This window comes from Canis aureus, chromosome 20 (assembly GCF_053574225.1).
Source record: "Canis aureus isolate CA01 chromosome 20, VMU_Caureus_v.1.0, whole genome shotgun sequence".
NCBI classification, from domain to species: domain Eukaryota; kingdom Metazoa; phylum Chordata; class Mammalia; order Carnivora; family Canidae; genus Canis; species Canis aureus.
In genome coordinates, this window is record NC_135630.1 from 28,515,078 (window position 1) to 28,659,256 (window position 144,179).

The 144,179-nt window shown below is 41.6% G+C and overlaps 2 long non-coding RNA genes and 1 other non-coding gene across 3 annotated transcripts in view; 2 read left to right on the forward strand and 1 right to left on the reverse strand.

The window, feature by feature from the left end:
- Positions 1–14,794: 14,794 nt before the first annotated feature.
- Positions 14,795–81,160, reverse strand: LOC144291931 (uncharacterized). The gene is made up of 4 exons (XR_013359475.1): positions 80,955–81,160; positions 24,414–24,585; positions 17,514–17,642; positions 14,795–15,144 (listed from the first exon to the last, which is right to left on the reverse strand). It is a non-coding gene; the product is annotated as an uncharacterized LOC144291931 (long non-coding RNA).
- Positions 81,161–105,928: 24,768 nt separating this feature from the next.
- On the forward strand, positions 105,929–106,032 carry LOC144292035 (U6 spliceosomal RNA). Its single transcript, XR_013359574.1, has one exon. It is a non-coding gene; the product is annotated as a U6 spliceosomal RNA (small nuclear RNA).
- A 37,519-nt stretch (positions 106,033–143,551) lies between these two features.
- The window catches only part of LOC144291932 (uncharacterized), a 9,236-nt gene continuing 8,608 nt past the window's right edge, over positions 143,552–144,179 (forward strand). Inside the window, exons 1-2 of the long non-coding RNA XR_013359476.1 lie at positions 143,552–143,649; positions 144,099–144,179. The exon at positions 144,099–144,179 is cut by the window's right edge and continues 58 nt beyond it. This is a non-coding gene — a long non-coding RNA (uncharacterized LOC144291932). The remainder of the gene's footprint in view (positions 143,650–144,098) is intronic.

Sequence of the window (144,179 nt, forward strand, 5' to 3'; positions counted from 1 at the left end):
CTAAGAAGCTGGGAACTGATTCCTCAAGCCTTGCCAGAATCTTCAACTAGGCAGGAAGGTAGTCAGCAGTAGATTTTGCAAAGATCATTCTGGAAGCCATGTATAGGTGGATTGGGGGTCAATGTGCTCACAGGAACTGGGGGTGCTGTATGCCAAGGACCCCAAGCAAGCAGCACTGGCTGGTATGTGGAATGGATAGGTAGATGGTTAGCCTGGTGGAATGCAGAGACAGAGAGAGCCAGGCTTATGGCTCAGATACCTGGGAGATACCAATGCTTTCAATGGGCCCATAAACCCAGGAGGCTGTCTGGAAGAGGTGGGATGTCAGACCATGATCTTCTAATGTGTTTAACGATGTTAAAACACTTGGGAAGACACTACATTTGCAAACACCCTCACATATCAAAGGAGGCACTACCCTGGGGCAGGTAAAGATCTCATACGATCTGGTCCTGGCTGGAAAGGACCTTTTTTTTCAGCAAGAGCATGATTAGAATGACATTCCTCCTGAGGAGAGGGATGGGACATTTATCTCTGTGTTTACTCATTTACTCATCTCTGTTTTCTCCTGCTCCATGAACCAAGAATCATAAATGAGTTCTATCTGTGCATCTACCAGGGGCTGCACTTGTAAGTCAGTGGTTGAGGACAACCTAGACAACACAGACTGCATGCTTAAGCAGAAACTCTGCCCACGAGCCTGGTAGGAGGTGCTCCAGTCAGGTTGCAGGGATGCTCTAGCATGCTCACAAAATGTGTCACTGCTGTAAATATTCTTGTCCAGAGTCCACTTCAATGTGACACAATGGGCATGCTCTTTGTTCTTGTCCCCTCTTTTGGTAAGGTCCATGGCAGGGACCAAAGCTATAGCTCTCTACAAAAGTGTCCTCTGTAGGGCCCCTCATCCTAATATGTCCCTGCCTCCCTTTCCCATAGCTTCTCTACCTGTGGCCTCTTTGACTCCCAGTTTGGTCCTTTCTCTACAGTCTGCTCAGGTCTCTGTCTTTGAAGGCCCAACACCTTCCCTACATCTCTTCTATGGTTGAAGATTGAGCAGCCTCTTAATTTTCTCCAATCCTTTTCTAAGAACTATAAATGGCTCTGCCTGAGAGAATTCCAACCAAAGTGTCCAGAATGACAGACTCCTTCTTTTTCTCTACTTCTTTCTGTCTGTAGTGCAGACCTGAGCCCCCAGTGGCATCTCCTTCCCTTGACAGGATATGTGTTGGCCTCACAAGACCAGCATGGCTGTCCCATACTGCACAGGCCAGCAGAGGCCTAGGCTGCCCTCCAACACAGAGCCACAGGAAGCCAGATGAGCCAAATTTCCTTTCATGGTAGATCGACTTCTAGAGCCACAGCTGACTGTGAATAACCCCCAACCACCACTGTACCTCCTACTAACCCTACCCAATCTAAATACTCAGAGGGGCTTTCTCCCACTTCTAGGGTAGATTTGATCCTGCTCATGATGTCCATTGTTCAAGGGGCAAGGTAAGAGACACAAACAAATAAACAGCAGTTAAAACAGAAGCACAAGCTCCCAGTATCCAGACAGCCCCAAGACCTCTCTACCCCAAAGTGAGCTTTATATGCTACAGGCATGGCTAGATTCACCATCAGCCATGCTTCAGAAGGAGACCCTGATCTCTGCCATCTTGGATATTTATAGGTAGTGTGACCTTATTCTTTATTGTCCAAGCTAGGACACTTTTAGAATAAGCAAAGGTGCTATGAATAACTTTACTAGGACAACAGGTATGAACTAAGACAGGTAAACTGAGAAGTGTTCTATTTGCTGAGGAATTGGGTGGGAACAGGGAACACCTAACTGATTTGAAAACCTTTGAGCTTTGCAGTAGGAGTTACAGGAATGTCCCAGCCTCAGGTCTCCATCACCTTGGGGGCTTGGGTATTACACAGGAGCCAGCAAGAGATCCTGGGAGTCTGCCTAAGAGACAAACACCAGTTCATCCAGAAGACCACTGTCTCATGTCTCATCACAATGCTATTTCTATCCATTACAGAAACTCTGTAGGAATTATTACCACCATTTAAAGATGAGGAAATTGGGTCTTAGAGCACTTCATTAATTTCCCTTTGGTCATATAATTGACAAGTCCATGTTTTCACCATTACTCCATGTGGCTAAATTCTATCTATGTCATTAAACTCTGATGACAAAACGTTTTTTTTTTTTTTTCTGTTTCAATACCATACCAAGATCAACATTTTCCATTTGAACTCTTCCATTTTCTCCTTAAATCAGCAATTCCCTCTCAATGCCTTATCTCCACCAGGTCCCTCCTGCTACATCCATCCCCATCAGTGCAGGACAGAGATTCTGTGGAATAAGATTGGCTGAAGTTTGCTGAGGCAGCACTATGGAGTTGAAATACTTGGAGCACGGTATTATTCAAAAGTTGGTCAGATTCAGGGAAAACTCTAGACATGGATGGCTTGGGCCTGGAGTCAATTCAGCTGTGAGTTGGAGCCAGATGTGCCAGCCAGAGCCAAGCACCTGGATAGGGAAGTCATGCCATCCTCCACCTGAGCAAAGGGAATGAGACCCAAGGAGAGTCCAAGGTCCATCAACAGGGCCTCAGGGACCCCAGATCAAATAAACAGAGGGTGTGCCAAAGAAGTCAAATGTGGGGCCAGAGGAGGCTCATGGGAGGAACACCAACAGAGCCTATGTCCTTCTTTGGTACGTAAACTTTCACCCTCTTTGTAGTGATTTTGAAGATCAGGAAATTTAACAGTAGAGGAAAAACATCCACAATCTAACGTCAAGTCATAGGTACAGTTGATCTTTAACAAATACTCTTCAGACTCATCTCTCAGAAATGTTAAGATTGTTTTTTTACCTTATAATAATGCTACTTAGTTCTTCACATACTATTCCATTCTGCTTTTTTCTTAAAACATTTTATAAGCATTTTCTCATCTTCTCAAATAGCTAGTAGTAACCATTCAATGTATATTGCAAAATGTTCCATCAAAGGGATGCACCCTCATTTCCTTGTCTGTTCACCTATTAATATCCATGTGCTTTGTTCCCTATTTTCACTATTACAAACAGCACTCCAGGACACATGAATATTGTTAAAATTTTGTCCTCATTTCAGATTAACTCCTCAGAATGGTGATGAATGGATAGAAGCTTAACACTTTAAGACCACATGTACCTATTACCAGATTGCTCTGGTAATAGGTAATACATTTGTATTGCTAATTTACAGATATTTCAGCAGTATATAAAAGGGATATCTCACCTGATTCTTTCTCTGATGCCTTTAATTCACTGATCAGAAACACTCAACAAACATTTTCTGAGCACTTACTATATGCCAGACTCTTTGTGGAAATGTATTCTTGCCAGAAGCAGCAATTCTAGTTAGCCTTCAGCTGAGTCCAGATGGAACAAATCAGCACATGGCACCTTCCTTGAACATGCTTTGAGGATCTAACAGAGATAAGGTCAATCCTTTGCACCCCTAATAATCATACATAATTCTGAGGTCACAGCCCATGCCTGAGGGACTACTACCAGTCATGTGCTGAGACAAGGAGAGGCTGAATTATTCCACAGCCAGAATAGCTAGGCTGGAGGCCTTGTGGGCTTCATGCTGTGGGCTTCAGGTGATCTACATGGACCATCCTGACTTATGTAAAAGAGTTAGTAAAGGGAATGTATTAGATTGGACCATATGAAATTGCCAATAATCTACCACTTCTTAACCTTCAAAAATGGCAATTTCATATGGTTCAAACTAATACAATAAAAATATATATCACACAGTTTTGGGAAAGTTGAGGGCTATGGAATTAGAATTTTTAGGTTTGATTTCTAGCTACATAGTCCATTTTCTAAACAACCTCAGACAGTTACTCACCCTCTCTGCGTCCATAAAATAAAGATAGCTATGTTCTGTTGCAGGATTGTTGTAGGATTAAACCAGAGCAGGCTTTATGAGCCTACAACCTGTGCTGTCACACAGGCTGAATGCTAAAAACAGCCACCCAAGGAGGTTAATACTCTGCGGTTTTGAAATTATTAATAACTCCTGAGTAAGGAATTCGGCTCATCATTTTGCACTAGGCCCTGCAAATTATGTAGCAGATCCTGGATCAAGGTGCTAAGTACCTAAAACTGCCAGCATCCTAATAGGTACTCAATCAGGGAGTCTTCCCACTCCCTTACTTTATATATTTAAAATATAATTTGCACTCATCCTTTTAAAAATCCATGTAACAAGAATTCTGCAATGGAGACATGAAAGAAAAGAAAAGTCATGTTTGACAGTTTATGTGTTTCTAATATTATGTAGATAGTAAATACCAAGTCAGACATTCTCCAGCCACCTGCTGTGCAGGCTCTGCACCCAGGCAGAATAGCCCTGTGGACTGAAGGTCGTGGTCTGGGGACCAGCCCTAAAGTAGACAGACAGCCAAAGCAGGAGAGGGACGTGTGCTCTGCAGGCTCACAGGAAGCTCTGATGCAAGATCCCCATATCTGGCTGAGGCCCAGGTTCAGGACAGGCTTCCAGGGCTTGATGTTAATGGAAGGTTGGAGCTATCCCAGGCCAAAGTGACAGGGAAAGGTGTGCAGAGAAACTATGCCAGAGGCAGAAAGAGCACATGTAAAGACCTCACACACCTCTCATCTCCTCATTGGCAGGTTGGGGAACTTGGGCCTGTCATGAATTATGTTGGGATAAACCTTCACTTTGCTGACTCTCTCATTGTAGAGTTTTCCTCACCACCCACCTCCCTCTCTTTGGTTCCCATCACTTGTGGGCAGATAAATCCCAGATCCCTATCCTCAGCTGAGTATTACTACTCCACATTGCAGAACATATCCCAAGGGCCCACTGGATATTTCTGTCTAAATGTCCTGCTAGACTCAAGCCACACCCCTTCTCAGCCCCTCCAGTGCTCAGCATTCCCCTCAGAAGAAAGACAGAACAGCTGCTGTCTTCCAGGACCTCCCTGCTCCACCTGCTAATCTGGCTGGGTCTCTGTCTGCCCAGAGCTCCATTTGCTGCTCCTAATCTTCATTCCAGCCATTTTTACAAAGTCTCCTCTGAGCCTTTTACACATACAGACCACTACACATCTTTTCTCTGAAGCCCATAGTCCCTACCTCATGGCACTCATGGCCTTTTGTAGTCACCCTCTATGTGCTTATCTTCCTCCTCCATGCATGAGACATCAGTTCCTGGCTGTGCCATAGTGTCCTCAGGCCCAGCATGGGGCCATACATACACTCAAGAGCAGCTGAATGAATTTACTGACAGTCCCAACAAGCCATACTTCTCTTCCTTATTCCTAGGCTTGATACTTGGTACCACACCCAGATGTACAAGCTAGAAGTCTTGCCATCTTGTCATCAAGTTACTTTCCTCCCATTTCTTCCTGCCTACATCCAGTAGGTCACAGTCCCATGGTCCCTCCTTCCACACTAAACCCTTAGGCCACTGCCAGCATCCCACAACCACCATCTAGGCCAGTCTTATATCATTTATCACCTAGACTACCATGGTGACATCCTCTCAGGACACCCTTGCTCTCATCTACCCCATCTCCAATCTCTCCTTTGCCTTGGCTCTAGAATAATGATCCATAAAGACATATTGGCTATGCTGCTCCTCTGGTCAGTGACTCCCTACCATGGTACGATGAGTCTTTGTAGTGTGGCTTCCAAGCACCCATCAAACTCTATGACAAATCACACTCTGACGTTGGCATGCCTCAAACAGTTTAAGCACACACTGCTCCCCATCTCAATGTGTTCACCACACTTCTCCCCAGTTCTACTCAGCTCCAATAGTAATAAATCCTCCTTGGCCTTCAGGTCTCCAATGCAAAGTTCCTTCCATAGCATGACCTCTGCACCAGACCCAGTGTCCTGCCCCACATTCCTCTGGTGTACCCTTCTGCTCTAACCCTGACTACACTGCAGCTTCAGTAACCATTTGTTTGTCAGCCTTCCTTTAGGACACCTGCTGTCCACTCTGAACCCTCATCTAAAATGGAGTCTAGCAGCTGCTCAGTACAGTCAAACAACATGAGACTTGAAGATGTTGCAGTCCTTCTGTCACATGGTTATGTACTCTCTTTGCTTTGATTACCAAGAGGGCTTGTATAAGATGAATTTCTTCTCCAGAATCTCAAAAAATTCTTGACTGTGAAGTCCTGGACTTTCCATTAAAATCAACCATAGCGGAGGCAGGGTAAGATGGTGGAAGAGTAGAGTCCCCAAGTCACCTGTCCCCACCAACTTACCTAGATAACTTTCAAATCACCTGAAAACCTATGAATTCGGCCTAAGATTTAAAGAGAGAACAGCTGGAATGCTACAGTGAGAAGAGTTTGCGCTTCTATCAAGGTAGGAAGATGGAAAAAAATAAAGAAATAAAAAAGCACCCAAGGAGAGGGGTCTCCGTGAGGAGCCAGGCTAAAGCCTGGCGGTGTGAGCCTCCAGGACAGGAAAGCCCAGTCCTGGAGAAGCAGAACTTTACCAATCTTCCTGAAAGGAAAGGCACTTTCCAGGAACCTGGACAGGATCCCAGGAGGGGCAGTGATGCCCTCGGGCTCCCAGGGGCACTAACAGAGCAAGTGCATCCCGGGGGACAGTGCATCACACACCCCGAGCCGAGCTCCCTAAGGGGCTGAAACACTCACCCCGTGGGGCCAGGGAGCAGCTCAGGCAGTGGCTCAGGCGGCGGCTCTGAATGGAGGGGGCTGCGCGGCCTGCTGAGCCTGAATCCAGCAGTGCAGGCCCCAGAGCGAAGGGCGATGGGGGACACAGCCCAAGATCCAGTGCTCCCCCCGGGACAGGAGGAGGCCAGGAGGACACAGGCAGCAAGGACGCTCCTGCCATCGGGCACCCACAAGGGGTATGCAGATCAGCGCCCCTGCCCCCAGAGCATCGAGGCCCTGCAGACTGGGAGACTGCAGTAGTTACTGCTGGAGCTGACTCCACAACTGGAGAACTGGCCATTGCCACTGTTGTTTCTCCTGGTGTCACTTTGTACCTGGGACTCAGTGGGGCTGCCAGGGAACAGGGGTCTCACAGGATAAATAGCTACCACTGAGCCATTTACCTGGCAGGGAGCAGGGCAGCTCCCTCAGATACACACACCTGAGAATAAGCACCCCAGGCCCCTCCCCCAGAAGACCAGCTGGAAGGACAAGGGAAGAGCAGTTCTTGACCAAGCAGCACTGTAAAGTTCCAGGGGAAATCTAGGGACTTAGAGTATATAGAATCAGAGGATATCCCTCCTTGTTTTTGTTTGTTTCCTCCCACTTTGACTTTTTTCTCCTTTTCTCCTTTTTCAGTACAACTTGTTTTCAGCCACTCTACACTGAGCAAAATAACTAGAAGGAAGAACTCACCACAAAAGAATGAATCAGAAACAGTCCTCTCTCCCATAGATTTACAGAATTTGGATTACAATTCAATTTCAGAAAACCAATTCAGAAGCACAATTGTAAAGCTTACTAGTGGCTCAGGAAAAACCATAAAGGATTCAAGAGACTTCGTGACTGCAGAATTTAGATCTACTCAGGCAGAAATTAAAAATCAATTAAATGAAATGCAATCCAAACTGGAGGTCCTAAGACAAGGGCTAATGAGGTAGAACGAGTGAGTGACATAGAATACAAGTTGATGGCAAAGAAGGAAGCTGAGGAGAAAAGAGAAAAACAATTAAAAGATCATGAGGATAGGTTAAGGGAAATAAATGACAGCCTCAGAAGGAAAAATCTACATTTAATTGGGGTTCCAGAGGGTGCCGAAAGAGAGAGAGGACCAGAAAGTGTATTGAAAAAATCATAGCTGAGAGCTTCCCTAACCTGGGAAGGGAAACCAGCATTCAGATCCAGGAGATAGAGAGATTCCCCCTGCTAAAATCAATAAAAACTGTTCAACACTCCAACATTTAAGGGTGAAACTTGCAAATTCCAAAGATAATGAGAAGATCCTTAAAGCAGCAAGAGACAAGAAGTCCCTAAACTTTATGGAGAGAAGTATTAGGTTAATAGCAGACCTCTCCACAGAGACCTGGCAGGCCAGAAGGGGCTGGCAGGATACATTCAGGGTCTCAAATGAGAATAACATGCAGCCAAGCATACTTTATCCAGCAAGGCTCTCATTCAGAATAGAAGGGGAGATAAAGAGCTTCCAAGATAGGAAGAAACTGAAAGAATATGTGACCACCAAGCCAGCTCAGCCAGAAATATTAAGGGGGACTCTGTTAAAGAAAGAGGAAGACCAAGGAAACAATCCACAAAAACAAGGACTGAATAGGTATTATGATGACACTAAATTCATATCTTTCAACAGTAACTCTGAACGTGAATGGGCTTAATGATCAAAGGCACAGGGTTTCAGACTGGATAAAAGAGCAAGACCCATCTATTTGCTGTCTATGAGAGACTCATTTTAGACCTATGGACACCTACAGCCTGAAAACAAAAGGTTGGAGAACCATTTACCATTCAAATGGTCCTCAAAAGAAAGCAGGGGTAGCCATACTTACATCAGATAAATTAAAGTTTATACCAAACACTGTAGTAAGAGATGAAGAGGGACACTATATCATACTTAAAGGATCTATCCAACAAAAGGAACTAACAATCATGAATATTTATGCCCCAAATGCGGGAACTGTCAAGGATAACAATCAATTAATAACCAAAGTTAAGACATACTCAGATAATAGTACACTTCTATTTGGAGACTTGAACACAGGGCTTTCTACAACTGATAGATTTTCTAAGCACAACATCTCCAAAGAAACAAGAGCATTAAATGATACACTGGACCAGATGGATTTCATAGATATTTACAGAACTTTACATCCAAGGACAACTGAATACACATTCTTCTCAAGTGCACATGGAACTTTCTCCATGAAAGTATTTGTGACCCACACTGGGTCATAAATCAGGTCATAACCAATACCAAAAGATTGTGATTGTACCCTGCATATTTTCAGACCATAATGCTTTGAAACTAGAACTAAATCACAAGAAGTTTGGAAGGATTTCAAACACATGGAGGTTAAGGACCATCCTGTTAAAAGATGAAAGGCTGATTTAACACTCATAAAGAAATCAATATGATAGATCATATCAACAAGAGAAAAAAACATGAATCATATGATCCTCTCGTTAGATGCAGAGAAAGCATTTGACAAAATACAGCATCCATTCCTGATCAAAACTCTTCAGAGTGTAGGGATAGAGGCAACATTCCTCAACATCTTAAAAGCCATCTACAAAAAGCCCACAGCAAATATCATTCTCAATGGGGAAACACTGGGAGCCTTTCCCCTAAGATCAGGAACAAGACAGGGATGTCCACTCTCACCACTGCTATTCAACATAGTACTACAAGTTCTAGCCTCAGCAGTAGGGCAATGAAAAGGAATAAAAGGCATTGAAACTGGAAAAGAAGAAGTGAAACTCTCCCTCTTTGCAGATGACATGATACTGTACATAGAAAATCCAAAAGCCTCCACCCCAAGATTGCTAGAACTCATACAGCAATTCGGCAGTGTGGCAGGATACAAAAATCAATGCCCAGAAGTCAGTGGCATTTCTATACACTAACAATGAGACTGAAGAAAGAGAAATTAAGGAGTCAATCCCATTTACAATTGCACCCAAAGCATAAGATACCTAGGAATAAACCTCACCAAAGAGGTAAAGGATCTCTACCCTCAAAACTACAGAACACTTCTGAAAGAAATTGAGGAAGACACAAAGAGATGGAAAAATATTCCATAATCATGGATTGGAAGAATTAATATTGTGAAACTGTCAATGTTACCCAGGACAATTTACACATATAATGCAATCCTTATCAAAATACCATAGACTTTCTTCAGAGAGTTGGAACAAATCATCCTAAGATTTGTGTGGAATCAGAAAAGACCCCGAATAGCCAGGGGAATATTAAACAAAAAAATCCAGAGCCTTGGGCATCACAATGCCAGATTTCAGGTTGTACTACAAAGCTATGGTCATCAGGATTGTGTGGTACTGGCACAAAAACAGACACATAGATCAATGGAACAGAATAGAGAACCCAGAAGTGGACCCTCAACTCTATGGTCAACTAATATTCAACAAAGCAGGAAAAGCTATCCACTGGACAAAAGACAGTCTCTTCAATAAATGGTGCTGGGAAAATTGAACATCCACATGCAGGAGAATGAAACTAGACTATTATTCTCTTACACCATTCATACACCACTTGACCATTCTCTTACAAAGATAAACACAAAATGGATGAAAAATCTAAATGTGAGACAAGATTCCATCAAAATCCTAGAGGAGAACACAGGCAACACCCTTTTTGAACTCGGCCACAGTAACTTCTTGCAAGATACATCCATGAAGGCCAGAGAAACAAAAGCAAAAAATGAATTATTGGTTCTTAATCAAGATAAAAGTTTCTGAACAGCAAAAGAAACAGTCAACAAAACTGAAAGACATCCTACAGAATGGGAGAAGATATTTGCAAATGACATAGCAGATAAAGGGCTAGTATCCAAGATCATAAAGATCTTACTAAACTCAACAGCAAAGAAACAAACAATCCAATCATGAAATGGGCAAAAGACATGAAGAGAAATCTCACAGAGGAAGACATAGACATGGCCAACATGCACATGAGAAAATGCTCTGCATTACTTGCCATCAGGGAAATACAAATCAAAACCACGATGAGATACCACCTCACACCAGTGAGAATGGGGAAAACTAACAAGGCAGGAAACCACAAATGTTGGAGAGAATGCGGAGAAAAGGGAACCCTCTTGCACTGTTGATGGGAATGTGAACTGGTGCAGCCACTCTGGAAAACTGTGTGGAGGTTCCTCAAAGAGTTAAAAATAGACCTGCCCTACGACCCAGCAATTGCACTGTGGGGGATTTACCCCAAAGATACAGATGCAGTGAAACAGCAGAATACCTGCACCTCGATGTTTCTAGCAGCAATGTCCACAATAGCCAAACTGTGGAAGGAGCCTCAGTGTCCTTCGAATGATGAATGGATAAGGAAGATGTGGTCTATGTATACAATGGAATATTACTCAGCCATTAGAAACGACAAATACCCTCAATTTGCTTCCACGTGGATGGACCTGGAGGGTATTATGCTGAGTGAAATAAGTCAATCGGAAAAGGACAACTCATTCATTTGGAGAATATAAAAATTAGTGAAAGGAATAAAGGGAAAGAAGAGAAAATGAGTGAAAATATCAGTGAGGGTGACAAAACATGAGACACCTAACTCTGGGAAACGAACAAGCAGTAGTGGAAAGGGAGGTGGGCCGAGGATTGGGGTGACTGGGTGAAGGGGGGCACTTGACAACATGAGCTTTGGGTATTATGCTATATGTTGGCAAATTGAACTCCAATAAAAAATATAATTAATTAATTAATTAATTAATTAAACCATAGCATTAATAAAGTAGGTCATGTTACTTGTTTAGGATTCAATGGTTTCAAGACTTCTTTTTGTGCTTCATGTCTCTAATCCTTCCATAACTTATCTTCCATAAATAATTTCCATAATTGAATACAGGTGTATGTTTTTTTTTCTCTTATTTCTCCTCTGTTTCCCCTTCTCCTCCTCTTCCTCCTACTTGTTTTCCTTTATTGGCTCAGCCCTGATCTTTCTTACCCTTTAACAAAAGTCTGGTCAGGACTTCAAAATGTGAACATTAAACCAAAACTTATCTTCTACTGGAGGACCTGAGTGTTCAGACCTTCACAGTGGACCTTAATTTGAATAGGCAAGACCCAAAATGTTAGGAAGCCAAACATCTGGTTCTTAGAGCAGAAAAAGTTGGAATCCTGACCCTTCTTTAGCAGGAGTAGGTGTTTAACTTCAGAGACCTGGAAGACTTGCTTAGAATATATCTTGATACCTAGCAACATTTATATAAAATTGATACAGGGAACTTCCAGAAATGTGGAAGACTACCAAAAATCCACTCCTTTATAAGTAATAAGAATAGTGGCAAAATCAGGGGCTCCAGGGTGGCTCAGTTGGTTGAGTAGTCAACCCTTGTTTTTGGCTCAGGTTGTGGTCTTGGGAGCATAAGATGGAGCCCTGTGTCAGGCTTCCAGGAGAATTTGCTTGAGATTCTTTCCCTCTGTTCTGCCTTCCTGCTCATGTACTTGCTCTTGCTCTCTCTCATACTCTCCCTCTCTTAAAATAAATAAATAAGTCTTTTAAAAAAAGAACAGCTGCAATATCAACTTTTTCAGAACCCTGGAAATTAACCAAAGGCTTACTGCAATCCAAGAAGTGTCTATTCAAGAAAAATGGCTGAGTGCCAGTAAGAGCAGTGAGCTTTATGGTGTTTTAATTTGTCCTACTCCCATCTCCCTGTCTCTTGCTACACATTTACCTTGAAAACCAGCAGTCTTGCAATAATATTAGCTGTAAATATTAGCATCATAGTAGCAATTGAAGTGTATAAGGAGCCTCAGAAAGCCTCATCTGTAAAGACTTGTCACTATGACCTGTCTTATAGCTCCCCCAAAAGCCCCATTCACAGGGCTGATCATTATTTGACCTCAGAACCCATTCTGTACAAAAAGCCCTATCCCCAGGGTGTTTGTTAAAAACAATTAGTGGCATCTGTTTAAACATGGTGGCAGTGATATCTGTTGGGGCAAATAAGAATTTGATCAAAAACTTAAAAGGGTGATCTGGGAAAAAGGATATCCATGGAGTCTTTGGAAAACTTGAATACATTTCTGGGGATCCAGAAGGAGATGCACATATACAAGGCAGTGTGCACATTCAAGAAAGACCTATAAATTCCTTAATCTCTCACCTCTGGCTAAACTTGAGGAACTACAGAAACAGAGTAAAGGCTTAGGCAAAATCATAAATCACCACGGTGAAAGCATACCGCAACACCCATTAAGAGCCCCAAAATACATGTAGCAAAACTGACAGAATGAAGAAAGAGATGGATAATTCAAAAATAGTTTATACCTTGCTTTTAATAAAAGCATAGAATGACTAGGTAAAAGATCTGCAAGGAAATAGAAAAACCTGAACAATACTATTAACCAACAACACCCAACAGAAACTTATAAAAACATTCCACCCAACTAGAACACACATTCCTTTCAGGTACACGTAGAACATTCTCTAGGATAGACCACACATTAGACAATAGATCAAACCTCAGCGAATTTAAGAGGGCTGAAATCTATAAATATGTTGTCTAACCACAATGGAATTAAATTAGAAATCAAGAATAAGAGGAAATTTGGGACATTAACAAGTATATAGAAATTAAACAACACACTTTAATAATCATAAGTCGAAGAAAAAAATCACATGTAGAATTAGAAAATACTTTGAGCTATATTAAAATAAAAACAATATACGAAAATGTATGGAATACAGCTAAAGTGGTGCTCAGAAGGAAACGTATAGCTATATTCTCAAAATATATTTACCTATATTTAAAAAGCCCTCAAATTAATAATCTAAGCCTCTACCTGAAGAAATTAGATAAAGGAAAGCAAACTAAATACAAAGTAAACAGAAGAAAGGACAAAAAATTAGAATGTAAGTAAAAGTAAAGAATAGAAAAGTAATACAGAAAATCAATGAAACCAAAATTGGTTCTTTAAAAATCTCAATTATGGGGTCCCTGAGTGGCTCACTCATTTAAACATCCAATTCTTGATTTGGGCTCAGGTCATAATGTCAAGGTTATGAGATTAAGCCCTGTATCAAGCCTGCTTAAGATTCTCTTTCCCCATCCCTTTGTCCCTCCCTAACCACACACTCACACACACACACACATAAATAAATAAATAAATAAATAAATAAATAAATAAATAAATAAAAATAAATTTCAAGGTTATTGACAAGTCTTTAGCTAGTCTGACCAAGTAAAGAAAGAAAAGACTCAAACAACTAAAAAAGACTTTACAGATTTTTTTTTTTTAATTATAAGTTAATGGGATGCCTGAGTGGCTCAACAGTTGAGCTCCTGCCTTTGGCTCAGTGTGTGATCCCGGATTCTCGGGATCGAGTCCCACATCAGGCTCCTTGCATGGAGCCTGCTTCTCCCTCTGCCTGTGTCTTTGCCTCTGTGTGTGTGTGTGTGTGTGTGTTTCTCATGAATAAGTAAACAAAATTCTTTAAGAAAATTATGAGTTAATACTTTTAAACAACTGCATATCAAGAAGATATATAACCTAGATGAAATGGGCAATATCCAAGAAGACACAACCCCAAAAACTGACTTGAGAAGAAGTAGTCATCATGTAACAAGCAAAGAAATTGAATTAACAATTTTAAAACTCTGCACAAGTAAAATATCAGGCCTAATTGGTTTCACTGGTAAATGTTAGCAAATGTTTAAAGAAAAAATGATACAACTATATCACAAACTCTTCTAAAATATAGAAGGAACATTTCCCAAATCATACTATGAAGCTACTATTACCATGATACCAAAACAAAAGACATTAAAAGAAAAATAACTTCAGACCAATATCTCTTTTGAACATATGTGCAAATATCTTCAACAAAATATTATTAAATCAAATACAAAAATATAAAAAGGATTATACACCATGACCTAGTAGCAATTAAGCAAGAAAAGGAAATAAAAACCATAGATATTAGAAAGAAAGAAGTAAAACTACTTTTATTTGCAGATGATAATTTTATTTAGAAAACTGGAAAGAATAAAAAACTATTAGAAGTAATAAATGAGTTTTTTAATATGGCAGACTATAAGATCAATATACAGAAATCTACTGCATTTCTACACATACCAAAAAACAATCTGAAGATGAAATTAAGAAAATAATTACATTGACAATAACATCAAAGACAATAAATACTTAAGAAAGTTAATAGAAGTACAAGACATCATTAAAACTACAAATCATTGTTGAAAGGAATTATTTTTTTAAGATTTTATTTATTTATTCATGACAGACAGAGAGAGAAGCAGAGACACAGGCAGAGGCAGAAGCAGACTCAACGCAAAGAGCCAGATGCGGAACTCGATTCCAGGACTCCGGGATCACACCCCAAGCTGAAGGCAGACATTCAACCACTGAGCCACCCAGGTGTCCCTGGTGAAAGGAATTAAAGAAAATATAAATAAATGGAAAGATATCCCCCATTCATGAATTAGAATACTTAATATTGTTGAGATGGCAATACTCTTTAAAGTGATCTATAGATGCAGTGTCCTTCCCCTCAATCTCTCACCTCACTTTTCTACAAGACTTGACAAACTGATCCTAAAATTTATATGGAAATGGAAGGAACCCAGACTAGCCAAAACAATCTTAAGGAAGAACACAGCTGGATGAGTTATTTTTCCTGATTTCAAAACTTGCTGCAGAACTACAATAATTAGGACAGTGCAGTACAATAATAAGGAAGAACATAGGGATTAATGGAATAGAGTTGAAAGTCCAGAAATAAACCATCATACTTACAGTCAATTGATTTTGCCAAGGGGGTCAAAACCGTTAAATAGGGAAAGAATATTCTCTTCAACAAATTGTGCTGGGACAACTGGATATCCTCACACCATATACTAAAATTAATTTTAAAAAATGGGTCATAGACCTAAAGGTAAGAGCTAAAACTATAAAACTCCGTAGAAGGAAACAAGGTAATTAATTACTAATTACCTTAAATTAGGCAATCATTACTTACATAAAATATCAATAATACAAGCAAAAAAAGAAAGGCATATAAGTTGGACTTGCCCAAAAATTAACATTTTTAGGCTTCAAAGAATATCAGGGAAAAAAAAAAATATCAGGAAAAGGAAAAGATAATCCGTAGAATGGGGGAAAATGCTTGCAAATCATATATCTAATAAGAAACCTGCATACGGAATATGTAAAAAAACTCATAATTAATTAAACAATGAAAAAGATAATCCAATTTATTTTATTTTTTAAAGATTTTATTTATTTATTTATTTATTTATTTATTTATTTATTTATTTATTTATTCTTGAGAGACACAGACAGAGAGGCAGAGACCTAGGTAGAGGGAGAAGCAGACTCCTTGCAGGGAGCCCAATGTGGGACTCAATCCTAGGACCGGGCATCATGCCTTGAGCCTAAGGCAGACTCTCAACCACTGAGCCACCCAGGTGTCCCTGATAATCCAATTAAAAAGGAAAAATATTTGACTGGATATTTCTCTAAAATAGATACACAATAATTACATGAAAAGATGTTCAACATTATTATTTATTATGGAAAGCAAATCAAAACCACACTGAAATGCCACTTCATATCCACTAGGTAGCTAAAATTAAAAAGACAACAGTAAATGTTGGTGAGGATGCAGAAAAACTGCAAGTCTCACACAGTGCTGGTGGGGATGTTGAATGGTGAAGCAACTTTGAAAACATTTTGGCAATTCCTCAAATTGCCGGGTTACTCAGCAATTCTATTCCTAGATATATGTTCAAGAGAAATAAAAACATACATCCACAAAATACCTGTATAAAAATGGTTATAGAAGCATTATTTATAGTTGCCAAAAAGTGGAAACAACCTAAATATCCAGCTAGTGATGAATAGACAAACAAAATGGCATATCCACATAACAGAATATTATTCAGCAATGAAAAGTGAAGTACTGATACCTGCTATAACATGGAGGAATCATGAAAACATGCTAAATGCAAGAAGTTAGACATAAAAATTTACATATTACATGATTCCTTATGATTCAATATATGTTTATTGAATGGCTGCCATGTGCCAAGCATTATTTTTGGTCCTGAGAATTAATGAATGAGCACAACAAACATGGTTACTATCCTTACAAGCTTTCATTCTAATGCATGCAAACACAATTGTGCACATAATTAATAAAATAGCACTAAAATTTTGATATGAGCTAAGAGAGAGCAGTATGGGAATTATGACCTAGTCTGAGAGGTCAGGGAAGGCCTCACTGAGGAAGTGACTCAGCTGTGTTCCCTGCTCTTTTTTCATTTCACAATATAAATATTTCCCTGTGACTAAAAACTCTTTGTACACATAATTGCCATATCTTAATAATATGCTGCTTATGGTTGTATCTCACCACCCCCTGGACAATGGACAGTTGGCTTGCTTCCATTTTTCCCTATTTTACATATTTTAGAAACACCTTTATGTGGTATCTTTGCCCAGATTCCTAATGAGAGTTTAAGGATAAATTCCTACTAAAGTGATATGTGCCACCAAAATGTTTTTCAAAAAGATTGTAGCTGTTCACACCCATGGTATTCTCATCTCATCCTGCAGTGTAATCAGAAGGCTCTCCTTTCTCTGAACAGTGCTGGAAGCCACCCACCCCTCTGCATCATTCCACCCAGTAATGGTAATGGGGGTTGAAAGGAGAACCTCTTCCTAAGTGTCCTCTTTAATGGGCCCAATTTTGCCTTGGAGGGTGAGAAAGTATACATCTAATTGCCCTTTACCTGCTAGCTCTGTTTTGGCATAATTGGAGCTCCACTGCAGATCTCAATACATCCAGCCATCTTCAGCGTGATCCCGCCTGTCCGTCTTCTCATGTCTTCTTTGATGTTGTTGTTGTTCGTTTATTAGTCCTATTGGAAGTCATACAGCAATTGTTTCTGGCTTTAATATATAAAATTTGCTCCAATTTTGCTAGAACAGGTTGGATCCAGACAGAACTGGCACATAGGTAATTTGGTTTCAGAGCTACCTTCATTTTTTTAGACCTGAAGAATGAGATCAGATGGGTTGACCTTCAAATCTCGGATTTTTGCTGAATAGTTTTACAAACTTGGGCTCATCCCTCTTACCCTCTCTGAGTTTCTGAAAATGTAGGTAGTCCCTATTTAATCATAGAGAGTGATAATGAAATATGAAAGCATGCCCAAGTGCATTCCCTGATAGACAAGTTTCCCTTTCAGTGTTCTTCCTTCCAGGCTCCTACTGCTCATGGAATGGAGCATCCACGCAGACTTCATGGGCTAGGACCCTGGGACTTGTACACAGATTGACACTGGTCATCACACAGTCAGCCATAAGCTCCCACTGAGGTCCACTGGGCACATGCTCTTTGATTCTTTATGGACATACATAATTAATGGGCCATAGCCCTTGAGGAATGTAACATCTTCTGGCATCAATTGGGCAGACATGAAACCCTGAAGAACATGTTCCTAAAGAGCCTTCAGAGGGATCTTCAACAGCTGTGGGGTGAGGATAGGAGTGGCCTAGCCTTGAAGAGTGGATTGGCTTAGAGATGGATAAAGGGGACAAGAGGACAGCTCAAAAGCCCCTTTTCCAGTTCCCTACTTGGCGCTTATGTTAAAACATAATAACTCCTACTTGTTTATCTTGTGTTATTATCTCTCACCCATTGAAGATATGTCCCATGAGGGGAGAGATTTTTGTCTTTTTTTCTCTCTGCTCACTCCCCACAGTCTATAGAACAAGGTTGAAACTTTTGACACTCAGTTAGTAATTGTTGAGTGAATGAATGAGTCAGGCAGCTGAATCGGAAGGAACAAAGATATTCATGTATATTTTTGGAGAGAAGAGATGCAATCTGGTGAGAGTAGAACAGGAGTGTGCTTCCCCTAGAGCCTCAAGTGGCTGACAGGCCAGGGCTTGGGTTGAGTTGCAGGATCTCAATTATGCCCTGAGCCCCTTCAACCTACCCACATTCACATAAATCAGTGCTCCCATCTCAACTGACTCATTAGTGGGCAGCCTTTTCCTGCAGTATGTATGGGATGATCCACCCACAGCCTTAAGGGAAATCATCTATCATGCAATTGAGAAGAGGCCATGAGGGATGGAGAATTCTATGGGGAACAGAGAACACCAAGGGCACACACCTGCAGATGTGAGTGCACTGACACAGGTGTGTTGGGTATGCTATGTGTCTGGTTCACATCCTTAGTGCCAAGTTCACTGCTCTGCATCACTTCCCCAGTAGGAATGGAAATGCTAAGAAGGCAATAGGAAATTTGGGGTTGCCAGATGTTCTCTTTGGTGCTGGAGTATTAACATTCTGAAGGCTTATGAAAAGGCATTCTGAAGAGTTCACTAGAGCATTTTTCCTGAAACGTGTTGGCTCTGCTGCTGCCAGCCTGGAGAATTTCCCTGTGGCAGACAGGAGCAGCTCTATCTTGGGAATCTATGCTAAGAGCTCCTTTGGAGAAAAGATGTCTCACCTTCCAGGACTAAGCATGTTTGTAACTGACTGCCTTAGAGGACCTGCAGGGAGTGGGGGGAGGGTGCCTATATTATCAAACCATGGAGCACAAACAGGTTGCAGAAGCCAGGGGCTTTCAAGGATCTGAGGGCCATGGGAGCTGGATGGAATAGCATGTAAAACATTCTAGCATCTTCCAGAGGAAGACAGACAGACACTTTTGTGTTTTAGTAGATTATCAGATGAGGAAAAAACCGTGCACTAGTCATGCCTAAGAGACCCTGGCTGGGGAAACCAGGCATCTTCCTATCTGGCTCTGTCAACATTTGAAAACTACCCAGCCATCCTGCCAACACTGCCACAGCAGACCCATGAAGCAGTCTCTCAGGATCCCTGTGCCATGGTCAATGGTTTTTTCTAGAAAAACCCTCACCAGCCCTGTGGCTGGCCTCTGCTCCTTGTCAAACCATTCCCTGCCACTGTGGGACCTCAGGGAACATGATGCATACCCCTCTCCCTTCCTCATGTCCTGACGTCCCCATTCTTCTCAAGGTGAGCTCAAGCCCCTGTCCCCTTCTTTCCCCCTTGCCTTTTACTACACCCTTTTCTGTACAGCTCCCACATTATACTCTTCACCTGCCTGGATGGCATAGACCCCCCTCCCTTCCCTTAGTGCCCTGCACACTAGGAAAGCATATACCTCATCCTCTGCTCCCCTAAGTGTGCTGAGTAATTCCAAGTCTCCCCAACAAAGGACCCTGATGGCTAACACCCCCAGAGAAGCTCTGCCCTGAGAGGGTGGGGTTCAAAGTCACCAGTAATCTGCCTCACTTCAAAACTTCTTGGGGAACATTCCCTGCCCTCTGATGACTTACAGAGGAGCTCTGGTGCCCTTACTCCAGGAAAGGGTGACCTCACCTGGCACAAAGCAGAAAGAATGCCTGCCTCCCTTCCCCAGGTTGGGGGGCATAAGCCTGTGGGTTTACCACACTTCTCCCTGGGTTGGCCTAGGCTTGAGGGGTTGCCTGGTAACATAAGATAGGGTACTCGGGAAGTCAAGAGGGAGCTATGGGTTGGCAGACTGGGGCAGCCAGGTTCCTACACCTTCCCAGAAGGATTTGACCATGAGTTTTGAGGTCCTAGAAAGACAGGTACAGGCCTGTTACAAGGCAATTCTAGCTGGCCCCCAGCACAGTAACAGCCTGGGGTGGGGAGTCTCAGAAAGACCTAAAAGCTGCTTAGATAGAACTTGTTCATGGGGATACCTAAGAGGGATGCATTTCTCCCTCCCCAACCCAATATTGCCCAGGCTCTAGAACAGACGGGCATTGAGCATTTGTGTACTGCTAGCATATTATTAGTGTAATCTTATTAGTGTATTATTAAAAATAAGCTTACCCTATACCACCAATTCAACTTCTTAGTATTTCTCATAGAAAGAAAAAATTGGAAAAGCAGCAAATTTCTAAGTACAAGAACATTTACTGCAAAGTCATTTTTAATAGTGAAAAAATGAAACAACCAAAATATCCAAAAATAGGAAAGCAGTCAGATAAATAGCAAAGCAACCACAAACGAGGCCCTACAAATCCTGTTGAAGCAGGTTATTGATATGCAGAGGTTCACAGTTCATTGGTAAGTGTAAAAGACAGTTGTCAAGCAGTGTCACTATGGGTGACTTCCTACAGGAGCTACACCCAGAACTGCAGGAATTACTGAGAAAACATACATGACTTTGAACATGAATGGCAGGCATACAGTGACATTTGGTATTTTTCAGGAGTGTTTTGTTTGTTTGTTTTTAGTTTGATTTTTTATTGATTGTATAATAGAAAAATGATGCATTATTAAAAAGTCTAACAGCAAGTGAGAGATGCCCAGATTTTTTCCCCCAAGTCTCTGGTTAGTGGGAGAATCAGGATAGGAGCTTAGGACTATGGGCTTTTTGTCCATTGCTGGTTCCACTGGTCCTAGTGGCTTAGTCAGAGACTCTGAGCTTCCTTCTACCCCAGGCTTGAAATAAGTTTGTCCCTTACCACTCTTGCCAAGTCTCTTCTTATCCAAGAGAAAAGGGACTAATAACACTATCATCATGTATTCCTGAGAGCCTTGTCATTATCAGTTACCTACACTGAACATAGTTAATTCTTATATCCATTCCATCTGAAAAACAAGTTTAAATTTTCTCAAGCTAAAACTCACTATGTGTCACTGTCTGACATTTATGCACCTGCTTGGATCACACAGGTTTTGTACATTACTGGCCAAGATCATTTCTGGAATATTCTTCCTGAATGGGCCTTGTTTCCCATTTTACTTGCTAACTGGTTTTTCTTAGTGTATAAGAAAGCTTTGGTTAGTGGTTAGTGGTTGTGTAGCTGGTCAGCTTATTTGCCCTCTACCTGATGGCATCCAGAATTGTTCCCAAGCCCAGCTGCACTTTAGAATTTCTTGCAAAGTTTGTAAGGAAATGAGATCCCTGCACCACTGGCAAATCTACTTCAGTAGGTCTGGGGCAGGGCCCTCAATCTTTAACAAGGGTGCTACACAATTCTGATAGCTGCAGACACTTCCCAAGCAGTCATGAGACCCACCTAGGTACATGCAGTGTTAGTATCACTGCTGCATCTCCCCTTTGTGGGCAATCCTTCCCCAGCTTGATCCAGTTGTTTCATTAAAATATATCTCCATGTGGATCTCTTGATTGATTTTGTTTGGCTCTTGGTGATGTCTTTCATTTATTTTTATAATAAATTTATTTTTTATTGGTGTTGAATTTACCAACATACAGAATAACACCCAGTGCTCATCCCGTCAAGTGCCCCCCTCAGTGCCTGTCACCCATTCACCCCCACCCCCCGCCCTCCTCCCTTTCCACCACCCCTAGTTCATTTCCCCGAGTTAGGAGTCTTTATGTTCTGTCTCCCTTTCTGATATTTCCCACACATTTCTTCTCCCTTCCCTTATATTCCCTTTCACTATTATTTATATTCCCCAAATGAATAAGGCCATATGATGTTTGTCCTTCTCCGACTGACTTACTTCACTCAGCATAATACCCTCCAGTTCCATCCACGTCGAAGCAAATGGTGGGTATTTGTCATTTCTAATGGCTGAGGAATATTCTATTGTATACATAGACCACATCTTCTTTATCCATTCATCTTTCGATGGACACCGAGGCTCCTTCCACAGTTTGGCTATTGTGGACATTGCTGCTAGAAACATCGGGGTGCAGGTGTCCCGGCGTTTCATTGCATCTGCATCTTTGGGGTAAATCCCCAGCAGTGCAATTTCTGGATCGTAGGGCAGGTCTATTTTTAACTCTTTGAGGAACCTCCACACAGTTTTCCAGAGTGGCTGCACCAGTTCACATTCCCACCAATAGTGTAGGAGGGTTCCCTTTTCTCCACATCCTCTCCAACATTTGTGGGTCCTGCCTTGTTAATTTTCCCCATTCTCACTGGTATAAGGTGGTATCTCATCGTGGTTTTGATTTGTATTTCTCTGATGGCAAGTGATACAGAGCATTTTCTCATGTGCATGTTGGCCATGTCTATGTCTTCCTCTGTGAAATTTCTCTTCATGTCTTTTGCCCATTTCATGATTGGTTTGTTTCTTTGCTGTTGAGTTTAATAAGTCCTGTATAGACCTTGGAAACTAGCCCTTTATCTGATACGTCATTTGCAAATATCTTCTCCCATTCTGTAGGTTGTCTTTTAGTTTTGATGACTGTATCCTTTGCTGCGCAAAAGCTTCTTATCTTGATGAAGTCCCAATAGTTCATTTTTGCTTTTGTTTCTTTTGCCTTCGTGGATGTATCTTACAAGAAGTTACTGTGGCCGAGTTCAAAAAGGGTGTTGCCTGTGTTCTCCTCTAGGATTTTGATGGAATCTTGTCTCACATTTAGATCTTTCATCCATTTTGAGTTTATCTTTGTGTCTGGTGCAAGAGAGTGGTCTAGTTTCATTCTTCTGCATGTGGATGTCCAATTTTCCCAGCACCATCTATTGAAGAGACTGTGTTTTATACAGTGGATAGTGTTTCCTCCTTTGTTGAATATTAGTTGACCATAAAGTTGAAGGTCCACTTCTGGGTTCTCTATTCTGTTCCATTGATCTATGTGTCTGTTTTTGTGCCAGTACCACATGGTCTTGATGACCACAGCTTTGTAGTACAACCTGAAATCTGGCATTGTGATGCCCCCAGATATGGTTTTCTTTTTTAAAATTCCCCTGGCTATTCGGGGTCTTTTCTGATTCCACACAAATCTTAAAATAATTTGTTCTAACTCTCCGAAGAAAGTCCATAGTATTTTAATAGGGATTGCATTAAACGTGTAAATTGCCCTGGGTAACATTGACATTTTCACAACATTAATTCTTCCAATCCATGAGCATGGAATATTTTTTCATCTCTTTGTGTCTTCCTCAATTTCTTTCAGAAGTGTTCTACAGTTTTTAGGTTATAGATCCTTTACGTCTTTGGTTAGGTTTATTCCTAGGTATCCTGTGCTTTTGGGTGCAATTGTAAATGGGATTGACTCCTTAATTTCTCTTTCTTCAGTCTCATTGTTAGTGTATAGAAATGCCACTGACTTCTGGGCATTGGTTTTGTATCCTGCCACGCTACCAAATTGCTGTATGAGTTCTAGCAATCTTGGGGTGGAGGCTTTTGGGTTTTCTATGTAGAGTATCTAAGAGGGAGAGTTTGACTTCTTCTTTGCCCATTTGAATGCCTTTAATGTCTTTTTGTTGTCTGATTGCTGTTGGATTCTCTCCCGCCCCGCAGCCCCCTCCGCGGAGCCCCCCCCGAGCCCACCCGAGCTGCTCCCGCCCCCCAGCCCCCTCCGCGGAGCCGCCCCCGAGCCCCCCCCCCACCCCCCCCCCCAGCTGCTCCGGGTCCCCCGTGCGCGCTGCAGCCCTTAGGGAGCTCGGCGCACTCTCCTGGGCGAGCAGGTGCCTCTTAGTGTCCCCGGGAGCCCGAGGGCATCCCCGCCCTCCTGGGTCCTGCTCCACCTCCCCGCGAGCCCCTTTCCCCCCCGGGAAGGTTGGTGCAGCTCCTGCGTCTCCAGGACGGGGCTCTCCTGTCCTGGGGACACTCGCCCCGGCCTCAGCCCGGCTCCTCGCGGGGCCCCTCCCCCTTGGAGGCCTTTTGTGTCTTTATTTCTTTCTCCCCGTCTTCCTACCTTGATAGAAGCGTGAACTCTTCTCACTGTAGCATTCCAGCTGTTCTCTCTTTAAATCTCAGGCCGAATTCGTAGATTTTCAGGATGATTTGAAGGTTATCTAGGTAATTTGGTGGGGACAGGTGACTTGGGGACCCTACTCTTCAGCCATCTTGAGGACAGCTTCTGTTAACTGGAATTTAAATAAAAACATAAAAAATATGTATTTCTAGTAAATTTCTATTTCGCCATCACAATATTTTTCTTATAATTTAGCAGTTTATACTGTGGACAAAAAGCGCACCCTCACAAACAGTCCTTTTCACCATGCCCCACACAGTGGACTGTGGCTGTTTGGAGCCTGATAATCCTCCTGTCTTCTGGTCCCCTGGGATGAGGGACAGAGGATGCAGCTCCTTTCCAGCTGAGCTGAAGGAGTTCTGAGCCCAGGCCTCTGCCTTTAAATAGTCCCTCATGCTGCATTTTCATGTGATCAAAAGTGACCTCAACATGTCTCCTCCACTTGTGGAATTTAATTTCCTTACTGCGGTTTTTTTACAGTGCAAAATGAAGACGGTGTGTCCCTTATCTTGCAAGAGAAAAATACAGTTCCTCACCTGTGTGGGGAGCATGGCTCCAACTGATATGTTAATACAAGAGGATACAGTCCTGGAAGATAGTGGGTACTTCTAAATATACACTGTGTGTGGCCTGTTCTGACTGATGCAGGCTTTGATGTCAAATAAAATGGGATGAGGATGGGAGACGGAAGCCAGATCACAGATCTTCTCTCCAACAAAAGGGCAGAAGTCAGCAAAAATTTACCACTTTCAAACAAGGAAAAGGGTACATCATTCTACAGTTTGGAAAAGAGAAGCCAGGTTAAAAAAAAAAAAAAAAAGGCTTTTGGCTCTGCAAGGCACTTACTCTTCCCTACAACCAGAGGCCAAGTTGGACAAAGAAGTTAAAAAAAAAAAACTTCCAAGAGTTCTCCCAAGGCCCCCAAATTTGGAAAGAAGGTTATTGATTTCCAGCATGTTCTAAGCCAACATGGAAAATATAAGGTTCAACCCCAGATAGGGGAAGGAAGCCCACCTGTCTCCCTTTTGGCTTTCACAGCAGCAGGAAGAACTCTGAGGTTCCCTTTAACTGAGGGCTGCCTGCTGAATGCCCTTGAGTATGGCACCACTGGAACAGGGCAAAAGACCAAAAGCATATGATGCACAATTCAGCCCTGGAACTGAGACTCTGAGAGGAAGGCAGTTCATGTCGAAAAAGGCAGAAAGACTGTCAAGGAAACTTTGCCCACTAATATTAGAGCAAATGGAGTTAAGGGTGAAGCAGAGAGGCAAAAATGACATGGCAACTAGACAAACATACTTCAGAAGTTATGAAAAGGGAGGAAAGCACGTGGCATGCAAAGGACAGATGAAGAAAGTAGTCTGAATGGAAATAAAGCCCGAAGACAGAGAGATATCCCTGTGAGTCCTTCACACCAGAAAAAGACTACATAAAAATATGAATGAATTAAAAGATAAGATTGAAATGCAGAGAAGGCTTTAAAGAGAACTTTTTAAAAACTGAGTACCAAAGCAACATTATTAACAAAACTACCAAATTAACAGAAATGGCAAGAATAAGTTGGACAGTCAGTTATGGCCACAGAGGAAGGTGGGTTTGAGGTGAACTGCACACTAAACCAATCAGGGAAAGGATAACAAAAATAGAGGGCACACAAAGGAGAGACAAGACATGACGAATTGGCCTGAAGTGGAAACCCCACAAAAGGTACAGGATTTCTTTTTAAAAATATAATGGAAGAAAATTTTCATGAACAAACATGGACTGAAACCAATCTAAAAGGTGAACCAAATTCCAAGAAACATTAATTACAGAATGAATGTTGTTGAAATATTTCCTGGCTAAGTCAATAAACACCAAGAACAAAGGCTCGTTTGAAGCTTTCAGGTATCTGAAACAAAGGAGAAAAATGTCCAGGGCCGGGGCGTGGATCAGTCAGATTGGTCCCAGGCTGCTCCACAGCAGCATCCAGAGCTAAGACATGGTGGAGTGGAGAGAAAGTTCCAAGTGCAATAAAATGTTATTCATAAATATAATGCCCAGCCACACTGGCTCACAGGGATAACAGCCACAGCTAAAACTATCAAAAATGGGCTGTATTCATGAGACAACTAAAAGAAAATCCCAGCACACTAGTATGAACAAAGAAAGGATAGGTAGGCCCAGGCAACACCTAAAACCAGAGAACAAATGGTGAAAACTAGAAAGGTCACATGGGAAAATTCATAAACACAGGGAGCAATAAGGAGGTGGTTTCAGCATATTGTGTCCAGGCTGTTTCTGTTCAGTTTTTCCTTTGAAACCAACCAGCCAGCCAGTGTTAGTCCCTACATCTTTCTTCTAGTAAAGTCTCCTCATACTGAAAGGGAGTCCCAGTGCCTCCCTCACGCATTTACCTAGAAACAGGAAGTGCAGAGATTTTTATTTTAAAAAGATATGCTCGAAGCTACCAGTTTCTTTGGTCCAGGAAAATGATTAGAGTTGATACATTTCCAGAAACAGTGACCCCAGGCAAAGAAAAACGATCCAAAGTTTTCAGGGAAATTTTAGCTTCAAATGAAGAAAGCCAGGGAAAATCCTAATGCAGATAAGGGGACGCAGTCTCTTGGTGGCTGGTTATGAAGCTGCGTGCATCAGAGATCTTAGGTGAAGCAGGGACAAGTCTCCAGCTGGGATTGCCATTTCAAGGGGTCAATATGGATATTTCCATCCCTGAATAATTGGGATGATAATAACTGCTCTGAACCCATGTGTCAACAGACTGAGGGGAAACTGGGTAAAAGTGAATTCTACTAAACTGCACAACTTTAGATAATAAAGGTCACTCCCTATGGATACAGATATCAGGGACAGGTTGTCTGAAGCATCCTGACATGTCTGGCAGTCAGACATAAACGGGGTCTTATAAGACAGAAAGAATTTCAGATTCAGGACACTATGTCAGCACATTCCCAAACACACACACACACACACACACACACATGCACACACGGAGTTTTGCACTAAGTCTTATTCCCAGTTTTACTACTTACCTGCCACAGAACCCAGGATTAGTCACGTAACTTTTCTGAACTTCAATATCAATCATCTGTAAAATGGGCATAATAACACAATAATCACTTCACAGATTTATTCCAAAATTCAAATGAGATGCTGTTCCTAAATTGTCTGGCATATGGTTAGCCCTCAACTGATGGTAGCTATTATGATCATTAATAAACAGATGCCAGGGTTAAGAGGAAGGACATGGCAAAGATGGAAAGAGCAATGTTCGCTGTCAACCAAGAAGGAATTCCCTGAAAATTTTACAAAGAGGCATTTATTTGGGCAATTAGAATTGCAATTCAGGAGACACAGATACAGGTAGAAAGCCAGATTACGTTCCAAAGAAGACAAAGAGGGGGCAGAGTAAAGGGGAAAGGTCATGAGTGCAGTTCTCATTTAGGTCTTCTATGTACAATAGGGATTGAAACTAGATTAAGTGGGATTGGTTGGATTAATATGCAAATAAGGGATTGTCTCCTTTCCTAGCAAAGAATACTCATACTTCAGGTGTCATGGTGATTAAGAAGTTAAGTCCAGGCTCAGGACTGGCAGCCAGCAAAAATTTTTTTAAGAAATCCATGATTTATCCTATGAAGACTTGCATAAATTCCCCCTCCCTTATGACCTCCTGATCCTATTTTAAAAAGCGACTCTCTTAGCTAGGCTTGCTTGCTCCATTTTAAAATATCCTTTTAGGATGCTAATACAGCCTCATTTGGGATTCACTATTTGCTTGGAAACTACTTCGTTTTCTCAGCGTCTCCATGTGCTTGTTCTCTGGGAAGCTAAGGGGAGCTCTCCCTGCCTTCTTCAACCTCTGCTACATTCTGATGCACTTAAAGGACAATTAAGCCGTGACAACTCACTGATGAATAACTATGCTCTCTGCTAATCATGTCATGTTGGGCACTGGCTGGAGACACAATTAATACAACATGGTTGAACAGCTTACACATTAATAACTTGCCCCAGCAAAGGTGACAGGGCTGGGAAACCTGCATCTTCATTCCCCAACTTCCTGGGACTTTTCCAGTGAAAGACCAGCCCGTGTCCTCATACCCCACAGCCTCCATACCTGGGCCCCTAGATGCTGGGTAGAAGCAATTTACAGGAGGCTTTCTAAGATGATGTGTCAGAGCTCAAAGTCAATGAGTTGAAGTGTGCAGCTTAATAACATGCTGCACTTTGAGCTCACCTGCAACCTCAGGAAGAACTTGTCTTATGCAATACTAATGGGCTCCAGTTGTTGGTGCTCCTCAAGGGTTAGTTCATACTAGCTTCACAAAAGCTCTGGCACAGATACATTCCCATAGAGGGCTCATCCCTGCCAGCTAGGCAGGATGAAACTCCCAGGCACTGTACTGTGCACACACACACCTCTTTGTATGAGGATTTATCATTTTAAATGTCATTATAAAATTTTAAAAGAACAGAATTATATAATGCACTTTTCCTTTTCTTGTTTAATAATATTTCAGAAATATTGTTAGTCCACATAGGTCTACGTCATTCTGTTTAATGTCTGCATCATACACTAGAGCAGATGTTTATAGCTTCAAATTTTCCATTATAAAAAATGCTAGAATAAGCATCTTTGTGCATGTATTTTTATATGCATATTAAAGCCTTTTTTAAGCCTAGAGTCCTAGAAGTGAAATTTCTTCATCAAAGGGTATATGCATTTATATTTGAACAGACTGACAACTTCATTCCCCAGAAGCTTCACCAATCTGCATACAATAATGTCTGTTTCCCCACATTCTTGCCAACAGTGGGTATTATTAGTCTTTGTTACAGTTTAAATATACATTCCCCTGGAGGTCGGGCTTTTTATATGTTGTTCTTCATCTGTGAATTTCCCGTTAGTATACTTTGCCACTTTTCAATTATTTGCATTTTCCTTATTTGTTATTAGAAGTTCTTTATATTTTTATAAATAGTAATCTCTAACCTGCTAAATATTGTTTCCCCAGAAGCTTGTCATTTGTCAATTTATTAATGGTCTTTTTTCTCTTCTAGAAGTTATTCTTATAAATTATCTGTAAATGTTTTATAGAAGATATTTAGATTATGTGTTGCTCCCCAAAACATTTTATATAGTCTCTTAATTTTTCCCCTAACATGTATTTTTTAAAACAGCTCTTTATTACAACTGATTTCTTTATTGCATGGCACGAGCCAGATGTCTTATTTTATGTTTCCAAATATTTAGTCAATTGTTCCAGTAGTGTTTGTTAAAATGCCATATTTCCCCACTGATATGAGGTGCTACTTTAATCGCAGATACAATTATAGATTACCACAAATCTTTGCATCTATAGTAAAATTTACTATTCTATTCAATAATCAGTTGATTGAGCCTTATACATGCATTATAATGTTGCAATTATTTTTGTTCCCTTTAACTAACATTCCCCATTTCCCCAAGCCCCCAACCCCTAGGTGCCACTGTTCTACTCTCTGGTTCTATGAGTTCAACAGTTTAGATTCCACATATAAGAGAGATCATGCAGTATTTATCTTTCTGTACCTGGCTTATTTCACTTAGCATAATGCTCTCCAGTTCCATCCGTGTTGCCAATGACAGGATTTGCTTCCTTTTTAAGGTTGAATAATATTCCATTGTATTTATAAACTGTATCACTTTATGCATTCATCCACCAATAGACACTTAGGTTCTTCCCATGCCTTGGCTGCAAAGAACATGGGAGTGCTGAGATCTTCTGGAGATATCAATCTCATTACCTTTGGATATATACACAGAAATTAGACTCTTGGTTTCTAACTCTTTGAGGAACCTCCATACTGTTTTCCAGAGTGGCTGCACCAGCCTACATTCCCACCAACAGTGTAAGAGGGTTCCCCTTTCTCATCCTCACCAACATTTACTTCTTGTGTTGTTGATTTTAGCCATTCTGATAGGTATGACCTGCTATCTCATTGTGGTTCTGACTTTCAATTCCCTGATGATGAGTGATGATGAACATCTTTTCTTGCGTCTGTTGGCCATCTGGATGTCTTTCTTGGAGAAATGTATATTCAGATTCTTTGTCCATTTCAATTTATTTGTTTTTGTTGTTTTTTTTGGGGGGGGTGTTTTGTTTTGTTTTGTTTTTGCTATTAAGTTGTATGTGTTCTTTATATATTTTGGACATCAGTCATTGATCAGATATATTTTGCAAATATTTTCTCCCATTCCATAGATGCCTTTTCATTTCATTGATCATTTCTTTCCTGTGCAGAAGACTTTTAGCTTGATATGGCCCCACTTGTTTATTTTTGCTTTGGCTGCTTGTGTTTTTCAAGTAAATTCAAAAAAAAAAAAATCCCTATGTTTTCTTCTAGAAGTAAGCATCAGGTATTACATTTAAGTCTTTAATTCATACCTAGGTTAATTTTCATGTGTGGTATAAAATAAGGGTCCAATTTCTTTGCATGTGGATATCCAGCTTTCCCAACATCATTATTGAAGATGATGAAACATCCATTCCCTATCATGTGTTCTTGGCTCCCTTGTTAAAGATTAACTGATTGTATATATGAGGACTTATTTCTGGGCTCTCTATTCTGCTCCATTGGCCTATGTATAAAGACTTAAATCTTAAACTGACCTATTTCAGTATTTATTTTCTTATAAATACAGATAAGGTTGTATCATTTTTTCTGAGTTCTTCTCCAGGTATATCTAGACATTTTTTGTGTGTGTGAGATATACTCTAAGTTTGGTTTGTAATTTTAGTTTTGATATCTTCCTTAACACAAAACTAGATATATTTCACACATTTAATGCAGTTAATTTCTAATTTTGTTGAATTGTAGTAAAAGAAGATGGTCTGAATGAGTTCTGATTTTTGGCAACTGAGATTTTTAGTGTTTAGTTTCACAACATGTGCAATTTTGTGAATGGCCTATTGATTTAGAAAAGAATGTACATTTTTATGGGATACAAATGTGTTCCCACTCTCTCACACAAACACAAACATGACAAAACTTATTATACTTTTTAAATTGCCAACTGCTTCATTATTTTGTCTTGTTATTTCTATGTGAAATATACAGTCATCCCTTATAATTATGGTTTATAGCTGGTGTTTCTATCTGGCTTTGCTGTGTCTTGAAGCTATGCTTTCAATTCATAAATTGCTAACTCTCATTTCTTCTTGGACAATTATAACTTTCACCCTGGAGTAGGGAATGATGTTTCTTGGTTGCTTCTATGAGTTGCTGTCTGTTAGCAGTTGTGGGAGCTACAACCTGGCTCATTGCTCAAATCCTTATACTCTCCTGCCCAAAGCGAGTAGAGAGATCTACTTCATACTTAGGAATTTGAATCATTTATTTGTCTTATATTACTATACTACATTAATTTCTGTTAATATTTCCCTGCTGCAATTTTTCTAATTTATTATTTCCAACTTTTGTCATGTTATTTTATTTTAGGTGATTCTTTTTTTTAATAATAAATTTACTTTTACTGCTGTGCAATTTGCCAACATACAGAATAACACCCAGTGCTCATCCCATCAAGTGCCCCCCTCAGTGCCAATCACACATTCACCCCCACCCCCTGCCTACCTCCACTTACACCACCCCTAGTTCATTTCCCAGAGTTAGGAGTCCTTATGTTCTGTCTCCCTTTCTGATATTTCCCACACACTTCTTCTCCCTTCCCTTATATTCCCTTTCACTATTATTTATATTCCCCAAATGAAAGAGAACATACACTGTTTGTCCTTCTCCGATTGACTCATTTCACTCAGCATAATACCCTCCAGTTCCATCCACGTCAAAGCAAATGGTGGGTATTTGTCGTTTCTAATGGCTGAGTAATACTCCATTGTATACATAAACCACATCTTCTTTATCCATTCATCTTTCGATGGACACCGAGGCTCCTTCCACAGTTTGGCTATTGTGGACATTGCTGCTAGAAACATCGGGGTGCAGGTGTCCCGGCGTTTTATTGCATCTGTATCTTTGGGGTAAATCCCCAACAGTGCAATTTATGGGTCATAGGGCAGGTCTATTTTTAACTCTTTAAGGAACCTCCACACAGTTTTCCAGAGTGACAGCACAATTTCATATTCCCACCAAAGTGTAAGAGGGTTCCCTTTTCTCCGTATCCTCTCCAACATTTTTGGTTTCCTGCCTTGTTAATTTTCCCCATTCTCACTGGTGTGAGGTGGGATCTCATTGTGGTTTTGATTTGTATTTCCCTGATGGCAAGTGATGCAGAGCATTTTCTCATGTGCATGTTGGCCATGTCTATGTCTTCCTCTGTGAGATTTCTCTTCATGTCTTTTGCCCATTTCATGATTGGATTGTTTGTTTCTTTGGTGTTGAGTTTAAGAAGTTCTTTATAAATCTTGGAAACTAGCCCTTTATCTGATACATCATTTACATATATCCTCTCCCATTCTGTAGGTTGTCTTTTAGTTTTGTTGAGTGTATCCTTTGCTGTGCAAAAGCTTCTTATCTTGATGAAGTCCCAATAGTTCATTTTTGCTTTTGTTTCTTTTGTCTTCGTGGATTTATCCTGTAAGAAGTTACTGTGGCTAAGTTCAAAAAGGGTGTTGCCTGTGTTCTCCTCTAGGATTTTGATGGACTCTTGTCTCACATTTAGATCTTTCATCCATTTTGAGTTTATCTTTGTGTATGGCGCAAGAGAGTGGTCTAGTTTCATTCTTCTGCATGTGGATGTCCAGTTTTCCCAAAACCATTTATTGAAGAGACTGTCTTTCTTCCAGTGGATAGTCTTTCCTCCTTTATCGAATCTTAGTTGACCATAAAGTTGAGGGTCCACTTCTGGATTCTCTATTCTGTTCCATTGATCTAGGTGTCTATTTTTGTGCCATTACCACACTGTCTTGATGACCACAGCTTTGTAGTACAACCTGAAATCTGGCATTGTGATGCCCCCAGCTATGGTTTTCTTTTTTAAAATTATCCTGACTATTCGGGGTCTTTTCTGATTCCACAAAAATCTTAAAATAATTTGTTCTAACTCTCTGAAGAAAGTCCATGGTATTTTGATAGGGATTGCATTAAACGTGTACATTGCCCTGGGTAACATTGATATTTTCAAAACATTAATTCTGCCAATCCATTGGCATGGAATATTTTTCCATCTCTTTGTGTCTTCCTCAATTTCTTTCAGAAGTGTTCTATAGTTTTTAGAGTAAAGATCCTTTACCTCTTTGGTTAGGTTTATTCCTACGTACCTAATCCTTTGGGAGCAATTGTAAATGGGATTGACTCCTTAATTTCTCTTTCTTCAGGTCATTGTTAGTGTATAGAAATGCCACTGACTTCTGGGCATTGATTTTGTATCCTGCCACACTGCCAAATTGCTGTATGAGTTCTAGCAATCTTGGGGTGGAGGCTTTTGGGTTTTCTATGTAGAGTATCATGTCATCGGCGAAGAGGGAGATTTTGACTTCTTTTTTGCCCATTTGACTGCCTTTAATGTCTTTTTGTTGTCTGATTGCTGAGGCTAGGACTTCTAGTACTAGGTTGAATAGCAGTGGTGAGAGTGGACATCCCTGTCTTGTTCCTGATCTTAGGGGAAAGTCTCCCAGTGCTTCCCCATTGAGAATGATATTTGCTGTGGACTTTTCGTAGATGGCGTTTAAGATGTTGAGGAATGTTGCCTCTATACCTACACTTTGAAGAGTTTTGATCAGGAATGGATGCTGTCTTTGTCAAATGCTTTCTCTGCATCTATTGAGAGGATCCTATACTTCTTGGTTTTTCTCTTGCCGATATGATGAATCACATTGATTCTTTTACGAGTGTTGAACCAGCCTTATGTCTCGGGAAAAACTCCTACTTGGTCATGGTGAATACTTTTCTTAATGTATTGTTGGATCCTATTGGCTAGTATCTTGTTGAGAATTTTTGCATCCATGTTCATCAGGGATATTGGTCTATAATTCACCTTTTTGGTGGGGTCTTTGTCTGGTTTTGGAATTAAGGTGATGCTGGCCTCATAGAACGAATTTGGAAGTACTCCATCTCTTTCTATCTTTCCAAACAGCTTTAGGAGAATAGGTATGGTTTCTTCTTTAAATGTTTGATAGAATTCCCCATGAAGTCATCTGGCCCTGGACTTTTGTGTCTTGGGAGGTTTTTGATGACTGCTTCAATTTCCTCCCTGGTTATTGGCCTGTTCAGGTTTTCTGTTTCTTCCTGTTCCACTTTTGGTAATTTGTGGCTTTCCAGAAATGCGTCCATTTCTTCTAGGTTGCCTAATTTATTGGCGTATAGCTGCTCATAATATGTTTTTAAAATCGTTTGTATTTCCTTGGTGTTGGTAGTGATCTCTCCTTTCTCATTCATGATTTTATTAATTTGAGTCTTCTCTCTCTTCTTTTTAATAAGGCTGACTAATGGTTTATCTACCTTATTAATTCTTTCAAAGAACCAACTCCTGGTTTTGTTGATCTGTTCCACAGTTCTTCTGGTCTCGATTTCATTGAGTTCTGCTCGAATCCTCATTAACTCTCTTCTTCCGCTGGGTGTAGGATCTTTACTGTTTTTTCTCTAGCCCCTTTAGATGTAAGGTTAGCTTTTGTATTTGAGTTCTTTCCAGTTTTTGAATGGATGCTTGTATTGTGATGTATTTCCTCCTCAGGACTGCTTTTGCTGCATCCCAAAGATTTTGAACGGTTGTATCTTCATTCTCATTAGTTTCCATGAATCTCTTTAATTCTTCCTTAATTCCTGGTTGACCCTTTCATCTTTTAGCAGGATGGTCCTTAACCTCCACATGTTTGAAGTCCTTCCAAACTTCTTGTTGTCATTTAGTTCTAATTTCCAGGCATTATGGTCTGAGAATACTTAGGGGACAATCTCAATCTTTTGGTATAAGTTGAGACCCAATTTGCGACCTAGTATGTGGTCTATTCTGGAGAAAGTTCCATGTGCACTTGAGAAGAATGTGTATTCAGTTGAGTTTGGATGTAAAGTTCTGAAGATATCTGTGAAATCCATCTGGTCCAGTGTATCATTTAAATCTCTCGTTTCTTTGGAGATGTTGTGTTTAGAAGACCTATAGAGTGTAGAAAGTGCTAGATTGAAGTCATCAAGTATAAGTGTATTATTATCTAAGTATGTCTTAACTTTGGTTATTAATTGATTTATATATATTCGGCAGCTCCCACATTCGGGGCATATATATTATTAAGTCCTCTTGTTGGATAGATCCTTTAAGTATGATATAGGGTCCCTCTTCATCTCTCACTACAGTCTTCGGCGTAAATTTTAGTTTTGATATAAGGATGACTACCCCTGCTTTCTTTTGAGGCCCATTTGAATGGTAAATGGTTCTCCAACCTTTTATTCTCAGGCTGTAGGTGTCCTTCTGTCTAAAATGAGTCTCTTGTAGACAGAAAATAGATGGGTCCTGCTTTTTTATCCACTCTGAAACCCTGCACCTTTTGATGGGGTCATTAAGCCCGTTCACGTTCAGAGTTACTATTGACAGATATGAGTTTAGTGTCATCATGATATCTATTCAGTCCTTGTTTTTGTGGATAGTTCCACTGGACTTCTTCTTAAAGGGGAATTTTAAGAGTTCCCTTAAAATTTCTTGCAGAGCTGGTTTGAAGGTCACTTATTCTTTCAGTTCCTGCCTGTCTTGGAAGCTCTTTATCTCTCCTTCCATTTTGAATGAGAGTCTTGCTGGATAAAGTATTCTTGGTTGCATGTTCTTCTCATTTAGGACCCTGAATATATCCTGCCAGCCCTTTCTGGCCTGCCAGGTCTCTGTGGGAGAGGTCTGCTGTTACCCTAATACTCTTCCCCATAAAGTCAGGGATTTCGTGTCTCTTGCTGCTTTAAGGATCTTCTCTTTATCTTTGGAATTTGCAAGCTTAAATATTAAATGTCGAGGTGTTGAACGGTTTTTATTGAATTTGGGGGGGTGGGATTTCTCTATCTCCTGGTTCTAAATGCCTGTTTCCCTTCCCAGATTAGGAAAGTTTTCAGCTAGGATTTGTTCAAATACTATTCTGGCCCTCTGGCCCTTTCGGCGCCCTCCGGAACCCAAATTAAACGTAGGTTTTTCTTCCTCAGGCTGTGATTTATTTCCCTTAATTTAATTTATCCTCATGGTCTTTTAATTGTCTCTTTTTTCCTCAGTTTCCCTCTTTGCCATCAACTTGTCTTCTATGTCACTCACTCATTCTTCCATCTTGTTAACCCTCATCGTTAGGACTTCTAGTTTGGATTGCATCTCATTCAATTGAATTTTAATTTCTGCCTGATTAGATCTAAATTCTGCAGTCATGAAGTCTCTTGAGTCCTTTATCCTTTTTTCTAGAGCCACCAGTAGCTGTATAATAGTGCTTCTGAATTGGCTTTCTGACATTGAATTGTAATCCAGATTTTGTAACTTTGTGGGAGAGAGGACTGTTTCTGATTTTTTCATTTGAGGTGAGGTTTTCCTTCTAGTCATTTTGCTCAGTGCAGAGTGGCCAAAAACAAGTTGTATTGGGAAAAGGAGAAAAAGAGAGGAGAGAAAGAAGGAAAGAAAAGAGAAAAAGAAAAAAAGAGATAAAAAATTTCAGTCATATCTATAAAGAACTTATTAAACGCAACAGCAAAGAAACAAAAAATCCAGTCATGAAATGGGCAAACGACATGAAGAGAAATCTCACAGAGGAAGACATAGACATGGCCAACACGCACATGAGAAAATGCTCTGCATCACTCGCCATCAGGGAAATACATATCAAAACCACAATGAGATACCACCTCACACCAGTGTGAATAGCGAAAATTAACAAGGCAGGAAACCACAAATGTTGGAGAGCATGTGGAGAAAAGGGAACCCTCTTGCACTGTTGGTGGGAATGTGAACTGGTGCAGCCACTCTGGAAAACTGTGTGGAGGTTCCTCAAAGACTTAAAAATAGACCTGCCCTACAACCCAGCAATTGCACTGCTGGGGATTTACCCCAGAGATACAGATGCAGTGAAACACGGGGACACCTGCACCCCGATGTTTCTAGTAGCCATGTCCACAATAGCCAAACTGTGGAAGGAGCCTCGGTGTCCATCAAAAGATGAATGGATAAAGAAGATGTGGTTTATGTATACAATGGAATATTACTCAGCCATTAGAAATGACAAATACCCACCATTTGCTTCAACGTGCATGGAACTGGAGGGTATTATGCTGAGTGAAGTAAGTCAATCGTTTTCACTTATATTGGAAATACAAAACATAGTGAACAGGGAATTTAGGGAAAGGAGTGAAATGAGTGGGAAATATCAGTGATGGTGACAGAATATGAGAGACAACTAACTCTGGGAAATGAACAAGGCCTACTGGAAGGGGAGGTGGGCAGGGGGATCAGGTGACTGGGTGACGGGTACTGAGGGGGACACTTGATGGAATGAGCACTGGATGTTATAGTATTCATCAGCAAATCAAACTGCAATAAAAAATATATACAAAAATAATAAATAAATAAATAAATAAATTTATTAATTGATTAATTAAAGACACTTTATTACATTTAAAAATAATCATGGTCTGGTCCAACAGTTGGGGTCTGAGATTAATGAAGGGTGAGCAGCATCTCCAGATGTGGAAGAGAGTGACTCCAGTTTGGACATAGGACAGGCAATAAGCTAACCAATTCTAGGGACTCCACAAAGAACAATTTTGGCTCTGATGTGCATTGATGTGCAGCCTAGACTTTTTCTAGAAGCAGGTATCAGCATGCATTAAATATGGCACACACGCCAAGGAAATTTCCCCAAGGTAAAAGTTTAGACATCACGATAAGCTAGGAAACAAATTCCTGGAAATAAACCTTGAGGTCAGTGGAACAATGTACATTCTGTGGTGGGCAACTGGCACTTAGTGATGGTGTATGATTCACACACTTAGTGCTATATTGGACTCAGGATCTTAAGTTCTGGGTTCTTGGGTCATAAAATACAGAATTTCCCAATTGAAATAAAGGGTCCAGCTAGGAGCTAGGGTTCAATAGATACTGAACATCTGTTTGTGAGGCCCAGAGTCAGGCATTTATCCTTATATCCATTATCTTATAATAAGGTGCTTCCTTCATTCATCTAGCAGATGAGGAGACTGAGGCCCCAAGCCCTGAGAGATTATCTTATCTTCACCAGCTTGAAAGAAGGAGGAGCAGGGACAGCAAAAAGCCTCTCTGCACTTTGGGTTCATATGGGAGTGCCCTGGCCTCAAGGACACCACAGGTACAGACAGGCATTCTTCCAAATTTTTTTGCTAACATTCCTTTAGAGCAAAAGGGACACAAAGTGTGTTATGTGGGTTTGGGAAGACTCCAGTAACAAATCAAGTTCTGAGTCAATGGAAAACTTATTAGAGAAATCTTGTCTTTCAATAATGAAATTAAAAGTTTATAAAAGTAGTGCAATTGATTATCCACCGAATGAATCATAATTTACACTTAATTACAAAGGCAGTGCTGAGATTGGGAGCTGGGCCAATTAAGCAACTTGTTTCTCCTCTGCTATATTTCAGGGCTTTCCATCCCTAAGGAATTGGTTTTCAAAAAAATGTGCATCATTATGGTAGATTTAAATAGCATCCAGTATCTGTTTGAGTTAACTATTAAATGCCTACTGAATGAAGAGCCCAAAAGAAACACAAGCAACATTTGACTTCTTCTTTTCCAGAAGTTTGCCATATTTCTGCAGAAAAAGCACAGAGACAGTTATTATATATTCCTATATGCTTGGCATAGATAAATAAGTAGTCAGGAAGGGGGAGGTATCAGCATGGGCTGGCATTTTCAGGGAGGAGTTGGGATTTGAGATTAAAGAGTGTTCAATTTAAAATATAAATCCAAGTATGATCCCACCTGCAGGTAAAAGCTCTCCAGCAACTCAACATTCCTGACAAGCAAAGGTGTGACCTTTTAGAATGGGGTGAAGGCTCTCCCTGTGCGGTGTATTCTGTCCAGCCCCAGATTTCATGTCTCTTTCCCTATCAGACATCATATCCCAGCAATACCAACACAGTAATGTTGCTTCTCCAAATCTTCCTTTACACTGTTCTCTTTGTAGGCTTTCACCTCTTTGCTCCCTGTCTAAGCCTAGATAATCCCCTGCCATTCTTTACACCTTGGCAAATAGCCTCAATACATAACCATATCCACGTTTTCCTTGTTGCATTATCAGCCTCACCCATGCCTCTTTTGACTCCTCAGAAACACCTTATTGTTCGATGTGGTTAATACTCCCTTAATACTCCTTAATACTCCCCTCTGATCTAGGCTCTCCAAGGCAGTTCTACAAGCCTAATTAAGGTCTAGACATTGACTTCACCCTCCAAAGGAAGTTCTTCATGGCCACATGAAGTCCGGTGTGTGGGGTGCTCCTAAAAGTAGCACCTGGGCTTCCTGGGCTCACAACATTGCATCTGGAAGCCAGCCCCATACAAAGCTAGCAGGTAGCACCATTGGGCTCTGATGCCTGAGAAGCACCAAGGCACCTTTGCTAGGAGGCAGCTTGGGTGATTGGAAGGAGTCTGGCCATGTAGATACCTTGGTTTGGATCCTGTTTACACCATTTAATAGTTACTGGGGCAAGCTACTTGTGTAGTCTTCAGTCTCCTTATCTATGAAATGGAAGCAGGAGAATTAATTTCCTCTCAGAGCATATCAATGACTTGTGCTAACTACCTGGTTTCTGGCTGACATTCAGGAAAATGGCAGTTCCCATTCTGTCTGGTCAAAAACTCCATGAATGAACACTGCTGGCTGGCCAAAGAGTCTGTAGCCATAGCCCAAAAATGGTCATCTCTAATGTTGACTAGACTGGTCTTGGGGAATCTAATTTCCTGGGCTTGCTTTCTCTTCCCCAACTCTTATTTTTCTGAGATCCTTCTTGGCACCACCTTTTACCACAGATGGTAATTGCAGGTGGCCATTTCAGGACCTGTTTTTCTCTTTGTTTTTCTTAGGGGCCTCCACTTCTGGAGCTGCTATTGAACAATTGTTGTTTTGGATTTTAATACAAGTTAAACTTGGTCCTAGGCTTCTCAGGATATAAGCACCAAAGGTTTTGCCAAGCTAAGATGTACTTCTAAGGCAGCCCATGGTTGCTGGCTCAGAGGAAGCAGCCCAAGGAAGGACTACCAGCATTCCAGGCTCTCTTTATCCAGTGCCTGGGAATCCAGGGTAGATGAGCAAGTTCCTTTGTAGACTTCATTCCATCTGTCCATGCTAGCCACTCTACAGATAAATTGCATCTTTCCTTTGATAAATCTTATTGTTCAAAGTCTACAGTGCCCACAGAGTGAGGATGCCAACACAGACCAACACATAGTCTGAGCCAGCAAATCATACCCACCAGATAGAAAAACAAGAGGAAGACACAGAGAAATGGCAAGTATGTAAACAAAAGCTAGAGCTGGATATCTGGCTCAGGGGCCTCTCTTGGAGTTTAGACACCCAGATCCAATTGCTTACTAGCATCTCTACCTATAAGTCCAAAGACATGTGTCCACCTGATCTTACCAGTGGCCCCAGACTTGGGCTCCTCCAGGGTCCCTGGCTCAGTGCATGGACAACCTAGAAAAAGTAGCCTGAGCCAACCCAGGATTCCTGGGAGCAAACATGGACAATTAGCAGAGATAATCCTTTCCTGCTTTTCCTTAATTCCAGAGCTCTGAGATGGTTCAGGGTGACATTATGCCCAAATCAAGATTCTTATTTCCTAAAATGATGTTTAAGCTAAGGCCCCTAAGGGAGGAGGGTGCTCCTTCTAGAACCAAAGGAAAAGTCTCACTGGAAGAAGTCTCTCCTTCCCCTTTCCACCTTCCATGTCTCCCAAACCTGAGGCCTGGAAAGGCAGGGCCCTCCTGTGCTGACCTCAGCTGACTCTTTCTGCTTGAACCCATGGGTTTCCCCACTGTGGCTCTTCTTTCCCTCAGTTCCTGCTTAGTAGAGCTGCTAGCATTGGGAACACAGGCTGACTCCAAAACCCTAGGCCAGGTCCCCCTCTCAGGCTTCTTCAAACACCACACCACATCTCTCTTGTAGCCAGGAAGGGTCAGATTTGGTGCTCTCTGAGTGTTGTCTTCCTCCTCTGCAAAGAGAAAATCATGATGACAAACCCACAGAGAAGCTGGCACAGTTTAGCCAGATGACATATGCTACTTAACACACGCCTGCCCCTTCGTGTGTGAAGAGGAAGACCATCCACACCCAGGAACAAATGGAAGCAATGGATCAACAGAAGGGAGTGTTTTTATTTGTAGATGTATGCTGTGACCCACAGTACCAGTATGGAAGAGCTGCTTTTACATTGATATTTCAAGGAATTTTTCATCCAGACGAAAGGGAAGAAGGTGCTGTGATACAAGAAACACAAAACTGGTAATTAGGAATGGATTCAAATCCCAGGCCTCCACATCCTCTCCAGCATTCCCATGAACCACTCAGAAAAGGAAGAATAGCAGCCCATCTCCAGCTCTGACCCAGGCCTGCCATTCTATTATTCAGAGACATAGTCAGGACTCATTTGTATGGTCAGGCTTTCAGAACTGGAACAGTCAGAAGAAATAATTACTCCAGGGCAGAGGCAGAGCTAGCAGTGGCCAGATTTCCACTCTGTCACTCTGGCACTGAAGATGGGAGCCTTGATAGGGCTGAAACACTGTGCTTCAGTGCACTGATTCATTCATTCAACACACAGAAATAGCCTTTGCAGGGTGCAGGGACCACACCTTGCCCAGAGACACTAATTCCAAGGGGCTACTGTCCAGGGACAGTGAAGGACAATGACAATTGGGTACAGCCATGGATACTGCAAACAAAATGAGACTTCCAGACATACATTTTAATGTTCAAATAAAAGAACCAAATAAGCTGCCTGGTCCCTCACTTAGGGTTCCATGACAGTTAACCAGAATTATCCATCTAATGTGTACACTTCTGAAGAGTATAGCATCAAAACATTTGAGAGGTAGGGGACCCTTTAAATTGCATATAATGTTAAATATAATTTATCCTACTTTTTAAAAAGATTTTATTTATTTATGAGAAACACAGACACAGGACTGGTGGGGGGAAGAGGGAAATGGAAGGGAAGGCAGTTCTAAACCTAAGACAGTCCACCACAGCAGTGATGAAGGCACAGGGCAGTGCCACATAGATTTGACACTAAGAGAAGTTCTGTACAATTCAGTCACAGTGGTCCTTTCTAGAACCTTCCTCTGTCACAATCAGGACTCCTGCACTCAGACTAACAGGTGAGGTGTTGGGCTGGTGAAGAGACAGAAATAATACAAGCCTGAAATGGAACCACTGCATTAAAGACCAAAAAGAGTAATCAAGTACTAGCCATGTAAAGATTCCAGTTACTGCAAATGACAGCAAGAAAGTGTTTCTAAATACAGGTCCTGAAGGGCCTGTTTTAATAAACTGATAAGACCCTATTTTCAATTATCTCAGCATTTGTACAACAATTCATTTCCATAAAGCCCTTAGACAAACAATGCTTTGTTAATTAGGTTAGTTGCCCCTTCTGCAGTCTTCCTCCCACTTAATTGTGCCTGGCAAATGCTTTTTGTCACACACCAGGCCACCATATTGTTCAAGCATGCTTTTGCGTTAACACCAACTCCCAGCAACAGACTTTTATCACCAGCCTGGAATATGCCAGACCTGGTACAGACGGGAAAGCAGGGATTATTAATTCACATGCGTTGCCGACTTGCCTGAGGCTACACACCACCTAACAAGCAACACAGCCGGGACCAGATATAGACCTGGTCACCCCTGAGCCAGTGCTCTTTGCCAGCCTCTGAATCATCACATTTCCTGCACTGAGGAGTTTGACTGCTTTGTGCCATGTACTAAGTACTCCCTTGAGGACACTAGCTCTGCCAGTGGTTAGCAGAGCTTGGATCTGAGCCCAGAGGGGTCCTATGCCAGGCCCATTTCCTTCTTCCTGCTCCATTCCAGGTATTCACATTTACCTGAAAGCCAGATGTCACGTGGGATACCACAGAAGAAGCAAATTAAGAGATGGCAAATTATCCCCAGATATCCATCCTTCCTTTGATTCTTTCAGGAATAGAATCTTCCAATAACCATCAGGTATAAACTGCATTTTGAGCTAAGTGTGACCCACATGTGCCATCATGTGGTCCTGGGCATATGCAAGCAGCATGGAGGTGTGCAACTTCCAGATCATTCCCTTAAAAGGAAGTTGCTTGCCTTCTACTCCCTCTTACCCTTCTCTTGGGCAGAAATGGGGACATGTGATGAGGGGGAAGCTTAGCCCTCGGCAATGAAGGTAGTCCTGGAAGGAATGGTGAGCAAGAAGACAGAAAACACCTGGGCCCCTGGATGACTCAGCAGATTTAGAGAGGCCTACCCACTGGACCACCTGCCAGTTCCCACTTCTGTAGGAAGGAAACACAGCCCCTCTGTCTCTTGCAGGCCACCATCATTTAGTCTCCATTAAATCTTCTGAGTCAATGGGCTAACTGATGAGGATCTTTGAGTCTATTAGGAGAAATAAGATTTACATACAAGGATTCACAAATTGTGCTTGGTTTCTTCTATTTGCCTCAATGAAACTACCCTCCACCATCCTCCACTCTGATCTGCACTCTGGAAGGTGACCCATATACACTTATGATTTTACTTCCAGTTTGGCTCATAGAAGGGAGACCCTATAGGAGCCTGGAAAGCCAAGAAGGGTGAGCTCCCTGACTGCAGGGCTGCTCTGCCTGGACTGCATTATTCACCAAAGGTAAATTCCTAAAGGTCCAGCTATGCAGGTCCAGCTGCCAGTAACAGTCAAGCTCTTTGCTCAACGAGAAATTGTGAATGATTGGTCATTGTTATATGTGTTATTTCCCAGGGTGTTTTGCATTTTATTACAGGAAGTGTAGAGGTCAAAGACTTGACCCCCAAATATGTAAATCTAATGGAACAATTCTAGACACTGAGAAACTCAAATGAGACACCATTGGATAGGGTGGCAGGAAGAGGGAGTGTTGTCACCTATCTCCATAGCCCAACAGTGTGTAGAAGGGCACCAACAGAAGTCACTCACAGGAAGGGCCCCAAGTGCAGTATGTTCTGGATGCAAAAAGGGGTCTTCGCACAATGGGCTTGGGGATACTGTGTGTCATCTCCTTTTTGGGAGATCTTTGGAAAGAGGATCTATTTGCTTTCCATTGTTGGAAATATTTTTTTATGTGTATTTCTCTGCTGCCTCTAGACCCATTCTCATACCACTGCCCTTGCTCATGGAGATTAAGTCACACTGGCCTCCTCACTGTCTTCCACTATGGCCAGGATGCTTCCCTCTGATTCCCACTCCCCACTTCATTCTGATTGCTCCCTCTCTTTGCCACATTCATCTCTGAGATCTCCCCAGGACTCCCTCCCTCCCTTCTTTCTCATCTCTGATCACAGAAGACTTCTCTGTAAAATTGCACCCCACCCTCTGTCACTTTCCTGCCCCTTAGCCTACATTTCTCCTTCCTTGCAATTAACAATGTTCAATATATTATACATTTATTGGACACACTACATACACACTAACCAAAGCAACATGAGAGCAGAGATTCCATTTTTTGGGGGATATTTTTTGTGGGTATTTTTTTCCCACTGCTATATTCCCAGTGCCTAGCGCATCATTTGGCACAAAGAAAACTCTCATGAAATATTCGTTAAGTATAACAAATATAATATAATGAATATAATACAACGAATATAATATACCTTCCTCCCTGAACATAATAGATGACAAATGGCTTAGCCTATCTTCAAGCTCCATAGTAAACATTTAGGGAGGCATGAGGTAGTCATTAAAAGCATGACCTTGAAACTACACTACGTGGCTTTCAGATCTTAACTTCAGCTACTTTCCAAGTGATTTGGGCACCCCATTTAACATTGTCAAGCCTCCTATCCTCATTTATAATATGATACATTGTAAACCCTCAATAAATGGTTTTACTCTAGTATATATCTGTTGCATCTTCTGTGTTTTATCAGTATTTGATATGTTTCCTCATAAGTCTGTGAAGTGGGTCTTCATTTATTTGTATATTTTGTTAGTTGCATAAAGTTCATGATTGTTATAACTGCTTAGTGAATTGTTCCTTTTGTCATCGTATGTCTTTAATAATACTTTTAGATTTATACTCCACTTTTTTCTGTTATAAAGATGAATGCATTACTTTTCTTTCAGTTTAATCCTGAGTTAAGGAACACATCCCTTTATTGACAGTACCTTAAAATCATAACATGTGGGACACATGGGTGGCTCAGCAGTTGAGCATCTGCCTTCAGCTCAGGGTGTGATCCTGGGGTCCTAGGATCAAGTCCCACATCAGCCTCCCTACAAGGAGCCTGCTTTTCCCTCTGCCTATGTCTCTGCCTCTCTCTGTGTGTCTCTCATGAATAAATAAATAAAATCTTTTTAAAAAAATTTTAACATGATGTTTAACATATTTTTCTCACAAATACTACAGTAATTCTACTTTGCTTTCTCCCTTCTGAAAACAAAATTGGTTTGCTTTCACTTTCCTCTACATGTGTCACTTTCATTATCTATATTACTTTTGTCTAGGATTTTATACATTTTACTTTTAAATTCATGAGGCGGAAATTACTACTATTATCATTTACTGTCAGTCTGATTTAGATTTACATATGTAATTATTCTGTTCACTGTATGTTGCTTTTTTTTAAATCTCAATACTTCCAAGTTCAACAATTTTCATGCTGAAATACATCCTCAATTAGTTCTTTCAGAAAAGATCTATGAGTAATAAATTATCATAGTCTTTGTAAGTTTGAAAACCTTTATCTTTCCCTTACTCTTGGATGACAGTTTGTTGAGTAAACCTTTTCATTACCTTGACCCCCCTTCTCATGCCTCTGCATCTTGGATATATTATTCCATTGTCTTCTGGAGACGTGTGTATCTGATAAGAAGTGACTGTCAATCTGAAAATATTTTTTCCTTCCACTTAATATCTTTCCTTTTTGGTAGTTTTCAGGGTTTTCATTTTTTATTTCCTGTTCCACAATTTCTGATATTTCTAGAAAAGTTTCTCTTTTTTTCCTGCTTAAGATTTAATGTGATGTTCAGTTAAAATTTTACCCTTCACATATGACATGATTCTCTATGTAGAAAACCTAAGACTCCACCAAAAATTGCTAGATCTCCAATAGGAATTCAGCAAAGTTGCAGGATATAAAATCAATGCACAGATAATGAAGCAGCAGAAAGAGAAATCAAGGAACTGATCCCACCGACAATTACACCAAAAAGCATAAGATATATAGAAATAAACCTAACCAAAGAATTAAAAGATCTGTACTCTGAGGGGATCCCTGGGAGGCTCAGCAGTTTGGCACCTGCCTTTGGCCCAGGGCATGATCCTGGAGACCCGAGATCGAGTCCCACATCAGGCTCCCTTCATGGAGCCTGTTTCTCCCTCTGCCTGTATCTCTGCCTCTGTGTGTGTGTGTGTGTGTGTCTCTCATGAATAAATAAATAAAATCTTTAAAAAAAAGATCTGTACTCTGAAAACTATGGAATACTTATAAAAGAAATTGAGGGAAACAAAAAGAAATGGAAAAACATTCTATATTCTTAGATCAGAAGAACAAATACTGTTAAAATATCTATACTACTCCAAGAAATCTACACATTCGATATAATCCCTATCAAAATAGCACCAGCATTTTTCACAGAGCTGCAACAAAAATTCTAAAAGTTGTATGGAACCAGAAAAGAACCTGAATTGTTGAAGTGTAATGCTGAAAAAGAAAACCAAACCTGAAGGCATCACAATTCCAGGCTTCAAACTCTATTACAAAGCTATAATCATCAAGACAGCATGGTACCAGCACAAAAACAGACACATAGATCAATGAAACACAATAGAAAACCCAGAAATGGGGACACCTGGATGGCTCGGTTATTGAGCATCTGCCTTTGGTTCAGGGCATGATCCTGAGGTCCTGGGATTGAGTCCCACATTGAGTTCCCTGCGTGGAGCCTGCCTCTCCCTCTGCCTATGTTTCTGCCTGTGTGTGTGTGTGTGTGTGTGTGTGTGTGTTTCTAATGAATAAACAAATAAAATCTTTTTTTAAAATGAGAAAGAACCCAGAAATGGGCTCTCAACTCTATGGTCAACTCATCTGTAACAAAAAATGAAATAATATCCAAAGGAAAAAAGATAGTCTCTTCAACAAATGGTGTTGGGAAAACTGGACAGCTACATGCAGAAGAATGAAACTAGATCACTTTATTACACTGTACACAAAAATAGACTCAAATGGATGAAAGAATTAAATGTGAGACAGGAATCCATCAAAATCTTAGAGAAGAACACAGGCAGTAACCTCATTGACCTCAGCCACAGAAACTTCTTACTAGACACACCTCCAGAGGCAACAGAAACAAAAGCAAAAATGAACTATTGGGACGTCATCAAGAGAAAAAGTTTCTGCAATAACAATGGAAACAATCAATAAAACTAAAAGACAGCCTATGGAATGGGAGAAGATATTTGCAACTGGCATATCAGATAAAGAGTTAGTTTCCAAGATCTATAAAGAACTTGTCAAATTCTATACCCCAAAAACAAATAATCCGATAAAGAAATGGGCAGAAGACATGAACAGACATTTCTTCAAAGAAAACATACAAATGGCCAACAGACATGAAAAAATGATCAACATCACTCATCATCAGGGAAATATAAATCAAAATCACAATGAGATATCACTTCACACCAATCAGAATGGCTAAAACTGACAACTCAGGAAACAACAAATGTTGGTGAGGATGCAGAGAAAGAGAAACTTTCTTACACTGTGATGGGAATGCAAACTGGTGCAGCCAGTGTGTAAAATGGTATAGAGGGTTCTCAGAAAGTTGAAAATAGAGCTACTTACAACCCACCAACTGCAGTACAAGGTATTTCTCCAAAGGATACAAACATAGTGATTTGAAGGAGTACGTGCATCCCAATGTTTATAGCAGTAATGTCCACAATAGCCAAACTATGGAGAGTCCAGATATCCATCAACAGAGGAATGGATAAGGAATATGTGCTATATAAATACAAAGGAACATTACTCAGCCATCAAAAAGAATGAAATCTTGCCATTTGCAACAATGTAGATGGAACTAAAGGGTATTATGCTAAGCAAAATAAGTCACTCAGAGAAAGATAAATAAATACCACATGATTTCACTCACACATATAATTTAAGAAAGAGAACAGATGAACATAGGGGAAGGAAAGGAAAAAAATGAGATAAAAACAGAGAGGAAAGGAAACCACAAGAGACTCTTAACTATAGGGAACAAACTGAGGGTTGCTGGAGGGAGGTGGGTGGGGGGAGAGGGTAATTGAGTGATGGGCATTAAGGAGGGCATTTGATGTAATGAATATTGGTTGTATGTACAACTGATGAATGACAAAATTCTACCCCTAAAACTAAAAATACCCTACATGTTAACTAACTTGAAAATATATAAAATCTGGGACACGGGGTGGCTCAGGGCATGGTCCCACGTCCAGGATGGAGTCCCACACTGGGCTCCCTGAAAAGAGCCCGCTTCTCCCTCTGTCTATGTCTCTGCCCTCTCTCTGGATCTCTCATGAATAAATAAATAAAATCTCCAAAAAATATGTAAAATAAAATAGAAAAATAGTGGGGGGAAAACTTAATGTGCTTCTTCAGTATTAAGACTTGTGTCTGTCTTCTTTAGATACTGTAACTTTCTCATACTCACTAATTATTGCTTCAAGAATTTTTATTAGATTTACTCTTTGAGTTTCTCTTTCTGTATCTCAGCTTATCTCTCTTTTTTTCCATATAGAATTCTGATAAATTATATTAGCTCTTTCTTCCTGTTCACTAATTCTCTCTTCAGTTACACGTAGACTACTGTATATGTATTGATGGTATTGTTTTCTTTAATCTCAATAACTATATTTTTAGAATTATTTTATAAAAATAATTTTTATATAATTATTTTTAGATATTATTCTAAATAATTCATTTTTAGAATATTATTTGATCCTTTTCCTTAGTTGCCTGTTCATTTTCATAAGTGATCTTTCCATGCTTAGAGGCTCTCTCCTTTCCTTTGTCTCATTTAATATTACAAACATTTATTTACTCTATTGCTTCTAGTTCCTTAGGAGTAAAACTACCATTTATTTCATAATACTGACTCTTTCACAGCATTAGTTTTCCTCATTTACTTTGAGTGTTTGTCTGTGAGATCATATTCAACAAGTGTTGAATTTTATAGGAATCCAGGGTGTGTCCTAGATATAAAAGTTTTCCTAGCGGGGACAAAGAATTTGCTTCCACCAGAGCCCTATAGCATCATGAGACCAAATTCTCTAAGTCTTGGGTGTTTTTTTTTTAACACCATAGCATAGTCAGTGTGAATTGGAGCCCCACACTTTGTGTGACAGAAGTTTGGTTTCATTTTCTCAAAGGTGACTTCTACCATAGCCCATCATGTGGTTCGTTCTATATTAAAACCCTAGACTAGATAGTCCTCTTCCATGTACATTGTTGTCTAGAGACCAATTTCAGCTTTCATGGAGCCTTGAGCCTTAATGTTCATCTTTACACAGCATTAAAGCCCCTGCCCTGAGGTGTCCATTCAATCCCTTAAGGATCTGCTACTTAAATGCTAGCTCTCCTTTGTGGCTTTGAGTTCCTGCTTTGTTTGTGGCTCCTAAGGATTTCACATTCTTGAATTGAAACTTGAGGGCTTCTAGGGACAGATTTCATAGTTTCGTTTTTCTGAATCTCTCCCTCAGCTACAACCTGGTCTCCATTGGTCTTCCCTATTTCAGCAACCAACAGAAAGCCAGTTGCTTAGAGCAAGAAGAATGAAGAATGCTCACCTTTGCATGGTCCACAGCCATGACCAGAAATTTGAGTTAAAAAAAAAAATGGTGGGATCCCTGGGTGGTGCAGCGGTTTGGCGCCTGCCTTTGGCCCAGGGTGCGATCCTGGAGACCCGGGATCGAATCCCACATCGGGCTCCCGGTGCATGGAGCCTGCTTCTCCCTCTGCCTATGTCTCTGCCTCTCTTTCTCTCTCTCTCTCTGTGACTATCATAAATAAATAAAAATTTTTAAAAAATGGTGGTTGCCATTGACTATGCTGATGATCAACCTACATCTCTCATTATCCTGAGTAATGTTATGTTATCCTGCTTTCAAGATCATAGGCCACACTTGCAGTTTGCTGTAATCCCTTGGTCTGCCAGCCGAAGATGAGCATTAAGAAAAAGACACATTAATCAGGCATTTCTCAACCTCAGGAAGTCTGTTGGCTCTTAATAATCACCATTAATGTTACTAGATTATTATAGCTAATTATTTAATTTCAGTAGAAATCATTGAACTCTCTGATCTAAAACTTCAAAAATCTATTTTTAGCCTCCCTTAAAAACTGGATACAATATAAACTTACCAGCATATTCTGGAAACTCTCCATTGCTCTAAGTTTTATCACAGATTATATGGTTCTATAACAGCAGATTTATGATCCTATTAATGTTCGTATTCTGGGCCCTACTTTTTTTTTTTTCTGAGGCTGGCACCTAGCTAGGTGGCTATTCTCTCACCACTAATCCATTGTTCAGCCTACCAGTCTTTGTTTTTAGTTTTTAAATTTAAAAGCAAAGTCTAACGTTTTTATTTTCCTTTGAATTTCATATATATTTTTAAAAATTTTTTAAATTTCATACTTAAGGTTTAAAGAGTACAACAGCCTTCTGTACTCCCCTACATTCCTCCTCCAGTGGGAAACTAAAAAAATCCTAAGATATAGGCTCTAAAGTCATGTGAATCTGGCTGTAACACAATTGGCTATTGGCTTTCTAATCTCCAAATTGCCACCTAGCTAGCTGCACAGGATAGCACAGAATATTTCAATAACCTCTCAGGAATCTGATCACAACCACCTTATGGAACACATTATTTTTTAGAGAAAACTTATTAATGCATTATCATTGGGTTCTTATTTTGTGATTTTTTTTGGCACTTAGATTTATATGACAAATTACCATGCTCGCATCTCTGTTTCTCAGTTTTTCATTCTGGTCACTATCAATTGGCTGCTTACAATGGAAGATGATGTTCATTGATGCTGATTCTTCCTGCTCTATATGTGGCTTCTTTCCATCCTTGACTTTGTCCAATTTTGTTCCCTTATAATTTTAGTTAGATCTGTATTGGTCTTATTATTATTGTGACTGGCTAAATGTTTTTCACAGCTGAGCCATATAATATACTATGATTGCTTTTTATTTCCTGTATAAAACTTTGCTCTCCATGGGGTTAATAATTACTTTGTCATTATATTCACTTAGCTTTCTTTGCACTCTTGCTCTGTTATAAATCTCTGCTAAATGTATCCAAGTATATCATCATGAAGAATCTCCACTGGTGCTTTCTTTTCTGTCCAATAACTTCTTTTTCACCTTATTTTTATTTTAATTTTTTCATTATGGAAATTTTCAAATGTTCATAAAAGTAGCCAGAATTATATAACAAATCCATATATATATATATATATATATATATATATATATATATATTGCTGGAATATTTTAGAGATCCCCAGACATCATATTATCTATAAATGTTTCAATATTTATGCCTAACTTGGGGCATCTGAGTGGCTCAGTCAGATAAGTGTCTGTCTTCAGCTTGGGTCATGATCCTAGGGTCACATCAGGCCCCCAGCTCAGTGGGGAGTCTGCTTCTCCATCTCCCTTTGACCTTCTCCACCACTTTTGCTGTCTCTCTCTCACTCACACTCTCTCAAATAAAGTCTTAAATATATATATATATATATATATATATATATATATATATTTAACTTTATAAGTACTTTTAAAGCACATAACCACCATGTCTATATACACACAATGCAATATTACTCAGCCATAAATAATAATCCAGTTATTTCTGAAAATTCTGTTCTTAACTTGGATTTCCTGGATTAATTCTCTGATTTGCTTATCATTTTTCCAATATTCAAGATTCTTTTCTACTCTAAATATTCCTTTTAAAAATAGTACCCTATTCTTTAGTGGACACAGATCCACCCTTACTTCTCTAATAATACTCACATATTTTTGTTAAGTTTTCCTTTTCCTGAATAACCTATTTCATTCAAGTTGAGTTTGTTTTGGGTTTTTTTTCTGTTTTTTTTTTCAGTTTATATATTTTAGTTTTGCCTCTCCTATTGCATATTATCTTCAAATATCTTGAGATTCTTGATTAATAATGGCATAGAGAAAAGTGGATGGGTCCTCTCTTTGTCAGGGTCTTGTTGACTATGTTCCCTATAAAGAATCTGACTTTAACACATCCTGCACAAAAGCCCATTATTAGTATCCTTGGAGTTTTTATTTTTCTTGAGATAGATTCTGCAGTGAATATTCTTCCAACACTTGCCTGGAGGGTAGGTAAAGCCTGGGTTGTCAATGTTGTAGGAAATCAGTAGGAACAAAGACATGTAATCATTTTCATGTTCCCTATTGTCTGTATCACACCTGTACTCAGTTGTCCATCCCAGAGACCCTCTGTTTTATTGTCTCCAAAGACTACATCTCATGTTCCTGCCAGGGTTACAGGAGCATTTGTTCCATCTCAGACACTCAGAGAGAGGTCTGCAAGTCTGTATGCTTCTTAAAAAGATTTGCAACTATTTCTCCTGGTTTTCTAAATTTCCAAAGGTGCCTTATGCTGTGAATTCTTTGGCCTCTCAGGAATCCTAGTATATAAACCAGGTTGCTTTTTGATTCTTACTTCAGCCAGTGAAAAATTCAGTTTTCTCAGTGAGCTACATCATTTGCCACTCACCATCTGCTTTCCAGCTCCCCAAATTTATTTTTGTCCTTGTTGGTTTATGCCTTTTCAAAATGTTTCTTATTAAAGTAGAATATGAAAACAGATAATTGCATATAAGAGTAAATCTTAATCAGTATTCAAAAAAGGAACACAAGCACATAACCATTACCCACATCACAAAACAAAATTATCAGGACCCCTCCCCACTACAGTATCAACTATCCTGATTTCCAACTGCATAGATGAGGGATTTTTGTTTTTGTTTTTGAACTTTATACAAATGGAATTTTCAGTATGTATTCTTTTGTGTCTGGCTTCTTTCACTCAACATTTTGTTTATGACTTTAATCTGTAATATAAAATATAAATGGTTCATTCTCATTGCTGCACAGTTTTCCTACTGTCTAAAATGCCACAATTTATTTATCCACATTTTATGGACCCTTGGTAGTTTCCTACTTGAGGGATATTGCTTATAATATAAATATTTTTGAAGTCTGGCCCAGTTTGTCATTCAAAGATCTTCTTTCCTTGTTGATCTTCTGCTTAGGTGACCTGTCCGTCACAGTGAGTGGGATGTTAAATTCCCCTGCTATTGTTGTATTATACGTCAGGAACACAGCAGGGCTGTCCACTATCACCACTACTGTTCAATATAATACTAGAAATCCTAGCCTCAGCAATCAGAAACAAAAATAAATAAAAGGTATCTGAATTGACAAAGAATTCAAGTTACGTGTTGCAGATGACATGATACTCTATGTGGAAAACCCAAAAGACTCCACTTCAAAATTGCTAGAACTCATATAGCAATTCAGCAACGTGGCAGGATATAACATCAATGCACAGAAACCAGTTGCATTTCCATATACTAACAATAAGACAGAAGAAAGAGAAAATTAAGAAGTCAATCCCATTTAAAATTGCACCAAAAACCATAAAACACTTAGGAAGAAACCTAACCAAAGAGACAAAAGATCTGTACTCTGAAAACTATAGAACACACATGAAAGAAACTGAGAAAGACACAAATAAATGGAAAAAACATTCCATGCTCATGGATTGGAAGAACAAATAGTGTTAAATGTCTGTGCTACCTAGAGCAATCTATACGTTCATTGAAATTCCTATCAAAATACCATCAACTTATATCACAGAGTTGGAACAAATAATCCTAAAATTTGTATGGAACCAGAAAAGACCCTGAATTGTTTAAGTGTAATGTTGAAAAAAACCCAAAGCTGAAGGCATCACAATTCCAGACATCAAGCTCTATTACAAAGCTATAATCATCAAGACAGTATGGTACTAGCACAGAAACAGACACATAGATCGATAGAAAACAATAGAGAACCCAGAAATGGACTCTCAACTCTATGGTCAACTCAGCTTTAACAAAGAATGTAAATAATACCCAATGGAAAAAAAGTCTCTTCAACAAATGGTGTTGGGAAAATTGGACAGCCACATGCAGAAGAATGAAACTGGACCATTTCCTTACACCATACACAAATATAGATGCAAAATGGTTGAGACAGGAATCCATCAAAATCCTAAAGAACACAGGCAGCATCCTCTTCAACCTTGGCTGCAGCAACTTCTTGCTAGACACATCTCCAAAAGCAAGGGAAACAGAATCTAAAATGAACTTTTGGGACTTCATCAAGAGAAAAAGCTTTTTGCACAGTAAACAATCAACAAAATCAAAAGACGACCTACAGAGTGGGAGAAGATATTTGCAAATGTCTTATCAGATAAAGGACTGGTATTCAAAATTTATAAATAACTCAACAACAAAAAAACAAATAATCCAATTAAGAAATGGGCAGAAGACATGAACAGACATTTCTCCAAAGAAGATTTACAAATGACCAACAGGCACATGAAAAACTGCTCCATATCACTCATCATTAGGGAAATACAAATCAAAACCACGATGAGATTCCACCTCACACTGGTCAGAATGGCTAAAATTAATAAGTCAGGAAATGACAGATGCTGATGAGATTGCAAAGAAAGGGAAACCCTCATACATTGTTGGTTGGAATGCAAGCTGATCTAACCACGATGGAAAATAGTATGTAGTTTCCTCAGAAAGTTGAAAATGGAGCTACTCTATGACCTGGCAATTTCACTACTGGGTATTTACCCAAAGTTACAAATGTAGTGATCCAAAGGGGCACCTGCACCCCGATGTTTATAGCAGCAATACCCATAATAGCCAAACTATGGAAAGAGCCCAGATATCCATCAACAGAAGAATGGGAAAAGATGTGGTGTATATGTATATATAATGGAATACTATTCAGCCATCAAAAAAATGAAATCTTGCAAGACATGGATGGAACTAGAGGATATTATGCTAGGCAAAATAAGTCAATCAGAGAAAGACAATTATATGATTTCACTCACATGTGGAATTTAAGAAACAAAACACAGGATCATAGAGGAAGAAGGGAAAAATAAAACAAGATGAAATAAGATAGGGAGACAAACCCTAAGAGACTCTTAATCATAGGAAACAAACTGAGGGTGGCTGGAGGGGAGGTAGGTGGGGAGATGGAGTAATAGGGTGATGGGCATTAAGGAGGGCATGTGATATAATAAGCACTGGGTATTATATGACTGATGAATCACTGAACTCTACAACTGAAACTAATAATACATGATATGTTAATTTAATTTAAATTAAAAATAAATTATTTAAAATTTTTAAATTAAATAAAATTTTAAATTAAATAAAGATTTTAAATAAATATTTTTGTATATATTATATATATTATATTATATATGTATATATATATAAATTTTAAATTAAATAAAAATTTTAAATAAATATTTTTGTATATATTTTTGGTAAACATATATGTCCATTTCTCTTAGGTATATGCCCAAGATGTGGACGTTGTGTCATGGGATATGTATATATTCAGCTTTAGCATATACCATGATATTGTTTTCCAAATTGTATCAATTTACAGTCCTACCAGCTGTATGTGAGAATTCTGGCTGTTGTATTTCATTTTCAATAACTTTCTCACTGTAAGCTGAATCTGCTGAGCAAAGGGCCCAACACAGGACTTGATCCCACAGCAAATGAAACCATGACTTCAGCCAAAACCAAGAGTCTAATGCTTAACCAACTGAGCCACCCAGGTACTCCTATGCTATCATATTTAATGGAAAACCAATCAAAGCTGTTCTTTTTTCTAAAAAAATCTTTTCCACCCATATGGCTATAACAACATAGAACCACATATAATTTGCCTAACACATATTGCTCATTCTAGGCATCAATATAATTGCATTAACCATTGCTTTTTCTTATATTGCTTTTTCAAGCCTCTCTACCTAGCTGATGCCTCTGCCATCATCAAGGCCTATTCCTGAAGAACAACTTCCTTCAGTGCCCATAAGGTATCCTCCACTGTATTCCCACATCACCCATTCATTCCTTCTACCATGATCCTATCATGCAATGACCACTTGCCTCTCTTCCCTAATGACTCAGAAGCTCATTGAGAGGAAAAACTGTCTTATTTCATTTTGTGACAGCAAGACACATCACAGTGCCCAGGACACGACACTAAAGAATGAATGAGTCCTTTAATTCATCCATTCATTCAATGATTCCACAAATATTTAATAAGCACCAGACTCTTTTTTTTTTCCTGGAGGAGGAGGGGCAAGATGGCAGAAGAGTAGGGTCCCCAAGTCACCTGTCCCCACCAACTTACCTAGATAACCATCAAATCATCCTGAAAACCTATGGATTCGGCCTGAGATTTAAAGAGAGAACAGCTGGAATGCTACAGTGAGAAGAGTTCGCACTTCTATCAAGGTAGGAAGATGGAAAAAAATAAAGAAATAAAAAAGTGTCCAAGGGAGGGGGGCCCTGCGAGGAGCCGGGCTACGGCCCGTTGGCGAGTGCCCCAAGGACAGGAAAGTGCAGTCCCGGAGAAGCAGGAGCTTTACCAAACATCCCGGACAGAAAGACACTCACAGGATGCCCTCGGGCTCCCGGGGACACTAGCAGACACCTGCGCCCCGGGAGAGCGCGCCACACACTGCGGCCGACCTCCTTAAAGGGCTGCAGCCTGCGCCCGGGGCCTGGGGCAGCTCAGGCGATGGCTCTAGCGGCGGCTCCTCCCAGAGGGGGCTGCGCGCCCCGGGAGCACAATTCCGCGGTGCAGGCCTCAGACCCCAGGGCACTGGAGGACACAGCCCAAGATCCGGCCTCCCCCCGGGACAGGCAGAGGCCGGGAGGGCCCAGGACAGGAGGACACCCCTGCCACCAGGCGGCCCTCAGCTGTGCAGATCGTCGGCCCCCGCCCCCCGAACATCCAGTCCCCTGCGACTGGGAGCTGCAGTAGTTACTGTGGGAGCTGATTCCAGAGCTGGAGAGCTGACTGCCACCACTGTTGTTATTCCTCCTGGTGTCACCTGGTACCGGGGACCGAACAGGGGCCTCACAGTATAAACAGCTTCCACTGAGCCATTCCCCTGGCAGGGGGCTGGGCAGCTCAGGTGCACACACCTGAGAATCAGCACAGCAGCCCCCTCCCCCAGAAGACCAACTGGAAGGACAGGGGAAAAGCAAGTTATTGACCAAGAAGTGCTGGAATGTTCCAGGGGAAGTCGAAGGATTTACAGTATATAGAATCAGAGGATATTCCCATTGTTTTTTGTTTTCTGTTTGTCCTCCCCCCTTTTTTTCCTCTTTTTCTCCTTTTTCCACTACAACAGGTTTTTGGCCACTCTGCACTGAGCAAAATGACTAGAAGGAGAAAACTCACCACAAAAGAAAGTATCAGAACCAGTACTCTCTCCCAAAGAGTTACAAAATTTGGATTACGATTCAATATCAGAAAGGCAATTCAGAAGCACAATTATAAAGCTACTGGTGGCTCTAGGAAAAAAACATAAAGGATTCAAGAGACTTCATGACTGCAGAATTTAGATCTAATCAGGCAGAAATTAAAAATCAATTAAATGAGATGCAATCCAAACTGGAGGTCCTAATGACAAAGGTTAACAAGGTAGAAGAACAAATGAGTGACATAGAGGACAAGTTGATGGCAAGGAAGGAAGCCGAGGAAAAAAGAGAAAAACAATGAAACAACCAAGAGGAAAGGTTAAGGGAAATAAATGACAGCCTCAGAAGGAAAAAAAAATCTATGTTTAATTGGGGTTACAGAAGGCGCAAAAAGAGACAGAGGACCAGAAAGTGTATTTGAAAAAATCATAGCTGAGAACTTCCCTAACTTGGGAAGAGAAACAGGCATTCAGATCCAGGAGACAGAGAGATTCCCCTCCCCCACTAAAATCAATAAAAACCATTCAACACCCCAACATTTAAAAATGAAACTTGCAAATTCCAAAGATAAAGAGAATATCCTTAAAGCAGCCAGAGACAAGAAGTCCCTAAACTTTATGGAGAGAAGTATTAGGTTAATAGCAGACCTCTCCACAGAGACCTGGCAGGCCAGAAAGGGCTGGCAGGATATATTCAGGGGCCTAAATGAGAAGAACATGCAGCCAAGAATACTTTATCCAGCGAGGCTCTCATTCGGAATAGAAGGAGATATAAACAGCTTCCAAGACAGGCAGAAACTAAAAGAATATGTGACCACCAAACCAGCCCTGCAAGAAATATTAAGGGGGACTCTGTAAAAGAAAGAGGAAGTCTAAAGAAACAATCCACAAAAATAGGGACTGAATAAGTATCATGATGACACTGAATTCATATCTTTCAATAGTAACTCTGAACGTGAACGGGCTTAATGATCCCATCAAAAGGCATAGGGTTTCAGACTGGATAAAAAAGCAAGACCCATCTGTTTGCTGTCTACAAGAGACTCATTTTAGACCTAAGGATACCTACAGCCTGAAAATAAAACGTTGAAGAAACATTTACCATTCAAATGGTCCTCAAAACAAAGCTGGGGTAGGCAACCTCATATCAGATAAATTAAAGTTGATCCCAAAGACTGTAGTGAGAGATGAAGAGGGAGGGACATTATATCATACTTAAAGGATCTATCCAACAAGAGGACCTAACAATCATGAATATTTATGCCCCGAATGTGGGAGTTGCCAAGTATATCAATCAATTAATAACCCAAGTGAAGACATACTTAGATAATAATACACTTATACTTGGTGACTTGAATGTAGTGCTTTCTATAATCGACAGATCTTCTAAGCACAACATCTCCAAAGAAACAAGAGCTTTAAATGATACAGTGGAGCAGATGGATTTCACAAATATTTACAGACCTTTACATCCAAATGCAACTGAATACATATTCTTCTCAAGTGCACATGGAACTTTCTCCATGAAAGACCACATACTGGGTCACAAATAAGGTCTTAAACAATACAAAAAGATTGGGATCCTCCCCTGCATACTTTCAGACCCTTATGCTTTGAAACTAGAACTAAATCACAAGAAGAAGTTTGGAAGGATTTCAAACACATGGAGGTTAAGGACCATCCTGTTAAAAGAAGAAAGGGTCAACCAGGAAATGAGAGAAGAATTAAAAAGATTCATGGAAACTAATGAGAATGAAGATACAAACATTGAAAATCCTTGGAATACAGCAAAAGCAGTTAGGGGGAAATACATCACAATACAAGCATCCATCCAAAACTGGAAAGAACTCAAATACAAAAGCTAACCTTCCACCTAAAGGAGCTGGAGAAAAAAAACAGCAAATAGATCCTACACCCAGCAGAAGAGGAGAGTTAATAAAGATTCGAGCAGAACTCAATGAAATACAGATGAGAAGAACTGTGGAACAGATAAACAAAATCAGGAGTTGGTTCTTTGAAAAAATTAATAAGAGAGATAAACCATTAACCAGCCTTATTAAAAAGAAGAGAGAAAAGACTCAAATTAATAAAATCATGAATGAAAGGAGAGATCACCACCAATATGAAGAAAACGATTTTTAAAAATATTATGAAGGGCAGCCCAGGTGGCTCGGCAGTTTAGCGATGCCTTCAGCCCAGGGTGTGATCCAAGAGACACAGGATCGAGTCTCACACTGGACTCCCTGCATGGAGCCTTCTTCTCCCTCTCCCTCTGTCTGTGTCTCTGCCTCTCTCTCTGTGTGTGTCTCTAATGAATAAATAAATAAAATATTAAAAAATAAATAAAAATATATAAAAACGTATTATGAGCAGCTATGCGCCAATAAATTAGACAAACTAGAAGAAATGGACACATTTCTGGAAAGCCACAAACTACCAAAACTGGAACAGGAAGAAATAGAAAACCTGAACAGGCTAATAACCAGGGAGGGAATTAAAGCAGTCATCAAAAACCTCCCCAGACACAAGAGTCCAGGGCCAGATGGCTTCCCTGGGGAATTCTAACAAACATTTAGAGAAGAAATCATACCTATTCTACTAAAGCTGTTTGGAAAGATAGAAAGAGATGGAGTACTTCCAAATTCGTTCTATGAGGCCAGCATCACCTTATTTCCAAAACCAGACAAAGACCCCACCAAAAAGGAGAATTATAGACCAATATCCCTGATGAACATGGATGCAAAAATTCTCAACAAGATACTAGCCAATAGGATCCACCAATACATTAAGAAGATTATTGCACCATGGGATGCAAGGCTGGTTCAACACTCGTAAAGCAATCAATGTGATTCATCATATCAACAAGAGAAAAAACAAGAACTATATGATCCTCTCAATAGATGCAGAGAAAGCATTTGACAAAATACAGCATCCATTCCTGATCACAACTCTTCAGAGTGTAGGGTTAGAGGGAACATTTCTCAGCATCTTAAAAGCCATCTACAAAAAGCCTACAGCAAATATCATTCTCAAAAGGGAAACACTGAAAGCCTTTCTCCTAAGAAAAGGACCACAATGGGGATGTCCACTCTCACCACTGCTATTCAAAACAGTACAAGAAGTCCTACCTCAGCAATCAGGCAACAAAAAGAAATAAAAAGCATTCAAATTGACACAGAAGTCAAACTCTCCCTCTTCGCAGATGACATGATACTGTACATAGAAAACCCAAAAGACTCCATCCCAAGATTGCTAGAACTCATACAGCAATTTGGCAGTGTGGCAGGATACAAAATCAATGCCCAGAAATCAGTGGCATTTCTATACACTAACAATGAGACTGAAGAAAGAGAAATTAAGGAGTCAATCCCATTTACAATTGCACCCAAAGCATAAGATACCTAGGAATAAACCTAACCAAAGAGGTAAAGGATCTATACCCTAAAAACTATAGAACACTTTTGAAAGAAATAGAGGAAGACACAAAGAGATGGAAAAATATTCCATGCTCATGGATTGGCAGAATTAATATTGTGAAAATGTCAATGCCACCCAGGGCAATTTACACATTTAATGGAATCCCTATCAAAATACCATGGACTTTCTTCAGAGAGTTGGAACAAATCATCTTAAGATTTGTGTGGAATCAGAAAAGACCCCAAATAGCTAGGGGAATATTAAAAATGAAAACCAGAGCCTTGGGCATCACAATGCCAGATTTTAGGTTGTACTACAAAGCTGTGGTCATCAAGACAGTGTGGTACTGGCACAAAAACAGACACATAGATCAGTGGAACAGAATAGAGAATCCAGAAATGGGCCCTCAACTCTATGGTCAACTAATATTCGATAAAGGAGGAAAGACTATCCACTGGAAGAAAGACAGTCTCTTCAATAAATAGTGCTTGGAAAATTGGACATCCACATGCAGAAGAATGAAATTGGACCATTCTCTTACCCCATACACAAAGATAAACTCAAAATGGATGAAAGATCTAAATGTGAGACAAGATTCCATCAAAATCCAAGAGGAGAACACAGGCAACACCATTTTTGAACTTGGCCACAGCAACTTCTTGCAAGATACATCCATGAAGGCAAGAGAAACAAAAGCAAAAATGAACTATTGGGCCTTCATCAAGATAAGAAGCTTTTGCACAGCAAAAGAAACAGTCAACAAAACTAAAAGACAACCTACAAAATGAGAGAAGATATTTGCAAATGACCTATCAGGTAAAGGACTAGTATGCAAAATCTATAAAGAATGTATTAAACTCAACAGCAAAGAAATAAACAATCCAATCATGAAATGGGCAAAAGACATGAACAGAAATCTCACGGAGGAAGACATAGACATGGCCAACACGCACATGAGAAAATGCTCCGCATCACTGGCTATCCGGGAAATACAAATCAAAACCACAGTCAGATACCACCTCACCCAGTGAGAATGGGGAATATTAACAAGACAGGAAACAACAAACGTTGGAGAGGATGTGGAGAAAGGGGAACCCTGTTGCACTGTTGGTGGGAATGTGAACTGGTGCAGCCACTCTGGAAAACTGTGTGGAGGTTCCTTAGAAAGTTAAAAATAGACCTGCCCTATGACCCAGCAATTGCACTGTTGGGGATTTACCCCAAAGATGCAGATGCAATGAAACGCCGGGACACCTGCACCCCGATGTTTCTAGCAGCAATGTCCACAATAGCCAAACTGAGGAAGGAGCCTCAGTGTCCATCGAAAGATGAATGGATAAAGGAGATGTGGTTTATGTATACAATGGAATATTCCTCAGCCATTAGAAACGACAAATACCCACCATTTGCTTCCACGTGGATGGACCTGGAGGGTATTATGCTGAGTGAAGTAAGTCAATCGGAGAAGGACAAACATTATACAGTTTATTCATTTGGGGATTATAAAAATTAGTGAAAGGGAATAAAGGGAAAGGAGAGAAAAGAGTGAAAATATCAGTGAGGGTGACAAACATGAGAGACACCTAACTCTAGGAAATGAACAAAGGGTAGTGGAAGGGTAGTGGGAGGTTGGCAGGGTGTTGGGAAGCCTGGGTGTTGGGCAGTGAGAGGGGCACTTGATGGGATGAGCACTGCATGTTATGGTATATGTTGTCAAATTGAACTCCAGTTAAGAAAAAATTTTTTAAGAAATGAGTACCAGACTTTGTTCTAAGTAGAGGGAATGCCATGGTGAAGCTACAGGCAAAATCTCTCTTCTCAGAAGATGACCACTCTAGTGAATGAGGCCAATCGTAAGCAAATGAGCACATACAAGGGAAAAAGGATGACGAGTATGCAGACAACTTCCTTATCTAGCTGTTCACCCTCCTTTACCTACCCTGATCCAGTGACATGGACTTCCTCTGTCCCTCATCTGTCCCAGAGCCTGTGCTCTGGCTCCTCCTTCCCTGAAATGTTCCTCCCACTTCTCAAGATCTCTGTACAGCTAGATCCTTGTCATCCTTCAGATCTCAGCTTCAATGTTATCTCTTTCAAAGGAACTTCCTTGACCACACAACCAGTCACTGGCACAGAATACTCTTAATTCTCTGCATAAAACTTATAACTATCTGGTATCTTTATTGCTAATGTGTTTGGATTTTTGTCTGTTTCCTACTTCCCCTAAATAATTCTATGAAGGCAACGTTCTTTTCTGTTTTAACGGTTTAACTCCTTATTTCCAGATTGTAGTACCTGGCAAATAGTAGATGCCCAATATATTTCCTAAATGAGTGAATTTTAGGAAAATTAGATAATTAGAAATTGAAGAATTTCAGAAAAGGAAATATGGCATTCATTTATGCAACTCAGCAATCCCTTCTAGTGATTCACCCAAGGGAAATGAAAACATGTCCACTAAAATACTTTTGTGTGAATGATCATAGTAAGTTTATTTATAAGAGGCAAAAATTAGAAGCAGTGTAATTAGCCATCGATAGGAAAATAACAAATAAATGTGCTAATTCTAAGCATGAAATACTACATGGCAATAAAAAAAGAAGGAAGCTACTGAATAAAGCAAACAGATCAGTGGTTTGATTGCCTAGGAAGGGGAACAATAGACTTTTGGAATGCTGGAAATGTTCTATATCTCAATTGTATTTCTGGGTATCTTGTGTGTACATTTGTCAATCTAATTGAACTATAACTCTTAAAATGGGTACTTTTTAGTGATATAAAGTAAATCTCAAAAAATTTAAATAATACATTGAAAGGAAAATTTGAGAATTAGAGCACTACTCCCTTCCATCTCACCCCAGCCTTATTTAAAACTGTCCTTACTCTGTTTTTGCCCCCCTGAGAAGTCCACATAAAGTGTGCATATGCTGATGTCTCCATCCAATGTATCAGGAGTTACGGTTTTATTTTTGGGCTGCTGACCAGACAGCTCCGGCCTCATAGATTAAAGCCCACTGTCTCAACCAGGCAGAGCTGCCCCCACCACCACCATCTAAGCCTTCCAAATGCTAACAACTGCAGTCCTTTGTAGCTCTGCCCTGCAGGCAGCTGGGTCACTCAGGCATATCACCTAACTCCCCAGTACTCTGAAAGTAATCTCCAGGCAATTAGCATCTGCACTACCTAGACACTTGTCAAGGAGATCAGAGTCTAGCCCTGCTCTAGATCTATTGATTCAAAATGTGCATTGTAATGTGATCCTCAGGTAATTTGGATGGACATTAAAGTTTGAAAAGCACTGATCTAACCTTTCTGAGCTTCCAATTTCCCCTTGCAAATGGTAATAATTATGCCTGCCTTTTCCATTTCTACGAGGATTAAATGAGCTAATGCCACAAGGCAGCCAGTTCAAGTGTTGCCACTTAGTAGAAATCAATGAATGGCTCTCTCCTTTTTTACTGGTCCCCATGACCAGTAATTCCTGGTTAGACTCAGGCCCATTATTGTGCCTGGCTATTAAAAATGTTTGGTGCCAAATCTGAATAGTCATTCTGGATGGAAAAGACTTCACAAAGCAGGAAACAATTAGAACCAACAGAGTCTGTGGCCCTGAGAGAAAGGGCTGCACTTGCTATTTGTCAACATCTCCTTGCACATTCACTGGCCCACTGTGTGCTAATAAGAGCAAATACATTTACATATTAATCAAAATATGTCCTTTCCAATTGGGTCATTGTCCCCAATGTTTCACTTCTCTCTGAGGATGAAAATTACATCTTTGTCCCTGAAACTTATTGTTATTAATCTGTCTGCCAACACTAAAACAGACACACCTCAAATGGGATACAGCAACATGTCAGATAAAGGAAAACATTCACACCTCCTCCTCTTCCTGTCTTCCCCAATTTCTCTTCCCCTTCTCCTCCCTCCCTTTTTATTCTTCTCCTGCTATCCCTGGGGAAATGGCTTCTCATCTAAGCTGTTGTCATTAGCTCACAGGCAGTGTAAGGATCAGACCCCAGCTGCTGGGCAGAGCCTGTGGGTCATTCATAGTTGCACCAGGGACTCCTCAGCTCTCACAGGCACTGCCCCCCAAGCTTTCTCTCTAGTCTTCAGTGTCCCTGCAGCCCAGGGACAGCCTCAAGCACTGACAGAGCCAACACTGCTGGTGCCTATTCCTACCACTCCCAGAGCACTCCTGTACCACTGTTTCTACTTAATACTTAAAACCAAGGCTTTGGGGCAACATAAAAATATTTCCCTGTACAGGTAACACCCCAAGGAGAAGAGAGGTTAAGCATTTGGCCCAAATGCAAAAAGGTAGTTGGCAAGAGTTGGTTTGGTGCCTCACTCAGCTTCCCACTGCATCAGGTCTTCCAACCAGGAGCTCCAAGCTGAGGGCTGGGCTATACCAGGCTGAACAGATCAGTCTCTCTCCTATGTCTGCATCACAAACCTGCCTTTAGGCAGCCTCCAATGTCAAGTGTCCATGGAAATGGATGTTGGGTCTGGGATGGGGAAGTAGGTGGGGTAGCAGTGGTGGTCCTGGAGATATGGGGTCTGTGGAAGGGGTAGGGATGCCCTGGGATGCTCATGGCTCTAGCACCTCCCTCTCTTCCTAAGTATCTCAGGGGCTGCCTGGGTTGTCAAAGTGATGATCAGTGTAGCCCTGGTTATCTGGGCCTCCAAAGAGCCTTCTCCTAGCCAAGCCACATTGACAGAGTTCTGTCCCCTTGTATGTGAGATGGAGTAAGAGCAGCTCTCCCCAGGAAAATGGAGCCAGATGGAGCCCATAAGAGCAAGTTACTGCTTGGAAATCCAGCTTCAAATGAGTGTCGCCAGCGCTTCGAGCCGTAATTGGCATTAAGAGAGGCTTGGAACTGTAAACCAGACATTTTCAATTGGTTTTTAAAAAGTAATTGACATTAACTGCTGTTTGGAGCAGCAAACTAGTGATTTACAAATGACATTCAATAAGAAATCATTTATGTCTATTGATATTAATAGGTGCCAGTGCACAAGAAGCATAAGGGGCAGGGGCCAGGGATGGGGAGGAGCTGGGAGCCCAGTAGGATCACAGAGGCTTAAGGGAGAACAGGCCTCGCATTTAGCGCCCCTTCTTTCCAATCCTCAGATACCCTGTAGGAGAAAGGATCTACCCAAGATCAGGCTGCATTCCCCACAGTACAGAACAGTCTCCTCTAGCCCTCTCTTGCTCCTGCCGGCCTCCTCCCATCTGCATTGGATGATTTCCTTAAAGGAGAAAATGCTCTCACTCCTTACTCTTGCCCCACTCTGCACCTCCATCACCACTACCTTTGCCTGGTGGCTTTCACACCACAAGCTGTGCACCTCTTGGGTAACCAAACCTGGCCTGTGCCCCCTGCTGCCTTCCACCACCCAGCTTGACTGTCTGGCGCCCCCTCCAGGCAGTGCCTGGGAGGCCACCTCACTGTGTGGCCAGTGCATGGGCTTTGGACATTCTGGTTGAGAGAGTCTAGGCAAGAATGCAAATGCTCTGCAAATAATCCATAACAGAAGGACATGCTGGAAATGGTTAAAGAAGACCGCCTGCCCCTAATTCTGAGTGGTGATGGAACTGGTGCAGATGTCTGGGGTCCCTAACATTCTGCACAAGTGGAGCCGGAAGCATCATGGCTGTCATCTGCTGCCTGCAGGAAGAAAGCCTATTGCCCCCCAACACTGCCAAGAAGCCTACTGCAGTGCTGGCAAGTCCACTGATTCCTCAAGATGGATAAGGATGAGCCTTGTTGTCCCCTGAACTATCCTCTCAGGACATCAGCTAGTGCTGGGTGTACCTGCATTTTGTAATGCCCAAATCTACAGCTTGCATGCATAATAATGGTCACACATAGATGGGGATTTACATGGCTTGCCCCAGTGCATGCAAATTGAAGGAAGCACAGCGGGAGTGAAGCCTGGCTCTCTTGACTGCAAAACCAGCATACTTTGCTCCTGTTAAATTTGAGACCTGGTGAAGGGTCCTGTGCGATTTAGTCTATTAAACCCTCCCTGCAGACCTGTGTGAGCCCTTCCCCCCAGGCAGCTGTCTGGAGCAGGTTTGGAAAGGAGTAAGCAGATAGAGGACACATGTTGGGGCAGCACTGCTGAGGAGGGTGAATGGACAGCACACTTGGATTTTGCCTCCAAAATCAGGCAGGAAATCCAAATAAAGAATGGCATCTTTCCTGGAAAAAGAGAAGTGTCACAGAAATCTCCTTTTCTTCTATGAACTTGATTTCCCTGAGTTTGAATCCATTAGAATTAGAGGGAAAAAAATCAAAATCCCCTTGGTCCAGGGCAAAAGTGGAAAGAAGCCCCAGGTGAAATAAAAGCTTCATCTACCTTTTTCCTCTTGTTAGGGACACATATCACCTGCGCCCAGGTCAATAGGTGGCCATCACTGGCTCGAGTCCTACTTCCAGGCTAGAGACCTGGAAACCAGCAGGAGACTCTGGCAGGAACCAACAGAGATGAAGTGCTTGAGCTGAGATGGAGCCCTAGGGATGGAGAGCAGGGTCTACATTGGATGCACCATGAAGGTCTGACTTGGAAACAGAATATGGTGCGGGGGAATGAAGGATTAAGAAAACGGGAGATAGAAGGTAATACAGGGAAATACAGGGAAAGAAAAAGAGCCATCTTCCTCTAGGAAAGTCTGGAACAGCAGATAAAAGAATGTCCTCCATAATGCCCATTATTATTTAAAACTCTTCCAAAAGTACCAAGTAAGGCAACTGGAATAATAATAGTGAGGGATATGTGTATTGGTGTTAAAAAAAAAAAAAAGGCAAAATTAAAAATTATCACTGCTGGCAACTGACAGCTTTTATACTTGGAAAATCAGAGAATCTACAGAAAACCATACACAGTAAAAGATCTAAGATCATTGGTTAAAAAAATAAACATACAAAATCTTTTGTAAAGCAAGTCCTTTTATAAATCAACAGTAGAATTAGAACTTCCTTAAAATGGCATTTAGGTATTACCTTGCACAGGCTCAAGCCCCAGATGTTTGAAAAGAATAGACTCCACTCCAGCCCAATTTCCCTTGCCTCCCTGGGTGGGCCTCTGGAAGGAAGACTTGATAGGCCTCCCATGCCATTCTGGGGAGTCTGGCCTTTAGCTTGAGGTCCAGAGACTGGCACTGGTGAAGCTTTATAAGGTAATGAACCATCCAGATTCAGGTTACTCTGATGTCTATGAGGTAGGAAGTAAAACTTGGGCAGGGCCCTCCCACAGGTATCTCCAGGGACTATGTGTATATGTTCAAGGATGAGAGGAGAGAGAGAGAATGAGACTGAATTCCCCTTCAGTTAGAGCAGAGCAGATAATGATCCTGAAAATACTCAGACCTGTGAATGTAAGAGGACCTTTGAGGAAACTATCATATTATGTCCTAAAGGACTGAACCTTAAGTTCAGAATCCCCAGACCTCAACAAAAATTTTCTTGTTCTTTGAATAACAGGAAAGCATGGAGCCACCACAATTCAGGAGCTCCTTGAGTGTGACCAAAGGGTATATCACTGATAATCACATGTCTAGGGGACTGGAGAATAAGCCTGACTACACTCCATGACCTGGGAATATGGAGCCCCAGGAAAGACTGAGGCTGAATTTCCTGTCTTCCTAGCAGGAAAAGGACTGAATAGATTTGGATTTGAATTAAAGCAAATTAATAATTGTAACATCTCATTCTGCATCCCAGAGATTGAGGAGCACAATTCTTAGTGGCTATAATTTTATCATATTTTTTAAAGATTAAATTTATTTTAGAGAGGTGGGGAGGGGGAGAGGGAGAAAGAGAATCTCAAGCAGACTCCACACTGAGCATGGAGCCTGACTCAGGGCTGGATCTCAACCCTGAGATCATGACCTGAGCTGAAATCAAGAGTTGGACACTCAACTGATGGAGCCACCCAGGTACCTCAGTTGTATCATAACTTATTTGACCACTCACTATTGATATCTTTAGGTTGTCTAATTTTTCTCCATCGAAAATAATTATCTTATAACTTTATTCGCAAATCTTTGCATTTCTAATTAATTCTTTAGTCTAAGTTCCTAGAAGTCTAATTACTAGATCAAAGGCATGAACTTCATTGAGGCCCTTGACATATATTGTCAAGCTACATTCCTGAATCTTACTAGCAGGGTTAAAAATTACTGGCCTCAGGGACTGCACTTCCTGAATTGAGGTGAGAGGAGTTCCATGAACTCGCTTCCCAGTAAAATAACCATCACTGGTTTAAAACAAAAGAAAATAAATGTTAAATCAGTGGTAAGTGTTCCAAGAGCATACAGCAAATGAAGAAACATTTATGCAAGAAGATCTATGAAATCTCTGTAAAAACGGATCTGTGACTCCTGAGCCCGAAACTGCTCTCTCCCCTCTTATCTCTATCGGCCAGCCCATCAGTAGCTCCCTTCTGAGTAGGTGTGGTCAAGGATATGGGGTTCCTTTTACTCCCAGCTACTGATCAGAAATATATTACCTGTATTGCAAAGCCTAAATTCAAGGCAAGTGCATCCAAGAGATCAGAAGGTTCCTCCCCTAACCCAGCCCCCCTTGTAGGATAGACTCTGCCATAGGTGAAGCAGGCCAAGATAACAGTTCCCAGTTGCCCTCATTCCAGTTCACTTATAGGAAAGAGAGTCTACGCCCTCCTGGAGGTGATAGCCAAGAAATTCAGAAGGCACAACCCCACCCCACCACCTGAATGTAAACCAGGGCTGTCCCTCTGAGAGAAGTGGGCTATTATCCCATCCCCCAGCTGTAAAGCAGTAGCAGAGGGAAAGATAGGCCACAATAAGAGAGACCTCTGAAGTCTCTCAAGGGAACTTAGTTTATTTAAGGAGTATGGGGTAGTTTAAGCCTAGGGCACTCGAAAACAATGGAGATTTTGGTGATAGGCAATTAAGAGGAGTCTGGTAGCTCCACAAAAAGAGCAAGATAAATAGTAGGCCAGCCAGTTTGCCAGAGAGAACCGGGAAAAGAGACAGCTAAGTGGGGTCAGAACGAACCTTAAAGACTAGCTCAAAAATTGTCCCAAAGGCTAAGATTCAGATTTAACAAAGATTTCAAATAGACCATTATAAAATGTTCAAAGGACTAAAAGAAATGACAAAGAAGTAAATAAAGGTATGATGACAGCACCTCATCAAATAGAAAATATTGATAAAAAGATAGAAAACATGGGACGCCTGGGTGGCTCAGTGGTTGAGCATCTGCCTTTGGCTCAGGGCAGGATCCTAGAATCCCAGGATCGAGTCTCACATTGGAGTCCCTGCAAGGAGCCTCCTTCTCCCTCTGCCTATGTCTCTGCCTCAATCTCTCTCTGTTTCTCATGAATAGATAAATAAGTAAATAAATAAATAATCTTTTTTAAAAATATTTATTTATTTATTTATTTATTTATTTATTTATTTATTTATGAAAGTCACACATAGAGAGAGAGGCAGAGACACAGGCAGAGAGAGAGGGAGAAGCAGGCTCCATGCACCGGGAGCCCGATGTGGGATTCGATCTCGGGTCTCCAGGATTGCGCCCTGGGCCAAAGGCAGGCGCTAAACCGCTGTGCCACCCAGGGATCCCCTAAATAATCCTTTTTTTTTAAAAAGATAGAAATTATTTTTTAAAAGACCTAAAGGAAATTATGAAGTTAAAAGTACAATAATAAAATTGAAATATTTATTAGAGGTACTCCAAAGTATATTTAAAATGACAGAAGAAAGAATCAACAAACTTGAAATTAAATCAATTAGGATTGGCATCACAATGCCAGATTTCAGGTTGTACTACAAAGCTGTGGTCATCAAGACAGTGTGGTACTGGCACAAAAACAGACACATAGATCAGTGGAACAGAATAGAGAATCCAGAAATGGGCCCTCAACTCTATGGTCAACTAATATTCGATAAAGGAGGAAAGACTATCCACTGGAAGAAAGACAGTCTCTTCAATAAATGGTGCCGGGAAAATTGGACATCCACATGCAGAAGAATGAAACTAGACCACTCTCTTGCACCAGACACAAAGATAAACTCAAAATGGATGAAAGATCTAAATGTGAGACAAGATTCCATCAAAATCCTAGAGGAGAACACAGGTAACACCATTTTTTAACTTGGCCACAGTAACTTCTTGCAAGATACATCCACGAAGGCAAAAGAAACAAAAGCAAAAATGAACTATTGGGACTTCATCAGGATAAGAAGCTTTTGCACAGCAAAGGATACAGTCAACAAAACTCAAAGACAACCTACAGAATGGGAGAAGATATTTGCAAATGACGTATCAGATAAAGGGCTAGTTTCCAAGATCTATAAAGAACTTCTTAAACTCAACACCAAAGAAACAAACAATCCAATCATGAAATGGACAAAAGACATGAAGAGAAATCTCACGGAGGAAGACATAGACATGGCCAACATGCACATGAGAAAATGCTCTGCATCACTCGCCATCAGGGAAAAAAATCAAAACCACAATGAGATACCACCTCACACCAGTGAGAATGGGGAACATTAACAAGGCAGGAATCAACAAATGTTAGAGAGGATGTGGAGAAAAGGGAACCCTCTTACACTGTTGGTGGGAATGTGAACTGGTGCAGCCACTCTGGAAAACTGTGTGGAGGTTCCTCAAAGAATTAAAAATAGACCTGCCCTACGACCCAGCAATTGCACTGTTGGGGATTTATCCCAAAGATACAGATGCAATGAAACCCCGGGACACCTGCACCTCCATGTTTATAGCAGCAATGGCCACAATAGCCAAACTGTGGAAGGAGCCTCAGTGTCCATCAAAAGATAATGGATATAGAAGATGTGGTTTATGTATACAATGGAATATTACTCAGCCATTAGAAATGGCAAATACCCACCATTTTCTTCAACGTGGATGGAACTGGAGGGTATTATGCTGAGTGAAATAAGTCAATTGAAGAAGGACAAACATTATATGGTCTCATTCATTTGGGGAATATAAATAATAGTGAAAGGGAATAGAAGGGAAGGGAGAAGAAATGGGTAGGAAATATCAGAAAGGGAGACAGAACATAAAGACTCCTAACTCTGGGAAACGAACTAGGGGTGGTGGAAGGGGAGGAGGGTGGGGGATGGGGGTCAATGGGTGACGGGCACTGAGGGGGGCACTTGACGGGATGAACACTGGGTGTTATTCTGTATGTTGGCAAATTGAACACCAATAAAAAATAAATTTATTATTTTTAAAAAATAAATAAATAAATTAGGATTGTGAAATTCAAAGAACAGATTAAAAAAGAATAAATGGAAATAGAGAACCCTTCAGAGAAATGTGGGACTGCACTAAGCACACTGACATACACATAATGATAATAAGAAAGGTCGAAGAGAGAAATGAACAACAAATGTTTGAAGGTGTAGTGGGTTCAAAACTTTCCAGATTTGAAGAAAAGATAATCTACCCATCCAAGAAGTTTAGAGAACTCCAAGTAGGATAAATAGAAAGTTATCCAAATTCAGCCACATCATAGAAAACTGTGGAAAGGCAAAGGGAAAATCTTGAAAACAACAGGAAAAGTACTTATCACTTAACATGGGAACCACAGTAAAATCCAAACCACAGTGGGAACAGCTTTAACATTAAAAATAATTTATCATCAGAAATAATGAAAGCCATAAGGCAATGGGATACCATATAGAATGTAATAAAAGACAAAAGAAAAATTACCAATCATGAATCTTATATCTGGCAAAACTATCTCTCAAAAATGAAGGTAAAATAAAGATATTCCTAAATAAATAAAAACAAAAAAAATTTGTTGCTAACAAACACACCTTATAAGAAATACTGAAGGAAGTTTTGCATGCTGAAAGCAAGTGATTATTCAAATGCACATAAAAAACAAAAAGCACTGTTAAATCATGAAATCATAAAAGATGGCATGAATGTATATTTCTTTTTTCTTCTACTGAATGACTTCAAATAAATCTTACAAAAAGATGTGTATATAATTAGATTGTTGAGTCTATAACATACATAAATGTAGTTATGCTTGAAAATAGCACAGAGAAGATGAGTAGGAGCAAGGTTGTACTGGAGTAAGGAAAGGACATGAGGCGGTAAGCCCAATCCTCAGAAATAAAGGAAGAAAACCAGAAATGGTAAATAAGAAAGTTAATATAACCAACTACAACTATATGCCTGTCCCCTTTACTTCTCTCAGCATCTTTAAAAGACTTAAAATTATATAAAGTAACAAAAATGTATTTTCAACTTTTTAACATATATTAAGATAATATATAACAATAATAGCACAAAAGAGAGGAAGAGGGAAGGTAGGTAGGTAGATAGATAGATGGATAATAGATAGATATGATTTTTCAGTTGAATAAGTTGAATAAGTCTTGAATAAGTTGAATAAGTTTTGATATATCTGAAGTGAATTCTATAAGATGTATATGATGGCCCCTAGAACAACTACATAGTGAAAAAAAAAATAAAAGTAATTAGAATTTTACATTACAATATATTCACTTAATACAAAGGACAGCAGTAAAGGAGGAATACAAAAAACAGAAATACATAAGACAGGAAACAAAAACAAAAAGATGTAAATCCCACTATATCAATAACAATAATAAATTATAAAATATACAATCAAATCACAGAGATTTTGGTATTGGGCATATATACCTAGAATTAGCCAAACTACAAAGCTTGAGGGAACATCCTACACAAGACTGCCCCCACCCTGACACCAACTGCAAATTTCCAGGGTTGCCAAAACCACTCTCAGTTTTGAAAATTCACAAGGACTCATAAAACTCACTGAAAGCTATTATGCTCACAATTATGATTGATTGCAGGGAAAGGATACAGATTAAAAGCAGCCAATGGAAGAGACATATAAGACAGAACCTGAAAGTATCCCAAATGCAAAGCTTCTGGTGCCCTTCCCCTGTGGAGTCAATGTGTTAATCTGCCAGCATCAATGTGTAACAATATGTACAACCTAATGCCCATCAGGGAAGCTCAGTAGTTCATCTCAGTTTCCAGAAATTTTATTGGGAGTCCATAATGGTAAGCATGATTGACTTACTGATTGCCCATATGACCTAAATTAGTGTCCAAAATTACTGATAACAGATGACTCAACCTCCCACATTATATCACATAATTAGTCTTCCTGATATGGCTGGCCACTACTCTAAGATTATCATATGTGGCCAGCCCCATACTAAGATGTGGAGTGGCCAGTTCTCAACCTAAACAAAGACAAGGGCGGCCCAGGTGGCTCTGCCATTTGGCGCCTGCCTTCGGCCTGGGGCATAATCCTGGAGACCCAGGATCAAGTCCCCCGTCGGGCTCCCTGCATGGAGCCTGCTTCTCCATCTGCCTGTGTCTCTGCCTCTCAATCTCTCTCTCTCTCTCTCTCTCTCTCTCTATGTATCTCATGAATAATTAAATAAAATCTTTAAAAAAGTAAAAATAAATAAAAATAAACACAGACAATTCTATTAAATTTGACATAGATTACTTCCCAGAAGCTTAAAGCAAAGACCAGACATATCTTTAGGCAAAGCCAAATTCTTTACCATACAATATATGTATATATAAAATATATACCAATTATAAACATGTATGTACCTAACAACAATGCCCTAAAATACATGAAAAAAAATGATAAAATTGCAAAAGAAAAAATTGATAATTTAATAATGATAGACTCCAATACCAAACTTTCAATAATGGATAGAACAATTCGGCAGAATATTAATAAGGAATTAATATAAATTAACCACACTGAAAACCAACTAATAGACATCTGCATAACAAAATAAGAGATTCTTCTCAAGGATACAAGCAACATCTCCAGATCATGTTTGAAGCTAGAAAACAAGCCTCAGTATTAAATTATATAATTTAAATTATTTCAATCCCACCATAATGGATTGAAATTGGAAATCAGTAACATTAGGAAATTTGGAAAATTCATAAACACATGGAAATTTAAGTAGCACATTCTTGAATAACCTGTGTATCAAAGAAGCAATCAAAGGGGAGTTGTAAAATGTTCTGACATAAATGAAATGAAAATACAATCTTCTAAAGCTTATAAATGATACAAAGTAGGCTCATATGAGAAATTATAGCTGTAAATGTACATTGTTAAGGACTTCAAATTAGTAACCTAACCTTACACCTTAAGACACTTGAAAAAGAGCAAACTAAATCTAAAGCAAGTATAAAGAAAGAAACAATAAAGGTTAGAGAAGTTAATGGAATAGTGAATAAGAAAATAAGCAAAACCAAAAGTTAGACCTTTGAAAAACAACAAAATTGATGAAAGTTTAATTAAACTGACCAGGAGGAAAAAAATAAAGAGAAGACTCAAATTACAAAAATCAGGAATAAAAGTAGGGACATTACTAACAACTTTAGAAGAAATAAAAAGGACTGTAAGAGAATACTATACACAGTATTATACCAATAAAGTAGATAAATTAGTTGAAATAACAAACTCTTAGACAGACACAAAATATTGAAACTGAAAAGAAGAAATAGAACCTCTGAATATACCTATAACCAGTGATCAAATTAGTAATTTTAAAAAGTTCCCCTAAGTTAAGCCCAAGTTACACAGTTTCACTGGTGCATTTTATCAAGCATTTAAAGAAAAAATGACCAGTTCTTCACAAAATCTTCCCAAAAATATAGGAGAACAGTATACTTACCAAGTCATCCTATGAGGCAATATTACCATAGTACCCAAACCATAGAAAATTATTATAGTAAAAGGAAATAATAGGCCAAATCCTTGTAAGAATATAAACATAAAAATTCTCAATAAAACCTAGAAAACTGAATCCTACCACATCTTTAAAGATTATACACCATGACTAAGTGGGATTTATTCTAGGAATGCAAGGCTGGTCTCACAAATAAAAATCAGTTCATGTAACATACATATCAATAGAATAAAGGACAAAAGCCACATGATCATATCAATACATAAAGAAAAAAGCATTTGGCAAAACTCCCACACCCTTTCATGATAAAACCACTCACCACGTAGCAATAGAATTGAATCTCCTCAACCTGATAATGGACATTAATTTTTTGAAAAGCCACAGCTAATATTTAATAGTAAAAGACAAAATGTTTTCCTTCTAAGATCAGGAACAAGACAAAGATATGTATTGTCACCACTTCTATTCAACATTGTGTTAAAGGTCTAGCTAAGGCAATGAGAAAGGAAAGAAGGAAGAAAGGAGGGAAGGAAGGAAGGAGGGAGGGAGGGAGGGAGGGAGGGAGGGAGGGAGGGAAGGAAGGAAGGAAGGAAGGAAGGAAGGAAGGAAGGAAGGAAGGAAGGAAGGAAGGAAGGAAGGGTATCTATATTGGAAAGGAAGAAATAAAACTACTTCTATTTTCAGATGACATAATTTTATATACAGAAAATCCTAAGGAAACTCCTCCCAACAAATCTATAGAACAATAAAATAAGTTTACCAAGGTTGCAAGATATAACATCAATTTACAAAAATCAGTCGTGATTCTATATACTGGCAATGAACAATCCAAAAAATGAAATTAAGAAAACAATTAACAATAGTCTCAAAAAGAAAACATAGGAATAGATTTAACAAATAAATGTATTTAAGTACAAAATGTTTACTCTGAAAACTAGAAGACATAGAAAAACCTTAAAGAAAATCTAAATACATGGAAAGATATCCCACATTCATGGATCTGAAGATATGTTATTACAATGGTAATACTCCCCAAATTGATCTAAGATTCAATGATATCTCTTTTAAAATTCCAGCTCACTTTTTTGCAGAAGTTGATAAGCTGATCCTAAAATTCAAGGGACCCATTCTTGAAAAAAAGAACGTTGTAGAACTCACTTTCCTATTTAAAAAAACTTACTACATTTACAGTTAATTGATTCTTTACAATGATGTCAGGACGATTCAATTCAAGTCTTTCGAATGATGCTGGGTCAACTGGATATACACATTCAAAAGAATGAAGTTAGACTTCTTTTTCACAGCATACACAAAAACTAACTCAAATGGATCACGGATTTACAGATAAGAAAAACAATGAAGTCCTGAGAAGAAATATATATACATAAAAGTTCATAATCCCAGGTTAGGCAAAACTTTCTTAGACATGACCCAAAAAAAGCATAGGTAACAAAAGAAAAAAATAGATAAATTGGACTTTATCAAAACTTTAAAATTTTGTGCTTCAAAGGACAATATGGACATAGTGAAAAAAAGTGAAATAACAACACACAGAATGGGAAAAAATTTTGTGAATCATGTATCCAATGAGGATCTTCTATCTGGAATATATATAAAGAACTCTCATTATTCAATAATATAAGACTACCCAATTAAAATGAGAAAAAGGACTTTATTTATTTATTTATTTATTTATTTATTTATTTATTTATTTTGAGAGAGGGACAGTGCTCATGAATGAGAAGGTGTGGGGGGATGGGCAAGGGGAGAAGGAAAGAGAGAATCTTAAGCAGGCTCCACACCCCGTGCAGAGCCTGACATGGGGCTCTGTCTCACCACCCTAAGATCATGACCTGAGATGATATCAAGAGTCCAACACTTAAAAGACCACCGAGGTGTTCCATGAAAAAGGAATATATTTTAACATAGAATATATAATATACATAAAAGGACACTTCTCTAAAAATACACAAATGGATCATTAGTAAATAAAAGCACCAATAAGTACATAAAAACTGTTAGGGAAATGCAAATCAAAATTTCAATGAGATACCATTTTACTCCCACTATAATACAGAAAAATAAAAAACAGAAAAAACAAGTGATGATGAGGATATGGAGAAATTGGAATTCTCATACATCACTGTTGAAAATGTAAAGTGGCTCAACTGTTTTGGAAAACAGTTTGGCAGTTCCTAAAAATGTTGAACATGGAGTTACCATATCATTCACAAATTCTTTTTTTTTTTTTTCATTCACAAATTCTATTGCTAGATATATACCAAAGAGAAATTAATGCATAGATTCACACAAAAAGTTCTACAACATTCATAGCAGCATTATTCATAATCATCAAAAAATAGAAACCAAAAAAAAAAAAAAAAGTAGAAACCACCCAAATGTCCACCTAATGGACTGATGAATGGATAAGTAAAATGTGGCATATCCACACAATGGAATATTATTTTATACTAAAAAGGAGGGGGATTTTAAAAAGGGAGTGAAATGCTGATACATACTACAACACAGATAAACCTTGAAGACATTGTACTAATGAAAGTAGCCAGGCACAAGGGATCACATATACAATTCCATTTATGTGAAATACATGCAGATCTGTCTATAGAAATAGAAAGTAGGTTATTCATTACCTAGAGCTTGGTATGGCTGGGAGGAAGTAGGGGATAGGATAACTTCTAGTAGATAGGAGATTTCTCTTCAAGCTGATAAAAATGTTCTAATATTTATTGTGATGAGTGCACAACTGTGTGAATATACTAAAAACTACTGAACAATAATACACTTTAAGTGAACTAATTGTATAGTATGTGAACGATATCTCAATAAGGGTGCTATTTTTGATAGAAATATAGAAGCCAGTTATTCAATTCTTGTCCCATCCACAAATAAAATAATTTTTACTAATATCTTTCCATTTACATTATGTCAATTAACCAATATTGATATGTTTGAAATTATTCAGATATAATACATACCAAAACAACGTTAGGCTGTAAAAAATAAGGATGCTATTTTCTAGATAATCTAAAGCAAAATAAATAAATGCACTAGCTTCATTGTATCTCACCAACACCAAGTATTTATTTCATTGTTGTTTCCTGAATCCTTGTTAACTTAATAGCTGAAAAATAATTACTTGCCTTTTAAAATTTTTATGCCATTCATTAGTAGTGAGCTTGAACCTTTTCCCCAAGTGTCCACTAATAAGTCATTTGAATGTCTGTTTTCCAATTTGAAGTGCTATAGCCATAGATTTTTTGTAGTTGTGCTTATATATCTAATTTTGCATCTTTCTTTCAAAAAATAGTAATCAGAAATACTTGTTTATTTGTATGTAATTTCAAATAAACCTAATTTTAATAGCCACATAATAGTATTTTAGTGGCTATGTGATAGTTTTCTGAGTGATTTCCTTGGTACTGAATAGTCCAACTATTTCTCTGTTGTCTTCCCATACACACTTCCACAATAGCAATGTTAATAACACCCTTAGCATGAAACCGTGTTCCTATGTAGGTTATTCAAGAAAATTATGATGCTAAAATGTGCCAAAATGTGATGCTAAAATGTGAGCCATTCCTTGGTGCTTGGCACAATTTACTTTCCAAAAGGCTTATATTAATTTAGACTCCTCCATTACTTCAAAACCTTGAGTGTTTTGTGTATTATAATCAAAAAAGGCAAATTCATGTCTGCTCTTTTTTTTTTCACATGTCTGCTCTTAATGTCCAAGAAAATTAGATAGTCTAAAAGCCTTCTGTAACAGAGGTACCACTCTGCTCAGCATGACCATTAGATGGTTTCTGTTTTCATACTGCCTTTCTTGGTGTAGAATCCACCCATGTGCTGCTCACACTGGAATACCCTGGCCCCGAGTTTAACTGAATGATGTATGGAAACCACCGTTTTTAGGACATGATGTGTCCCTGGTGAGGTGTTGATTCTGATCCCTGTTACCATGGAGCATATTCTAAACAAAGATCACATCTTTCCAGTGGCAATGGTGGCTTGATGCAAGATGCAGAGCATGTCCTGGTATACCCACACAGGCTTGCCCATACAAACTGAAGGTTAGAGACACAAGGGATCTTCTTCCAGATTGTTCTTAAATATGTATTTGTTGCTTCCTACTGCATACCCTATAATGATCTCCACATGTCAAGGAACAGGAAGAGAAGGAAAAATTCAATCACACATTTCACAACACAGCACCCTTGCATGAGCCCTAGAGTCTGGATCAGGGCAATGTCAGCCAAAGAGTATAGACTTTTACCTAGAGACAGTGCCCTAGAGAGAGTTGTCCAACCCCATTTTCTGCAAATTGGAGTGATATTCCCTACATATGTGCTAGAGAACATCTTCAGATGAAAGAGCAGCATAGCTAGCACTGTACACAGCTTACTTGAAGGAATATTTTTGGAAGAGCACACCATATGCTTTATATTTGCATAAAGTCTATAAATATCCCAGTAACAACTTGAGTCCATAAATACTGTATTCAGAATGCTTTTCTGGAAACATCTTTCACTACTCACAGTCATCTGTTTATCAGCATGATTGTTCATTGCCGTCCTGTTGTGCAGAATTATCTCCATGATCAGGGTCATGCTGGCAAGTGAAATGTTGCCCCTCAAGAACCAGAAACAGCCAGGAAGTCTATCCTCTGTGCTGTGCACTCTCCTTCCACTGGTTGTCAGGCCACCTCAGAGCTGAAAGTGACAGATGCCACTTCTTTAGCAAAGGCCTGGGTAGGAAGACATAGAATTTTTAACAAACTCCAAAGAGACTGAAAGAAAGGAAGAACCCTGAGCACTTGCAAAGCTAACCAAGGACAACAATGGGAGCTTTTTATTTCTCACCCTCACCACAAATCTATGCTGCTGGTATTATCTTTATTCCACCAACGGGAAAACCAAAGTTGAGACACTCACCCTACGATCAAGCCAGGATTCTAACCTGGAATTACTAACACCTAACCCCACTGTAACCAGCAAGACAAACCCAAAGCATTGCCATCCACCTGCCAAAGGATTAGAAATGCCCACTATTTGCTTTTTGAATGCTAAACACCGACCTTTACAAAGTGATTTCAAATGCACACTCTTATTTTCTACTTAGCACTCTCCTGAAAGGTATTTAGAAAAGATGTTTGGGTCTCCATTTTCTAGACAAGAAAAGTGAGGTTCAGAGAAGATAAGTGCTCAAAGTCACACAGCTAATAGACACCAGATTGAGAAGTAGAATTTTGATTGGTCAATTTCTATTTCAGTGTCCTTTCCACATACTCAGGATATGTGAAATAACATTTATATGTTATTTCAGAAGAGTCAAGAATCAAGCTATGACCAGCCGCAAGCATCAGGATGTGCTGAGGAGTCAGATCCGTTTTCACGTCCCATGCTCTGTGGGCAGGGAGTCCATATCAGGCTGCTTTGGTAGTAGGCAGAAAGTTGTGGTATTGAGTTTTGTCAGGAGCAGGCAGGCCTGGGAGGGACCCTGCAGAGGCAACCCACCAAAAACTCTCTGGGTGCTGGAGGGGTATCCAAGTAGAAGAAAAATATGAGGCTCAAATAATTATTTGATTACCTAACCCTGTAGTATTTTCCTCTCTGCTTCAGAGGGGCAGCACACAGTATACTGCTTGCTGCAGTCTGCTGAATGTGTGAATGAGGGGAGAGCTGCCAGACACAGATGCCTCCCTGACAGGCCACTGGGAACTGTGTCTCACAGGTCTGCAGAGTGTCAGGCTAAGGCATTAGCCATGTATGCAGGGCAAGTAGAAGGTGAAGCAGAAGGCAATGAGATAGGGCAACATCAACCTTGGGGATGCCAAGATCAGGACACACTGGGTCAAAATGAGGTTCAGCAGCTTTTGCAAAAGTAAACAATATGACCAGCAGAACCTGTCCACACCACCATTCTATACATGAAGGCCAATTTTATCCAACAGTAAGCAATGGGGGCAGGTTTCTGCTCACATGACCTGACATTCTGGGGGGGCGGGAAGTATCAATAAACAAGAAACTGGTAAATCTATTTTACATGGAATTAGTGCCATGAAGAAAATGATGTTAGAAAATGACTGAGAGAAGCTCATATTAGCATGTTGGAGGGGACATTTAAAGAGGATCTAAGAGCCAATTTATTGTGCTAGAAGCATGAGGAAGTCCCACATGGCCAGAGCACAGTGAATGAAGTGGGGAAAGATGAAGCTAGGCTACCATGATGTTGAATGTCATCAGCCATAGGGTAGAGCTGAGGGTTTATTCTGAATGTGATGGGAAGCACTGAGGTGGGGGTGGCATGACCTGAATTTTGCTTCCCTAAGATCATGCTGGCCTCTCCTGGGACATAGGACCAAGTGAGGCTCAGTGAGATCAAGCAGTGTTCAGCCCTCCTCCCTCACTAAGTATCTTGGGGCCTGGCTTGATGTCCTTCCAGTCTCTTCCTGCCTCACTTGATTGTTCTTTAACAACCTTGCTAGGGACAGAGACCCCAATTCTTCTCATGTCCTAACCCAACCACTCCCCAGAGTCCAAAATATCCCAGGTTAGCTAAAAAGGAAAACTGGGACACCAATGGATGCTAATTTACATCAGTAAAACTCAAGGGAAAATGAACGGTCATGCATATCGGCAATGGATCAAAGAATAAGTATGATCCCAGGTGTGTGGAGTTTGTTCTTATGGGCTTCTCCACTCACATTCTGGATGTAGTGTGCTGGCCCAGCAGCTGGAAGCAGCCCTACCTGTTAGCTCAGAGGGTCGCTGGAGTTTCAGCTCAGGGAAAGCCCAGGAAAAATAAGGCTGAGAAGTCAGAGATGTCTTTAGGAGATTTTAGGAGATAAAAACATTGGGGTAGATCGATAATATGTGCCAGTTGGGAATGACAGTCTGCCATGGGTCTGGCATCCATGCAGTCTTGCTGAGGGTGACATACTACACTGAGTGGATCAATCTCTGAATTCTGGGCAATTTCCAAGGCACCTAAGCAGGTCAGGGTAATCACAGCATGACCACACTACATGCAACGGTTGCTTGCTGTAATGCTTACTACTTGCTCAAAAAAGCCTGCACTTTTCAGCTGCAACACAAACCCACTGCCTGAGTCACACAGATCTGGGCCCATTGCATCCTCCAAAGGACTAGGAGGCAAAGAAGCCAACAACATGCTCATGCTCTGGTTTCTGCTTTCACTGTGAGTAACATAATCTTGCATCTTTGGTCCAGGAATCAGGTTTTTCCTATCAGCATCCACAGAGCTAACTGTTAGCATGATCCCCATAGGGCTTGACAGGAACCCTGTCAACTACACTCTAACAGCATCTTTCAAAATATCCCAAAGGACAATCTTACCACCAACAGAAATTGGAGAGAGGAGCATTGGATCTTTGAAAATCACTTGTGTTGCTCTTCTCTGTAGGACAGAAGTAGAAGGGGGGGCAAGAGAAACATGACCCCTGATTAAAATGGAGGTACCAAGATGCAAGCATGGCAAAAGCCAAGTCATAATACCAATCTGCCTGAGGCTAGGAAGGCATGAAACCATAACCAGCAGCAACATTTGTGAGGCCATCAGAAAGCTCTTAAACTAGGCTAAATGTTTTCCCCAAAAAAGTCACCAGAAGGTTATAGAATGTGAGAAGCCAGTGAGTGATGAGGAAGGAAAAGGGATGTGGTTGGGGGCCAGGAGGATAGAATGAAACCCTTCCTTAGTTTTAATCCAGCAACTGTGCAGAATTGTAAACCAGTGTTGCAGAAAATGTAACATGAGTGATATGAAGTGATTAGGATGACAGGATGTCAGGCAGTGCGTAGGACTAGGAGACAACTAAAGTAGGATAAGGATAATAAAGTGTTACCAAGACGAGGGGCTCTCTGCAGACCTGATTGAGGAATGCTCTATGAGGGGACCTAGGAAAAGGTTTTCTGTGATGAGCCTCTCTTGAATCCATACCCTCTCCATCCCCCCTGCACCACTCTTCATTAACAACCAGAACCTCCTCACAGGCTCCCTGGTTCTCACTTTGCAACCCAGTCTTCATAGTGATGTGGTCCTTCAGAAACACAATCTGAGCAGGCAGCCACATCTCTGCTTACTTTTTAAAAGCTTCTGTTCAACCTTGAATAAAATCTCTAAATCATTAGGAAGGTTTAAGTGGACCCTAACTTCTCTGACCTGAACTGGCCCCTTTGATCTGGCTCTTACCTCTCTCTCATTCATTCTGTGCCCCAATCTTGCCAAATGTCTTTTAACTACTTGAAAACCCCAAGCTGTCTCTTACCTTCTGGCCTTTACACGCCTTTTCTCTATGCATAAGATATTTTTTCTATCCTCTTCACAAAGCAAGTCCCTTCTCGTCCTTCAAAACATCAGTAGGCCAAAAAAGTTTTCCTGGGACCCTGGACAAAGTTATTTGTTCCTATGCGCATTCGAAGCTTTATCACTCTTTACTGCAATTGTGAAAAAGTCGTACATGACTGCTGGGAACAGCAGTTATAGCATCTATACATAGATGCTATCTATATGGTCATCTATGTATCTTCTGGTGGCCAATATATGGCAGGTAATGAACACCTGATGCACAAATAACTGAGTGAATAGATGGATGAAACTATTAGAAGGAGGAATTCACCCAGATGAAGGCATAGGGTAAGAAGGATAGTCGACCTGGTAAGTAGAAGTATCTCCCCTTTCATTTAGCTAACACAGTCAGTGGTGGTCAGGATCTTCCTTGAGGAGCTCTCTGAACTCTGCCTCAGCATGCCATGGAAGGTGAATATCAGCCCCTCGCCTTCTTAGAAAGGCCCAAAGCAGGGTGTTAGTGGCAGAAGCAGGCATGCTTGGAGCTCTGCCCTGGACCAAAATGATGAGTGGTGAGGCTGCTAAGCCACCCGTACCTCAGAGTGGAAGTGGGAAGACTGAGGCTTTCACTGAAGTGGACCTCTTTTGCAACTTTTATGCTTGTTTGAACATTAATTTTGAGGGTGATAGGGCCCATTTATCTTCAGCCATGTAATGAACCTATAAGAAATTAAGGTTATGCAAAGATATGAGTGAATCTTAAATACACTTTACTAACTGAAAGAAGCTAATCTGAAAATAGTGCATTCTGTATGGTTCTGTTTATATAACATTCTGGAAAAGATAAAACTGATAGTCAAGAAATAAATAGGTTCCAGGAGTTCATCAGGGGTAGGTCAGAGGGTGAGTAGGTAAAGCACAGAGGATTTTTCAGGGCAATGAAACTATTCTATATACTGTAATGGAAGATATATGACACCATGCATTTTATCCAAACTCACAGAATTTTAAATATGGAGAATAAATTATGACTGAAAAAATTTTTAAATCATCTTGGAGGTCAGGGCACAGGATGGGATGCAGACTCTGACAAAAGAATCTAATAGTAATACAAATAAAAGAATTTCATGAAAGTTGTTTCTTCCTCATGATGGGAGAGAAAGGTGCTGCTGTAAGTAACTACGGAAATGAGTAGAGTCTGTTAAGATTAAAGGCAAAAAGAATTGTACATAAGCACCATACTCTAACTGACGAGGTTTTCTTAAAAATTAAGTAGATGAAAAAAAAAAAAAATTAAGTAGATGGATGGAGGATGGCTAGAGCCAGGCTTGTCACTTTTGGAATGGGAGGTTACCAGGAAGTAAGGGGAGGAAGCTAATGATCATATGGATCATTATGATAATGCATTAGAGACATCAGTATGAACTCATGTTTAGCTTAATATAGATATATATAATATATATATGGAGAGAGAGAGAGAGATGCATATATACAGGAGTTAGGATACACACATGTATTTCCTTGCACCATCAGCTGAGAAAGCCTAGAAGCAATGGTATCCCAATAGCAATGAACACACATAGCACCTGGATCTTATTTTCTTTTTTTTTTTTATTTTTTTTTTAATTTTTATTTATTTATGATAGTCACAGAGAGAGAGAGAGAGAGAGAGAGGCAGAGACACAGGCAGAGAGAGAAGCAGGCTCCATGCACTGGGAGCCCGACGTGGGATTCGATCCCGGGTCTCCAGGATCGCGCCCTGGGCCAAAGGCAGGCGCCAAACCGCTGCGCCACCCAGGGATCCCTGGATCTTATTTTCTAATATCATACTCCAATAAAAGGAACCAGGGATCCCTGAAGAAATGAATGATTCTAGGACTAGGGCAGGAAATATACAAGATAATCTTGGAAAATATTATAGTTCCAGAAAGCAATAAAGTGCTAACACACACACATGAGTACACACACAATGACAGGCTATGTCAAAGGGACACAGAAACCAACTGAAAGTGTTCCTAATGGCCAAAGTTGGAACAATTTGAGCAAGTAAGTAAACAAATATTGGTTTATAGCCCAAAGTGTAAAATAAATATCTGTGAGTCCATACTGATACAAACAAACAAACAAAAGGAGAAAAGTCCCTTTGAAGACGAATTACAAATAATTTATGTGGATGATCCACTCTTAAAGGTGTAGAACATAATCACTATTCCTTAAGCATAAGCTGTACATAGCAACTTCTTTGCAAGTAGTACAAAAGAAGGGAAGAAAAAAAGAGTCACCTTACACTGAAGAAACCTCACAAACATGACCCCAGCCCAGTTATCAAGCTTAACCTTAATAGGGATATATTATGTTGAGAGAATCTACTCTTGATGTAATGTGGTGAGAATGGCACTTTCACCTGTGGTCTTCCTTTGTAGAACCCACAACTCCAGTGTAATCATAATAAAAAGCATCAGATACATTCCAACTGAGGGACACTATAAAAAGTAACTATTATTCCTCAAAACTGTCAAGGTCATCACAAACAAGGAAAGTTTGAGAAACTCTCATAGCCAAGAGGAGCTTAAGGAGACTCAATGGCTAAATGTAATGTGCATCCTGGAACCAAAAAGGGATTTAAGGAAAAAACAAGAAAATTGAAGTGAAGTATGAACTTCAATTAATATTAATGTAACACCTGCACCCGAATGTTTCTAGCAGCAATGTCCACAGTAGCCAAACTGTGGAAGGAGCCTCAGTGTCCATCGAAAGACGAATGGATAAAGAAGATGTGGTCTATGTATACAATGGAATATTCCTCAGCCATTAGAAACGACAAATACCCACCATTTGCTTCGACGTGGATGGAACTGGAGGGTATTATGCTGAGTGAAGTAAGTCAATCGGAGAAGGACAAACATTATATGGTCTCATTCATTTGGGGAATATAAAAAATAGTGAAAGGGAATGGCAGGGAAAGGAGAGAAAATGAGTGGGAAACATCAGAAAGGGAGACAGAACATGAGAGATTCCTAACTCTGGGAAACGAACAAGGGGTGGTGGAAGGGGAAGTGGGCAGGGATTGGGGGTGACTGGGTGACAGGCACTGAAGGGGGCACTTGATGGGATGAGAACTGGGTATTATGTTATATGTTGGCAAATTGAACTCCAATTTAAAAATTTATATGTAAAAAAAATTTAAAAAAATAAATCATTTGTTCAAAGCCACTTTGGATTGGAACCTACAACACCATCAAATGCTGCTTCCTAATCCCATACACCAGCAGAATTTACATCTCCCCACCACCACCAAAAGTGATTTTGAATTATTGTAACAGAGATATAGGCACCATGAATAGACAGAAATATAGTATGAAATCACTTTAATTCAGGAAATCTGTATAAATCTAGGACATACTTTAAAACAAGGATAATATTTTATAAATAAAATTATTACTTTAATTATGAGTATGATTTCTATATATTCATGCAAGTGTGAGGTCATATGAACAACATTGTAAAGCACAATCTTTTATTTTGGCCCCTACCCATTATATCCATCAATATATTTGTTTCTTTTTTCCTCCCCCTCTACTCAGTCCCTCTCTGGATTCATCATTAAATCCTAAATTTCTGTACTAAAAATTAGCATTTTGCTTAATACCTGGCCAAATCCTGTCCACTCCAAATGTAAATTCTCTAAACTGCATAAATTTTTGACTATAAAATATTTCTCATTTAGCACAGCATTAAAGATTACTTATAGAAAATTCATACTTTAAACTGGTACATTTAGATTGAACAATTAGGATTAAGAAGAAATATGTATGTGTATGTGCTGTGCATTTATTGTGAAGCCAAAGCCAGGGAAAATAGAATTGAAATTCATCTATATAGGGCATAACTAACTACATAATATACATTGTTTCTGATCTTCCTTGTGGCCAAAGAGAAAAGGGGAACAAGTGTCAGTTACAGAGAAAGAAATAGCTCCTCAGGATAGACAAGCAATTGGAATGCCTGGGTGGCTCAGTGGTTGGGCGTTTGCCTTCGGCCCAGGAAGTGATCCTGGAGTCCTGGGATCGAGTCCCACATCGGGCTCCCTGCATGGAGTCTGCTTCTCCCTATGCCTGTGTCTCTGCTTCTCTCTCTCTCTCTCTCTCTCTCTCTCTGTCTCTTTCATGAATGAATAAATGAAATCTCTTTAAAAAAAGGATAGACAAGTAATTCTTAATGCTTAACTTTGAGAAAGTGTTGATAGATGGATAAATGGTTAGATGGATGGGTAGATAAGTAGAAGGATGGATGGATAGATTTGGTTTTGGATTAATTACTTAACTCTCTGTAAGGCTGTTTCCAATAACAGCCTTTAGGCTACAAGGCAAGTCTCTAAGACCCTCACCTACTTTACTCACTCCAAGCAATCACATCTCCACCGTACTCCATGTCCTCACTAACTTTCAGAATGAACTCTCTGGTCTTCAGACTCAGACCTCCACCATCCTTTTTGGCACTTTGTCTGGGCATCCCAGAGGCAGCTCTAAATTATGTGAACCTCAATCAGCAGACCTGATCAGAAACCTGGAGTCACCCCATATCTTCTGCCTCTTAAACATGAATCTTTTGAATCAGTACCGCCCTGATGCCCGCCAGCCCCTCCACAGCCTTCTCTCCCAAGATTGCTTTACCCACCCCTGGAATCCATTCTCCACACTGCAGCAGGGTGGTCCACAAAACTGGATGCCAACCCTTGCTCATCCCATGCTTAGAGCTGTTCCATAGGGCCCTTAGAGAAAGCTCAGCCTCCTGACACTGCAATGAGAAGAGAAATAGAAGAAAAAGAAAGAGCGGGTGCTGCTGCCATGACTGGTCCTGCCTGAGATGCTGTGTACATGCTATCTTCCTCAGAGCCATATGGAGGCTTCCCCCGGTCTCCAGGTCTCTATCAATGCCCTCTGACCACTCTGTCCTGACCAGCTCATCCAAAATAACATTAGCCTCATGACTATCTTCCTTCCATGTTTTCTTTTCTTGCAGCACCATCTCCACCTGCTGTATTTCACATTTATTCATTTATTTGTTCCTGTCAACCTCACTCCACCAGAATACATGCTCCATGGCTTTAGAAGCTGTACGGTTTTATTCACAGCCCCATCCCCATGGTCTTAATCAGTGGCTGCCACACAGAAAATTCTTAATAACTGCTCCTAAGTAGATGGAAGAAGATGGAGGAGAGGAGATAAAGGGTTGGGGGACAGGAATTAACAGAAGGCAGAAGAGAGGGACCTCCACTCCACTGCCACCTGGCAGATATGGTAGCCATCCAAACCAGACATGAGTGTTAATTCAGGAAGATGAACATGGCTTAATGAAACAACTCTCTTGATTCTAGCTGAGCAATGGAGCTTCCACAAGGACTTGGAGAAAATGCCAGTGTCGAGGCTAGAGCTCTGGGATCCATTCACCTTTCAAGCTCCACACGTACCTGGTGGGAGGCCAGGATTCATAACCTGAACCAAGAAAGGGAGAGGACAGGCTGAGAAAGAAAGGATAGGACTAGGGAATCAAGGAATATGGGGGCCAGGGCTCCACCCACAGTGCTGCCCCAGGGAACTGGGGGTGTCTCCTGATGTCCCTACCCTTTAGGCACTTTCCCTCAATCACAGGCTGGCAGCTGCTTCTCAGCCACTTCTCTATCCAGGAGGGAAGTAACATGTCCAGGGACTAGTGAAATTGGGCCCACTTGCTCCAGTGTCAGCACCCCCAGGACCACCATCTGTGTCACAGTTAATTTTACGTGGCAACGTAACAGAACTAAGGGATGCCTAGATGCTGCTAAAAAAAAAAAAAATTATTTCTGTGACAAAGTTTCCAGAAAAGGTTAGCATTTGAATTGATGGATTGAGCAGATGGCCTTCCCAGTGTGAGTGGACATCATCCACTCTGTTAGGGCCTGAAGGGAACAAAAAAGTGAAGGGCAAACTTGTTTTCTCTCTGCTTGACCTGAGACATTCACCTTCTCCTGCCCTCAGACATTAGTACCTGGTTCTCAGGTACTTGGATGAGAATCAGGACTGAAATCATCAGCCCCACAGTCCTCAGGCCTCCAGACTTGGACTGAATTATACCAGCGGCTCTCCTGGTTCTCCAACTTGCAGGGGGCAAATTTCAGGATTTCTCGGCCCTATAATCTCATGAGTCAATTCCTCTCATAAATAAATAAGTAAATACATATGCATCCTATTGGTTCTGTTTCTCTGGAGAACCTGACTAATACAATCTGTAAAGGCCCTGGAGATAGAAGAAAGCGCTGACCCCAGTGGGCATTTACCGAAAGACACTAAAGCAAAGCTAGGGGATCCCTGGGTGGTGCAGCGGTTTGGCGCCTGCCTTTGGCCCAGGGCACGATCCTCGAGACCCGGGATCGAGTCCCACGTCAGGCTCCTGGTGCATGGAGCCTGCTTCTTCCTCTGCCTATGTCTCTGCCTCTCTCTCTCTCTCTCTGTATGACTATCATAAGTAAATAAAATTAAAAAAAAAAAAAAATAAAGCAAAGCTAGCTGGGGTTAAGCTTGTAGGCACATCCACTGGTGTTCAAAGCAGAAGCACCCCTCCCTCAGCCTGCTGGCATATCCCAGCTGCTCCACGCTGAGAAAAGGAGATCTCACTTGTTTTTATCAGTCTTGTTAAAGTAGAGACATCCACCCCCAGGAATGAGCCTGTTTGGGGCACAGACAGAGGCCCAGGTGATGGCTGGGGAAAAAGAGAACAGTATGGACCACCACAATCCAGGAAGGCTTCCTGAGAGAGGGGCCTTTCAGCTGTGATGAGAAGGGACAGAATGAATACTTCAGGGTGACTCCTTGTCTACACTTCTTTCTTAAATTGAAGCCAGGTTTGTGTCCTTGGGCAAGTTGTCCTTTCATTCTCTTCATGTGGGTGGATGAGAAAAGAGAATGGGGGCTCTCCTAGGTGAATGAGCACCTGACTCTTCAGCTGCACACCCCTTTGTCTGAAGATGGGAGGGTACTCCCCTCCCTCATGGGCTCACTGCCCACAATAGCTCTGACTTCAGGCACTTTATTCAGCCCTGCCCTTCTGAGAAGCAAGCAGGTTCTGCTGATGGAAGCCTTACCCCCAGCCAAGGTCTCATTGTTGGAGATTAATGACCCACCAGCCAATGGTCATGATCTACTTTTTGCCTGACAACATGTTGGTTTAATAATTTCTAAAACGAGAAATTATTTGGGGGGTGGGGTGCCTGGATGGCTCAATCAGAACATTTGACTCTTGATCTCAAGGTCATGAGTTTGAGCCCCACATTGGGTATAGTGATTACTCAAAAATAAATAAATAAATAAATAAATAAATAAATAAATAAATAAACAAACAAACAAACAAATAAAGTAAGTAAGTAAGTAAGTTTTAAAAAACAGAGTAAATATTTTTTTAATCAAAAAAGCTTTAACTTAAAAAAAATAAAATAAAAGCTTTAACTTGAACCCTTCAGGTACACGACTGCCCCAGAACTCTTATGCAGCAAAGAGAGTAATGATGAGCAATCTCAGAGATGTTACTGATCATTGGAATCCACATGCCAGTGATGGGAGCTCTCTCTTTAAATGGGCCAGGACTGGAGACTCTAATTCTAAAGACTGGCTCTGAAACCCCTCTCTCAAAAACCACCTAGAACTCTGAGAGGCCCCACATCTGTTCTCAGCTTACTTCCTCTGGGGTAGACAACTCCTTCCAAGATAAAACACTATCTTTATAGAGGTAGTAATGTATCCAACTAAAAATAACATCCCAGCCCAAAGGAATGATGCTGTCTCAGTAGCCAGTAAGAAGTGGTGCAGCGGTTTGGCGCCTGCCTTTGGCCCAGGGCGCGATCCTGGAGACCCAGGATCAAATCCCACGTCGGGCTCCCGGTGCATGGAGCCTGCTTCTCCCTCTGCCTGTGTCTCTGCCTCTCTCTCTCACTGTGTGCCTATCATAAATAAATAATAAAAAAATTAAAAAAAAAAAAAGAAGTAGATAGAAGTCCCAGGAGTAGACAGCTTTCCTCAATTAAACAACAGCAACAATGAGGCAACATGCAGGAGATCAGAGGCCACACAACCCCCAGGGATATGCAGCAAAAGGAAAGGGTTGGAATTCCTCCCTAGGGGAAGGCAAGCCCTCACACAGCAACTCTGAAATGTGTCTGAAGCAGGGATCACCGGCATGCCTCTCTTGACTTCCTGCTTCAATTGAGATCCTTAAAGCCCCTTACCTCTGTGATGCGCTTTCCTCCCAGCATCCCTCAGGCCCTCATCTCCCTGACTTGTCCTTTAAATCAAAATTCTTAAAAAATGTCACATTCTTTCCTACTTCAGAACCTTTGAACATGCTGTCCCCACTACTTGGATTTTTCTTTCTCCTTTCTTTCTAGGTAGCTATGATTCATTCTTCAGAGTATTTTAAAGAATCCTTTAAGATGCTCCTGATTAGGTCATCCCCCTATTGCATACTTCTATGACATGTGCATCTCTCCTCTGCAAGCCTCATTGTGCTCCCAGCTGTCCACTTAGGGACTGAAGCCTCCTTTGACATGGGGCCTAGGCCTGTATGTTCCCTGCCATGTCTCAGCATCATGCATAGTTCCTGGCACACAGTAAGTGCTCAGAAACTTACTGTTGAATAAATGAACAACTGTACAATTATACACTGTAAAAACACTGTGAACAAAACACATCACACAAACAGATCCTCACCTGGTGTGTCTAAAAGGGCTCAAGGCTGACAAGGCGACAGAGTGGAGGCGAAGAAAGATTTTCAGGCCAGGAGAATGAAACAGTGCATCCAAAGGCCCTATAGGAAGGGGAGTTCAGTTGAAAAATAGCAGATGAATGGAGGGTGGTGTGGACGAACTGGGCAGGGCCAGGGACCTGGCATCTGGCCATTCATTCTGAAAACAGTAGAGAGAAGCCTGCAAGGGTGGTGGTTCTGGAGGCTGAGAAAATTAAGGCCATTCCACTTTAAGTTCAGCCTTAGCACAAGTACGGCCATCCCAGGTCCCTGTGAATAAGAGCTGAACTTTACCTTACTTCAGTTACAGGAAGAAAACAGCTTACAGCTTGGCATCCTAGAAAGCCCCATATTAGAATAAGAACAGAGCCCAAGCCAAGGGCTGGAAGCCCCTATTAGAATGAGAACAGAGCTCAATGCCCTTGAAAGCCCCATATCAAAATGTAAACAGAACTTGAGAAATTCCTCCACCCTTTCTGAAGATCCCCTAGACCAGCCTATAAAAACTAAGCTGGAACCCACCTCGGGGTCCAAGTCCCTGCTCTGCTGTGTCGCTGTGTCGGGTGCCCTTGGACCCAAGCTCGAGCTTGTAAATCAACCCTCGTGTGTTTGCATCGGTGTCGGCTCCTCGGTGGTTTCTCGGATTCACAATCTTGGGCACAACATTTGGAGGCTCGTCCGGAATCCGAGAGACCCCCAGGACCCCATCCGGAGGGTTTCACGCGTGGTGAGTGCACTCAACTTTTTCCACCTTTTGCGCGCATATTCTCTGAGAGCTCTAACCTGTAGGAATTCCCATCCGTGTTAGGTCGGCATTGGCTTAGGCGGACGCGCTGGCGGGCGTCCACCGGGGGTCTTGAGGAGACGTCCCTTGCCCCCAGCGGGAGGACGGGGTCCTCGTCTGTAAGGAGGGCCGGCTGCCAGCCCTTCGGGATACTTTCTGTTTGGTCTCCGCCGCGCACTGGAACGTTTGTCTGTGTTACTATGTCCTTGTTAACTGTTCCTACACTGGTCTGTGTTACTGTGTTCTTGTTAACTGTGCGTTTGACTGTGTTATTTGTGAACTGTCATAACTGTCTGTGCCTTGGTGTGGACGCGGACATAAAGGGGCAGACGCAAACCACACCCTTGTCTCTTATGCTCTCCCACTTCTCCGATGCTAGGGAAAGAGCTCGTATCCTGAGCATAAACATACGGAGAGAGAGATTCCAGATTTATTGCATATCAGAATGGCCAACCTTTGGCCGGGATGGCCCCGAGAAGGAACTTCCCACCTACCTATTATCTTACAGGTTAAGGCCGTGACCTTCAGGGACAAACCGGACGGCCACCCTGACCAGGTGCCCTACATCCTGATCTGGCAGGACATGATCGAGAATCCCCCTCCTTGGCTAAAACCATTTTTACCCCCCAAAGCAGGACCCACCGAGATCCTAGCCCTGCGGGAAAGCCGAGAAGGAGACCAACTCTACGCCCCAAGCGCCCCTTTACCCGGTCTTCCAGGATTCCTCCCCGGAGGACCTGATTCTCCCGCCGCCCTACCGGGCACCCCCTCCCCCTTCCGCTCTTCCATTGGAGACACCGGGGGCTGCAGAAGGGGCGCCCCCCTCCCTGACGAGGGAGTCCCTGTCGCGGGCCAGCAGCGGGGACGCGCGGTCGGACCCAGCGGACGGCCCCACCTCCGAATGCGGGGCGACCGACTCCACCGCCCTTCCTCTCCGCGCCCCCGACGAACTGGCGGACAGCTAATGTTACACTGGCCGTTCTCCACCAGTGATTTATATAATTGGAAAACCCAAAATGCAAAGTTCTCTCATAATCCGAGAGGTCTAATCGGGCTTTTAGATACTGTTCTCCTTACCCAGCAGCCTACTTGGGATGATGCCGACAGCTCTTGCAGGTTCTCTTCACCACCGAGGAGAGAAAACGAATTCAGGTGGAAGCCCCGAAGTCTGTCCTGGGAGAGGGCAGACAGCTGCCTCAAAACCCAGACCTCATAAATGCTGCCTTCCCTTTATCCCGCCCCACCTGGGACTACAACTCAGCTGAAGGTAAGGAGAGACCCCGGGTCCACCGCCAGACTCTAGGGGCAGGCGTCCAGGCTGCCACGCAAGCCTCCCAATCTGGCCGAGGTCTATGATGTGAGGCAGGGTAAGGATGAGAGTCCAGCACCTTCTTAGAGGGAGTCATAGAGGCTTTTAGGCAGTGCACCCCTATGAACCCAGAAGCCCCGGAAACAAAGGCCGCAATTATCATGGCTTTTGTTAACCAGGCCGCTCCGGACATTAAAAAGAAATTGCAAAGAGTAGAGAGACTGGGAGAGAAGAGCTTGCAGGACTAAGTGATAGTAGCAGAACGAGTCTATAATAATAGAGAAAGTCCGGAAGAACAACAAACCAAACTAAGTGACCAGCAGACCCGAAACCTGGCCAAGATGCTGGCCACAACCATGGATGGCCCACAGGAAAGACGGAGGCACCTCAAGAAGCTGGCTTCAGGGACAGGTAAGGAGGATGGCCCTGGTCCCCCTCGGGAGTGCCCTAAGCTGAACAAAAACCAATGTGCTTATTGCAAAGAAGACGGCCACTGGGTGAAAAGCTGCCCTAACAAAAGACCTAAGGCCCCTGCCAAGGTCTTGGAGATGGAGGACCTGGACGATTAGGGGAGTCGGGGTTCGGCACCCCTCCCCGAGCCCAGGGTAACTCTTCAAGTGGAGGAGCAACCTGTTGAATTCCTAGTGGACACTGGGGCACAACATTCGGCTTTATTACAACCCCAAGGGAAATTGGCGAACAAGACTTCATGGGTGCAAGGGGCCACGGGCCCCAAACAGTACTCATGGACTACCCGAAGAACTGGGGATCTCGGCACGGGCCGGGTATCCCACTCCTTCATGGTCATCCCTGAGTGCCCCTACCCGTTGTTAGGTCGGGATTTGCTCACCAAGATGGGGGCACAAATTTGCTTCCACCCCGAAGGGGCAAAAGTCCTAAACAAGAAGGGGCACCCGATTCAGGTGCTTGTCCTGAGTTTAGAAGATGAATATCGTCTCTATTGTCTCCACCAAATGTCCTCAGCCCCAATGACTGACATTGACCGTTGGCTGCAGGAAGTCCCCAAGTGCGGGCAGAAACCGGGCGGCAGCGACCGGCCATATACATAGAACAAAAGCCGGGGGCAGACCCTGTCAGGGTCCACCAATACCCCATGCCTCTCGACTCCCCAACCCAGACTGGGACCCCCCTCGGCATGACTGTCAAGAAATTTTGGCACAGGTGCACGGAATCGGAGCTGATCTCCAGGACCAGCCACTGCCGAGCGCCGATGCCACCTGGTACACGGACGGCAGCAGTTTTGTCCGAGCAGGAGTCCGATTTGCGGGGGCAGCCGTGACCACGGAGACGGAGACCGTCTGGGCGGAGCCATTGACAGCCTGAATGTTGGCTCAATGGGCAGAACTGATCCCACTGGCCAAGGCGCTGACCGTGGGGGAAGGTAAACGAATAAACACCTACACCGACAGCAGGTACGCCTTTGCCACCGCTCGCATCCACGGAGCCCTTTACAGAGAGAGAGAGCGTCTGACAGCAGAGGCAAAGACTGTTAAAAACAAAACGGAGATTCTTGAACTCCTGAGGACCCTCTGGCTGCCCAAGGCCCTGGCCATCATCCACTGTCCGGGGCACCAAAAGGCAGACACGCCAGTAGCCAGGGGAAACCGGCTAGCTGATTAAAAGCAAAGGAGGCGTCCCTTTTGGTGACCCAGGTCTTAGCTACCACGCGACCTGATCCGGGGGAACGGACCCTGCCTGACACCCCCAACTATACTGATGCTGACTTACACTGGATCAAACACTTGCCTATGACCCAGTGCTTGCGTGGCAGGTGGAGGGCCGCAGACTCCAGCATCATCTTGCCAGAGGAACTGGGACGGCGAGTCCTATCCAAAACGCATTGGAGTCCTCACACGGGAACAAGGAAGATGGGAGACCTCATACGACATGCAAAGATCACTATTAAAGACTCTCGAGCAAAGATCGAGCAGATCGTGGCAAGCTGCCACTCATGCCAGTTAACTAATGCCACCGCCCATGGATCTAACCCAGGCACCTGGCTCCGGGGGAACCGCCCAGGAGCCTACTGGGAAGTGGACTTCACTGAGGTAAAACCTGGAAAATACGGATACAGGTATTTACTAGTGTTTGTAGATACTTTTTCAGGATGCACAGAGGCATTTCCCACCAAACATGAAACGGCACAGACCGTGACCAAGAAACTGCTGGAAGACATCTTACCGAGGTATGGTTTTCCTGTTAGGATTGGGTCAGACAACGGCCCAGGATTCGTCTCTAAGGTAACACGGGGAGTGGCCCTAGTACTTGGGGCAGATTGGAAATGACTTTGTGCATATAGGCCCCAGAGCTCAGGACAGGCAGAGAGGATGAACAGAACATTAAAGGAGACCTTAACTAAATTAGCCCTGGAGACTGGCGGGGACTGGGTGACTCTCCTCCCCTTCACCCTATATAGGGTGAGGAACTCCCCATATAAGATGGGACTGACTCCCTAGGAGGTCATGTTCGGTCTTCCTCCACCTGTTATGCCCAATTTAAAACCTGAGGTGCTTGCTGAATTTGATGATCACCAACTTCTTTTCTCCCTCCAAATGTCATGAACCCATGAGCAGGTGTGGCCTAAGCTGAGGGCCCTCTATGAGGCTGGGCCGCCCCCGGACCCCCATCGATATCGGCCAGGTGACTGGGTGTACGTGCGGAGATACCAACACCCGACACTTCAAGCTCGCTGGAAGGGACCTTACACCGTGATCCTGACCACTCCCACCGCTCTCAAGGTCGACGGGATTACTCCCTGGGTCCACTACACCCACGTCCAGCCAGCTGACCCACACGCTGTTCTCAAGGACTTTGTTCCAGAATGGAAAAGCCAACCGGACAAGGACAATCCCCTAAAGCTAAGACTGCGCCGTTCTCACTTATTTCCCACCTCCAAGACTCCCTAGTCTGAGGTTGTCCTTCAAAATAGAAAGGGATTAGACTTAGTCTTCTTACAACAAAGGGTGGGGTGGGGATGGTTATGTGCTGCCTTAAACGTAAGATGTTGCTTCTTCCCTGGAATGTAAATGGGAGCGAGAACAGCAACAAGGTTGGTTAAAATCCTGGTTTAATCATTCCCCCTGGCTCACTCTGAGAGCAACCTGGACCCTTGATTGGGTCCTTCCTTAGGTTCCTCTGAGAGGGGGAAATGTGGAGGCCGAGAAAATTAAGGCCATTCCACTTTAAGTCCAGCGTTAGCACAAGTACAGCCATCCCAGGCCCCTGTGAATAAGAGCTGAACTTTACCTTACTTCAGTTACAGGAAGAAAACAGCTTATAGCTTGACGTCCTAGAAAGCCCCATATTAGAATAAAAACAGCCCAAGCCAAGGGCAGGAAGCCCCTATTAGAATAAGAACAGAGCTCAATGCCCTTGAAAGCCCCACATCAGAATGTAAACAGAACTTGAGAAATTCCTCCAGCCCTTCTGGAGGTCCCCTAGACCAGCCCTTAAAACTAAGCTGAAACCCACCTCGGGGGTCCAAGTCCCTGCTCCACTGTCGGGTGTACTTGGACCCAAGCTCGAGCTTGTAAATAAACCTTCGTGTGTTTGCATCGGTGTCAGCTCCTTGGTGTTTTCTCGGATTCACGATCTTGGGCACAACAGTGGTGACCTAGGCAGGTTTGAGTTTTGGAAGCCTGTCTCTGCCCTCAGAATGAAACATGCTGAAGGAAGGAGGATGGATGTGTGCACCCCTAGATGTCAACTCAGTAGCCAGAAAGAATACACAGACCCTCAGTGTGCCACAGTGTCTTAGGTCATTTAATCCCTAATAAACCCTGAATGAGGAAACTGAGGCACAGATGATTTAGAACCTGTGCAGGCTGGTCAGTGGTGAGGCCTGAGTGGAACCACACCTTGGGATGGCTGTACCATCACACAGGCAACTGCAGCCCGAGTGATGGTGGAGTAGGATGTAGGAGAACCACCAGACTCAGGAGCCTGCAGAGGGAAACCCATTAGATGGGACTCTGGGAGGATAGGTCTTAAAAGAAATTCTGAAGCAGATAAGCAACACTGTTAAGATTTGCTAAAACTGGATGACACATTCACTCATTTTCTATGCTTGAGACAGTGTGTGTGTGTGTGTGTGTTGTTTTTCTTCTCCCTATCGGATTAAGTGACCTGGAGGTCAGTGGGGGTCTTGGCAACAGCTGTTCCTATGTCTTGAGGGGGCCAGATACCAGATGAGGATAGATTAAGGAATGTGCGAGATTTGAGAACAAGGAGACAGAAAGTCTAGACTATTTGGAGAAATTCAGCCATAAAGGGGAGGAGAGAGAAAGGTCAGTAGCTAGTGATGTGTGGAATGGGAGACTTTCTTTTAATTTTAAGAAATTAGACATTACAGACACATCAAAGTCTCCTGCAGACCTCTCCTCAATCTCCCACCCTTTCCTCCCTCCCCAAAGGCTATCAAGAATTTACTATTTGTCATTGTTGCACATGTTTTGATGTTTTTACTACAAATTTATTCAACCAGAAGCATTTTAAAATATCATTTTGTTGGGTTTTCATCTGTATATAACTGGTATCACACTGCCTAGATCTCTCCAGAACATGCTCCTTTTCTCCACAGAATGATTATAATACTTACTGAGGTGGGTAAATCCACATCTATTTTACCTTCTCTGCATGATCCTACTGTGTGCACTTGCCCTCATTTATCCATCTGTTTATTGATGGTGTACAGGGCTCTGTAATAGTATTGCAAAGAATGGTACTGTGCCACCTGGGGCCCTAACTGGTGTTTCTCCAGGGCAGAGACCTATGGGTGTGATGCCAGGGCAGGAGGCATCTTTGCCCTTACAGGCCTCACCAGATAGTAAGCCAACTTATACTCTGCCAGCCATGTGAAGCCCCTCTGCCCCCATCTCCTTCTGCACTTGCCAGTGGGGAGATCTGAGATTGCTGGATCACCAGCTAAAGAGCTTCTGTTGAGAAATCCAATATGGAGGAACAGGGACCAAGGAAAGGGTTTCAGGGGAGACATGTGTCACTGAAAAATAGTCTATAAATCAATGCAAGGATCCAGTTTCTCTTGCCACTTGGCACAATGATCTGATCTCAGGCTTGCTTGTGCATGAAAGCCTCCCTGACCCATCCTAGCTGACCCACTCCTGCTCCCACTTGACTACACCCATACCCCTTACCACATCGCACAATTGCCGGGTGTCTGTTAGTTCATTGTCCCCACAGGACCCCAAGCTTCTTGAAGAATGGACTATGTTACACATCTCCACAACCCCCAGAACTTTACAAGAGCCTGGCATGTAGTTGGTGTTCTATAAATAATGTTTAAAGTGCTTTAAAGTGCCCCATTATAGCTTCCACCTTCATATTTCTCCTAAATGAACTGAAAGAAGGGTGGTTTCAGACACACACACAATTTAAGAAGAAGCCAGATGGAGCCAGGAATAAAGAACCCCAGCAAAGCACTGAATGTCAGAGAAAGAAGTTTTACCTTGACAGTCTCTAAACCCTCTCCCCCTTCCCTACTGGCTCTGATCCCCAGCTACCTCAGAGACCCTCCTCACTCCTCTCTCCCTCCTATTTTTAAAATTAGTTGATATGCTTTAGCCTTTTCTAGTAAAAGCTGACCTCAATTCTCTTTCACTTGTTAGAAAATTCTTACATTAATTTATACTACTTCCAATTTTGTTCTGTCTTGTTCAGATACAAGGAATGATCCTGAGACTAGAAAAGGGAAAAAGAGAACCTGAAGCCGGGCATGAAACAAGATCAAACATTTAAACTATAAGGATAGGTAATGGGGAAATAGTATTTTTCATAGCAAGAAGCTCAGGAAAGTCATAACTAAAGTCTGAGGCTGATGACATAAAATTGATGGATGAAATGAGGTAAGCAAGTTTCCTCAGTTCCTATTATACTTCCATCTTGTCATTCCTAGAAAATGATCTCAGAAGTAAAGAGGTAGAAGGAAAGCCTACAATGAGTCAGGAGACCTAAGACAGTTGTGACCTGCCACAGGCACCTTTTATAAATGGATAACCCATACAGATGGCCTGGGGGAGGATTCTGGCAAATGTCTTCAGACCCCAGCCTTTATGCTATCCTCTTAGATACAACCTCACACCAGTGAGAATAGTGAAAATGAACAAGACAGGAAACAATAAATGTTGCAGAGGCTATGGAGAAAGAGGAATCCTCTTGCACTGTTGGTGGGAATGTGAACTGGTGCAGCCACTCTGGAAAACTGTGTGGAGGTTCCTCAAAGAGTTAAAAATAGAGCTACTGGGCAGCCCTGGTGGCTCAGTAGTTTAGCGCCACCTTCTGCCCAGGGTGTGATCCTGTAAACCTGGGATAGAGTCCTGCATCGGGCTCCCTGCATGGAGCCTGCTTCTCCCTCTACCTGTGTCTGCCTCTCTCTCTCTCTCTCTCTCTCCGCCCCCTGGTCTCTCATGAATAAATAAATAAAAATCTTAAAAAAAAAAAAAATAGAGCTACCCTACGGCCCAGCAATTTCATACAGGGGATTTACCCGAAAGATGTAGATGCAGTGAAAAGCCAAGACACCTGAACCCCAATGTTTCCAGCAGCAATGTCCACAATAGCCAAACTGTGGAAGGAGCCTCCGTGTCCATCGAAAGATGAATGGATAAAGAAGATGTGGTGTATGTATACAATGGAATGTTACTCAGCCATTAGAAACGACAAATACCCACCATTTGCTTCAACGTGGATGGAACTGGAGGGTATTATGCTGAGTGAAGTAAGTCAATCAGAGAAGGACAAACATTATATAGTTTCACTCATACAGGGAATATAAAAAAAATAGTAAAAGGGATTATAGGGGAAAGGAGAGAAAATGAGTGAGAAAAATCAGAGAGGATGACAAAACATGAGAGACTCCTAACTCTGGGAAATGAACAAGGGGTAGTGGAAGGGGAGGTGGGTGAGGATGGAGTGACTGGGTGACACACTGAGAGGGGGGGCACTTGACGGATGAGCACTGGGTGTTATACTATATATTGGCAAATCGAACTCCAATAAAAAATATACAAAATAAATAAATAAACATTTTATAAATAAATAAATAAATAAGTTATCCTGAGGCACTGAATCATCGCTGGCTTACATAAAGTCATGTGAAACCCACTTTCAAGAAATATGTGAGGAATGAAGTGGGAGATGAGCCAGGGCTGGAGTTTAGGACTGAGGGGGGAGAGTAGTAGGCATACATTAAAAGGAGGAACTACTAGACTGGAACTTGGAACTCTGAAGGACAGATGAACTCAAAGTCAGCTGGACTGGTGCAGGGAGTCATGAAGACAGTTAAAGGAGAGTCCTAGTGGCAGGTCCTCTTTAACCAAGTCTCCTCCAGTTGTCCATGCCCACAGTCGTGAGGAGACTTGGTTAAACAGGACCATAACAGAGGAAATGTTATGCTAGGAGTTGCTGGGGAGAAGCAGACACTGATAGAAAAACCCAAGGAGCATTAAAAAAGAGTACAAGGCAAGTAAATTATCAGGAGCATGAACCAAAGGTACTGGTTATATCCATGAGCCTGGCAGGCTAGCAAAGAGCTGGGGGTGGGGCAACCTTCCCTGAAGCCTTGAAATGGGCAGTACAGTGAGTGGTTGAAGGAACCCAAGCTGCCTTTCCAAGTCCTCTGGATCTGGCCTATACTGGAGGTTGGATGAGTCAGTCAGGCTCAACAGGTCCACAGAGGTAAAAAGCCATATGTAGGAAAGCATGTGACAAAGGACAGGATGAAGACCCAAAATGACTGTGATGTGCTGGAGAAATATGTTAAATTCAATCAGGATAGCAGTTAACAAAGATAAATATCAGCTGCCCTTGGGGCTAAAATCCAACTGCTCGACTAAGGTAGCGAAGATAGAGTACACAGCAGCATGTTTGACACTTTAGATCTTTACTCAAGGAGTCAGCAGAAATAACACAAACTTGGGCTGCACAATAGTTAGTGTCTGGAACAAGAAGGGTGCAATCTTGGTCAGCTCAACTTGGGTCAACCCTCCCTTGGAATATGAGGCTCAGTTCATAGAGTCCCACCTGGAGATGGACCTGAGCAGAAGAAACTTGTGGATTTTGACTGTGAATCAGAACATCCTGTCACACAAATAAAAGTTAAAAACTGGAAGGTTTCTCCTGAAGGCAAAAAAGACTCAGAGAGGATATAAGAGCTATTTTCACAGAAATGAAGGATACAATGGCAGTAAGGATTCAGAACTAGCATCAGGACCAACAGTGGAAGCCAAAGGAGACAGAATTTCAGCTCAAAGAAAGAAATCCTAGGACCCCTCCGAGCTACTTGAAAGGGAAGAGCTATCTCAGTAGACAGCATGTTCACCAGCAAAGACAATCTTTCAGGAGATGCTGCAGAGAGAATCCAAGGCGGATGGCCAGGAAAGCAACCATGTTCTTCCAACTCCAACCACAGATTTCAGTCTTCTGAAAAATTCTCTCCAAGTGTATAAGAATGATGTTTACTCCTTGATTAAAACAGGCAAAAGAGGCTTTGTTGTTTGTACTGTGTTTTGACAGAAATGTCATTGAAAGCATTTCCATTTGTAAAAACATTCTTAATCTATTTCATTAGGTGACAGAAAGCAGAGGAGATTTAAAATGTACTGTTTTACGACAGGTGCTGTGGCCATACATATTTTTTATCTTTAACTTAATCCTAAACAACAACCTATGAGGTATTACTATGTGCCTTTAATAGATCATAAAACTATGATTCATAGAACTTACATAATTTGAATGAGATTGGACAGGTCATACTTGAGAGATCAAAGACTCAAAAGCCAGAGATCCCTGGGTGGCTCAGCTATTTGGCACCTGCCTTTGGCCCAGGGCATGATCCTGGAGTCCTGGGATCGAGTCCTGCATGGAGGCTGCTTCTCCCTCTGCCTGTGTCTCTGCCTCTCTCTCTCTCTCTTTCTCTCTCTGTGTCTCTCATGAAAAAATAAAATCTTAAACACAGACACACACACAAAAACAAAGACTCAAAAGCCTTCATGAGATTTTAAGCTTCTGATTGGTTTGTAAAAGGGTGGAAAGGGCATTGCTCTCACCTTACAACAAAAAATTCTGAATAATTTGTGAAATCACGATTTTTCTTGAGTAAATAAGATATCTGTGATTGCAGAACAAAACAACTAACCCAAAACCTAAATAATAGCAGATACATCTAAGGAGAGATAGGACACAAGCACTTGTTTATTTGCAGGAGACAATGGACACCATTCAAAATTTTTAATAAATTGCTAAATGTTGAGCATGGACTAATGTGACAACCTTACTCTAAAACCAAGATAACACTACAAGAATTTAAAGCCCCAATTGCACTGACAATGACCACACCAATAAGAAAACCCAAACACAGATCAACTTAGACTGACTCAAATTCCCACACTAACGATTCAGAAAAATGAGGGGAAGGATATCCATTTCCAGGCAATAACACTAGTTACTTTAGTTTCCATTGTCCCATAAAAGATGTCATCTTTAAAAATAAAAAGCGTGAAATATACATATAAGCAAGAAGCAAGGGAGGTGGGAAGAAAAAAAAATATGATTAACAAGAGTGGATTTCAATATGATACAATGTTGAAACTATCAGACAGGAAATTTAAAATAGCTATAATTAGCATATTAAAAACCCAAGTGGAAAAAGTATTCAGCATACATGATCAGATGAGGAACTTTAACAGAGACATAAAAATTATGAGGAAGAAGTCAGTGGGAATGCTAAAAATGAAAAGTAAGATAAAAGAATTGAAAATTCCTTAATGGTCAAAAAAATAGGATCAATACAGCTGAGGAAATAATCAGAAAGGTGAAAGATAAGTAAATATAAATAATTTAAACTAAAACACAAAAAGAAAAAAAATAATGAGAAAAAAAACAGAGCTCCCAAAAGTTGTTGGGTGCTATAAAATAGTCTAACATACATCCATGTGAAATCCCAGAAAGAAGAGGAACAGGGCAGAAAAGCGTATTTGAAGATAATGGCCAAAAATTAATGACAGACACCAAACCACAGACTCAAACCCTCAAAGAGCACCAAACAGAATACATATACCCACTCCTTAAGAAATATATAAACATATTATATTTAAATTCCTGAAAACCAAAGATAAAGATAAAATTTTAGAGACAGCCACAGGGATGAGAAATACACTATGTATAGAGGAACAAATATAAGAGTTACAGAAGACTTTCATCAGAAACTATACAAGCCAGAAGGCAATACAATGACATATTTAAAGGGCTGAAAGGAAAAAAAAATCAATTACATATTCAATAAATCATTTTTTTTACAATTAAGTGTGCTTGCTTCAGCAGTACATATACTAACATTGGAATGATACAGAGATTAGCATGGCCCCTGTGCAAGGATGACAAGCAGATTTGTGAAGTGTTCCATATTTCTTTTAAATGAATAAAATAAAATTAAGGAGAAATAAAAATATATTCACCAAACAAAATGAAAAAAAATCATTTCCAGTGTAACTGCTCTAAAAGAAATGTAGAAAGAAGTTCTTCAGATAGAAGGAATATGGTACAAAAGCCTGGATCTACATGAAGAAATGAAAGCACTGGGAATAACACAAGTGAAATGTCATATAGTATATGCTTTAAAAGTTACCTTATGTCTAAACGAGGGTCAATAAAATTTTTCTGTGAAGAATCAAATAGTATTTTAGGCTCTGTGAACCACATATGGTCTCTGTCACATAGTCTTTGTTTTTTGTTGTCACTTTTATTTGTTATATTTTGTTCTTAATTTTTTAGAACCCTTTCAAATATAAAAACTATCATTAGCTTGAAGACTTCTGGGAAGACAAAATAAATGTTTCTCTATTCTCCAGATGTTTATCCACTAAGTACAACAAAAGTCCCTGGACATTATATATAAAACAAACATCAGAGGATTGAATGGGGTTGGGGGGGCGGGGGACAGAAGATGAGCTACTGACTGATAGACCCATGGGAAAACAGTGCTACATCTCTTAGGTTATATTTCTGTGTCATATATCCCAGCCTTGTAGTAGAAGATAACTACCAAAAGCAAAACAAATAACAGATTTTTTGAACTCCCAATAAACTCTTGCTTTTATTGGGAGTTTGAAATTAATTAAAGGCCAGCAAAGGGGTTGTCCAACAAGATAGAAGATTTAGACAGTAACTGCACAACTCCAGCCAGACACCACAGAAAAACTATGGTCCCACTGCACTGACACTAGCAAAGGGCAGTGGAGAGCTGGGACTTTAACCTAAACCTCATCAGAGAGCTGTCAGAGAAGGCTAAGTCTGACTTTCATTGCCCTGAGCAATAAGGTCTCACCACACTGTGGTAGGGACCAGGCAGGAGTCTGGACTTCCACTCTCCAATGCCCCTCTCCAAGGGTGGAATCAGAGGCAGCCTAGTGGAGAATCATGACTTTTACCACTGCCCACTGGAGAGGAGACACCCCTGACCTCAATGGAGGCCCTATGGGAAATAGTAATGAGTCATTCCTACCCTTCCAGCCACAGTAGTATCAACAAAGGTCTAGTGAAGGGCCAAAGAACCACACTTAAAATTTTCAGGTTTCAGTTGGAAATCACCTGTCATAACAAGAATCGGTAAAATGTCAACTTGAATGAAAGAGACAGCAACAGAAGCAAAACTGAGATGACAGAGATGTTCAAATTATCCTACAATGATTCTAAAGTAGTCATCATAAAAATGCTACAACAAATAGTTATAAACATGCTGAAACAAACAAAAAACAGGAAAAGTCCCAGCAGAGATGTGAAAGATACAAAGAGGAACCAAAAATAAATAATAGAACAAAAAATATAATATCCCAAACAATAAAATCAATGGATGGGCTGACAGCAAAATGGAGGAAACAGAGAAAAGAATCCATAACTTGAAGGTAAAACAATAGAAATTACCCAATTAGAACAAGAGAAAAAAAATACAAAAAAAATGAACAGTGTCAGAAACATATAAGATTATAGAAAATGATCTAATACTCATATCATTGCAGCCCAAAAGAAAAAAGGAAAGAGAATGAGACTGCAAAAGTATTTGAATAAATAATAGCTGAAAATTTCCCAAATTTGGCAAAAAAAAAACAAAAAAAAACAAGATTCAAAAAGCTTAGAGAATTCAAAGCAGCATAAACACAAATTTACTCTAAAATGCATTACAGTCAAATTTTTGAAAAGTAAAGACATACAAAAAAATATTGAAAGCAGCAAGGGAGTAATTACACCTTACCTATAAGAGAAAACAATTCAAATGACAGCATATTTGTCATTACAAACTAGAGAGGAAGTAGCACAATATTTTTCAAGTGTTGAAATGAAAAACTCAAAATTATACATCCAGAGAAAATATCCTTTGGAATTAAGGGGAAATCAAGACATTCTCAGACAAAGGAAAACTAAGAAAATTTGTTACCAATAGCCCACCTGAAAGAAATGGCAAAGTGAGTTTTCTGAACAGAATGAAAATATTGAAAGAAGGACTCCATACAACACTAGAGTGGGGAAAAAGCAAAGAAAAGAATCAAAATATGATAAGTATAATACATCTTCCTTCCCCTTTTGAATGTTCTAAATTATGTTTGAAAGTTGAGCTGAAATTATAACTGTCATATGTGGTCTTAAATGTATGTAGAGGAAATATGTAAAACAATTATAATACACATTTGGGAAGGTAAAATAACTTAAAGGGAGAAGCTTTCTATACCTTACTCAAAATGGTAAAGTGTGGGCAAGTGTTGGTTCTGATTAGTTATGTATATATAATTTAAAACATAGCAATACCACAAAAATAGCCACCCAAACATATACTTAAAATACTATAGATGTGGAGAAAAGGAACTCTCACACACTATAAGTGGGAATGCAAGTTGGTTGCAGCCACTAGGGAAAATAGTATGAAGCTTCTTCAAAAATTAATGAAACAACTACTATATGATCCAGTACTTCTATTACCAGGCATTTACCCAAAGAAAATGAAAATATTAATTCAAAAAGATACATGTACCTCCATGTTCATTGCAGCATTATTTATAATAGATAAGATATGAAAGCAACCCAAGTGTCCATTAGTAAGCGAATGGATAAAAAAAAAAAAAAGTGATACACACACACACACACACAGGAATACTACTCAGCCATAGAAAAGAATGAGATCTTGCCATTTGTGACAACATGAATGGACCTAGAAGGTATTGTGCTAAGTGAAATAAGTCAGACAGAAAAAGACAAGAACCATATGATTTCACTGTAAGTGGAATCTAAAACAAAACAAAACAAAACAAATAAACAGACTCTCAAATACTGAGAACAAACTGGTGGTTGCTAGAGGAAATGTGGGTGGGGGATGGGTGAAATAGGCAAAGGAGATTAGGAGGTACAAACTTCCAGTATTAAAATAAATAGTCATGGAGATGAAAGTACAGCACAGGGAATATAGTCAATAATACTGTAATAGTGCTGTATGATGACAGATGGTGACTACACTTATTGGGCTGAGCACTGACTAATGTACAAAATTGTTGAATCACTAGCATAACATTGCATGTTAACCATACTTCAAAAATAAATAATAAAAACACTATAGATAAAATAATATTATAAAAAATGTTTAAATAACCCATAAGGAAAAAAAAATTAAAAGACATGAAAAACAGAGAACAAACAAAAAGCAAAACTCAAAACTGCATACTTAAACCCTCACAGGTCAATAATTACATTAAATTACTAAATCCAGAGGGGATAAAAAATAACCCACAAATAATTCACTCCAGTTATAATGGTGTAGGGGAGTTGGTGTTAAATGCTATAAAAGGATATACCACACAGATATAAATCAAAAGAAAGAATGAGTGACTATATTAGATAAAGTAATCTTCAGAGCAAAGAAAGCAGAGACTGAGGGAGACATAACATAATGATAAAAACATCGATCTACCATGAATACACAGGAATCCCACATGCATCCTCATCAAACAACAAAGCTACACAACATGTAGGGCAAAACTAATAGAATTTTAAAATGAAATAGACAAATTCTTATTTTTAGAGTTGGGGCTTCAATACCCATCTCTCAATGATGGATAGAACAAGAGAGAAAACAAGCAAGAAATAGAAAACAACAACCATCAACCAAAAGGATCTAATCAAAATTTGCCAAAACTTAAAACAAGCAAAAACAAAGTACACGTTCTTTTCAAGCACCCATGGAACATACACCAAGCTAAACCATATCTTGAGTCTTAAAATAAACCTCAAAGATTAAAATCTTACATTATGTGTTCTCTGACTACAATAGTATCAAAAGAACAAAATAAAAGAACATAAAGATAACAGAAAAGTCCCCAAACACTAGGAAACTAAGCAACACCTAAATAAGTTATGGGTAAAATAGAAATCTCATGGAAATTTTAAAAACACATTGAATGTAAAGAAAGTATAAATACAAAATATCAAAATTTGTGGGATAGAGCTAAAGAATTAATATGTATTATATATATATATATATATATATATATATATATATATATTTGGGTTACCTAACGAAATACCACAAAAAAAATATGAAAAGTTCAATAAAATTGACAAACTTCTAGCAAGAAAAAAGAGAAAAGACACAAATTACCCATATAAGGAATGACAGGTGATGTCACTAAAGACCTGGCAGACATCAAAAGATGATAATATTACAAACTACTCTCTCTGTATAAATTTGACAACTTGGCAAAATGGGTCAATCTTTCAAAAAATACAAACTCATGCAATATGAAATAGATAATTTGAAAGGCCTATAACTACTATAGAAATTTAATTCATAGTTAAGGACTACCCCTGAAAAATCTCTGGGCTTCTAACTTCATTGGAGAATTCTACCAAATGTTTAAAGAACACTATTTTCTGAAAATAGAAGAGGAAGGAAAACTTTCCAATTAATTCCAACTAATTAATCAATAATAAATTAAAAAAAACAGTACAGTAAAGGAAAATGACAGACTGAATATGGACCAAAAAAAATTAACAAAATGTTAGCAAATAGAATTCAACAATGTAAGAAATATAGCATACATAAGTAGAATATATTCCAGGAATGCAAGGGCGGTTCAAATATTGAAAATCCTATTAACAGAGTAAAGGAAAAAAGTCACATCAGCATTTTAATTAGTGCAGAAAACTCATTCAACAAAATTTAACCTCAGTTCATGACAATAATTCTCAGACATTCAGTGTAGGAATAGAAGAGAACTTCCTCAACATGATAAAGAGCACCTATCAAAAAACCCTGCAACTCCACTATCCTCCACAATAAAGGACTGAGGCTCTCTCTCTAAAAGTAGAAACAAAGCAAGTACAGCCCATCACCACTCTTCTCAACATAGTGCTGGAAGTCCTGCCCCCTGCAATACAACAAGAAAGAAAAGGAACACAGAACAGAAAGGAAGGACTAAACTGTCACTATGTGCAGATGATATTATGAAATTCCTGAGGAATCTGCAAAAATAAAATCCTATAATTAATAAATGAGCTTAGTAAGGTCACAGGAATGAACATCAACACATGAGAATCAGTTCTATTTCTATAGTCTAACAATGAACACTTGAACAACAAAATTTTAAAATATAATATTTAAAATGGCTCAAAAAATGAAAAACTTAGTTGTAACTCTAACAAAATATGTAAAGATGTTATATTCTAAAAAAATACAAAACAATGATGAAAGAAATCAAAGAGGATCTAAATAAATGGAGAAAGATGCCATTTTCATGTACTAGAAATCTTAATATAAGTAGAGATGTCACTACTCCTCAGACTGTTGTACATGTTTGATCTAATTCCTATCAAAATCCCAGCATAGTTTTCACAGATTTTTATGGATAAATTTATAAGAAAATGGAAAAGAGCAAGAAGAGCTAAACATTGGGGCGGGGGGGGGGGGAATAAAGTTGGGAGTTTTCAGTCTATCTGATTTCAAAACTTATTATATAACCCCAGTAATGAAGACTGCATGGCACTGATAGGAAATAGACCCATGAGAATGGAATGGAATACAGAATCCAGAAACTGATGTACATATGCCCAATTGATTTTTTTTTTTTTACAAAAGTGCAAAAGCAATGTAATCAAGGAAGTCTTTCCATAAATAATTAGACATGCATAAGCTAAAACAAAACAAAAGAAAAAATACTTGACCTAAACCTCACACCTTCTGCAACAAAATGTCAGCCTGTAAAACATAAAATTAAAAAACATACCCTACTCCTAAAAAAGAAAATCTTTGGGATATAGGGCTAGGCAAACAGTTCTTAGACTTGACATCAAAAAGCATGATCCAAAAGAGAAGAAAATTAAAATTAAAATTAAAAATTTTTGCTTTCCTAGGTGGCTTAGTCAGCTAATCTGACTCTTGATTTCAGCCCAGGTCATGATCTCAAGGTCATAACATCACGTCCCATGTCAGGCTCCACACTGTGCATGGAGTCTGTTTAAGATTTTCTCTTTCCTTCCCTCTCCCACTGCCCATCCCCCCACTCCTGTGCGCAAGTGCCCGTGTGCTCTTCTCTCTCTCTCTCTCTCTTGCTCACACTCTCACTCTCTCTCTCTCTCAAACCAACAACGACAACAAAAAAAACTTTTGCTCTGAGAAATATCTTATTAAGGGAATAAAAAAACAAGTTACAGACTATTGAAAAATGTTTGTAACTAATATACCTGACAAAGACTAGTATCTATAATATATAAAGAATTCTCCAAAACACATGATAAAAAAAAAAAAAAAAAAAAACAATCCCTTTAGAATATGGGCAAGGACCTGAGCAGACATATTACTGGAGAGGATATAAAGATGACAAGGAAGCACATGAGAAGATGTTCAGTGTCACCAACCATTGAGGAAAACAAAATCACAATGAGCTATCACTGCACAGCTATCAAAATGCCAAAATTAAAAAATAGTAACAACACCAAAAGCTCATGAGAATGCATAAAAATTTGATCAAAACATATTGTGGTAGGAATATAAATGGGATGGCAATTCTAGAAAATAGTTTGACAACATCTTTAAAAATGAACATACAACTACCAAATGAGCAATTGCACCCTTGGACATTTATCCCAGAGAAATGAAAACTTAAGATCACATAAACTCCGACACAAACATTTTTATCAGCTTTATTCATAACAGCCTAAAATGGGAAACAATCCATATGTTCTTCAATGGATAACCAGTTCAACAAATTGGTACAGCTATATCATGGGATACTACCAAGCAATAAAAAGGAATAAATTTACTAATATATGCACCAACTCTAAAGATTTATGCTGAGTGAAAATACTCAATCCCAAAATATCACACACTATTTGACTCCACTTGCTTAATATTCTTGAAAGGACAAAATTATAGAAATGAAAAACAGGGGTTGTGAGGGGTTAAGAATGGAAGTGGGGGTTCAGAAGGGAAACAGTTCTGCCCTGATTTGTACCTCCTTTCTCTGTAATGTCCCCTTCAGTATCACGTGGGTATAGGACGAACAAAGGCTACTCTCAACAGAACCAGAACTTGCCTCTGGCCAGAAAAAAATCTCCAAAGGTGTGTCTATAGAGGTAGAATAAAGAGAAATTTGATTCAAGCATATAAGCATTTCAACAAATTACCCTCAATGAAAGTAGTAAAAATTAGGATTTTTTTCAAATCATCAAGTGTGTCCTGAAATGTAGATTGGTTTCAATAGACCATGTCCACCAGGAAATTGCTAATGTCAAATTCTTAAAAATGCATAGGTTCATCCAACGAACACTGAGGGAGGGAACTGCAGCCCCAAACACTAAGACAGCTACCAATTCTTTTTTGACAGGAATAGCAGTTCTATTGTGCTAGATCTATTTATCAAAAACAATGCTTAAGTTTTCTGTAAAACATATTTCTTAACTTATGCGTGGGTTTTAAATTCAAGGACTGCCTTTGCTTTTGGTTGAGATGCTCTGGAAATCAGAAAAGCAAGTCCTATCCCCTGAAATGTGGAATGCAGGAATGAACAGCTGTTCAGGCCACGAAGCCTTAGATAGACAGGTTTAGGGTGGCTTTCAGGTCTCAGAGTCCACCTCACCCACTCAGCTGATTGATGAGGGAATAGCTGTCCACGGCTATGCTGGACATCCCCAGCCCCAGTGATCCAGAAGGTTGGGACTTGGCCCTGTAGAAGACAGAGAGGATGAAGTAAGCCTGAGCCTCGTGCTCACAGAGAGGCCTCTGAGATGTGGAGAGGGCTCCAAATGTGACAGAGAAAAACCCATAATGTCATCTGCCTGCTGGGAAACAAGTGCTAGAGTTGACCTCCAACTGCAGGGGGCTCCGCAGAAACAATTTAGAAGAGTCCATGATGATGACTGCACGGGTATGAGCAGGGTCAGCACCGGCCCTAAGTATGGGGTATGGGCTAAAAATGACCCTTTATGAGCAAACTGAATCCCAGCAACATCATTTAATAGCTGGTGATGCTGGCTGTATATTACCTCTCTTTACCTCAGTTTCCTCACTTATAAAATAAGGCTTTCTGTGGTAAGACTCAGTGTAATGTTAATATATCAGCACCATACAATAAGTAGAAAAGCAGACAGAGACAGAAAACCCATCTGCCCTGTGGCACCCACACCCAGCAAGGTGTGCAATTCTATGCTAGCTTTATTCCTTAGGGGCCTTCTGGAGGTATGGGCATTTTATCCCTTGGGAGGAGAAACAAATGCTCCAGCTGTTGCCACATTCGATGAAACCCGCAACTCCCCGAAGACACTGCTGAAATCAAGGGTCCCCAGGTAAACCCAGCTCAGAGGCTGGGGCTGAGCAGCCCACGGTCTGTGGGATTCAGCAGCCTCCCTTCAGCAGAAGAGGCATTCATTTGTTCGTTCCAACTCTCCAGCAAACACTTACTGAGAATGGGATGCAGTACCATGGAAAATTCTAGTTTCCATGCAACCCATGGGCTTTGAGGGGGAAAAGCTTGCCTAGATATTCATTGTTATTCTGTCATTCATGGGTTGTATGATCATTTTTCTCAGTCTCTGCAAGGCTGTGTCTTTACCTTTAAAATGAAGAGAGGAGTTCTCACCTCCTCTCAGGTATGGAAAGGGTGAAATGGTATACCTCTAGAGTAAGGGGTCCAGTGCAGGCCTCATACAGAACGGAAGCTTGGTATTTCTTCGATATGGGAGGAGACGGGAAAAGAGGACATATCCCACCGTTCCTGGTGCCTAGCCACCCCTGTCCCCCTTGCCATGTCCTCCCTGGACCTTTGGCCCATCCAGCTCATCACTGTGTTCCCAGTCTGAGCCTTCTAAGTCTCTCTTCCACAAAGCTACCAGATCTAATCATAGCGCTCCTCTGCTCAAACTCCTTCAGTGGCTCCCAAGTACCAGGAGATAGCACCCAAGTGTCTTATACTGACCTGTCAGTCTCTGGCAGTCAGAGCTTGCCAGACTACCCAGCTTTACTCTATGCCCTCCCAACCTGACTTCTACAGCTCCCACTCCCCAAATCTTGGACACTGTTTGCTTCCCCAAAGACTCTGCCTTTCAGTCCACTAGAGACAGACACAGCTCATAGCGCCTTCTGAGCCTGCCTCAGGTATCCTTGGCCCTTCTCACTTTGGGCTTCTACAGTCGCCAAGTGAATACTTGCCTCCCTCATAGCACTTAGAGCCTCTTATCTTAAGTGCATCTTTTCATGCCTGTGTCACATGCAGGTGACGAGCAGTTTCAGATTGAATCTTATGGTCTTACTTATGTATCTATGTAACTTCAGCCACAGTAGGGCTCAGCATGAAAGTGTTCAGTGGATGTTTGTAGAAGGTAGGGAAGGAGGGAGGGAGGAGGAAGAAAGAGGAGAGGAGGGGGAGAGAGGGAGGCACTGAAGGAAAGAGGGAGAGCAGGGGGAAGAAAAGAGGTAGGAAACAGAAGTGGTAGGGGAGGAAGGAAGGAACAAGGGAGGAGGGAGGGAGAAAATTAGCCAGTTAATTAGTTAGTTGCAAAAATGAGAGCAAAGAGCCATTTGACCCACAGGAGTAGAATCAAACTTGACTTTGTAAGCCTACATTTGAGCAAATTAATCAGATCCTGAGAAGCAAGTTCATGCTCTGGCCATGATGCCAAGAAATGAAATGGCTCCCATCCATCTTGTGCCTCTCTTTTGTTAATCCAAACTATACCATGAAAGGCAGAAGCAGCATGATGAGGCCCTATGCATTCTTGGAGGGGGAGAGAGAAGCAAGGAACAAAGGCCCCCAACCTTCAGGAAGGAGGTGCCCTCATTTTCTTGGGCAGCCCAGCTTCCTTTGAAAGCAAGAAAGTAGCACAAATCTACTGTCATGGCAACTACTCCTAAGCCATCCTAGGAAGTGGCAACTTACTGTAAGTGCTCCAGAGACCAGGTTCCCCCAATTTCCAAGCTGCCTGGCAATAGGAGCCCTTTCAAAGGATTGATAGATTGCACCTTTTAAGGCTGGGTCTATCCACAGTGATGGATGGGGAATGCCTTCATCCTTACCCACCACCTGCTCCATCACAGGATGTAATTTCCCTGTCCTGAACTCCAGTTTGAAGAAGAGCTGCTAAAAAAAGCCTCATGCATCAATAGACAAAAGGAGATATCACCTCTTGGCTCACATTGAACACTGAACCTATAACTATCAGAGGGAGGCACCAGATGCAAACATATCTCAGTCCCCCCAGCCCTGGAACTGATGTTCACCTGGCGGTCACTGGGGCCCAAGAAGTCCAGATCCAATGTGGACACTGAGCATATGACCAGGCACTGTAATAAGAACCTTATGCATATTCTCATTTACTCATTGTCACAACCGTGCAAGGAAAGTATCATAGTGAGTTGAGTACATCACAAAGCTTGTATGGCAGAGGTGGCTATAGGTCCACCAAAATTCATTCTCCCTTTCCTCTTCAATAGTAGAACTTCAGCCTGCCACATGGCTGCATAGTGACACCGTACCAGCCTCCCTTACAGTCAGGTAGAGACACTATACCAGCCTCCCTTACAGTCAGCCTCCAATGGGAGAAGAGTAGGATCATATATAGACCCTTATAACTAGGTGCCTCTACAATCTTGTCCCTCTTCCTACTGACCTGAGTCTGGAAGGACTTAACCCAGTCTTCATCATGCAAATGAGAACAATGCCTAAGGAGACTGGGAGAAACAAAATGGAAGGAGCCTCAGTCTCTGAATCAGCATATGGAGCAGAGCTGTCTGCAGGCCTGGAATTCAGGCAGTTATGGGAAACAAAAATGACCTCTGTCTTATTTGAGCCCTTAGCTTCTGGTGCCTACTTGTTGCAGGTGTTAGAACCAGCAAGGAGCAGAGTCCAAACTTACGGACAATTCTGCCTTCAAAGCCCATGATTTATACTGGTTATACCACTCAGCGTCCAGTCAGATGCACAGAGCAGGAATGTAATATGCAGCACCAGTCACAAAAGTGTTGGAACCCTACATAATTAGGAGGGAGAAGCTGAAGTTACCAGGACGCTAGTAACCATAGAGAGTTGCTTGTACTCCTAGAGATGGGGAAAGGTAAAAAAGGAAACAGGGTAGCTGGAGCCCTGATGATGATTACCAAGCCTCCCAGGCTCAGGGCACACGCTGCCTTGCTGTTGCTGTCAAAACTATCGTCCCTACTACTTAGCAGTGAATAAGGCACTCTCCCTCCTGAGGACAGTGCACAAGCCAGAGCCCATAAGAGACATACAGCCAAGGCTGCTGGAGCACTGGACCGTCCTGCTGCTGCTGCTGGAGTCAATCAGCAAGTCAGCCACGAGGGCAGAGTTAGACAAGAAACCTGTTACACCTGCTACCACTACTAGAGGCAGCTGCAGACAAAGGGGGAGGGAGGTGGTTTCTCTCTTCCTCTATCCTCCTGTCTCCTGCCAAGGCCTACCATAGGCAGGACTGAACTAGAAGGCAGCCAAGAAGTCACCTGGGAAATGTGGCTTACAGTCCCCTCCCCACCTCCACCCTGTGGCACAGAGGAGAGCATGAAAGGATAGAAATGGGTCCAGGAACCAGAGACAAGTACCTAGTATACAGGTCTACCAAAGGTCTAGCCCTGGGTTGGCAAATGTCCCAGGTTCTAGATCTCGGGTCTGATTGACTGACAGTGGCTTTCCAGGATGCTCTGGGGAGAAGGTTTCTGTCTGGGTCTGGGCTTAGTAGAAAATAGGGCATTAACTGGTTACCAACATCTTGGAGGTGAGAGTGTGAGAGTGGGGATCTATGCATCTTGTATTCATCATCTATATTCCAGTAAGAAAAGCTTCTGGTGCATGGACCAACACCTCCAAGATGAAATCTGATGAAAAACTCAAGTTTAATCAATGTACTAGCACAAGCCACCATCTGCTAAACACCTCCTGAATGCCAGGAACCATGCTGCACCCTTTAAGTACATTTTCTTCATTCAGCCCTCACAATAGTCCCATCAAAGAGACATGTGTATCCCATTTTACAATTGAGGACACTGAGATGTAGAAGGCCATGTAAATTAACTCATGAATGAAGAAGTGGCAGAGGTGATACTGGGCTCCAAGTCTGGCTCCCTGCTTGTACACACTTCCTCAGAACATCCCATCACCAATTCCCACAGCAGAATCCCCAGTTCTGGCCTAGTCTACACTCAGGTAGACTGGGGCCTAAGCCCTGACTTCTCTTCCTGTCTCTAACCACATGACTCCCTAGGTTAGGCTCACACTTGTCCAGATGATCCCTCTGAAGCCAATCATCCACCACTTAATGCAGATGCATCCACTACCATTCAGGGCCTTCCCAGGTACTTCATGGTTGCTCCAGAGATTCCTACCCAGCTGGTCTTGCAGGCAACCTATACATTCGTCATTTTCAAAATTCCCTGGTGATTCTGATTCTCTATCCACTCTAGAAAGCCTAGGCATCCAAAGACCTCTGGGCCTGCCTCCACCTGCAGGCTCATGACTCAGCTTTCCAGCCTAGAACGTGGGACCCAGGTGATCCTTGACAACCTGAGTTTCCCTCCCACGGCATCTCTCTAGGGCCTTTACCTTCCTCACTACTTTCCCTGTTATGACCCCCTCCTCCTTACTCTATAGGACTTAAGTCTTATACTGCCAGGCCCTCTGTGGGACCAGCAGCATTACTCAGTACTTTCAAAGTCCCATGCCATCCTTTCTTGCAGTAATTTCCTGATTGTTTCCCCTTACCCCAGCATGCTGCAAGCTCCTCAGACAGAGATCAGGGCCTGCAGGTCTGTGTCCCCAGCACCAAGCTATAGCATCTGCCACCAAAAGAAGCTTTAAAAATATAGAAGGAGCTAAGTCTCCTTTCCACTGTACATACTCTGCAGGTCATACCTCAAACTGGCACAGGCTTTTTAAAGCTGCTTGTAGAAGACTCTCACTTCAAGTGAAGCCCAAATAGATGGTGTGGGACAGAGACCATGATCATGAGTCTGAGACCGAGAAAAGCCTGGGCTTAAATTCCCAGCTTTGCCATTTCACTTGCTGTGTGTCCTAGGGCAAACCTCTGCCATTCTGTGAAGATGGCAGAATGAAGATTTTTCATGAGCTATGACTCTGACCCTAAAAATCACATAATTCTCTTCCTAGTTTCTCCCCCTTCCCCTTTCTGACTCCTTGGCATTTTCCCAAAGTGACACATGATTCATAGGTGTTCTGTGCATGAGATGGGGAAGGCCCTGCAGGTGCCATGAACAGGTGAGGAGGACATGAAAGAGTAGTTACCTGGACCACAGCTGCATTCTGATATGACAGCTCAAGCAGAGAGAGGCCCCATTTCTCCTGAATCTGTACCCTATGCCATTCACCAAGGACTTTTCAAGTCCAGCAGTGACTCAACTTTAGCCTTTACAAACAGCCCATAAAACAGAGAGAGAGAAGGAGACAGAGAGACCAAAGACTTTCTCTGTCCCCAGAATGTCTTAGAAAAATGTCACCACTTCACACAGGCACCAGTGCTTTCCACGTAGCTGGACATGGCAAGGTGTGAACAAGCCTTAAGTTTCCTGTCACTGTTGGGCATTTAGATCCTGTGTAGTAGAATCTTTGTGTGGTGACACAACTGCATTTACTCACCAGGACAGTGAGACATCATTGGCTCTGGACACAGCTGAGACATTCTGGCCAGGCCATCCATTGTTCAGTGGGGACTACAGGTCTCAGGTCCTCCTGGCTCTGACACGGACCTGGGATCATGGAAGCTCTCCTCTAGACCCAGCCTCTTGTCCCAGTCTACACAGGAAGTCTGTCCGTCCCAGCTGGCATTGCAGGTGACCTGCCCACCCAGCTGACATAGGGAACAGCTTTGCTTGTGACACAGATTCTGTCCTTGGCTAAACTCTGCCCAGACCTCTCTGACCTTTTCAACTAGACCTACTTCCATGTTCCTCTCTGCATTTTCCAGTTTTAGCAAGATTCCTGTTAGGTCAGCTTAACTAGAATCCCCACCCTCAGTATCTGACTACCATCAATACTAATCGGGTTCCTTATTCCCTACAGTTTCCAGGTGAGATCCAAGGCACTCTGGCCTGCCTTCAGCAAGAGCTCTGTTAGATTGGTTTAGCCAGAATCCCATCTCAGTGCTTCCTCTTAGTAATTCTCCATCCCCTGCCCCCTGACCCTGCTCTTTGGCTATACATTCCCACTTGCCCAGACTGTATTCAGGGCTGAGTCCAATCCCTGTCTGCACTGCAACACCCTATAGTAGTGGTCCCTACACCCATCATCTGCCCTCTCTTTAATAAAGTCTTCCCTATAGTCCTCAGTAAGTGTCATGGGTTTCCTTTTTCCTGTAATAGTTGCACAGGGCAGGAGAACATGGTCACGGCATCAGGCATCTCAGCACTAGGGTCTCTGGGTCACAGAGACTCAGACCCCACACTCTCCACCAGGTGCCTTACATCTCACCAGAGATTTGTGAGGAAATGAGTATAGGGGCCATGGAGAATGGAACAGATAGCTGAAGGTGACCCATTGGTCAAATCCAGTGCCAGCATGACCTGGCTCTTGGACCTTGACCCCTGATGTTAAAGCTGTGATTGTTAACAGCTACCCCACAAGACCTCTGGGAAGATTACGTTGGAGACCATGCAATTATCGCTCTTACTGTATGACCTAGGTCCTGACAAAACATGCCAGATGCAGTACACCATGTATATGTCTGTACAGACCACAGGAGGGCGGGGCTATCATTGCCAGGCCCTGAATGGTTTGTGACTTGCCCAAGGTGCCCCACAAGGACATGGCAGATCTGGCTTTCGAACAGTTGTCTGAAATGCCGTGTTCCATGGACCCTGTTATGAGCTGCCAGACCTAGCTCATGAACTATCCATCATCCAATACACAGAAACCAATACATGGCTTTTGTTATTGTACTATTTGCTAAACAATTTGCAAACTTTAGTGATAGAGCACTTTGAATTGCCTCAAACCTGCCGTGACATGGCTGCCTTTTTCAGACCCTCATGCCTGGGCCATAGCCCTTGTTTCTTATCAAATTATGATTACTGATTTGTACTTGCCCAACCATCTGGAAATGCCCATCACAGCTGTAGATTTTGAAGGAGTTGCTATTTTCCCATTATAACCAAAATTCTCACTAAATTGGAAATGAAATTATATTCGTCTCCTATTGTATCTGCAACAAGTTACCATAAACTTGGTGGCTTAAAACAACATGAATTTATCATTCATAGTTGCGGAGACCAGAAACCTGAAATAAGTGTTATTGGGCTGAAGACAAGGTGTTGCCAAGATTGTGTTCCTTTCTGGAGGCTACAGGATATAGAGTCTGTGTCCTTGCCCCTTCCATTTCTCAAGACTGCCTACATTCCCTGGTCCGTAATGCTTCCTTTATCTTCAAAACCAACAAAGGTGGGTAGAATCTTCCACACAATGCATCTGTCTGACTCTCGTCTTCTATCTCCCTCTTCCACTGTTAGAACCTGGTGACTCCTTGGTCCCACCAGGATAATCCAGGAATCTCCCTGCCTTAAAGACAGCTGATTAGCAGCCTTAACTTCCCCTTGCCATTAACATAACACATTCACAGGTCAGGAGATTAGGATGTGGACATCTGTGGGGGACCATTATTCAGCCTAATACAGAAATGAATAAAAGTGCTTGGTCTGTGAAGGCTTTTTGGGCTATTGGGTTTAGTCAACTCACAAACCCAAGAACTCCCTCCCCAGCACTCTCACAGAGAGCTCATGAGTGCTCGTGAAACCTCTGCTTGAACACATCCATGGACAGCATACTCACTATCAAAAGCCAACTCTACAGCTGGGTCGTAGGGCAGGTCTATTTTTAACTCTTTGAAGAACCTCCACACAGTTTTCCAGAGTGGCTGCACCAGTTCACATTCCCACCAACAGTGTAAGAGGGTTCCCTTTTCTCCGCATCCTCTCCAACATTTGTGGTTTCCTGCCTTGTTAATGTTCCTCATTCTCACTGGGGTGAGGTGGTATCTCATTGTGGTTTTGATTTGTATTTCTCTGATGGCAAGTGATGCAGAGCATTTTCTCATATGCGTGTTGGCCATGTCTATGTCTTCCTCTGTGAGATCTCTCTTCATGTCTTCTGCCCATTTCATGATTGGATTGTTTGTTTCTTTGGTGTTGAGTTTAATAAGTTTTTTATAGATCTTGGAAACTAGCCCTTTATCTGATACATCATTTGCAAATATCTTCTCCCGTTCTGTAGGTTGTCTTTTAGTTTTGTTGACTGTATCCTTTGCTGTGCAAAAGCTTCTTATCTTATCACAATGCCAGATTTCAGGTTGTACTACAAAGCTGTGGTCATCAAGACAGTGTGGTACTGGCACAAACACAGACACATAGATCAATGGAACAGAATAGAGAACCCAGAAGTGGACCCTCAACTTTATGGTCAACTAATATTCGATAAAGGAGAAAAGACTATCCACTGGAAGAAAGACAGTCTCTTTAATAAATGGTGCTGGGAAAATTGGACATCCACATGCAGAAGAATGAAACTAGACCACTCTCTTTCACCATACACAAAGATAAACTCAAAATGGATGAAAGATCTAAATGTGAGACAAGATTCCATCAAAATCCTAGAGGAGAACACAGGCAACATGCTTTTTGAACTCAGCCACAGTAACTTCTTGCAAGATACATCCACGAAGGTTTTAGATTTTTTTAAAAATTTTTTTATTCATGACAGACACAGAGAGAGAGAGAGAGGCAGAGACACGGGCAAAGGGAGAAGCAGGCTTCATGCAGGGAGCCCAACATGGGACTTGATCCCGGGTCTCCAGGATCACACCCCGGGCTGAAGGCAGCGCTAAACTACTGGGCCACCCTCATTCTAAAATTTTTATTGAAAGAAGAAGCTCTTAGAATAACCACAATAGTTTTGAAAAAAAAAAAAAAGAGAAGAAATTTGGAGGAATCTCACACCTGACCTAAATATTTACTATAAAGCTACACTAATCAACACCATGTGGTCTTGTCATAAGGATAGACAACAGAGAGCAATACCATATGATGGGGAGTTCAGAGATAGGCCTGCACATATATGATCAATTGATCTGCAACCAGCATACAAGTAATTCAAAAAGGAAAGGATAGTCTTTCCAACAAATGATACTGTCCTCATTTTTAAAATGCATTATGGCTCTTGTACCAACCATGTACACACAAAAAAAGAACTGAAATGCAGCATAAAGCAAAATATAAAACCAAAAGCTAAAAGTTGTAAAGAAAAAACATAGGAGAAAAATACCTGGGTCTTTGGATTAGGTAAAACATTTTAAATAAGACTTAAAAACTGTAGTCTACAAATGAAGAAATCGATAATTTAGACTTCCTCAAAATCAAAATCTGTTTTTGAAGGACACCATCTAAAAAATTGAAAAGTCAGGCCACGGACTAGAAGAAAACGATTTTAAAAGACATATCTGATAAGAACCATTTCAGAATGTATAAAGAATAACTTCTAACTCTGTAATGAGAAGCCAACAACTCAATTTTTAAAGATGGGCAAAATATTTTAACAAGCACTTCACCCAAAAAAAGATATATGATTGGCACACAAAAACATATAATAGCATTATTCATCAGGGAAATGTGTTAGCTTGCTCAGAGTGTCATAACAAATAACTCAGACCAGGTGTCTTGAACAACAGCAATTTACTTCTCACAGTTCTGGAGGCTCCAAGTCCAGGATCAAGGTACCAGCAGTGTTAGTTTCTCCTTAGGCTCCTCTGTCTGGCCTGCAGACAGGCTCCTTGCATGTCCTCACTTGGCCTTTCCTCTGTGTATGTGCATCCCTGTGTCTCTTGATGTGTCTGAAATTCTCCATCTTATAAGGACACTAGTCAGATTGGATTAGGGCCACTCTAACAGCCTCACTTGAACTTAATCACCTCTTTAAAGATCCTATCACCAAGTGCAGTCACAGTTTGGGATAATGGGGGTTAGGACTCCAACATATGAAGTTGGTGGGGAGATGCAGTTCAGTCAACACAGAAAATGAAGTTAAAACTACAATGAAATACCACTACACATCTACTGGAATGGCTAAAACTACAAAGAATAATCATAACAAATATCAGCAAGAATATGGGGCAACTAGAATTCTCATGCATTGCTTGTGGGAATGCAAACAGTACAGCCACTTTGGAAAACAGTTTGAAAGATACTTCTAAAGTTAAACATACACTTACCATACAATCTAGCAATTCTGCTTCTGTGTGTTTGCTCAGAAGAAAGGAAAGCATTTGTCCTCATGAAGATCAACTTCAACTCATAACAACCAAAAAATGAAAGCAACCCAAATGTCCATTAATGAAGCAATACACATCTATGATATAGGCAAACAATGGAATATTATTCAGCAATACAAAGAAATGAACTATTGGTATGTACAATGGCATGGATGAATCTCACAAATTACTCAGCACATGAAAGGAATCAAACACAAAATGGTAACACTATGACTTTACATCTATCTGACATTTTAGAAAAGGCAAAATAAAGAGAAAGAAATCAGATCAGTGGTTGCTAAAAGCTAGGGTTGGGAGGAGGTCATTGATTGCGGAGTCAAAGAGAATTTTGGGGGGTAATAGAAATGTTCTATATCTTTGGTGGTAGTGGTTATATTGGTCAAAGCTCAATGAAATATACATTTTAAATGAATAAATGTTACTGCAGGGAAATTCTATATCAGTAACTCTTCCAAAAATAAGCAAGTCGAAGTAGGATACAGTTGGTGTGTTATATTTGCACTAATAATAATAGTAAAACCTACAAATTTAATGAGTCAAATGTCTAACAAAAGAAGTTAGAAAAATAACAGCAAAATATACCCAAAAAGGAAGAAGGAAATAAGAGCAATGACTACAGAAATGGTACAATAGAAAATGAAAAGTGTTTTTAAAAAACAAAAGTTGTTCCATTGAGAAAGCTAATAAAATAGACAAATTTCTGACAAGCATAATCAAAAATAATAAAAAGAGACATTAAAAATGTCAGGAAAGATAATGGGACATAACTACAGATACAGAAAAAAACTAAAAATACTAAAGCAAATAAAGAACTTATGAATTCCTAATAAAACAAAAATTTAATATATAGACTCAAAAAGAATAAAAAGTTAAAAAAAAACTGCATCACTGAAAAAATTAAAACATTAGACACAGATCATCAGGAAGTGCCCTTAATACAAAACCCATGTGAAGCCACTGCATGGAGAGGCAGGGAGATAATGGGAGAGCCCTCTGGACAGCAGGAGCCAGGGATGGTATGAGAAAGGCTGCAGCTAGACAGGGTTGTGCCCTTCATGATCCCATAAACCTCCAAGGATTCTGGTCTTGTCCCTGAGAACAAGACAGTAAATGGTTTTAAGCATGGGTGTGATGTGCTCCAATTTGCACTTTCAAAGTACGGCTCCTGTGACTTGCAGAGAACAGCTGAACCAGACAAGAGCAAGAAGAAGGGGGAAGCCAAAGGTGATTGCAGACCAGGCCAGAGAGGGCAGGGCTTGGAAAGGGTGGGTGGCCATGCAGTGGACAGAAGAGCCAATGCCCCATCCCTTTTCTGAAGTGTCTACGAGTGGTGATACCAATGAGCACAAGTTCATGCCACATGGCAATCTCCAGTGGTGTCTTCATTAGACATGACACCTAGAAAGAGCAGGAGTAGGGCTTTCCTTCTGCTTTCTGAGGATTAGGGCCATGAATTAGCTAGTTATTGGACTGGAAAGTAGAAAACAAAGTTTAAAAGGGCTAGATACAGGGTCCAAAAATAGGTGAAATATGAGGAAGAGTGGGCATGGCTGATGGAAATGATCCAAGGACATTGGATCACCCAGGAATGTCTTTCAATAGAGGCATGAGGTACCAGAGCAGTGTCCCCTGCCCAGAGTGGGCCCACAGTAAGTGTCTGCAGCTGCCACTGCCAGAGCAGGGATGGAGGGAGGGATCTGTGTCCTCCCTAGCAGCAGAGCTAGGTTTAATCAACCTGATGCTTAACACAGGCTGAAAAAAGAGAAAGCAATCTATGTTCCTTTATGTCTGCTCTGGGGCATTTACGTGTATCATTGTGCTTTCCCTTAGGATTTATCTGAGCACCCAATTCCTAAAACTACCCAATAAGATAGAACCCCTATTTTCAGGTGAGAAAAATTCAAGCTCACAGAAGTTTAGTGACTTGACCAAGGGTCCCAAATAGAGGAGCTGAAGATCTAACTCAATCCCAAGCTGTTTCTATAATATCACATAGTGTATCAGCCAGGGTTCTCCAGAGAAACGGAACTAATAGGAGATAGAGAAAGAGAGAGAGATTTATTATAAGGAGCTGGCTCATGTGGTGACTATGGAGGCTGTCAAGTCCAAAATCTGCAGAATAGAAAATGCTGTAGAGCCAAGAGCTGATGTCCCAGTTCCATGGCCATCTGGTGTGAAGAACTCTCTTACTGAGACGATGGAGGGTTGCCTTTTGTTCTGTTCAAGCTTTCAACTGATTGCATGAGGCCCACCTACATTATGGAGGACAATCTGCTTTCTTCTCATCCAAGAATACCTTCACAGATACCCCAGAATACTGTTTGACCAAAGATCAGGATGCTGTTTCCCAGGGAATTTGACATGCACATATACATTTCACAATCACATACAGCCTCTCCTAAACATTTTTAATTGGATACATGAAGATTTGCCTATTTGGAAAAAGCTTGCATAAAAAATTCCATTATGATTCAAATAATAGCCACATTTTTAAAAGTCTTACTCATATTTCCATTGAAACTTTACTATTCAGGTTGCAAAAAATTTAGAAAGCCAATAACAGTCTAGCAAAACCTAGACAGCAGTCCCATTGCTCAATCCATGAAGAGAACCTCTACTCAGGAGGGAAATAATAAGTTTCCAAGCCCTTTGGCAGCAGCAACAAAGAACTTGCTAATTACAAACTACCCATGCAGCCTTCAAATGAAGGCAACAGGACTGTGGGTAATTGTTAGCTTTACCCACTTTGCCTGTGACCCCCTGGGAGACAGAGTACAGGTCTCCATGGGCTGGTACCTGCTTGGTGCTCAGAAGCTGGCACTGCTCTGAACATCCCAGAAAACACTCTTATTCAGGCTCTGCACTAAATGATCCTGACTCTCCTTCTGGATCATCCTGTGAGCTGTGCAAGGGTCCCCATGGTTGCTCACAAATGCTGCAAAAGAGTATGAATCCTAGAAAAGAAAGGAACTGTGTCTGTCCATGACAATTGTAAAGAGCCCTCCAGGGAGGTGAAGAGCAATGGGGAGGCTCAGATCGTGGCCAACAAGTTGTGAAGATAGCAAAGGGGAAGGAAGGAACCCTCAAAAGAGCTGGCAGCTCGTGGGAGGAAGGAGGGCAGAAACTGTCAGCAAGCAGAAGGCCTATCATTAGGATAATTATTATTATTTATTAAACATTTAGTAAGTGCCAGCCATGTGCTAGCTATTGTCATAATCCAAATCATAGAATTAGACCCAATGCCTTTAGAAAAGTCTATCTAATTAGGCAGGATGAACAAAAACAAAGGAGTTGTGCTAAAGATGTGTTTCAGATGAGGAAAGGAGATCCAGAAGAGCCAGGCCTACACCCCCAGAGAGCCCCTCCCTTCTTCCCAGGGACTCAGAGACTCACATAGGGAAGTAGGTCATGTGGCTGCCTACTTCCAGCTTTGGCCAACATCCCCACCATCACCACCACCCCATTGGCCACCACATTGGCCACACACACCAGAACCATTTTGTAATTCTTGTCTTGAGGCTACTCACTCACAGACTCATGCTTCAGCTCTGCAGCAGGGCAGGACCCAGCAAACTATGAAACTTCCCTCAACATCCAGTGGTCAATGGATGTTGAGGGATTCTATTTGGCCAGACCCTTGCTAGGGGCCAGGGTTTTGGAAACAAAGATGAAAACAGACAATTTCAGTCTACAAGGAACCTCACTGCTTGTGGAGAATCTTTCAGTTTGCCCCTAGGAGAATCTAAGCATAGTCTATAGGCAAACTGATCCAAGAGTTTAAGACATGACAATCCTCCCTTAGGGAAGACATCCAGAGGGTGTGGCCACACTAGCCTCCTTCATTCAACTGATACTGCTCCTTCACACATCTAAGGACTGGCAGATGCAACAAGTTCTAAAGGGAGGCTCAGGATGACCCTCCTCTCAGTCTCTCAAAGAGCAGACTGATTTCTAATAACACAAATATTTGGAAATTTGTAGCTCTGAAGTGATATTAGTTCATTTCCAGAGTTTAGCTATAAAATACAGACTGAGTTATGGTGTGTTAGGTCTCAAGTTAATTCATACTGGCCTCCATTATATTGTATGAGGTTAAGAAATATATCGGATCCTGGGGGCATATATTCTACTAACCAACGTTACACAATAACCTTTTGTCATATCCATGTGGACATTTTTAAAGTCAAGGCTCAAAAGGTGAATGTTATGCCCAAGATTGCGAATCCGAGAAACCACCAAGGGGCCTACACCGATGCAAACACATGAGGGTCGAGCTTGGGTCCAAGTACACCCGACACAGCGGAGCAGGGACTTGAACCCCGAGGTGGGTTTCAGCTTAGTTTTAAGGGCTGGTCTAGGGGACCTCCAGAAGGGCTGGAGGAATTTCTCAAGTTCTGTTTACATTCTGATGTGGGGCTTTCAAGGGCATTGAGCTCTGTTCTTATTCTAATAGGGGCTTCCTGCCCTTGGCTTGGGCTCTGTTCTTATTCTAATATGGGCTTTCTAGGATGTCAAGCTGTAAGCTGTTTTCTTCCTGAAACTGAAGTAAGGTAAAGTTCAGCTCTTATTCACAGGGGCCTGGGATGGCTGTACTTGTGCTAACGCTGGACTTAAGGTGGAATGGCGTCAATTTTCTCAGCCTCCACATTTCCCTCTCTCAGAGGAACATAAGGAAGGACCCAATCATGGGTCCAGGTGGAATGGCCTTAATTTTCTTGGCCTCTACAGTGAATGCATTGGTTGGAATTATATTAGCAATGTCTCAGTCATGGCATGATTCATGGGGGGTCGGTAGAGGGGGTCTTGATACAGGTCACTTCCCAGTTGTCTCTGCAGGACAGCACAGACTCAGGTGTCTGTCATGAGGAAGCCAAACAGCAAAAAATCCTCATCACAATAAATTTTTTTGTTAAATGAACCAAGCAAATCCCCAGGATCGCAATATTAAAGTTGCAAATGTATTCACTGGAAAAACAGAAGGTGAGCAGGTTCCCACAGAAAAGGGAAATTGCTCAGATGCTACAGAGCAGAAGGGAGTATGCTTCTCTCAGCCTTCCATCAACACTCAGAACTACATGCATGCTCTTGGTTTTGAAGTCTATTTTCCCAACATACGCAGATCTTCTAGCACCCACATAGCAGCCACCACAGACCATATGCTCAGAACATCAGAGCTGGGAGGGATCAGAGTCCAGCCTCCTGATTTTTTACACTGATATACCAAGGCATTGCCATAGCAGTGGGTGGGTCCTCAGGCTTCTTGTCATGGAAAAGTCACATCATATACCCCCTTCCTGCATCCCTTTTATCCATAGATGACCAGAGAAGCTTTGGAAGAGCAGTGATCCTCGGGAAGACATTCTTGCTACTCAGAAGGAACTGAGTCACCATCTATTCTCTTCCTCCTGCTCTTCCTCCATCTTGCTGGGAGCTCAGAGAAAGTCATCAGAACCAGGCCTCTACATCAGACCTGTGAATCTGCTTACCCAGGCAGCTCAGCCATTGCTTCCAGGTTACTCAGCTTATTATGGACACCCGCTGTATGCATAGCTAAGACACAAACACGCATGCACACGCATACACACACATATAAGCACTCTTCCAGGAGCACTTGTCAGAACCTGAAAGTAAAACTAGAGCCACCCATCTCCTCATATCTTATATTGACTGTAATGCACTTTAAAACACTTGAGAAGAGACAGTACTACATAACATGTGCCAGAAGTCAATCTCTACCCTTGGGTGCTTAGATTACATTAAAGGGACTCTAATTGGGAACAGAAACAATTACAAAGACATCACTAAGTCTGCACCAGAGGACAGTTAGTTAGCAGAGTGTATGTTAGAAGTAGATTTTTACTGGTGGGATGAAAGTTTAAGAGGTGGGATTGGCCACAAAAACAGGTCACTCCACTTTGCACCTAGAGATGTGAAAAGCCTGTGGGTGAAGGAAGAGATGCAGCCGTGTCTCCCAGTCAAAAGGTAATGACCAGGCAGCTGGAGGCCAGCCTTTCTGGAATAGCGATGCAGAAGGAACACTCTCAAAGATCAAAGCAGCAACAGGTGCCAGCTCACCTGTCCCTTCACAGTCTTGGAGAGTGGCTGAACCAGACTCCTGGAGAGGACCCGGTCCTCAGTTGTAGGATCTTAAGCTGTTTGTTTAGAGAAGTGCCACCCTTCCTTGGCAAGATCAGGGGGCTGCCAACAGATTGATATGGTGGTCCCTTGACCTGCAGCATGTTCTGCCACCACAGTATTCATTTTTAGGCAGTCCCAAGCCCTTTCCCTGGTAAGATGGCCTGAATGCCAAACTCAATGGAGACAACTCTATGAGGAGGAAGATGGTGCCCTTCCCTATCTTCCCCTTCTGCAAGAAGGAGGCCTTAATGCAGCCTTCACAGACTTCTCAGGAGAGCAGCCTACAGGAAATTTATGTGCAGAGGTTCTACTTACATCTCTGATTGGTGAAAAGAACAGAGAAGTCCTGTAGGAAGGAACAGGGAGATATCCCATGATTGCCAAGCCACTTCCAGGATTTGCAAACAATGTGAGACGAGCCAGTGGGCTCATGGCTTCCTCTAGAACTTTAGGTGTTCAGATAGAGACACAAAGTGGGTGGAAAATAAGGTTTAATCACAGATGTGGATTTTCTGAGCAATGGAAAAGAAATGCTGACTCGAGGTGAGCCAGAAGGAAGGACATTCTGAGCAAGGGGATGGAGCAGAGCTGCCCACCAAGTATATTTTCCAGTGATGCCACAACCTGCAGGTGTGGACCATACCTGCTCCTCTACACTGTTGCCTGGATACTCCTCCCATTTAGAGCCTTGAATTCTTTAGGGAGTTAGGCAGGGACTCAGCTGCAGTCAATACGATGCAGTGGACATGGCTTCCCAGGCTTGGTCCAAAAAACAGATGGAGCCCTGCCTGATGGGCTACACCAGGCTCTAAAAGCCCTTGGTACAGTCACATGAAACACCTTCAGTCCTCCATGGCTCCTTCTGGAAGTCTCCAGATGATTCCAGCCTTAGCCTTTGAGTCACTCCAACACCTTCCTGCAGCAGGGATGCAAGGACAGATTACCCACGATTCCAAGGAAGGTAAGCAAGTTGCTGGTCAGAGGGCTTCTCTGCCCTCATTCTGGACTTAGGAGCAGGGGTATAGCTGGTGCCCTCCTGCCATGAAGGCTGTGTCCTCCAATGGCACCTTCCTACTTGGACCCATGAGAGAACAGAAAAGCTGAGACAGGGGCCAGTAATTCAAACAGATCTTGAAAAGTGCTTTGCTGTTGTCATCCTGAATTGCTCCTTTTGGGAGTATCTCCACATTTGCCTGGGAGGTTAGGTCTCAAATGTCTTATTTCCATGAATGAGTGACATGTCTACAGAGTGGCTTATGTCCAGGCTCCAGGTCCATGCCAGATCTCAGAGACACACTCCTAAGTCAGAGAGCATCACCTGCATCTGCTTGCTCCTTCTCTCTTTCTTCTGTTTTTTTGTTTTTTTGTTTGTTTGTTTTTTTAAAAAAAAAAAAAAGCAATAGGCCCTAAATTGAGTCACTTATGCTAAGCTCATGTCCCCAAACCAACACTTAATGCCTAGCCTAATTGTGGTTTCAGGTTTTCCAGGAATGTAATCTTAACCAGTCTGGAATTTCCTGGTTAGCACTAGTGACATAATCAACCCTATGGAACCCTGCTGCCCTTGCCTGAAAGAATTCACTCTTTTCTATTAAATTCCTTGTCCTACCTCCTTCTGCCTATAAAAGCCCTCCATTTGTGCAACTCCTCTGGGATCCTCCTGATGAGAGATGGTGGATCCCAATGGTGAAGAAAGAATTCTTGAGACATCTTATGGTGTAAAAAGGTGATTTTATTAAAGCATGAGGATAGGACCAGTGGGCAGAAATAGCTGCATTATAAGTGTAAGGAGTGACTAATTATATAGGGCTCTCTATGGAGGGAAGGTGACATTAGGCCTCCGGGAAATTGAATCTATAGGTTTCTGAAGATCTGACTATTCTTAAGACTGTGCTTTTCTTATAAATCATTAAGACAGTGACAAACTGAGTTTCATGCCCTTCATGACTGTGATCTTTATCAGTTGACCGTTGGCTTTTTTACTTCCTTTTTTCTTAGGAAGTCAGGAGGTCTGAGAAATATCACATATATCCAATTCCCACCTGGGGTGGGGAGGGGGCAATATGTGGAGTGTCAACTTGCCTTTTGTCATCTCATCACTTCCTTTCTGCTAGGTTGGATGCTACTGGATTCATGAATCCTTGAATAAAGTCAATCAGATTTTTAAATTTACTCAATTGAATATTGCTTCTTAACCCCTCCCTTCCATATAATTAAGGAAGACTTCTCTGTCACTTCTCTGTCAGATGCTCCACAGAGCAACCTCAAAGGTGAACATATACGGTGGGTGCCTGATGACCTGGCCATGTTCATTCTGGGCAGCAAAATGTGGACTCAAATCAGGCCCCAGTAACAGTAAAATGCTGTTTTCCTGGGACAAAACCAAGCTCCCCTAATGAAAGGAGGCCCCTTTGGGATGTACACCTTGTTTTCCTTACAAAGAAACCAAGGGATGACCTCAGGGCCACTTGGGACTCCAGCTCTTTCTCACCAAAGAGCATGGTGAAAGAAGAGGAGATCCTGTCTGAAATGTATTGATCCTTCCCTGTTTTTGTCCCTAGCAGTCCCTGTAGGGGTGCTCCTTACAATGAACATTTGGATCTAAGCACAGTCTGCATTTGGAGAGGAGACTGGAATTAACCTCTAGGTGCAATTGCCCCTTTGTTCCAGGAAAACCCTGGGTGGCTCTTTTAGTTATGCAAATATGAGGCTGAGGTGGTGAATGCCCACCCACTGCACTGCCCTGGGGGAGACTCAGTATGGGGACTGATTCTGAATGCAGAATGTGAGCTGGATATATTGTCAGAGGACTCTTCAGTTAGAGAATTGTGTCTGTGTGTGTCTGTGTGTGTATGTGTGTGTGGTTCTATAAGCCTGTCAGCATCCTACCCCAGACAGGCTCAGTGAGGCCCCATGATATGTTCCTATTTATGATGGAATGAGACCCCAGACAAATAGGCAAAAATTGGAAGTATGTGACAGCTTCCTTAGGGCCCTGGGCTTTTACTAACAAGAAGACAAGGCCCCTTCCCTTCCTCTTCATCAGTCTGGGAAAGAGCTGGGGACAGGAATGAGTATTTGGAGAGACAAGTCTGAGGGAAGAATTGCCCCTCTCTAAGAGAAGGGTTGGTTTGCTCTGAACTACCATGTGCAGAAATCCCTGAGACAAAGTGAGCATTACTAGTGGGGAGTTCAAGGTCTCAAGTAGAGCATCCAGGAAGTGAGAGATTAGATTTAGCCAAAGACAACAGAAGAAACTGGAATTTAGCCCCTGCTTGGCCAGCTGCTATGCAGTGAACAACTTGCTCATCAGGACAGGATAGCTGAGATGGTGAGATGGGGACATGTGTGGAGGCCGAGAAAATTAAGGCCATTCCACTTTAAGTTCAGCCTTAGCACAAGTACGGCCATCCCAGGCCCCTGTGAATAAGAGCTGAACTTTACCTTACTTCAGTTACAGGAAAAAAACAGCTTACAGCTTAACGTCCTAGAAAGCCCCATATTAGAATAAGAGCAGAGCCCAAGCCAAGGGCAGGAAGCCCCTATTAGAATGAGAACAGAGCTCAATGCCCTTGAAAGCCCCATATCAGAATGTAAACAGAACTTGAGAAATTCCTCCACCCCTTCTAGGTGACCTCTAGATCAGCCCATAAAACTAAGCTGGAACCCACCTCGGGGTCCAAGTCCCTGCTCCGCTGTGTCGGGTGTACTTGGACCCAAGCTCGACCTTGTAAATCAACCCTCGTGTGTTTGCATCGGTGTCGGCCCCTTGGTGGCTTCTCGGATTCACAATCTTGGGCACAACACATGGAGTTAAGAAGCCCCTTTAGAATCCAGCCGTAAGAGCCTTTGAAATCTTGGTTTCAGTCTCATCTTCACTGAAATTTTTGATGGAAAAGGAAAGAGAAAAAGTACAGACAGAGCAATTTTTAGCATTCACCTCCATAAAACCATTTATCTCCATTGTGCAATTCTCCCTGGCGATTGAATCTTGCCCCAACTAATTAGCACTTTTGCCATAAGCCAACCAGTTCTTGGAAAGAACAAATAAATTGTGTGTGTGTGTGTGTGTGTGTGTGTGTGTGTGTGTGTGTACCACCCTCCAGTAGGACAGGGAGGGCTGGATGTGGAAGCAGCAAAGGAGGGGAGAGGAGGAGCCTGGTGGAGTGAGAGCAGGCACAGCACAGAGAAGCATAGAGCACCGAATCATCCAACCCTCATTCAGAGGCAAAGTGAAAATCCAAGGAGCAAAAAGAAACAAAGAACAGATTTCTCACTCGGGCATGCAAACACTGGAGTCCCACAATGATTAATGATGAGATCAGACCACAGAGCCTTCTCAGGTTTCCATACAAATAAAAGGAAAAATTTGAAAATGTGGCTGAAACCCAAGCTCCAAATGTCAGTGTAATCTGAGGAGCCTCTGCTCAGAGCAAGGAGAAACTCAGTCTCTGGGAGGCATAATTTAGCCATCCTGAGCTTAGATTGAATTGAAGGATTTATGGAATGGGATTCCCTACCATGGGCAGGGCCCAGGGCAACAGAAGCAGAGAAGGTTCTGGAACATTTACTGAGCACCATCAACACCAGGCAGGCTCCCCTGTCAGGGAGCACAGGGTAGGCTCTCAGGAGACCTAGACCCAGGGCATCTAAGGATAGAATTTCAGGGAAGCCCTGAATGCGGGAATGAAAACATCTATCTTTTTTTCCCACCAAACTCTTAACTAAAATTAGAACTTTGTTCCATGATGAATATGAGCAACAAATCCCAATAAGATTTAGCAGTACCATGACTATCACCTGAAGAAATCACAGGTATTTTCCTCTCATTTAACAGGTGCCACAGACATCTCAAAACATCCTTCACCTACCTCATCATTACTTTGAAACTATGGTAATCTGAAACTGCTACTCTTGCTATATTACATGTTCATTGAGAAACACAGATGCTACCAAAACTCGAACTTGCCTTTTAAATGATTCAATAACTGTATTTCAATATAATTGGCTTCCTTTATACCCTATGGGTTTTATTTGATGCATTTAAAACCATTATTTTAAGAAGGAGACCCTAGGCTTCACCCAACTGCCAAAGGTAGTTCACAACTACAGAGAGTATTTCCGAGGCCTGGCTAACCCACGCACATTGCTTTCTATAATCCTCATGATGTGTTTCAGACAAGCTGAGCTGTCCTCCTGTGGTGGGACAGAGACACAGAGTCTGCTTTTTCTAATAGCAAGGCTACTCCACTTGTACCCACAGCATCTTCCAGAGTGTACAAGTATACTTGCTGGCTCCTCCTCCCCTTCCTGGGATCACCTGCCTTTCCACTTGCCAGGGCCAGCTCTGCTTCTCCCCCACAGAACTCACATGGACCAGATCTATCCCCAGAGCTAGGGAGTATTAAAATGAGTAGGGGGCTTCAATGGTCTGAGAATCATGTTAAGGACTCAGCCTGTGAGATAAAAGCCTTTTGGAACTAGCAGATTTTTAACAACGTCTAATAAGGGGAAAATGCTGGTCCACATAGGCACTGTCTTCTCTCAGCCTCCCCCAACTAGGGTGCATGCTACAGGGTCACTAAGACTGTGTCTGCAGGGTTTCCTGTTCTCCCAGCAACTAGCAGGCATCTGGCATACAGGAGGAGCTGTGACACAGTGGTTGAATGAATAAGTGAATGAACAAGTGAACTCACTTCGTCCATAGGTAATGTGGCAGATTGCGTTTTTAAAAATGGTGCCACAGGAGGAGGGGCAAGAAGGCTGAAGAGTAGGGTCCCCAAGTCACCTGTCCCCACCAAATGACCTAGATAACCTTCAAATCATCCTGAAAATCTACGAATTCGGCATGAGATTTAAAGACAGACCAGCTGGAATGTTACAGTGAGAAGAGTTCAAGCTTCTATCAGGTAGGAAGACGGGGAAAAAGAAATAAAGACACAAAAGGCTTCCAAGGGCAGGGCCCCCGCGAGGAGCCGGGCTGAGGCCGGGGCGAGTGTCCCCAGGACAGGAGAGCCCCGTCCTGGAGGAGCAGGAGCTGCACCAACCTTCCCGGGCGGAAAGGGGCTCCAGGGAGGTGGAGCAGGACCCAGGAGGGCGGGGATGCCGTCGGGCTCCCGGGGACACTAACAGACACCTGCGCCCCGGGAGAGTGCGCCGAGCTCCCTAAGGGCTGCAGCGCGCACGGGGGGACCCGGAGCAGCTCGGGGGGGCTCGGGGGGGGTGCTCGGCGGAGGGGGCTTCGGGGCGGGAGCGGCTCGGGGGGCTCGGGGGCGGCTCCGCGGAGGGGGCTGCGGGGCGGGAGCAGCTCGGGGGGGCTCGGGGGGGCTCCGCAGAGGGGGCTGCGGGCGGGAGCGAATCCAACAGCGCAGGCCCCCGAGCACAGGGCGCCGGGACACAGACCAGGATCCGGCCTCCCCCGGGACAGGCAGAGGCCGGGAGGGCCCAGGACAGTGAGGACGCTCCTGCCCCGAGCTGAGCAGATCAGTGGCCCCGCCCGGGAGCCTCCAGGCCCTGCAGACGGAGAGCTCTGGAGCTACCGCGGGGGCTGACTCCAGGGCTCCAGAGCTGGCCCCACCACTGCGGTTGTTCCTCCTGGGGCCTCACGGGGTAAACAACCCCCTCTGAGCCCTGCACCAGGCAGGGGCACAGCATCTCCGCCAAGTGCTAACACCTGAGAATCAGCACAACAGGCCCCTCCCCCAGAAGACCAGCTGGACGGACAAGATCCAGAGGAAGTCAAGGGACTTGAAGTATACAGAACCAGAGGATACTCCCCAGTGTTTTTTTTTTTTTCTTTTTGATTTCTGTTTCCTTCCCCCACCCGTTTTTTCCATTCTTTCTTTTTCTTTCTCATTTCCTTCTCTTTATTTTTTCTTTTTTTCTTCTTTTATCTTTTTTCTTTTTCTCTTTTCTTTCCTTCTTTCTCTCTCTTTTTCTCCTTTTCCCAATACAACTTGTTTTTGGCCACTCTGCACTGAGCAAAAGGACCAGAAGGAAAACCTCAACTCAAAAGAAAGAATCAGAAACAGTCCTCTCTCCCACAGAGTTACAAAATCTGGATTACAATTCAGTGTCAGAAAGCCAATTCAGAAGCACTATTATAAAGCTACTGGTGGCTCTAGAAAAAAGCACAAAGGACTCAAGAGACTTCATGACTGCAGAATTTACATCAAATCAGGCAGAAATTAAAAATCAGTTAAATGAGATGCAATCCAAACTAGAAGTCCTACGACGAGGGTTAATGAGGTGGGAGGACGAGTGAGTGACATAGAAGACAAGTTGATGGCAAAGAGGGAAACTGAGGAAAAAAGAGACAAACAATTAAAAGACCATGAAGATAGATTAAGGAAAATAAACGACAGCCTGAGGAAGAAAAACCTACGTTTAATTTGGGTTCCCGAGGGCGCCAAAAGGGACAGAGGGCCAGAATATGTGTTTGAACAAATCCTAGCTGAAAACTTTCCTAATCTGGGAAGGGAAACAGGCATTCAGATCCAGGAAATAGAGATCCCCCCCTAAAATCAATAAAAACCGTCCAACACCTCAACATTTAATAGTGAAGCTTGCAAATTCCAAAGATTAAGAGAAGATCCTTAAAGCAGCAAGAGACAAGAAATCCCTGACTTTTATGGGGACGAGCATTAGGGTAACAGCAGACCTATCCACAGCAACCTGGCAGGCCAGAAAGGGCTGGCAGGATGTATTCAGGGTCCTAAATGAGAAGAACATGCAACCAAGAATACTTTATCCAACAAGGCTCTCATTCAAAATGAGAGGAGAGATAAAGAGCTTCCACAACAGGCAGGAACTGAAAGAATATGTGACCTCCAAACCAGCTCTGCAAGAAATTTTAAGGGGGACTCTTAAGATTCCCCTTTAAGAAGAAGTTCATTGGAACAATCCACAAAAACAAGGACTGAATAGATATCATGATGACACTAAACTCATACCTTTCAATAGTAACTCTGAACGGGAACGGGCTTAATGACCCCATCAAAAGGCCATAATGCCTTGAAATTAGAACTAAATCACAGGAAGTTTGGAAGGACCTCAAACACATGGAGGTTAAGGATCATCGTGCAAAAAGAGGAAAGGGTCAACCAGGAAGTTAAGGAAGAATTCAAAAGATTCATGGAAACTAATCAGAATGAAGATACAACTGTTCAAAATCTTTGGGATGCAGCAAATGCAGTCCTGAGGGGGAAATACATCGCAATACAAGCATCCATTCAAAAACTGGAAAGAACTCAAATACAAAAGCTAACCTTACACATAAAGGAGCTAGAGAAAAAACAGCAAATAGATCCTACACCCAGAAGAAGAGAATTAATAAAGATTCGAGCAGAACTCAATGACATATAGACAAGAAGAACTGAGGAACAGATCAACAAAACCAGGAGTTGGTTCTTTGAAAGAATTAATAATATAGATAAACCATTAGCCAGCCTTATTAAAAAGAAGAGAGAGGAGACTCAAATTAATAAAATCATGAATGAGAAAGGAGAGATCACTACCAACACCAAGGAAATACAAACGATTTTAAAAACATATTATGAACAGCGATATGCCAATAAATTAGGCAATCTAGAAGAAATGGACGCATTCCTGGAAAGCCACAAACTACCAAACTGGAACAGGAAGAAATAGAAAACCTGAACGGGCCAATCACCATGGAGGAAATTGAAGCAGTCATCAAAACCTTCCAAGACACAAGAGTCCAGGGCCAGATGGCTTCCCAGGGGAATTCTATCAAACTTTTAAAGAAGAAACCATACCCATTCTCCTAAAGCTGTTTGGAAAGATAGAAAGAGATGGAGTACTTCCAAATTCGTTCTATGAGGCCAGCATCACCTTAATTCCAAAACCAAAGACCCCACCAAAAAGGAGAATTACAGACCAATATCCCTGATGAACATGGATGCAAAAATTCTCAACAAGATAGTAGCCAATAGGATCCAACAACACATTAAGAAAATTATTCACCATGACCAAGTAGGATTTATCCCCAGGACACAAGGCTGGTTGAACACTCGTAAAACAATCAATGTGATTCATCATATCAGCAAGAGAAAAACCAAGAACCATATGATCCTCTCATTAGATGCAGAGAAAGCATTTGACAAAATACAGCATCCATTCCTGATCAAAACTCTTCAGAGTGTAGGGATAGAGGGAACATCCTCAACATGTTAAAAGCCATCTACGAAAAGCCCACAGCAAATATCATTCTCAATGGGGAAGCACTGGGAGCCTTTCCCCTAAGATCAGGAACAAGACAGGGATGTCCACTCTCACCACTGCTATTCAACATAGTACTAGATGTCCTAGCCTCAGCAATCAGACAACAAAAATACATTAAAGCCATTCAAATTGGCAAAGAAGAAGTCACTCTCCCTCTTCGCCGATGACATGATACTCTACATAGAAAACCCAGAAGCCTCCACTCCAAGATTGCTAGAACTCAAACAGCAATTTGGTAGCGTGGCAGGATACAAAATCAATGCCCAGAAATCAATGGCATTTCTATACACTAACAATGAGACTGAAGAAATAGAAATTAAGGAGTCAATCCCATTTACAATTGCACCCAAAAGCATAAGATACCTAGGAATAAACCTCACCAAAGAGGTAAAGGATCTATACCCTAAAAACTACAGAGAACTTCTGAAAGAAATTGAGGAAGACACAAATAGATGGAAAAATATTCCATGCTCATGGATTGGCAGAATTAATATTGTGAAAATGTCAATGCTACCCAGGGCAATTTACACATTTAATGCAATCCCTATCAAAATACCATGGACTTTCTTCAGAGAGTTAGAACAAATTGTTTTAAGATTTGTGTGGAATCAGAAAGGACCCCGAATAGCCAGGGGAATTTTAAAAAAGAAAACCATAGCTGGGGGCATCACAATGCCAGATTTCAGGTTGTACTACAAAGCTGTGGTCATCAAGACAGTGTGGTACTGGCACAAAAACAGACACATAGATCAGTGGAACAGAATAGAGAACCCAGAAGTGGACCCTGAACTTTATGGTCAACTAATATTCAATAAAGGAGGAAAGACTATCCACTGGAAGAAAGAGAGTCTCCTCAATAAATGGTGCTAGGAAATTTGGACATCCACATGCAGAAGAATGAAACTAGACCACTCTCTTCCACCAGACACAAAGATAAACTCAAAATGGATGAAAGATCTAAATGTGAGACAAGATTCCATCAAAATCCTAGAGGAGAACACAGGCAACACCCTTTTTGAATTCGGCCACAGTAACTTCTTGCAAGATACATCCATGAAGGCAAAAGAAACAAAAGCAAAAATGATCTATTGGGACTTCATCAAGGTAAGAAGCTTTTGCACAGCAAAGGATACAGTCAACCAAACTCAAAGACAACCTACAGAATGGGAGAAGATATTTGCAAATGACATATCAGATAAAGGGCTAGTTTCCAAGATCTATAAAGAACTTCTTAAACTCAACACCAAAGAAACAAACAATCCAATCATGAAATGGGCAAAAGACATGAAGAGAAATCTCACAGAGGAAGACATAGACATGGCCAACAAGCACATGAGAAAATGCTCTGCATCACTTGCCATCAGGGAAATACAAATCAAAACCACAATGAGATACCACCTCACACCAGTGAGAATGGGGAAAATTAACAAGGCAGGAAACCACAAATGTTGGAGAGGATGCGGAGAGAGGGAACACTCCTACACTGTTGGTGGGAATGTGAACTGGTGCAGCCACTCTGGAAAACTGTGTGGAGGTTCCTCAAAGAGTTAAAAATAGACCTGCCCTACGACCCAGCAATTGCACTGCTGGGGATTTACCCCAAAGATACAGATGCAATGAAACACCGGGACACCTGCACCCCAATGTTTCTAGCAGCAATGTCCACAATAGCCAAACTGTGGAAGGATCTTTGGTGTCCATTGAAAGATGAATGGATAAAGAAGATGTGGTCTATGTATACAATGGAATATTCCTCAGCCATTAGAAACGACAAATACCCACCATTTGCTTCAATGTGGATTGAACTGGAGGGTATTATGCTGAGTGAAGTAAGTCAATCAGAGAAAGACAAACAGTGTATGTTCTCATTCTTTTGGGGAATATAAATAATAGTGAAAGGGAATAGAAGGGAAGGGAGAAGAAATGCGTGGGAAATATCAGAAAGGGAGACAGAACATAAAGACTCCTAACTCTGGGAAATGAACTAGGGATGATGGAAGGGGAGGAGGGCGGGGGGTGGGGGTGAATGGGTGACGGGCACTGAGGGGGGCACTTGACGGGATGAGCACTGGGTGTTATTCTGTATGTTGGTAAATTGAACACCAATAAAAAATAAATTTATTATAAAATAAATAAAATAAAATTTATTATAAAAAAATAAAATAAAAAAAATAAAAATGTTGCTACAACCTCTTATGACCTCAAGATAGGTCATAAAGGCAACACCTCTTCCACCTGGAGCCAGATGGAACCTGAGCACCATGTTGTGAGGAATCCCAGGCAAACCACATGAGTCGCCATATGCACATTGCAACCAGCAGCCCCAGCTCGGGCCTGAGCTAACAGCTGCATCACCTACCAGCTATGTGAGCAACTGCTCTTCAGTAACTTCAGCTCCCATCTTCAAGTCCCCTCAACAAGCCCCAGCCATCATGGAACAGAGACAGGCCATCCCCACTGTGTGCTATCCATAAAATTGTGAACATAACTAATGGGGGTCATATGCCACTAAAGTTGGAAGCTAGTTATACAGCATGGGTAACTGGGCCCAGGTTCATAGGTGAGAGAAAGGCCACTTACATCAGAAGAGCCATGGGCCCAGGCCTGGAAGAACTATACCTGAGAAGGAATGTAGGAAGGTCAGATGGGTCCACAGAGGGTGGCATGCTGTGGTTCCTTCCTGGGACACCTGGCTAATTTTCTAGAGATGGTGGCTGGATAGTGTTGTGCCCAAGATTGCGAATCCGAGAAACCACCAAGGAGCCGATACCGATGCAAGTACACAAGGGTTTATTAATAAGCTCGAGCTTGGGTCCAAGTATACCTGACACAGCAGAGCAGGGACCTGGACCCCGAGGTGGGTTCCAGCTTAGTTTTAAGGGCTGGTCTAAGGGACCTCCAGAAGGGCTGGAGCAATTCCTTAAGTTCTGTTTACATTCTGATATGGGGCTTTCAAAGGCATTGAGCTCTGTTCTCATTCTAATACGGGGCTTCCTGCCACTGATGTTGAGCTGTTCTCATTCTAATATGGGGCTTTCTAGGGCGTTAAGCTGCCCCTCCCCCCCGCCCCAATTGAAGTAAGGTAAAGTTCAGCTCTTATTCACAGGGGCCTGAGATTGCTGTACTTGTGCTAACACTGAACTTTAGGTGGAATAGCCTTAATTTTCTCAGCCTCCACAGGTAGAAGAGCAGGGAAGTTCTGGGGAAGAGAGCAGGAAGTACTAGAAGGGCAGCAGGGGCTAGACTAGGCCCCTTCTAGGCAGGGCCAGTACCAGCGACCTGAGCCTAGAGAGTCTTATAGCTACAAACCTACTGCTCCAGAGTAAGAAGGGAAGCTCAGCTCATGGGCCCAGGGAAACACTACACTGCTTGCATAGGGAGGGCTCCTCCCAAAGGAGTCCCAGGAAGGCCACAGGGGAGGAGGGCAGAGAGGTGTACAACTCCAGTTCCCCCAGGCAGGCAGCTCTTTCCCTCCAGGGGAGGGAAAATCTCTGCAGCAGCCTGACTACCTCAGCTCCCAGACCCCAAAGGGGACAGCAGGGGCCTCTTAGGCGCCAGAACATTCAGGAAGGCACTTTGGAGCAGACAAAACAAGCCCACTCTGGCTGGGTTCCCCTAATACTCTTTGATCCTCAGCAGCTTATCAGTACCATGGTGATGTCACACATTGCTGAGATCAGAAAGGACCCTTGTGCCAAGTCACCCTTGCAGGGCCTGTCACTCAATGCTTGCTTGTTTCCTTCTCTTCCTGAGAATCAAAGAAGTTGGGGGAACACAGGAGAAAAACAGCAGACCAAGAGGTCCTGCCATAGGAGCAGAAATCTTCCAGGACCTCAAGGTCAGTGTAGCCTCCTGGGGCAGGCTACCCAGCTGGAAGGAATCTATTCAGCAGAGCTGAGGGCCCACTGGGGACAGTACATGGCATGGCACAGACTATCCCTCTGTCTCCAAGGAGAGCAGCTGACTGTGTGGTCGGCCAGGCTGTGTGTTCCTAATGAGCAGCACATTTTCACACACTGGATCTTTGACCCTCCTTCCTGGGGAGATGCTCCCACATTCCCCCCACTCCCTCCTCACACATTCCTAGCCCTCAGCACTACTTTTGGGAAGGTCTGTGAAGGCAGCACTCCTTCTGTGAACTGTCCCACATTGTTAACTTCTCAAGCTCTATTGTCCTGCTCAGTGTCCCTTTGCCTACATACAGATATCTGCAAAGTCCTGTTTGTTTTGTTATCCCATGACTCTGTGGCATGCTCACTTTAACTTGATTTTTTTTTTAACATCCAGGCTGCATGATGTGTGGCAAACCTGAGAATATCTGCAATCAGGAGTGATTCAGAGCTACCGCTCCCAGGCATAGCAGAGCAA